Source organism: Scomber scombrus, chromosome 5 (assembly GCF_963691925.1).
Source record: "Scomber scombrus chromosome 5, fScoSco1.1, whole genome shotgun sequence".
Lineage (NCBI taxonomy): Eukaryota > Metazoa > Chordata > Actinopteri > Scombriformes > Scombridae > Scomber > Scomber scombrus.
Genome location: NC_084974.1, coordinates 7,351,588 through 7,473,483, shown reverse-complemented (window position 1 = coordinate 7,473,483; position 121,896 = coordinate 7,351,588). Strand labels below are relative to the sequence as shown.

Genomic DNA, 121,896 nt, shown 5'->3' with positions numbered 1-121,896 from the left:
TCATAAAAGCAATCTGAGTGAAACGCCTGTTAAAGGATGAGTTGACCATTTTTTGAACAATAGCTTAATAGTATTGACATTCTCATATTGAAAAAGTTATAGGTCAGTGTAATATCTGCTGTCCATACTGATCACAAATTCATACCTTCTTAAAGCTATTACATTGTAAATTATAGGGAACTAAAACCACAGTTATTGCCCAATAAAAAGGTGGAGTGATTAGAGAGACAAAAACAACAACACTTCTCTCTCTGGTAAAAACCCTCAAGGGTTTTGCTTCTTGACGTCCCACCTCCTATTTCTTTAAATAGTCCCTCCTTACCTGCTCGGTCGTATTCTTGTTCTTTACTCCTGTCAGGTAGTGTTCTTGGTGGCTTGTCTGTTTGGAAACATCTAAGACCATTATCAGAAAACCAACTTAACTTTCAGGTAAAAGTCAATTTATTGTCTTTGGTTTTTCTGAATTGTTTGGATCTGATGAAAATCTGCAAACAGTGAAGAACTGCTGATTTTCCTTTTGCTCTGAGCCAGTTAAACTATAGATCAGCATTTTAATATTATATCTATATTGTCATATATGTGTACATTAATACTATTTTATGCTCTGTCAGTGCTCTCTCTATCCCTACAGGACAGCCTGATTGACACAACAGAACTTCATCTACATTTCATCCTCTTCATCCAGCCTTCAGAGCATCAATCCTTGTCACCATGCCCAACCAGCTCACCCAGTCCTCCCATGAAAAAGCCTATATCTCCCTGATGAGAGACTTGAAAGAGTTGGACTTTCGTGGTCCCTCTGTTCCCTGCAATCTTGTCCTGATTGGAGACCATGCCTTTCCTTTAGCGGTGAACAGACAAGGCCAGGTCCTGATGGCGGCCTCTGTGTACAGCCATGGAAGGATTGTGGTCTTGGGTCATGAGGGCTACCTGACCACCTTTCCTGCTCTGGTAGAGAACGCTCTTAACTGGCTGAGAGGAGATGCATCCGAAAACCTGTCTGTGGGAGTCCACAACAATGTAAAGGGAGTGGCTGATAATCTCAGCACATCCAGCTTCCAAGCCAGAGTTGTGGGGGCCTTTAGTGACAATCTGAAAGTTGGTGTGTATGTGACAGATGCCTACAGCGTGGGTGCAGATGCAAAGAACCTGGTGGCATTTCTGAAAGCCGGAGGAGGAGTGCTGATAGCTGGGCAGGCATGGCACTGGGCTACAGTGAACCCTAAGGAGAATACAGTCTCTCATTTTCCAGGAAATAAGGTGTCTGGGGTGGCAGGGATCTACTTTTCTAAGCACTATGTGAAGGCAGATATCCTGCCTGTCTACCCTCAGATCCCCTCATCCTGGATGACTTTAGCGTAAGTGTATACTTTTTCATTTCAAATATGTGACTTTTCTTTTAATCTGAGAACTTCTCCATGTGTAGTGCTGTTGCTGATCATAAAACTATCATTAATACCTACTACCTAATGTAATCAACATATGCTATATTGAAAATATTTGCTTAGCATTGTGGTAGGCATTATACATTTTTGTTGCGTAAAGTCAACCACATGTTAATTATATGTTGTTGCCTCGCATAGATTTTGTATGAGTAATTAATTAAAACAACAACACATTCAAATGTAATTGAATGTATTCAAGGATTCTGCAGAATTGTCCCTGATAGGTTTTGTCTCGGTTGTAATATGCAAATCCATGATCCACTGTACTGACATAATACAACACACTGTATTCACCATACACCTAACTTTATTAAGTAACCATGAACAATTTTAAAGATTTTCTTTAAAAAGGTCTGCTTGCAATCAAAGAAACTGCAAACAAATCTGAATTATGTCACCCTGAGGGGTTCTCTCTTTCTCTTCCCTCAATTTACCCTTTGCTAATACAGTATTGGTAAGGACTTTGAATATGACTTGGAGTCCTTACTCAAGGATGTTTCCGAGTTTGATCTCCCGGAAGCATTATATGCGTCTGAGGTTCTGGTCCATGGCACACTAGCCTTCCCCATTGGTACCACCAAGGATAGACGGGTGTTCCTGGCAGGAGCCCACTATGGGCAGGGACGAGTCATTGTGGTAACACATGAAAGTCTTCTGTCAAATGAGGTGAAGTCTGACTTAATCAATGGTCTTATAACTAATTTAAATGAACAGGTTTTGATTTTCATATAATGATGAACATTTTCTCATGTAGTTTGTGTAGCATCTACATGATATTTCATGTCATCGATAAGATGAGCCTCATGTAATGTAAATATGATTATTAGTTTAAGGCCACCAGCAATTGGTTTGCATCTGCAGTTTGCTAAATAATGTTACATACAGTTGATTTGCCAATTATCTTTATTTGATTAATAACTATCTCTTTGGGAATGACCCCTTTCTTTATAGACACTGACTTCATTTTGGGACAATGCCATTAACTGGTTGGACCAAGGCCGGAACGGGGTTGTTGGTGTCGTGCCCAACCTAAGCCTTTACAGCAAGCACAAGTCAGAGAAGACAAACTTCAGGACAGACCTGAGTGTATTTGTATGTACAGCATACAGTGACCAACATGTAGATGAAATCCATGACTTTGTGGCAGAGGGGGGAGGCCTACTAATTGGTGGGCATGCTTGGCACTGGGCCCAGTCACACAGTGGACAAAACCCAATGACAGATTTCTCAGGTATGATAATGCGCCACAAGATTTTGATTCTGTTGTGACGTTTTACTGAGCTTGGATACATAACAGACAGTGCTACATGAGTAACAGATTTACAGTCTCAAAGTACAAGAAGAACAGAGGCCTTAATGAAGGTGAATGCAAAGGCAGGAGGTAGCAGCAGAGACAAAATTGCTATTGCCATATCAACAGCTGATGGTGAGTAAGTCAGTCATAGAGGGAGAGCGCTGAGGACACCTTGAGGATAAATTGGGAATGACGGAAAAACAGGGAAACACCCACAACCTCACATGTAAGAGAAAGAGAAAAAGATAAATGTTACAGCACAGTTGATGAAGTCAGATTTGTCTATCTGTGTTTCAGGAAACAAGATCCTGAATAAAATGGGCTTGAGCCTGTTAGAGACAATAGTTCGAGGAGGTTTGTACAAGGCCCCCGTGCCTAGCCAGGCCATGAAAGACAACTACCACTTTCGTCATCTTCTACGTAGCTTCGCTGGACATGTCATCCAGGGTCAAGAACTCATCATGCATGGAGAAGATCACCTTACAAAACTGGGCAGGGAGTGTGTCCGCTTCTTGAACATGGAAGCTCATGACAGCTACTCCTATACACAGGTGCTGTCCATCCTCACTGACGTGTTGAAGGCAGGCATGCCACAGGTGGGCAGTGAATGACTTATTTTTTCTATTATTGTTATTAGTATTCATATGAAGAAGACCTCTCTATTTGTTTACTTACCAAGTTATAGTATCAGCTATAGTTTCAGGGATTTAGTTATTTGTAAGTAAATCTGCTAATGACACTTTTATGGCCTTTAGGCTCACAGAATATGTATTGTGCAGTGTCTGTTTGTCAGATGATGCTTTATCATCAAGCCCAATAGTAATGGTTGTGTTAATAACAACATCAAACAGATACAGTCTAAAGTCTTCTAAATTCTTTCCTCTCTTGTCACTTTCTTCAACAGCTATACACTATTTACCTGTGTTTTTTGGTGTTGAGCAGTTAGTGTTTGCATGGTCAATCACTGTGCTGCTATAAAATACCAATAGCAGGAATCAGCATGGCCCCCGAAGTGCCACCACACAAGTCATAATCACACCCAACTAACCTTTTTAGTGGCATGCTCACAAAGAGTTGCCCAGCAGCTGATATAAACAGTGACAACTGTGATGGCATCCACATTGCAATATTAGGAGAAATCGTGTTCCCAGATAATCAGAGAGGTTGTGTTGGAGAAGGTGTACACCAATGGACAGAAAATGTTGCTTAAAAACCAATGTGGAGTAGTGATAATGCAAACAGTTTTGGGGATTATGATGAATGATGGAGACCATAGACACATAACCGGCACTATGTTAATATATTGTGTGACTGGTCACCAAATGCAGGGATGAAGTCAAGTAAATTGACAGAAAATTTCATAAACCAACCAAAAAGGAGGCACAAGTGGGTGTGAATGACTGGAAAGGCCAGAGTCAGCTGTCCGGCCCACAACAGTCTTACAATTTTCAGCTTTCAGCTGTCACCCAAATGTTAAGTCCTGATATCAGACCTCATCCAATGTATCCAAACCCTGCATAGAGGTTATCCATCTCTTATCATTGACCCCACATAAGAATTCATGCTTCTCTTGACATTCTTTGGTTTCTTGCAATGGTCTGAACTCACAATCTTTACTTCCATCGACAATGCATCTCAGCATGTAATTTTATGGCATTACTGTACCATCTACACTTCTGACTCCTTGATTTTCATCCTCAAGTGAAGAAAGGTAGACAAGCTCAGCATCTTTCACACCTCTCACAGCATCTCTCACACCATTTCTCGTTGATCCTTTTGAACCAAAATTATCTTATATATTTAACAATATAACATCAGTGTATTAGTCACAGCTCAGACAACATGAACATAATGAGTGGACTTGACCGAGGAAGTCCCTCACAAACTCACATGGTAGAGAAGCGCTCAGCAGAAATGAAACCGTCAGGCTGCCATGCGCTTGTTCTTGTTGTCCTAAGTTTCCAAATGGCCTGTGTCAATATGACATTTTAGATACATACACTATCAATGGCTTAAATAGTTGTAATGCTAATTGCATCTCAAGATTAGTTTCTACAATTAAACAGGCCTTTCTACATTAATGTACAATAGATTTTTTTTGTGGCCAAGGTATGGTGGTGACATTACATTAAACATACAATACATATCACACTCAAATTAAAACTATTTAGGCATTTTTTATTGTGTACTACAAGTGTGTGAAAGAGATCTGTTTTATAATAATTCATATTCTCTTCCTTTCAAGGTGAGTGAGAACAACCCTGTAAAGAATCCCAAAGACCACCTTCTCCTCAGTGTGGGGACAGAGGTATATAAGGTTTGCCCAAATCCTGATGCCTTCCTGCCCTACCTCTTCAAGCACAGCCCCATCATGCCTTTTGTCTATAACCACAGAATCAAGATCAACGCTAAGACATCAGGTCAGTCCTAGTATAGACAAATTGTGATATAAATAATTGTGAGAGATTTTGCAGACCGGTAATTTGTATGTTTAATATGTTGCAGTATTGTGTGGTATTCATTTGCATTAATGGGTCAGATGAAATCTTTCGGTGCCTGTTTTACATGCATCTGTATAACATTTGCTGCATTTTGTGTGTGTAAGGAGGGGAGGAGTGGCTTAGTACAGGTCTGTACCTCTTTCCTGGTATGAGGACTGACATGATCATTCCACCAAAGATACTCAACGAGGGATGGATGGTACAGTACACAAAATCAAACAATTATCAATTGAACTGTGTTTCTTTCAACTTTCTGTCAATTCAAAGTGCCAGAATCACAAATATGTCTCAAAAGACTTTATACACACCCTCCATGTTTTATTGCACATATAACTTTAATGACAGTCAATTGCATTTGACTTTAATTTGATTATTTAATGTGCAATTTTGCAAACATGTATTAATGATACATACCTAGTAGATCACACATGCCATTAAATGAAAATATGTATTTATTAGTATTGTGATCAATCCTGTCACATTGCACAAAGTCATTTGATTTATTGTTTAAATATAACATTTCTGAACACAGGTTATAAGATCTTATGCAGCCTTAATAGAGAGTCAATGTAATGGCATCACATCACATCACATGCTTTTAGTGCAATCTCTCATTAAGCATTTCTTTCTGAAAAGCTCATTCTTGGGTTTACTTATATTGTAGAAAGAAATGGGGTAATTCTTTAGATTACGCCCCACAATCTGGGAATGTACAAAGAATTAATATGTAAGTATTAATTAGGTATTGAAAACCACAACTATCTATCTATCTTGAATTAATTGTTGATTTAGGTATTTGCTGGGGGATATGAATATATTATATAATAATATATACTTTTATAATCTTCTCATCATATTTTAATTTATTCCATTATTCCATTCATCAAAGCAGCAACACATACTCCATCTCTTCCTCAGGTTCAGATAGGTTGTCAAACAGACAACCTGAAGGCTGAAGAATTAAAGCGAGCGCCACGTGTTCATGAGCGATTTCCTGTTACCACAGAGAAGATGCAGGTGTACAACCTGTGGGGGGGACTCATCTACCTGGTGGCTCCACCCAACACAAAGGTGGAAGGGGTAGAGGTAATAGTGCAGATAGCTGTACCTGCTCCTTATTACAAGTCTGGTGAGTGAGTGTGGTACTCTCCTTATCTTTCTGTATTTAAATTTGTTTTTGATTAGTTCATATTTTGATTAAGACTTTATTGAAAATGTGAACCATGCAACCACAAAGTCATTAAACTAATATCATTATTTGAATATGCACACTTTCAATAGACATACATATTTCAAAGCTCTGTTTCGGTTTCAATGCAATGCTCACCTCTTTGTCCTCTTCAGGTGTAACAACAGCAGCTGATTGGTCCTTGCTGCGCAAATCTCAATCCCCTTGGGCGGAGTTGGAGTTTGACAACATTGTCCTCACTGTACCATCACATGTTATTCGGGATCTGGATCGCCCTGATGAGGTGGCAGGACTCTGGAACGGCATCATGAAGGGCGTTGCTGAACTGGCTGTCATACCTCACAAATTTGCCCGCAAAGAACGCATTGTAGCAGATGTGCAGATTTCCCATGGTAAGTGTGTTTTGCGGCCACATTCTCACACATTCAGGTGTTTTTTTTCTGCTGCTGTGTTATAAAGCTCAGTACAGTGACTGAGCTCACAAATGGCATCTCTTCTCTACAATACTGTCTGTATCACTGCAGAGACCATATCTGGGAAGTTTATCTTCAAGCAGATTTCCATAGAAGATACATCTCTTCGAAACCATTTGTTCTACTCATTTCTCTCCACCCAGGTTGGATGCATGCAGGCTATCCTATCATGATGCATTCATCTATAGCAGCTGAGCTGGTTAGACCAGATGATGCCAGGACAAAAGGCCTGTGGGGAGAAATCCACGAACTGGGACACAACCAACAGAGAAGCTGCTCGGAGTTCCGACCAAATACCACAGAGGCCACGTGTAACCTGTGGTCAGTGTATGTGCATGAAGAGGTGCTGGGGCTCAACAGGGCAAAGGTAGTGTGAATTCAATTTATTCTAATTAGAATGTGTAATTATGCATCACAACCCATCTTCATATCAATAAGCAATCAATAGTATTTACCTTTTACCTTTACCTTTTTTTATTTCCGCTTGCTTAACATGGTACCATGATGAGTGTAATGTCTTTATTGCAGGCTCATCCATCCATGACCTTAACAAGTCGGAGGAGTGGTGTAGAGGAGTATGTTAAAGGAGGCAAGAAACTCAGTGACTGGAAAGTGTGGGTAGCCCTGGAGACATATCTGCAGGTAAAGACAACAACTCTATATAACAGTATGTAAAGAAAATATGCTTGGGTCATACCAGTGTAAGTGCTCTTTAAAGCAACCTATCTTTATTATTCCAAAAGACAGAAATCAAATGATGTTCAGTATCATGTGCTGTGATTGGCTTCTCATGTTTTCTGCTAACCAATAAGATGCCATCACCATAGAGGGATATTTAGTGCTGTATAAACTATGGGTGTAGTGTGGCTTCTTGGTTGTTTTGAGTTGCTGTGTTTTTCAGCAGAGTATGCATGAATGAATCAAAACTACACTCATTTCCAATGATAATGGTAATGGACAACTAGAGAGAACAAGAGGGTTGCTTAAAAGTTCTGACTGTTCTGTGCTGCACCAAGCAGCATTTCAGTTCAGAGGCTTCCTGGAGTCTGCATTGGTCTGTGCCATACTGGGGCATCCCATAGTTCTGTTGGATCTCATGTGTGACATAAACGTGGAAATATTTCCCGTCTCAGCCGTCCAGTATGACATGAACATGGCATGACTCATTGGTTGCTGATGTCTTATGTATTCGAAAAGTAAAACATACTACTTTCTCAATATAGTTGTGCTAGTTGAAAATGTATAAACTTTATAAAAGGCATTATGATACATCCTCTGGGGACCATGAATATATATATATATATATTTTTTTTTTACAAAACATACTTACAATCCATCAAATTGTTAAGATATTTACTCTTGACCAACATGATGTCGTACTAACCAACATAATAATATACAGCCCTGTTGTGGCATGGCTGAAATTGCTTCTCAAGACTAGTTATTGCAGTTAATTTGTTATCTTTCTCATTAACTTTCCACCCTCCATTGACACACCACATTTTCTGTGTGTTCACAACCTCCTTTATCTCTGTCTGTTTCCATGTAGCTGCAGGAAGAGTTTGGTTGGGATGCCTTTAAGAAGGTGTTTGCTGCCTACCACAAGATGAGCAACTTTCCGGAAGACAACAAAGGAAAGATTAACCTGTATGCTAAGACTTTCTCTAAGACTGTGGGGATGAACCTGTCTGGATTCTTTAAATCCTGGGGCTGGCCCATAGAAACAGCCACTGAGGAGAAACTCTCCAACCTGCCTGATTGGTTTAACCACCCCATGATCCAGTATGACTGAAGTGTAGACTGCTGCTGATTCGTGTGCAGGGAGATGGGTGTTGATAATTAGTTAATGTGTGTTTATAATGTGTTATGAACTATAAGCACATTTTTGTTATGTAGTAGTGATTTCAAATAATAAAGACATTTTGCTAATGTTAATGCTAATCAAGAAATGAATGGTGAGCTTGAGATTAAATAAGAAATGAAAGTTCTGTGCTGAGACAATCCTTTTTCTGCTGCAACTTATTTGTGCAAAATTCAACATACTGATCAGATGATTTCACCTCTTCAACTTCTTGATTTCTTTTATATTATTTGCATTAGTTTTTTTCACAGCACTAGCATAATATTCATGTAATTCAGTTGAAAAGTCAATCTAGGGTCTACTTTCAGGGTTATATTAACTAATCCTATTAAAGGTATGATATTTTACAGATCAGTAAGCTTTATTTTTCCCTGATAGATTGTATGCTCTCAAGCTACATGTTTGTTATCAGTTCATCAGTTTGGGCTGTGCTTATAAGTCTGAACATCATGAATGTTTTCCAGTTGTGTATGTTGGTATTTTCCTTTATTGTGAATGAAGAAAACATCAATAAAGAACCATTTATCCCTTTGGAACTTGTTTTATTCATCTTCTTGTGGTTGAGAGGAGTAATGGGATGTATTAGTCTCAAAGCTTTGAAAGGGAAATATGCACTATTTTGACAGTGTGAAACTATAGATGTTTTTTCCTTTTATCACACTTGAATCAATATTAAAAAGGCTTTTAGCATTCATACAAATCGTATGTAAAACTAAAGGGCAATGGCGCCTAAAATTGTACTTTCATCATCCCTCTGCTAATATTTTACACCCTGCAGTTGTTGTAAAACAGTTCCCCTACTGGTTGATCGGAGAACTGCTGCAGGAATTCTCCCAGTTCATCCAAAGTGAGCTTCTCCACCCAGTTGTCCTCTGTGTTTCTCGCTGTGGCAGCGCCACTCTGAATGGGTCTTTCATTGTTGTCCACACAGCAGTAGGCGTTCCACAGGTAGTCAGGGATGTTGACACGCTTGACATTGTTCTTGACAATCCAGTTGTCTGCAGAGGGGATAGCACCAACCAGAACATACGCCTTAGAGCACTTTGTATTGAAAAGGTCGGTTAGCTGGGTCTCGTGGATCCTCCAGGCATTCTGGTTCAGTTTGGGGTTCTGAGGAACCACATTGGTCAGAGTGAAAGTGGCATTGCGGCTAGGGACTGAAAAAGAAAGGAGTGGAGAGTTACAGATAATGAAGTCTCAGTGAATTAAGTAAGAAATAAAGTTATGTGGTGTGAAGGTTGCAGGTGGCTTGTTTAGATGCACATCATATGTGACGGAACAGCTGCTTCCAGTTCAAAATGATCTGTTATAGTTCAGTGATTAGCTGCAGACACAACTACCCAATAAGATAGAAATCCAAGCACCAGCCACTTGATTTAAGAATAAGACACTATCCACACTATAAACTAATTAACATGTGCAAGGATTTAAAGGTGGAAACTGAAAGGCTACGACGACACACTAGCAGTGAAAAAATAATTTCGTTAACTGAAATAAAAATAAAAATGAGAGTTTAAAAAAAAAAAAAAAAAACTCAAACTAAATAAAAACTACAATGAATAATGCAAAACTAACTAAAACTAAACTTAATTGCAGATAAAATCAGCTTGGATTTAGTTTTCTTCTCGTTTGCTCCGTTTTCTCCATTTTTACTGTAGGCTATTCTGTTCAGTTTGACTTCTTGAGATAACGGGCTAGTACCACTAGGTGGCAACATAGCGGCTGCTGCAAAACGCAGAAGAAGAAGATGCTTTACGTGCAATTTATGATTTTCTAGAAAGAAGAAGAATAAGTTTCGGGCAAAAAACGTCACAGCCCAGTATGGGAATATTTTGACTAGAACCTGTAGCCTAGTAGATAAAAGGGTTGTGATAAAGAGTGATGGGAACATTTGTGGGATAAAAAGGGAAAAATCCAATGTAAAAGTCCACCTTCAATGTTCTCACAGAGAAGCAGGAGACCACAAACAAAGCAAACCTTGCTTCAGTGTCAGGCATTATTTCATCCGTTACAGCTTCTACTAATCAGGGCTTTCCTCCTAATACAGTACCTGAAAAACTAAAACTAAGACCAATACTAAATAAAAACTAAACTAAAACTAATTTCTCAAAATAAAAACTAAATTAAAAGTACTTAATCACTTGTTAAACTAACTTAAAACTAAACTGAAATAAAAAAGCAAACTGAAATAAAAATAAAAACTAATGAAAATTTAAAAACTATAATAACTCTGCTACAGACAACCAGCTGATCCTCTGCAGACCCCCCCCCCCCCCACCACCACCACCACCACCACCATTTTTGACAGAATTAACTCTTAAACCAGAAACTTCTTCTGTGCTTCTGTGTAATTAGATGATGCAAAGTTTTCCTGTGAAGATCAAGTTTAAACAAAATGGGCTCTTTAACTTTTGATTCATTCTACTGTTTTCACATCACCTTAAATACAGATAAAAGCAAATCTCTGAAATCTTGAAAGAATATTATTAAGTGTGCCTGTCCCACAATATCAAGTAACTGAACTTCTACAGAGAGGGGTATCAGTTGCAGTTGAGCCACGATATCATTAGACAAATCACACATACACACACACACACACACACACACACACACACACACACACACACACACACACACACACACACACACACACACACACACACACACACACTCACACACACAAACCTATAAACTGGACTGGAGTCTATCATTGGTTGGATTTGTTTTGTGGTTATCCTTTGTTTTCTGATATCAGTAAACTTCAAAGTGTGTCAACAGAGGAGAATCCCTCACTGCATTATAAATTGCAAGCACATTAATGTAAAGCAATACTGAAACACTTGTACTGAATATCACTATAGCTCACCTCAGCTGACATTTTAGGCTGCTTACTACTGCCACCTGCTGTCCCCTACCCAAAACCCCCCCACCAATGTTTAATTAACCTCCACTACCTGCATGGTGTCCGTTGGGGTTGAGGTGACCACGGTCAAAGCCAGAGTATTTGTAGTCGTCATTCAGAGCCTGTCTCTCTCCTTGGTAGACCTCAGGGTAGTCCTTATCCAGCCAGTAGCCATCCTTCATTTCAGATTGCCAGGACTCGTTTACAAGCTATAAGACACATAAAAACACTCACATGTAATGCAGATGGTGTCACTGACTCTTTAAAGCCCAGCATCTATTAAAAGAACAGAAACAGCACACTATATGATTCAGGGGTCTCCACATACTGTGCACATTTATATGCGTGAATGTACATATGACATACTGATGTATACATTACCTACCTGAGGCTCTACAAACCATCTTTTCTCCCTGCCGCCTCCATTGCTGGGCTGGAATTGATAAGAGGCATAGACAGCAATACGGTAGTTTGTGTCATACAGCGTGGCAAAGTGGTACCTGTTGGTGCAAGGATGAATTACTGGTTAGATGATTCATATGATTGATTACAGCTTAGGTTAATGAAGCAGATACATTAAGGAACCAATCAACATCTAACTATGTACATAAAGTTCACTGTATAGTGCTTTACATTAGCTGAAGTATAGAGGTCTAAGTTCCACTTTGTGCCCTGTCACTACCTGTTGACGAAGCGCTGGCAGATACGGGCAGTACCAGGTGTAGAAGCCCCCCAGTCTGGCACCTTCTCTTTATAGAAATACTTCATACATTCTGGCACATCCTGGGGCAAAAAAAACAAACAAAGTAACATAGGCTTCAAAGTGACCTATTTGTGCAATATACACAGATTTAATGTTTCTTTAAAGTTTTTAAAGAGACTGAAGGACACAAACCTCAAATCGTTCCACAACATCTGCATGAACAGAAAAGAGGAGCGAGAGAAGAGCACACACATTTACCAGGGTTTGCATTCTGGCAAAAACTGGCATCAGAGGTTCTTGACTACCCTATAAAGTACAACAGAATAAAAAAGGACATATGTTTCATTTAATTCTATCCAATAAGACATTGCACAGTAGGAATATAACCAAATTAAGTTGGTGCTGTGACAGCTCACGCTTGCAAACAGTGGAAAATCATTTTTGTTTATACCTGTGTGTGTGTGTGTCTCTGTGTGTGTGTGTTTTGTGTATTTCCACTCACCGGCTGCTGCACTTCTCTGTAGTCACCGCCTGCCCTGAGCAGAATCGGACTTTTATAGATGACATTTCCCCCCCTTTCACCTCATTTGTCCTCCACTTATCACTGTTCACACATGATATGTGTGTGGAAACAACCCAAATTTGACTTCAACATAAGGTGTAGATGCCCAAGAGCTGTAAACTAAAAATGGAACAATAACACAAAATGACATATGACATGGAATAATAAAATGACATATGAGTTTTATTTGGTCTAATTTGTAAAGGATATGAGACACCGTGCTATATATGAAGATGACACTGTTGTGTGTTACCACAACAACCGTATTTCATGTCATCCATGTGTTTGAAAGCCTGTTATTTAATTCATTTCTTGCCTAATACAATATGAATTTCCAATACAAAACTCTATTTTTAGCTGCTGATGGAAAGTAGTTAATTTTCCAGTTACTGTTCATCATTCAGGGAGTTATCCTTCTGTGATGATGCTGAGCTGAGACATTACACTGGTCGCTGCACTGACTCTATTAGAGAGAGATCAAGTACAACAAAAATAACCTGCTGTTTATTCCTGTAATCTGATATTAAGATGACCTCCTGGAATATTTACTACATGTTGACATTTACCTACAATCTCCCTCAGCAAGCTCTTGGTTAGGTAACCCTGAGATATCTCTGTTCATGTGTTATTTTTCCCACGAATGTAGCAAAGGTTGTGTATAAGCCTCACACATGGACTCCTCCCAGGTTTCTAACTCACTCTCTCTTACCACATAACTAAAATGTGAATACTCATGAAAGTCAAGAATTTCTCTGTATATTTAGCTCCACGTGTCCATGACAGGATAATACAATGTTTAATTAAATGAGTCACCCTTGCTATATCTTGTTATTACACCATATACGTACTTTTATGTTCTGTTATTTTATGTTTGAGTTCTCTTGATGTTTTCCCTATATATTCTTTATTCCATGGACATGTTTACAGGTTTAAAAAAAATTTCTCTCACTTATTTTACTTGACTGTAGATGGCTGAACCTATTGTTATCTGGAATTGAGGTAATTACTATGAAGATTTTTGTAATATTCAGAGTGAACCAATGTTTCCTTTACGTTATGATCTGTTTTGGACATTGATCTTTTCTCATTCATTCTGTAAAATGTGCCAATAATTTGAAGAATGATTTCAATCTCTCTTTGTGTAGAGACAAGTCAGATGTTGACTTCCACATTGACCCTACAGTTCAGACAACATCTACTTACGACGCTACCTTGTCTCACAAATATCACTAACATCACCAATATCAGAAATGATTACTGCTTTTGCCATGCACCAATTTAAAATCCTTTGATCTGTGGTACCTTACTGCCCTTTAGAGCTAGTTAATGGATATTGTGTTGTGGCTAAGTAGTCAGAGTAAAAGTTTAACGTCATTTATAAAGTTATTGCTAGTCAATCCTAAAAATCCTTTCAGGTAAAAGTGCCCACTAAGGACCAAATAATATTGGATTTAAATTAAGCTAATGAGGCCTGTGGATGCCAGAGAAAACACACAGAGAACACTAGGGATGAGATAAGGAGAGTGAGGCTTTATTTAATCAGCCTTGTATTTTCCCATTACTTTGTTCTGCATTCATTTTTCACATTAACCACTTATTGTAAATCGGACTGCAAGACCGTAAGCAACAGTACACGATGTTGTAACTGTGTTTGCTCAGTGTAATTGTTTTATTATGATGGGGAAGGAATTAATGCAGTAATTACATTAATGATGCATACTATTGGGCTTTCTATCTAATTTCAGAAGTAAACAGTGTAAACATCCAGAGAGGGGAGAAAAGGCAGTCAAAAATACTCAAAGCACTCAGATAATGATGAATAAAATGGGACCCAAAACATTTTGACTGATAAACTCCCATTAGCTGTCGCTGAGAGTGTGAAAATTCAAAAAAAGGAGAGATGATGGGTTTTTTTTTTTTTTTTTTGTGTTGTTTTTAAATGTATTTTTAACCTAATCCTGCAGTCCCAATATAAATGCATGCATTGTCATTTGATAATTATTTTCTGGTCATTTAGATGAATTAGCGAATTTGTCATCTTTCTGCATGTGTATATGGTGATATTTGTGCTGGAGGAAAAGACAGATGTTATTACTAAAGTCTGCCTCTAGGTTGCAGTGTTGAATTGTGATTTCAAGTTTTGCTTTTAGGTTCATTCTCCTTTTGAACACTATTGCGTTGCAGATTATTCCGGCGTTCATTCACCTGGAAAACACTCATTCTGCAAATTCACTATCCAATCACAGATAAGCTGTGTTATGAACACACTTAAAAACAAGTAAATTACTGTTCTGTCTCATTAGATGGCTCCAAAGCCATTAAAACACCTTCAAAGTCCAAATCGTGGCAGATAATCATTAAAGGTGACATTCTGAATGACAAGAAAACATATTGAACCGCAGCTATGATGGGTTTTTAGTAACTTCTTTCATGTTTTTGATTTGGTCCAGAAGTTAATTTGAGTGGACTGCATCTTTAATTCACTTGAATAGCGTTTTGTCGCTTGAAAAGATCACAGGGAGTTTAGTTCCCCAGACACAGATTTAGCCTAATCCTTGACTCAAAAGCATCCTCAGTGGCTGTCTGTCAATGAGCGGAAGCTCAGTGCACTTCAACAGGAAACTGTGCAAGAGATTATAGACAAAGAAACAAAAGTCACTCTGTAGATTATATGTCCAGGAAACTAGCTACTTTGATTTACATTGATCCTGGCCAGGACTGTCTAGTTATATAGATCCATTGTGGATCATTTAAATTATTGTCAGCATTTTAATATGTCAGTGGACATGGAGAAAAACATTTAGAACAAAATTCTTTATTTGTTTACATTAACCTTCATCTTCTGATTTGAAGCCCTTGTTAACAGCTCAAAAACATACTTAATGTTTTTATCAGCTTAATACTTGATGACTGTTCCTAATTTTATGAGAATTGCTTCTAAACATGATCTTGTAGTGACTTCTGTTTTTGGTCTCAGAGAGTTTGTCCATCTCCATTGCTTCCCGGTGTGACCAAAAATACACTGTAAGAAGCATCTTTGTGTAGGATAACAAACTTTATATTTCTTCTTGAATGACCTTTTGGCAAAGGAATATATATATGTTCATGTGAGGTCTGTTAACACTTAAAATATTTCTTTATTTTGTTTTTTGTTATTTTTTTATAAGCTTCTGTATTTGGTCTTGATCAAATTTGCAACCCCAGTTTGTTCAATACCTTTCTAATCAGGTCAGAAAAAAATAAATATATATATTTAAAGGAAATAATTAATTATAAAATCATAATATTATTAATATTCAAATATAATAATGCTAATATTATCATTTTATAACACATTTTATGTTATTATTATTATTATTATTATTATTATTATTATTATTATTAGTTTACTTTAATATAAAGCAAATGTCAAAACAACACATGGGTTAATAATAAACCAGTCAATAAATATAAACATAATAATGAATATAAGTAAATATAAAGTAAATCAACATTCCTGCAGTTAGATTTATCACTCATAATTTACACACAGCAAAATGTATCCAGTGGCATTTGGCAAATAATGCACAGTTTTAGGGATCTATATGACTTACTGGAGTGCGTCATCTTGGCCTTAATAATACAGAGTTTCAGTTGGAGCTGATTGTCGTGTCAGGGGAGAAACACTGAAGTAGTTCTCGTACAATCTGACTGCAGCGCTGCTGAGGAGGCAAAAAGGTGAGACTGCATCTTTCCACACACTTACCTCTCTGTGTACTCCAAGGACAGATGGCCAGACACACATCTCAGCCCAGACAGAAGAAGGAAAGAGAGGAATTCAATCACACACACCACAGAGCCCCCCTTCACCTCCCCCCATCCCATTTCCCAATATCTTCTCCCCGTCACCCCTCCCCTGCTCCCCCTTTATCATTTTCCCTCATTCTTTTTTCATCCCTTTAAGTCGCTTCATTTCAGATGCATTCATACATTTCCAATATCTTTATGTATGAGTCTGTCTTCCTCCCTCCTCCCCTTTCCTCCTCACCTCCCCTTGTTCCTCTTTCTTTCTCTTCCTCTCTCTTTCCTTCTCTTCCTCCCATCCTTACCTCTTCCTATACGTCCCTCCCTTTTTCTTCCTTCCTCCTTCCCTATCTCCCTCCCTCCCTCCCTCCCTCTTTCCCTCCATCCCTCTCTCCCTCCATCCCATTACAGTAATCCATCACTCTTCCATCAGCCACCATGCAAACAGGCCTCCTGGTAACCATAGCAACCACCTCCGGCCCGGCAGTGCGCAGCCCCTCTCTGATTGGCTGGCAGGGTCTAGGCAGTCTCAGTCTGTCTGGGAGATGTGGTAATTGGCTGGGAAGTCATACAACACACACACACATACACACACACACACACACACACACACACACACACACACACACACACACACACACACACACACATAGTACAGTATTTACACACTGACATACAGTACAAACACCCTTACACATGCACACGAATACACACACACACACACAAACGCACACAGAGTACAGTATTTACACATCGACATACCGTACACACACCCTTGCACATACACACACACACACACACACGTGCTTACTCTGGGCCTAAATAAATATACATACACATATTCTATTGGGTATTGAGTGAAACACACACAGACACACACATACACACACACAAACACACACATGCACATACTGCATAAACATCCTCTGAGATATGAAAGGGAGACTAGGGTCAGAGTAATGAAGCTCATGAAAAGATGGGGGCTCTAGGCTGTGTGTGTGTGTGTGTGTGTGTGTGTGTGTGTGTGTGTGTGTGTGTGTGTGTGTGTGTGTGTGTGTGTGTGTGTGTGTGTGTGGCACACAAGCGTTTGTGTGTGGGTCTTTCTATGCACAGGATGGTGGGGGTTGAGGGGGGAGGGGGTTTGGGGTGGGTGGCTGGCTGGCTGGCTGTGCAGGATTTTGGATAAGGTTGGAGTTCTGCCAAAGGATGGATGGAGGAATTGGTTTTTTCGGAGCATACTGTAAAAATACCTATATTCCCCCAAGGAAGCAAGTGTGCACTAGGTTTCGGTTTCTGGTGTCTGGAAAGAGGCAGGGAAGGAAAAAATGGAAATGTTGATCAGCTTCACTTCACCCCGCTGCTGTTGCTCAGCCAGGTCTGGCCAACACAGCAGCTATGATGAATGTCTCATCTCCAGGAATACATCACAAATAGCAAAACTGTACCTGCCCTGAATAGTAAAGTATATTCTCTTCTGCAGTGTTGTTCGAAAACAATTGTGGACAATGAGGCTCTTTTGTCCGCCATTCCCTTTTTTTCAGGCCAGCTTCAGAAGCAAAACAATACTGTCCCTTAATCTTTTGTCAATTCATAGCCAATTTGTTCTTTTTTCAAACACATGAAAAGGTTAGAATATTTTTGGAGAGCTCTGCAAAAAAGAAGAAAGAAGGGTTCTACCAAATGTGTTTTAGCCAGAAAGTGTATTTAAATTGGAAATGATAATTAGTTAGTATTCAAGGTTTGAAAGATGACTTTGAACACACTGCTTTGATAGATTGTTATCTGCACAGCGAAAAGATGGAAAATGGTTGGAGTTAGCCTCAGCTCCCAGCACAGAAATCTTACTGCATGTGAAGGAAGAAATGTGTAGGCTAGAAAGTCGGCCTCACCTGAAAAAAATCCTCCTAGTTGGCAACAATACAGAAAGACCAGAAAAGCAGGCTGACAGACTTTCCAAAAAAACACACAAATATTTTTGTGATTTATGCCGCAGGAACTAGAGCAAATAAATGCGCGCGCACACACACACACACACACACAACCACGCAAAATGATAACACAAAAGTAGAGGTCATTTTTCAATCTCATCTTTTTAATGGAAAAAAATGAGTCGAGGGAAGGGAGAAAAAACTGGGTAAATTGAGAAAGCCGGATGAATTCACAGAGAATGACTGACAGCAGTGATGACAGCAATGCGGTCACAGTCCACATTTCAAAGCATTCCCAGGTACCAGACAGAGATCAAGGGAGAGAGGGGGGGGGGGGGGGGGGGGGGGGGGGGGGGGGAGGGGAGGGGGGGTTAAAAAATGTCCAGGAAGATTTTATCTTCCTCTCAAGGTAAAAAATACAAATTAAAAACTCATCTTTATCCAGTGTTGTTTACAACAGACAATCACATTGAAAAAAATTTAAAGATAAAAATAAAAAGTGCACTCGCACTCACACACATACATACTTACAATTAGTTTCTTATTTTTGGGAAATTTAAAAAAAAAAAAAAAAAGTGCAAGCAAGATCACAGAACGACAATTTACAAGAGAGGCCTAGAGTGGCCCAAAAGTCTCAACCCTCTGACCGAGCCGCGCCAACAGCCTGTAAATGGGAGGGAGATGGGGACAATGGCGTCAACTGGAGGCCTGGAGGTTCCTGGTGCGGCTTTGTTTGACCCCACACTCCAAACCCCGCCATCATCACCACCACCTCTGTTTGTTCATTTGTACAAAGAGGAGGATCAAGTTTCATTGAACAATCCCACTGATATCCACCCTTCCAAGACCCCAACATAGCTTCCCCACCCGCCCCACATAGTACAATCAGAGTTGGTTTGACCCCACCATGCTTCTCCTATTAAGTGCCACGAAAGCTTCCAATTTAAAGGCTTTTCAGTCATCGTCGACATCATTATCATCATCCATTCAGAATACAAACATCTCTGTTACTCTGTTATTCTTCAATCTAACAATCATCATCAACATCCATATCATCATCATCATCAAACTATTTCCACTCAAACACACGTCTACAAATCTAGATATTACTTCTTATCGATTAATGGAAATAATACATTTTTGATTGGACACTAATGGTTTTGTTGTCAAATAAAACACTGATTTAAAACATTGTAAAATGAAACAGCATACTTCTTTATCCAAGTGCTCAAGTACACTTATTGTTGTAATCTGTATTCAACTTTACAATCCTCTAGCAGTGCTGTGCCATGCAAGTGTTTCCACTGAGAAAAAAAAAAGTCTGCAGAATAATAATAACAATAACAATTTTGGTTCATTTTGCCTTTCTCTGACCTTCCTGTAATCATAAGTGATTAAAACACGCACATACAGACGCACACCCACACAGGCACAACACACCCAAAGAGCAAATGCAGCCACGCTGTGCAAAATGTGAAAAAACACAGACTACAAAACCGAACAAGGAAACAAACAGGAAATGAACAGAAGTTATCTCTTGTCGTTATTTAAAAAAAAAAAAAAAAGCAATACAGACAATATCAAAATATGAAATCGGAAACATTTCAGGTGTCATTCATGCATCAGTGGATTTGCACTGAATCGGGGGAGGGGGGGCACAGTATTTGCACCTCATGTCTTTCTCTATCAGATGGCAAACACAATTACAGCTCAGGTACATTCTCACAAGCCATCTGATGTTACGAGTTCCTTTTAGAGACATGATGCAGCATTATAATGAGACGGTCATTCAAAGCAACATCAACTAATCATACTTTCATATGTGCCCATGACAACTGGTATGAAAAGGCAATTTGTTGCCCTTCAATTACCTATTTACAGCTATTGTCTCCAAACTTAAAGCTCACAGATCATTGCATGGATGCCTTCTCTGTAAACAAACTATTGAAAAATCATCCTCCGAAATCAGCACCTGCACTGCAGCTTTTTAGTAATGTGCCTATTAGAGTCGCCTTGACTCGTCGAGTTCAACTGGTTGAGGATAACTTAGTGGGCCTTTGGATTAAAAGAATCTTTTTTTGTTCAGTGCAAGCTCACAAAAATACATGCTGGCTGGCTGGATTCATCTCTTATGAACCACTTGTTCATACAATTTCAGCTTGGTCTTCAAGTGCTTATTCATTATACTGGCTTCTAGCATGCAGAGCAGACTGGCAGGTAGCAGAATTTTAACAGCATTTTCTCTTACCAATGTTTCACTTTCACAAAACAGATGGCCTCATATTTTGCACGGCACAAAGGTGATAAGAACAGCTTGTTTAACTCTGAGAGAAACAAACAGGCTTAGAGATGTGGACTTGGATTAGAACACATGAATCTGATGACTTTGGACACGACAAAATCTAATTTAACTTGCCGCTGACATCAGCGACTTGTGACCTCACTTGAACTTTTGACACCAAGCCTCAAGAAACATGTTAATAAAGCTAAAGCCTCTGTATGTGGCTCGAGTGTCAAACAGCAGCATCCATATTTTGGTGAAACTACAGCTGCAACTGTTTACATCAGACTGAGCACACATACAGAAGATGAAGAAGTGGATAAAATTACAGGAGTGGTTTAGTGTCTTTTAAACGCCACTTTTCAAGACTAAAGGTGTTGAGTATCTGATCATAAGGACATATTTTAGGTGCAGTATCGCTTCAAGCTACAGTAACAAGAAGCTTAGCATCTCTGCTAACATAAAATCAATGACCCTCAACACAGTCAGTGTGCTATGATGGTATTTATCAAAGATTTGGTGTCCTGAATGTTATGTAGTAAAATGAAAGACTTGAAGAAGAAAGGGACAAAAAACAGAGTGTGCTTACATAATAAGTATACTTATTATGTTGACTAGTTGACTAGTTGGTTGAAGTCCTGTTATTATGGATCTTTACAGTGCTGTTAAATATTTTAATTGGCATTAAATTTGGTGAAAAGGTCACAATGACATTTTAGGACTCCAAACTTAGTACAACAGAATTTTGTTGTGATTTAGGACTTTAGTAACACGACTTGAGTCTTACTTGTGACTTGCAAAACAATGACTTTGTCCCAACCTCATCACTGTCAGACAAAATGCCTGAACAGGAAAATGCTGACTTTACTTACATTCACGTTACCTTCCTGCTACTCAGCTCCTCTCACAGATTCCACCTAGCTGGCTACAATTACTGTAGTGCACACACGCACACACACGCACGCACACACACGCACGCACGCACCCACGCACACACACACACACACACACACACACACACACACACACACACACACACACAAACAGAGCCACGGGCACACACAGAGTTTAAAACACACCCAGTTTGGCCAAAACAGTTCATATCACAAACACATTATTGCGAATTAAGTGTGCTTTTTTTTCCACTTCAATTAAAAGTCTTTTAAAAATAATTGGAATAATGACATGCAAATGAAAAAACAATTTAAAAAGGGAATCATAAAAAAAGAAGTTTTTAGGCCTTGGCATTGGCCAGACAAACATCTGCATTGTCCACACATCAATCCTACATTCTTATCACACAGATTATACACACCAAGCACCAGGAGTGTTTCAGTCTCACATTGGCTTCACAGTCAGTTTCATAGAGGGGAAGGGTGGATAAAGGTCAGGTAAGGGATTTGTGAGAGAGATGCTAAGCCTAAATTGTCATTTTTAAATACATTGTTTGATCAGAGATAGCTGATTAGAGAAAATCCACCTCTCCTTTCATCGGAGGATGACATCCGAACACTAAAACCTTCAGTGTCAATCCCAAACTGTCACTGATTTGTGGAAACCCCATGCAAGGAGAGAGGACAGGGTGAGGTCGAAGATGGTTTGGGTTCCTGACCAGATGCTCATTGTTTTCAAGAGTGTGTAGATAGAGAATCAGTCTGAATTCTGTACAATTCATTCCCCTTTGAAACTGCAGCGAGCAGCAAGCTCCTGCAGACAAATAAAGAGGCAGAGTTCAACGTCTCAGTTCAACGTCTCAGCTCCACCACAAACAGTAAAGGACAGAAGAAGTGTATATTTCACAGTTGGCTAACACTGAGGCATACTGCTTCATGGTTATCCAGGGTCTTCCTAGCCCTGTCCTCCACCTAACACCTATCCATCTTATTAATTCTCACTCACTACTTGACTGAGTTGCAGCTGAAGATCATTAGGGCTCTTCTGAGGGCCCTTAAGAGGGTTCTTGTGGAGTAGTATGCCTCTGAAGTGCCCTTGGCAGGCTGGAGTGTGTGCCGTGCTAGCAAACTTATTGCCAGCTGATGAATTCCTCTGTTGAGACAGACGTGGATGGGGAGTGGAAGGAGGGGGGGGGGGTTCAGGTCAAGCACAGCAGGGACATGTGAGTGACACAAAAGGACGAAAGGTTGTCTCGCAGCTGAAGAGACGTTCAAGAATGGGTGCGGAGTTGTGGGTGCTGTGTGCTCAGTCGTGTCAAAGTTCACGGGGACGGTTTGTAGAAGAAGTGGCAGCGGGTAGACCAGAGGAGGTGGGAGGGGGACGGGGGGGACGGGGGGGGGGGACGACGGGTTTGGCAGCAGAGGCACAAAGAGGGGTGGACGAAGAGGTGGTTTGGGAGAGGATGAAGGGCCGAGAGGATGAGGCGCAGCTACGCAGATTAAGTGAGGGTGATGTAGGCTGAGGCCTTCTCTTTCAGTTGTCTCAGACACAGATGACAGCTCCAGCTCCCTGGAACACAAACACACACACACACGCACACCCTGAGCACATCACAGATCGGAAGTTCAATCACTGCTATTGTAAAGCCCTGTGGATTAATCCCTCATTTCAGACAGAGTGTTAAGTAACACTGTAAATTAAAGCTCCATGTTAAAACACCACATGCTGTGGCAGTGGTTTGCAGATGGAGGGGATTTGATGACTAGTTTGGTTTAGATTTGGGCATGGGATTTGTAACATTAATTAAACATCAGATGTTAAAAATACAAGTCTCAGCCTTAAGTATATATAGATCCTACTGTATTGTGCCTAAAGGTGTTGTGTAAGCATTTGAGCACAGTGCAGTAAATATAATAAATATATAATTTTACAGCTCACAGGAGTGTTCTTGAATGTAAACCTAAAATAACCAGCTTGTGCTGAATTAAAAAATATATATTTCTTGTAAATCATAAGCATTGCATGTGTGGGTAGAGCCTGACACTGTTAGTGAGTGTTGAACACAAGTGTCACTGCTACGGTATGTTCAGCCAAGTGACACTTTTGCCATGGAAACAAATTATTTTTCACAACTCGTTTCCATGACAACGTCATCAAACATCCTAAGGCAGCCATCTTATGTATAGTAGGCAAATTATTTGATTTAAACAGCTGTAGCTGTTCAATTTCTGTGATGAGGGCAGCAGTTTCCCTCCAGCCCCGTGTGTTCAGATTAAGATGAAATAAATCTGCTCTCACAAAAATGCAGAAGTATAAGTAGTCCTGAGGGCCCCGGTACAATAAAATGTCCAACTTTTATTAATCGTTCACTGTTTTGACCACACTCTGCGCTCACTAAAACTGTCTCCCCAGCTGCAGTGCAGACAGTTACATAATTCTGCACTAACAAAAATGTTCTCAGATGAGTTTCCTTGGACTTTGCCATCTGACCAAATGAACGCCTGTGAAGTCAGAAGTCCTTGACATGAACATGATTGAGAGGTACGCAGTGTGTTTTATCAAGGAACCATTGTGCTTGTATTGGACTTATTTCTTGCTAGCGCTGTTGTGTTACATACCCTCTGGTGGTTCAGACATGGGAGGGCTCAGACAGTACATGTGGTAGCCTCTGTCACAATCATCGCAGAACAACAGCTGGTCCTGGAACAAAAGGAGAATACACAGATCAACAGATGTTATTATAAGGGGCCAGATTTTGACACAACAGCAGGTGTTTGAACAGTGGGTATGATTCTTGAAGATATGAATGTATAGAAATTTAAATGAAGAGTTTGTGCTGCAATATATATATACTGTATGCCTTTCTTGTTTTTAAATTGTGAATCCATTATCTATGTGTAAACCATGTGGTGATTGTAAATAGTTAAGGAATAAAAAAAAACAGCATTTATTTCAGGTTGACATCTATGTATCTTTGAAATATTTGAGTTTTAAATATGTTTCATGGGTCCAAGTTAAACTGATTGGTCAACAGTATCAGTATCTAAAAACAACACATTCCAGCAATAAGTTATAAGATGTTCTAATATGTTTGTACTACAGTATATGCAGGAGTGTATGTTTGTGTGTGTATATAGAATTGACAGTCTTACGTCATTCTCAGAGGTGCCACACAGGCTGCAGGACTTGCACTCGATGCACTGCCAGCGATAAGTCCTCACCGCAGCCGTCATGTTCACTGTGAACTGCAGACAGGACGGGTGGCCTGGGTGTACGCACACACACACACACACACACATACACACACACACACACACACATACACGCCCACACAACGATTTTCACCATCGCTTCCTGTATTTTGAGGACAGCCATCCATCATCCACCTATTCTACAATATCTATCCATCAATTTGATTTCTTTTCATGAAGGATGATGTATTTATATTTGAAGGGGAACTCAACAGTGGTGTTTTGCAGATGCGAACATTGTATTTCTCGAGATAGCTGAAATCATTTTTTAAACAGCATTTTTTTTTTTTTTTTGGGTGAATTTTGGCAAGATCATACATACTATTCAACAAAGGAACTGTATTATACGCTTGAAACATCTCAGGAAGTATTACCAAAGAAGTGCTTTTGATTTGATCTTGATAACTGCACAGTACTTAAATTTGAATAAATGTGGTAAGACATTCCAAAACATTACCACATATCAGGTAAATCATTTGTTTTCCAATGTAGTCCACTTTTCTGCCTTTTAAAGCATATTTTATCCCTCTTCACCCTATTTTAGTTATATAGTTTTTTCCGATAATTTCCTCAGGTACTATTACAAGATCACAACACAGAAATTGTTACGCCATCCTCATTTCCTGACCTTTATTTGTCTTGTTTTTGAGTGGTTATAAAGAAAAGGACCATACCAGTGTTTTGCATGCTTTAGCCCATACACTACAAATCACATACATCTTTTTGGTTCTCTTTTTTTATTTTTTAGATAGAAAGAAACATGTGGGATGACAATATATACAATACATACAATCAAATGATAAATACACAAATTCTGCACCATATGCAATCTCTGCATGTATACATACATCCAGAATGTACAAACACAGGTAAATACCATTCCCATCCTGACACCCAACCTAACAAAAAAATCAACCTATAATATAGAATTGAAGGTATTTGAAATCAGAAAAAAATGATACAACTAGATTAAAAGAAAACATCATTCACAAATAAAATGTATTTCCAGCCATTCACAACCAAAATGCATAGTGAGGGGAAACCATTCTCTCACAAATGTATCTTAGGTTCCTTTTATCACAAAATAATAAAAAAAAAAAATACACAATGGAAAGGCATGCAGCATACAACATGATTCTAAACAATTTTGTGTTTTTTCCAGATGAGAAGGTCACACCAAGAATACATTTTATTAAATCCATTCATATTTTATTGCCAAGACCAGAACATTGTGATCAGTGGACATGGCCCCATAAAATAAGTGCCAGATTGTTATGCTTTAACTCTGGCACACTGTAAAGCATTTACTATATAATCATATTGAATTGTGTAGCTATACTGTGAGTTACATGCAATTTGTTTGTTATCTTATATTGTATTTCATGTGATTTGTCTGATAGATTGATATTCTTGGCATCATACAAAACTTTGCCCCAAGCCTGATCATCCAGAAATCCCAAACTACATTAACTGTTCATTATAGTTTTGTGGTTCATGAGCAATTTACTGCGTGCCGATGCTTTAAAACTAAAGTTTGAATGTGAGTTTAAAGCAAATAGCAATAGAAGTTTGTGAGATTTCAGCACATATTACATTACAGCCACTGTTTTCCAAAGCACACATCACTGAGAATTGTTAAGTTTTCTACCTTCCAGTCCAGTGGTTTCTATTCCTTCCTGCTGCCAGCAGAAAAGAATACTTGTAAACACTTGAAATTTAAGATTATATTTTAAGTATTGCACTGAATATCAAGTATGTTTCTATTTTTCTAAGTTGCCTTTGAATGGTAGTACTGTGTACATTTTTTCAAATCAATCTTCAAACTTCTACAAAAGTTATATGAATGTCATTTCTAAGTGCTTTGGCCCTTCAGAACAAAAACTCACTAAAGAAATACCCCTGAACAATTCAAAAAACCTAGGGCGGCATTTCTGGATGAAGAGAAAATCTCCATTAAAGTTTATGCTTTCACTGTACACGTTTTGTCCTTCAGGGCCACAATAGTTAAAGAATTGGCAATCTTATGCAAATTTTAAATTATTTTCATACTGCAGTGAAAAAGGAAACCAATGGCTGACTGGAAGGTGAGAAAACACTTCAAAAACCTGAAACATTACAGCAAATGGCTATCAATAATGTTAGGCATACTGTACATGATTTGTAGAAGATGGGCTAAAACAAGAAACATTGGTATGGTCCATCCATTTTGAGTGTTACAGGAATCGACACTTGCATTCATTTATTTTGCAAATTTGAAAACTACACTCAAAGGAGACATTTCAAAACTGTGCATCAACAGAGGACTGCCTTTCTCCTGCCAAACATCCCCTTCAGCTTTGCCCTACCTGAGCGTCCACAGTCCGCACAGGAGATAAGGTCTTCAGGACAGCCGGTCTTCTTTGAGCCTCCGAGGCAGAAGTCGCAGTAGCCGTTGGCGATCACTGAGCCATCCGGTGCTTTCTTGGCTGTGTGGGGGAAAAAAACAAACAAAAGAGAAGCAGGTAAGGAAAGTTAGGAATTCATGTTGTTGCCACCTGTGCTCATGGAGGAGGGGGGAAGAAGAGCAGAGTGTAAAGTCATAAGTCAGTGTTATAAAATGTTGCCCTGGAGTGATGGAGCTCTATCAATCTCTAGACAGCAAGACAGATTAGGGAAGGAAAGACGATGACAGATCAACAGAGAGGCCAAGAGAGAGAAAACATCGACAGAAAGGACACAGGAGTTGTAGTGTGGTGACAGAGAGTGATTAGAGGTGAAACGTAAAATACTGAAGATGTAAAACAAGGAAGACGAAAGGAGATATGCGTCTACAGTGAGTCCCTGTTGCCAGACTGTGCACCATCCCAGCTGGGACCAACGCTCCGTCTAACGCTCTCTTTTTCCATCTGTTTGCTTTGGTAAAAACAAGCACCGGTGACGGCCGGTGCCGGAGCCTGGGACTCAGCAAACCCCAAGCACTCCCAGGAAGTGGCATACAGGCAGGCACGAATCAGGGATGTCCGATGGGAGCCCCTGGGGTATGGTAAATATTGTCAGGAGTAGAGGAGGAGGAGCAGGATGGGGAGGAGGAATAGGATGAAGAGGTGGAATTGAAGAAAGAAGGGAGAAGTGTGTGTGTTGGGAGGCTGTTGGGACAGACCTGCTGTCATGCTGTGCGCTGGGAAGCAAGTGCTCCACATGAAGCCGTTTCATAATAATTATTAACAAGAGAGAAACTCCCCCTGCCTGTGTGTGTGTGTGTGTGTGTGTGTGTGTGTGTGTGTGTGTGTGTGTGTGTGTGTGTGTGTGTGTGTGTGTGTGTGTGTGTGTGTGTGTGTGTGTGTGTGTGTGTGTGTGTGTGTGTCTGTCTGTCTGTCTGTCTGTCTGTCTACTAGTCCGCCTGTCTTAGTGCTGTTGATTGCATAATCATTTTAATGGAAGCAATCACATAACCACTGCAGACTATTTTGTATGTGTGGTTTCTTTTCTAAGATGTAATGCACTGGACAGACCCTTCACAGTGACTCACCAGGCAGGACAGAGCAACAGTGAATAGAATAGAGTGGATTACACAGGTGCACACACACACACACACACACACACACACACACACACACACACACACACACACACACACACACACACACACACACACACACACACACACCTATAGGCACGCATATAATAGGCCTGTTGCAACGAAATGCAATAAACTATATTGTCGTTATTTTCAGACCATTTTGCGCCACTGATATAAAAATAATTTAATAGCATAATAATGCAAATACACACCTTTGAGGAGCAATTAACTTTTAAATCTTAAGAATATTCAGACATTGGATTTGTAATGTAATATCCTAAACAAATAAAACATAAAGCACACACCCAAAACTATGAATAAAAGGGAGTCTCAGGCTCTGTTAACAAAAATTGCACTTGAACATGTTATTAAACCTGTAGAACAGGGGTATAGGAAGTCATTCATTCCTGAACAGGCAATATACTGCCAATACCATTTCTCAGTGGTTAGGACCTTTGTTAACAAAAAGCACAAATTAATAATTTATTAGCTATACGATAGTTATAAATAACATCAACTTGTAAAACAAAGTGACGTGTTTGACATAACAAAGTTAGTTTAGGACTCCTCTGTTAAGAGTTTATGGACATAACAAAAAGGCACAGATGCGTCGACAAATCTGTATTTAAACTGTTAGCAAGATACTGAGCAACATGTTTATCTTGTGGGGTGTAAGGAAACAATGTTGCCAGCTTGGCTACTAAAGAAAATCTTTCATTATTATCACGCCACCACATCAAGGGATCAGCTGATGCATCAAGTGCTTCCTCCTGGGTGAACTGGAGGTCAAAATGTACAGTAAGTAGCATTGTCTGTAGTTCTACAGCTATTTTGCACTCATCCAATACCCAAGTTGCTAAAGCAGACTATGTCATTGGTACTGTATGGTGCTGGGGTATGTATGTGGTTTCTAAACACTTTGACTGCAGAGTCCAGTCAGCTGTTATGTATGTCTTGTATGGATGGGGTCATATTTGGGTTTGACAACACGTTTTTCATTTAGTGATCAAGGCTAGAAGACCAGCACGTTCACATCGAAGGGCTCTTCTGTCTCATTCAGTTTAAACCCAAAATGTTCCTACATCAGAGGTGTGCAACGCAGCTTGGAAACCAAGTCCATTTAGACTTATTCTTGCATACTTTCCGGCTGGAATTATGCAGTTGTTCGGAAAAAAAACCTATTAGCCTGATACCACAACCTGTGTTTATTGACTGCACCTACAATAACACAATAACATGTTTGAGGCTTCACATTATTATAATTCACTTGAAAATAATAAGGAGGCTTCACATTACATGACTAAAATGACAATAATAATAAACACAAAGTGAGGTAGGCTAACCATCAAGCAAAGAAAAATAAAAAAGCAAATGATTTATCAAAATGTTGAAACCTTCTAGAAACAACATGCTGAAACAGGTAGACAGATTATTTGCCTAAAATAGACAGAGCACACACAATAAGTTGCTGTTTTTCATGTTGCCTAAAAAGTTGGTGACATTCTCATGTAAACAAACACATATGTAAACGCAATGGGCAATATCGAGGCCAGCAAAAATGATCGAGGTCATGTCCATATATCATAAGATAAGCCGACAACGTAATTATCATGACAGGCCAACACACATAGAAAGCCATTCATCCTGCAGAAAAACAAAAGATAAGAACACGCAGGCACACAGACTGACAGATATGTAGGTGATACTGTGTGTTAGTATGTGTGCTCACATGAGAGACAGAGAGGTCATTAATCCACCCAGTCCAGGGTGGAGTTTTGTTTGGCCGGAAGGGGGAGGGTGGGTGAGGAGTGGGTGAATTTGATGGAAAAGAGGGTGAGAAAGAAAGGAGGAGTGAGAGAGTGAGAGAGCGATTGGGTTTCTACTCCACAGGGTCTGGCTTTAATCCTCTGGGAAATAAAATAATAAAAAATACTCTCTGATCAGGATGAGAGACAGACAGACAGAGAACAGAGGAAGGGAGGGAAATAATAAGCTGTACCTGCTACTGCAGAATTCAACAGGGTTACTACACGCCGAGCAAAAAACCAAAAGCAAGATGCAGTGATGTATACTGTGAGAAATGAAACTGGCCTTCAGACTCAAACAATGGTGCAATCACGAGTAACAAGGATGGTAAACTACTGTTGATCGACTGCCAATAGAAAATAATAAAATGTACTTAAAATATACTTCTCACCAGGATGGACACTAAGTATTTTCAGTTCTGATTCACAGCCTATGTGAGATTAAAACAACTACTGAGCTGCGTGGGTTGTCCCGACCATGGCTACAAACAATCACTTTCTCCACATTACCTGAAAGTCACAATTTAGTATTTTAAGACAGACTGCTTTATCCCCATAATTCTCAATAATCTCTTTTACCAGAGATAATATTATGAAATCTTGATGGTGTCAGCTTTTTCACTATAGAAAATATCTTTAGCTGCAGATAGTCAGACATCAGACAGTATCTTCCCTACTAAAGGAAGGATTCTCTGCCTGTACTGTATGTATGTATGTATGTCCATCACTTCAACCGTTCATTCAACAGATTCCACACTTGGAACTTTGCACTGAAAATGAATATGTCCATCAAGCTAGTGGCTGAGCTCCATTACCAAAATACAAAATGCATAGAATACTGTATATAAATCTAATTCCAACACATCCCAAAATATAGTCCGTATCATTTCAGCTAACAGTTCATACAGCCATGCTAGCAACTCTGTGAAGTTGTAGCTTTAGTACAGTGGCACTTAAAGCTTATTTGCTACTGTCAGCATGCTAACATGTTCACAATGACAAGCTAACATACTGATGTATATCAGGTATATTGTTTATGTTCCCCATCGTCATTTAGCGTGTTAGCATACTAACATTTGCGTATTAGCACTAACTACAACTAAGACAGGAAATACTGTTAGTTTTGTTGTTATTTGGTCATGAATAAAAGTATCAGTATGAAAATATAAAGCATAAGATTTTATATAAATATAATGTTTGACCTGAGGAGAAAATTAAATTCACCTCTTGAGGCAAATACAAGATTATGGACAATATAAATAAAACTGACTAGATCCTCAAATATGTTACTATTTATCATGAATTCCAAGACATGAATTTAATTTCATTATAAATTGGCAATCTTTCCACTATCCACGGCCAAAAAAACAAAGACCTCACAGTTAACATGGCTAAAAGAGGCTTTGAAACCCGTGTTCAAAACTGTGTGCAGAGTTCCTGCTCTGAATGGTAAACAGAATAACATAAGAACAGAGCGATACAGGATGAGCATACAGTATATAAGTGTATTTACTTTTTAAGAAACCAACATAGCTAGATGTTTACTGAGTTGAGCAGAAGGATGTTTAAAGCTGTAGAGACATATGTGGTGTGCAGGCCTGGAGCCAACACAAACACGTTTTTGTCTTCTTGTTCTGGTCAAATAAATTGCTTTTATCTTCTCTGCTTTTATTTGGGCTCGCTGCTACTGATTGGGCCCCACAATCCCTGGTGGGATAAACTAGACAGGCACACATGTGGATACAGCCACACACACACACACACACACACACATGAAACACATTCAAGCTACGTTTTATCTGTGTCTGTGTACTACGGTAATGTGTGTACATCTCTGATGCACGCCTTTGTATTTGTGCATGTGCGAGTACATGTTGTGTGTGTGTGTGTGTGTGTGCGTGCGTGCGTGCGTGCTCGGAGGCCCCAGAGAGTGAATCAGCAGGTCCTGACGCATGTGAGTGAGACGGGGCTGCCCACTGGCCTGCCTGTGTGGAGGAAAAAAACTCCATCAATGATTAAACGCCTGTGGCCATGTTTCAAAACCCGCCTGCAACCATAGACACGCCATCACCGACCACGGAGGGAGGGAGGGGAGGATGAGGAGGGTGATGGAGATGAAGAGAGTTGGAGAATAAAAGGAGTTAGCTAATGAGCAAACTAAAAAGGATAAGCCAGGTTGAAAAATGAGACTCAAGAAAGAAAGATGGCACAAGTCTTTTTTTCTTTCTCTTCCTCCTAACCCCCTCATTACCCTCACCTCTCCTCCTGTCCCTCCTTTTTCCTCTTTCACTTCAAAATCTTTACCTGCTCTCTTTCGCTTTTTTTTTTTTTTTTTAAATTTCGTACGTCCGTATCTCCCCTCCTCTACCTGATCCTCCTCTCCTCTCCCTCCCCGCCTCTCCTCTTCCAATTACCAGGAGGAGTATGAGCAGAACCGCACACTTCACAGCTTTCAAGTGTTGGAGAGAGATCCTCCTGGGAATTATCCAGCAAGAGATGAATCCTCAAATGCTCCTCACCCCCTACAGTCCCCCCCCCCCAACCTCTCCCTCAACACCTACCCTTCCCCATTCTTCCTCCCTCTCTGTTTATCATTTCAATCCCTCCACCCAAACCCCCCTGTCTCATTCTCTCCTTTCCTCCTCCGTGTAGCCACCTTGTGTTGTTATTTCGCTTTCTTTCCTCTCCTCACTTTTAGCAAAAATAATTGTATATATTCCTACATTTCTTATTTCATGTACATATGAATATTACAAATAACATTCAGGGATTTGATAATGGTAGTTCTTACAAAAAATAGCACATAAATGCTGTTAAAAACCATGTGTGTCAGTTTATTTAGGTGAAGAAGTAGGAGAATGATCTCAACCCATAAAGGGACATTTGATTCTTGGGTTTTGATGGAATAATTAAAGGATACACTACACGGTTTTTCCAAGACGAGCTTCACTGGACAGCAACAGTCACTCTCTATTTGCACTGTTAAAACATATCTATTTAAAAAAGACTTTTAATACTGACACCGAAGTTCACATTGTGGTTTGAGATACAAATCTTTATTCTCAAAGACCATTCACAAGTCAATTAAGATATTGAAAATGCTTTCACCTCTAAAACAACTGACATTATCTCAACCTTTTGACAGAATAATTTATTTGAGGAAGATATTGTGATTATGAGACTAAAAGCAAGTGTGGTTTTTTAGTAGCAAGACAATAGGAGCTACGGTATGAGAAGAAAAAAAATCATTGATTCTTTTTACCTCTGGCAAAATTGAACAATTGCCAGCATTCTCCCTCACTTTCTTCCTCCAGAATTTTTCTCATTTTACGAGCTCCCAATCTCTCTTCTTCTTCCCCCTTTTCCTCTCTCTCTTCCATCTCCCTCCCAGACTCTGGGCTGGAACCAATACCACCAGCCTGACTCTAGCTGGTCGATAATCTCATCCTCTGGCCGGCCGCAGTGGAAGCCTCATCAACTTAGCGCTTCCATCCGAGTGTATTACCCCTGCCTCCACACACACACACACACGCACACACACAAAATAGGCCTACCTGTTGAAATTCTTGACTTTGTATTTCACCTTACATTTCTATGTTTTCTCATATTTTTCTCCTCTCTTTAGCCCTCTTTCTTTCTACATTTGTTTTAATTTGACAACAGATAAAACACATTTAACCAAAAATTAGCTCTAACTGATTTAATATGCTTCTATGGGCTTCTATTGTATCCTATTCTGCTCTTTTCTGTCAAGTGAATACAGTACAGGAAGACTCAGCCATTAACAAAGAGACACAAGTTGCCGTGGTTACCAACATCACAAAAATATAAACTTGGTTAATCAAGACTTAGGTTTAGATGGGAATTTACAGTTCATGGTTGAGTGTGTATGTTTCCACTTTCAGAGTGTATCTATTCTTTGCAATTAAAGAAGGCAACAAACACTCCAGCACTGGGGGAAAACAGTGAGGATGAGGAGGAAGAAGAGAATAAGGAGGAAGCAGGAAAGGATTTCAATATGAGATGAACCAAAGGGGGAAACTAAAATGGAGAGAAAGAGAGAGAAGAAGAGGAGGAAAATGAGGAAACACAAAGGAGTGAGAAGGAAAGTAGGCAAAAAAAAAGAGAAGTGGCTCCCGTTGTATCGGAGCAGCGGTGTGTGAAAACACACACTCTGCACTCCTGTCGCCTCGCTGCTTAATGAGGAGAGCCTCTCAGGAGTAGTGCGCACACACACGCGCACACACACACGATTTACAACCAAGCCTTTGCATAATAACTTTTGCTGTCCAGTTTCAGTCCCATCCCCCACTTGCTCTCCTTAATGTGATGAATGAGAGTCCTTGTGCCCCTCGTCCAGCCACACACACACACACACACACACACACACACACACACACACACACACACACACACACACACACATATATCACATACACACCACATAATTACATTTAATGACAATTAAGATATTGTATATATGTTATCAAGATAGACGATGATAAACAATAATACATATAAAACACAAATCAAACGCACATTCATGTACATTCAGACACAAAAGCCGAAATGCTCAAGGAGACATCTTCAGGTTTTCTATGCAGACAAGGAGGCAGAGATGCAGTCAGATGGAAACCGTCAGTCACAGATGAAAAGTCACTGCCTTCCTTTCTCTCTCCATCTTCCTCCCCTCTCTCTCTCTTTCTCTGTTTCTCCCATCCTCTTCCTCTCTCTTCCTTCTTTGCACTTTCATGCGTTCTCATTATTGCCACTGCTCTTTCTCCCTCTGATTCGATCGCTTCTCTGCGCTTCATTGTGCTTCATTTTTTTCCCGCTTCACTTTTCCTTATTTGGTCTCTCTATCTCTTTTTCCCCCCTCTGCTTTACTCTCAAAGAGGAAATTGGAATTCTTTCCTGCAATCCATCTGTTGTCACACTAATGCCTGCACCAGTGCCATTCTTCCTCTTCTTGCTTTTCCCAATTTTTTTCTCCTTTTCCTCCCTGCAACCACCAAACCTACCCCACCCCTCACCCTGATACACACACACACACACACACACACACACACACACACACACACACACAGACACACACACAGACGTACTACTTTCACTCATGTCCAGTCAGCAGGTTGCGTAACTCCCAGTGCATTGTGGGTCTGGATGCATGCATTTGTGTGTGTGCGTGTGTGTATGTGTGCGCGTGCGTGCATGTGTGTGTAATGTGAGCTTGTGTGCAGAGATGACATTGCAAAGTAAAGAGGACAGAGGCAGTTTTGGTGCATAATAAAACTTGATCTATGGCTGCTTTGTAATCACACTGACCCGCAGAAACAGACACACACACACACACACACACACACACACACACACACACACACACGCACGCACGCACACACACACACACACACACACACACACACACACACAATCCTTCAGGCTCTGCAGTCTGCAGATACGTGCACATACAATGAATAGACACCCATACAAATAAATCTCACGTGCGCACACAGACACACTAACTCCTCCATAAATCATGTATGTAAAGGAATCACACACAGACACAAATACACACATCTTACTGTCTGTGCGTATGCTTTGCACACGTGTACTCACATTTGCAGACACTTAAAAAGAACAACTTAGCCAGCACGGGCTTGTGTCCCTATTGATGAAGAGTTAAAATGCAAATTATTAATCCTATTTTGTTCCAGAGAGAGCTGGCTGAGAATGTGACTGTGAAATCCTGTTTGAATCGTGCCCAACCTCACATGGTCCACTATACCGTGTGTCAGCCCTGACTGTCAAGTGTTCAAGTCAAAATGAACTAACTGGGATGATACAAAACATAAGTATATAAAGGAAAGTTTTATTTATTTATTTATTTATTTTAAAAAGGCATTTTTTTCAGTGAAGATTTGAGTTGGATTTGTCCCCATCTTTGGTGCTATGTGTGCTCTTTGCTGTGGTTTCTTGTACTGTAGGTGGTGCCCTTTTCTTTGTGTGTTGTTGGCTATCGCTGCTCATGCTAACCACATGTCCAACCACTGTCTCCATGGCAATAACACTACTGTATAATATATGAGTGTTAAGATTAAAACCTGCTCAAGATTTATTACTTCGGTGGGTTAAATCACCATTGCATTATATCAGTTATTATATATTATTTTTAATGTTCATTGATATTACAGCAGAAATAATTAATGAGCTCTACATGAATGAACATGTTGACTTGAGTTGAGACATAATGAGTTCCTCCTCTCCTCACTGTTTTTTACAGTTACAGTTACATTCAGTCAGAGACAGACAAACAGAAAACAAGCAGACAGGTTGAGATGGATGGTGGGTGGAGGGTGGATTTTGGGTGGTGGTGGTGGTTTTGTGGGGAGGGGTGTTAGACCATGGTGGTGTGGGGGCTTATCCAAACACGGCCAAGAAAACTGAGGAACCACAAAACAACCAGCCAGCAAGCCACAGCACCACATCTTAAGACAGAATACCAAATGAAGCAGACTCCAGTATTACCCTGCCTTCACCACTCCAACTGTCTGGGGGAATCTATATGATGAATCATGAAGAGATTTTTTTTCTTCTTTTTTTTCTTCCCTCAGTCTATATAACTCTCTGCTTCTCGCTCTGCTTGTCTCTTTGTCTGTTTTCTCTCTCTCTTTCTCTCACTTCCCATTCTTTATGTTATTTTTAATGAACTCCTCTGTGCCCCCTCCGCTCCTCTCTCCACTCCTACAGTATACTTCAACTTCTCTCATTCTTCTTCTTTCTTTCTATCTGTTCTCTTCCCTCCCTTTTTCTATTTTCTTCATCTACACCTCTTCTCCATCCTTCCTTATCCTCCCTCCCTCCCTAACCGTCTCTCTCTTTTCAATGTACATAACAGTGTACTCTTTAGGAGGGAGCCCTGGCGGTATCTATGGCAACCAGATTGCTAGGCAACAGCCGTTTCCCTTCCTTTCCTGTGCCGTGCAGCAGCGGCAACAATCAACCAATCCAAAGCTGAGGAAGAATGCCGGTGTACGTGAAAAGTTCAGAACACATTCAGAAGGCACTTCATGCTGCCTATTTACACATGTAGTAACTTAACATGCAGAAATAATACATACATGTACATCACCTCTTGGCATCACAAAACAGGAAATTAAAACTGAACATATGTCCTAAGAGAGAAAAACTGTTTTTCTACATAATAAGCCTGAAAAATATTATTGTGACAGGAATGAACATCAGGAAGGTTTTTACTGTGAATATGAGACACACAGGCAGTTTTACAGCTGCTGATGTGCACAGGCACACATAGATGCAGGCACTAGGCACATGTGTTCATTAACATACAATTACACATCTGCACATGCTGCTGGAGCCAAATGGAGAGACTCATTAAATATAAGAGTTTTGGGCAATTTGACAAACTTTGCATCCTCCATTCTTAAAATCTGATCATTGATTATTACATTTTATAGCAAAAAACATCTCCAAATAATCATTTGGAGATGATATTTACAACAAAAAGTGACTTTAATTTAACAATTCACACCTACCAAATAACAACACATCACACATAAAGTCACAAGTCATCGCACCACTTTGTCCCCAGAAACCACTGTCACAATTCGGGGAAGTTTTGGTGGCAAACAGCATTAGATGCAGAGACTTAGCAGCTTAGGAGACTCAGCGAAGTGACAAAGACTCGAGTCCCAGCAGAGAAACACATCTGTATCTGCCCGGTGACACTGCTATAAATGGCAATGTAATAGCTCGAGCGATGAACACAACAGCACCTTTTGCTGTTGTTCAGAGGAGAAAGACTGTTAGATGTAGAAGGAAAAAAACAAGCAGCGTTGCACATATGGAGCGACAACAGACACAGACTGGAGAGTGGCCATTTTAGGTATGCAGCGTTGTTTTATATTGATGTTGGTTGATCAAAATTCGTCCTTCACTCCTCTGTCTGCAGACAGCGGGAGGAGGCCATTTTGAGACAAAAGGCAAAAAATAAATAAAAAAAACCTGGAGGGGGAAAAACACAACAACCAACAATGGTGAGTAGGAACAGAGGGACGCTGACCTTCAAAGGGCTCAATTACATGTCACACACACACACACGCACACACACACACACACACACACATACACACTCAAAGTTGGGCATGATTGCCCATACAGCACATTCACACGACTCAGTGACACACAGAGGCACAGACACACCGACAGAAGCATGTGTGCGCACATGTGTGTGTGTGTGTGTGTGTTGTGTGCATTTTCAAACACACACACACACACACACACACACACACACACACACACACACACACAGAGTGAGCGTCCCTGCTGCTCCACACCGTAGGACCGTCTGTCCGTCCAGATAAAGTGGCCTCTGAATCTCAGTTCTGATTTGAGAGGGGGGATTTAATGACAACTATCCTCCCTCCTTCCCCCTCTCTGCATCTCTATTTCTCTCTCTCTGCTTCTCTCTCTCTCTCTCTCTTTCTCTCATTAATTCACAGTTGCTGTTTCTCAGTCTGTGTTCATCCTGCAATCTATTGATCTTATTCCTGCTATTTCACTATTTAACTCTACTTTCCCTCTTTCACTCCTTCCATCTATTTCTCTCTCTGTTTGTTTCTCTCACTCTCTCTCTCTCTTCCTCTTTTTCCCCATACCAACAAAACCAATTTTCAGGTGGACACTGCAGGGCCGACCTCTAAAGTAAACATCCCCCTTATTCATTCACTTCTCCTCAGCCTCCTCCTCTCCGTCTTCTACCCCCACCCCTCCCACCATCACATCAATGCCAACAGACACCCCCTCTCACACCCCACAAACTACTCTCCCTCCTTCCCTCCCTACACCTTCAGCCTCCTTTACTCCTATTTGAAGGAAAAGAAGTAGAAGAAGAGTAAAAATATATATATGGTATGTGGTGCAGTCATGAATTTTAATGGCACTGCTCATTTTGAGTAAACAGTTTATCAGCTGGGGTCTAGATATACAGAGGGAGGTTTAGTGGTGGTGGTTGATTTTGGTGGCGGTGGTGATCCGGGGGAGTGAAGACACCGAACAAAGAAATAAATGAAAAGAAAATGTAGAGCTGGATGATAGATGAAGCAAAATAAGGAGAGAATGGAAAGCGGGGAAGCATAGAGGGAAAGGAGAGGAGGAGGTTTAGTGAGAATGAAGAAGAGGAGCGGAGAGGAAAACAGTGAAAGATGGACGAAGAGAAAGACAGGGAAGGAAAATGTCATCTCCTTCTTGAATAATCTCTCATTTATCATAACAGAGAGAGAGAGAGTGGAGGTTCAGAAAAGACAGACTTCTAGTGTTACTGATTAGTTTGTGTGTTTTGTTTGTGGATGCTGCATCATACATACATACATACATACTATGGCGTCTAGACAGCTTTTGGAGCCTGAATATAGCATGAATTATGCATGCAGGGCTGCTCTCATTTGGGGGAGCCATATTAATATTATTACATATGTGGCAATATACCGAAGGGTGGTGGAGTCTCCTCCATGACACCCAGCAGATTGGGAAAGCTATAATGGCGCATACACACACACACACTCACATGTATGTACACACTCAATTGCATGTGCACTTGCGCGCGCACGCACACACACACACACACACACACACACACACACACACACACACACGCTGCAACCAAAAAGGCTAAGCTTCCTTTTTCATTTCAGCAGAGAAGATTGCATTTTCTGAGTCTCTGTGTGTGTGTGTGTGTGTGTGTGTGTGTGTGTGTGTGTGTGTGTGTGTGTGTGTGTGTGTGTGTGTGTGTGTGTGTGTGTGTGTGTCTCTGTGTCTGTGTGTGTGTGTGTGTGTGTGTGTGTGTCTCTGTGTGTGTGTGTGTGTGTGTGTGTGTGTGTGTGTGTGTGTGTGTGTGTGTGTGTGTGTGTGTGTGTGTGTGTGTGTGTGTGTGTGTGTGTGTGTGTGTGTGCACCGTTTGTGATTACTGACTGTTTGGGAGGGAGTGATGGGGGATATTAAACGATTCAAATGCTGTCTCTCTTGCTCTCCTCCACTGGAGAGACCGAAGACTGCAGCATGGCCACACACACACACACACACACACACAGACACACACTCACATACATACTGGGCCAGTCTGTTCTGTCAGACAGGCCAATTTAAAATCCCACTCCCAATTAACTGAGAGGCAGCATAGTTTCAGTGCGGACATTGTTGCAGTACCGTGTACACGGATAATGTGGATATGTGTGTTTTTGTGTGTTTATCAGTGTTCTATTCTGAGAAAATTGCCTGTTTTAAGACTGGGAGGAACAAAAGACAAGGATGAATCGTCTACGCTCCCTTTTCAAATGTCCACAGCCATTTGTCTTGATGTTTTGAGTGTGAACAACTGTATCCATTTTACTGACGATTACTGTCCAAAACGCAATCTCCTGCAGGATAAATTCATTCTGTTGTCCTTAAAAGAAGTGTTCAAAAGCAAACAAAACACACAGACAGTAGAAGACAAACCAGAAGCACAAACCACATGCTGATAAAAAAAAAACTGGCCTTGAGGGTAAGAATAAATAGCCACAAAGAAACAAAGACAGTGAGCACTGTGGTTAGTGTGGATGCTGTAGCTGAGTTTGAGGTCTGATTCATGACATAATCATAGAAACTTAAATATTTGCTTTACCCATTGTTGGCATTTATTGCTCTCTTTCACCACCAGTGTTACTTTTAGCAGAACCTTTGTAGTCCTGCACTAACTGCAGTCTCGGGTTTTCCTACAATCCATAGTGGTGCCACGCATATGCTACCATTTAATGCTTTTTACTGCACTGGTGATCTTTGGACAATCTTGCGCTACTGTTTAATTGCCTGTACAAATCTAAGTCCCCCTAGGTTTTCCAACAGGCCCCTTTACAGCCTCAGGAAGTCTGCCAATACTCAATGACTCTCAAACTTACTTCCAGTAGTTCATCTTATTGAATAGAGGCCAAAATTCCAACAGGTAAAGTGGCAGGAGAAAATATTCAATATGAGTAAATGGACACGAGCCAGATGTGCAAGAGACAATTTTCATGAAGGGCATCATGACTTGTCAAACACAGGTGTAAGTAGTTACCAATATAATGAACACATTCCATTAAATTGCTCCATTCGGTGCCACAACCTGGTTTGTACATGCTGTTTTGTTTCATTCATCAGCTGAAAAGTGTGAGGTTTTTCTTCACTGACCTTAAATCTGAGTCTAACGGGTGGGCCTATGACCCAGATTTGTGACATCACAACTAATTTGGAGCCAATCGTGGTCCAATAAATAACTTATACAAGTGTGATGTGTAAACTTGAAGCCTCAGAGCACAGTCACTAGGAAGGTTTTTTTGGTGAAGGAGGTGTATTGTGTCCAGCAGTTAAACTTTTGAAAAGAAAAATAAATGTCATTTTAAGGACTTGAATGAGGTAGCTGAACCTTCTTTGTGGAAAAACTATATTACACACAAATTATTATTCAAAGCAGAGTATTTTTATATATCTTAAAACATCTGGATGGGATCTATAAAGTCTATAAAATATACTATTCCTTCACAGGGCGATGACACTCTTATGCACCATGTGGGCCTTCAAACCTGAAAAACCTTACATTAACCAGCATTCCATCTCTCTAGTTCACAATGCACTACACTTGACATAAAATCATGAGGTACAGAATCAGATATGGACATAATTCATTGGATACTGGCTTGCTGCCTTCATGCAAATACTATACTGAATGGTATATTCTCTATTGTTGTGACATAAAGCATCCATCCAAATCTTGAGTGAGTTAGTGGAAATACTTGCCATTTGACTGTCTACAATATGTCATTTCATGACAGAAACATCTGGCTCCCTGCTGTTCTGGATCTACATACATGTCTACACGGTCTGGAAAGACGTGCTGGAAGCATTAGACAGTGATGCCGTGTGCCTTTATTATAACTACCTCATTGTATTTTGAACCAGCACATTAATGGATACTCATTAAAGCCATTAACAGCTGCAGCCATACTGTGTGCTGTCATTTAAAATGTACATACAGAAGAAGCTAAAATATGAGTACAAAATGTGTTGAAGTGTGTATGACTGGTGTTGCTGAGTTTTGATTGAAGAGGTGTTTGTCCTCTCTATGAGCTGTGGTGTTTTTACAGCAGCTGTTGACAGTATGTGGAGTGTTACATCAACTCTGATAGGTGCTGACTAACTGAGTTTACCTTTGCACTCTCAAAATAAGATCAACGCTGAATATTTAACTGAAATGTGACTCGCCACTTATGTAAATAGTTACGTCAATCCCTTTTTGTACACTATTATCACAATTCATCACCTGGGGGCAGCGGATTCTGTGTTCAAACTCACTGTCTGACCTTTAACACAAGAGGTGACTACAGTGAAACATTAAATGCTACAAAAAAAACAAGGTAGGATTACCTGCGAACCAAATTAGCCTTGGAACAACCATGCAAATGTTGCCATATACAACCATCAAGAGAATCAGAGTCATATATTCTGGCTACGGACACATCAAACAACAAGAGGGAGTGTGAAAATGCAGCATTACATCAGATCAAAAACTGACTAACCTTTATTTGTCCCCATTCATACGAGAGTGCTTACACAGATTAATCTCTAGTAGCTTCAAACAATAGAAGTACACTTGTGTCAATAACTAATTGAGCTTCCATTTTCTGGCTCTACAGAAAATGTAGAGCCAGAGGTAGATTGTTGATTATTATTGTTAATTATTGTTTTAAATGTTACTTAGACATCAATTGCATCAAGTCAAATTCCCATTCATAACTGCAGCGTCAGTTCACCAAAGCCAGTGTGCCCAGTTCAGGAGTTGGGAGAGGCCAGGTCGGATGACTATGGATTGATTGATTGGATTGATTATGGATGATTGGATGACTGACCTATTTTGATCAGCTGCAACCCTAGTTTTAACCTGCATCACTGCATCACTCTGAAAAGGTACTCAGAGAGAGCTGAAGAAATCAGCTAAACCCAGAGCACCGCTGGGAGAAATCTTATCCTTCATCCACACAAGTGCACACTTTGGATTTGGCTCGGTCAGCAGTCGACACTGTAGCTATCTATAATGCTGCAAGAGAAAAACTCCAGGACGATCAATAGTACTTGATAATATTCTGATTATTAAGGATTGTTGGCATGGCTATGAAACTGCTTAACCTAAACCATATGTCAGTCCTGTAACTGTGAAACACTCCACGTGGAAGATGATGATGATGATGATGGACAAAAAAGTAAGAAAGTGTGAATCAGTTTAATAGTCAGGCAGCAGACTCACGCTTGTGGTTGTTCTTGCGCTGGAAGGGTAGCGTGTGTCGCTCTGAGTCTTCTTCACCCTCTTCATCTGCCAGGTGTGTGTGAGTGTAATGGTAACTCAGCCCTGGGCGGTTCTTATAGCGCTTTCCACAGACTGGAACACACACACACACACACACACACACACACACACACACACACACACACACACACACACACACACACACACACACACACATAAACAGGGAGAGTATAAGAGTATAATAAAAGTGTAATGGAGGAACAGGAATTAAGAAACAATGTGTCGACGCTCACTGTCACAGACGTAAGGCTTGTCTCTGTCTTCGATGGCGGATGGCTCTTGTCGCTTCCTCATGCCTCCGACACCGTAGGCCTGTGGAACACACACACACACGCGCACACACATCGACAAATACTTTTGAGAACTCAGACTGCAGCACGCCAGCCACATGCAAAATCACACATGTAAGATACACAGGAAAAGTTTGATCTCCCACTCTTGTCAGATAAGTCTTTGCAAGTCTGTGCACGTGCATACACAATAAAAAGAGTGTAACAACACACTCCTCGCCTCAAGCGTCTACACACACACACGTTTGCATTCTAATCATCTGTTCTCAGTGTAAAAGCTTCACTTCCAGCAGGAGGGGGCTGATGACACCTAGCAGGGGAGCAACAGCTCCAATTAGCAACCCTGGTGTTGCCGTGCGAGTGTGTCAGCACGTGTGTGTGCGTGTGTGCCTGTGTGCTTGTGTGTGTTGATTTTTAAAATATATTGTTAACACTTGATTATCTTCCCATAGGATGCCCCCAAAAAAGAGGAAAAAACATCTGATCTAATCAAGGCTGTAAAAAAAAAAAATAAAGGTCGTCCCAGCTTGATTTCAACTCTGGATCTGTTTGCATTTTTTCCATGTTAACTGTTTGTCTGTCAGATGATATTTCATTAGAGTCTGGAGCACAGACAAACCACAAAATGATTCCACACTAAGTCAGTCATACTATATGAAATACAATAACTCATATCTATAGTAACCTCAGACCTGATTTCTGTAGATGATAAGGAGATTTTTCAATTATTAAGTGTAGACTTTCAAGTAATAACTCTTTAGCAGATGACTCCCTTTAAATCTTTGAGATGAGAATATTTTATGGGCTGAAATGATAACTGTTTGTGTTCTGTGTCTGATGGGTAGGATCCTGAACTTTCACATCTGCTTCATCTGTATCATTTTTTTCAGCTTCCCCAGCTTCACTTTTCTACACTGACATCTGAACAATATGTTTCCTGGCTTGTTAGTTCAGTATAAAATTACCAGGGAAAAGAAATGAAAGAGGAAATGGATGATGAAATATCATCCTTGTCTTACCCGTGCTTTGGTACGGTTCTTGCGCTTCGGGACATCTTCCTCCATCTCGTCCACATCCAACTCATGAGGGAAATCCCCCACCAGCAACTTCTAAGGGGGAGGTATAGAGTGAGAGACAAATGGACTGTCAGACAGGTTGGTTTCCTTTCTTTCAATTATCTCAGCCTCTGTCTGCTTTAGACCTGCATGGACCCATAGGGGGTCATGAAATTGTACTTCTTCCTGCTGCTTTTGTAGGTGTCTGTGTACTCCATTAGCACAAATTATAGCCAAACATGTCATCATGTTATTAAAATAAAGAAATTGATTTATAGGAAATCCTTCATCAGTGAACTTCAGCAAAGGAAACCTTTAGCATATGTTTGCTCTTAGTGTAGGAAATGCTAGCTTTGTTTAAAAAAAACATAAATCTGATTGCAGTTAATGCCAAAAGTAGATACTTACATCTATAATAAAAATATAGCAGTAAGGGAAGAGTGGCACAATGACACAAAAGAGTGAGAATCTATGCCCGCCTGGGTGAGCTTCAAGCTGGGCTTGAGTCAGAGGAAGCCCTGGATTAGAGGCCCTGAACACTTTTAAACTCTTAAAGGGCCTGTCTGAGGCCATTCACTAAACTGCTGATTGATTAGCTGTCCATCTCTGACAGCAACAGCCTCTAATTGGTGAAATATTCAACTGTATGGGCATTAAGAGTTGGCTCAGAAGTTACTGAGTGTAACACACTGTATGAAGGATGACAAAGAACAAAGAGGTGCAGTAGATAGACCTTCCTCTAATTTTAACATGCCTAATGTTGGTCCAAAAACACTGGCTGCACTGCACTCACACACACAATCTCCAGCACATACACACACACACACACACACACACACAAACACACACACGATGTGCCAGGAGGGAGTTGTCAAAGCGACGGGACCCTGCATCACCGCCAAAACACACACTCCAAGAAAGACAAAGGCAGACAAAGAAACACAAACACATAGATAAAAAAGAGCCTGACATAAAAAGAAAACAAAAACAAGACATACAGAAAAACAAAGAACTGAGGAAAAGACACAAAGAGAGAGTAAATGAGAGATGGAAGAAAGAGACGAGAGTCTCACCTGACACTCGCTCATTGGCTCTTCTTCCTTGGTTTCTACCTTCTTGTCCAGGGTTTCCCCGGCAAGCAGCGATTCCAACACAGGACCGTCTGGGATACCCCCTTCCTTCTTTAGAGAGGCCTCGTAGTCTGGAGAACGAGAGAATCGCAATCAGAAAACAGCAGAGATCTCACATTCATGCTGACATGCACAGCGGAGCTGACAGCACCCTGAGCAAAGCAAAATGTGGCTGGTTCATTGAGGCAAAACAGGACGTCAGCCTCTGCAGAGTACGAGGACGAAGAAATCATCTGCAATTGAGTGTGCTGCTTGTGGACAAATATTTTCTTTCAGTTGTCTGAATGAATGTCATTAAATGAGATAAGTATGTAGTGCACATATAGTGAGTTTTACCATTTGTGATTATGATACAAATACAAGACAGTATTTTCTGAGCTCTAGACTGCAGAAGGACAGTTAAAAAGTTAAGTTTTGTAGATGTTGCGACCATCTCATTTTCTCCTCCTCCTCCTTACCGATCTTAAACTCAATCGGTACAAGCCGCGGGTCCTCCAGGATGTTTAGCCGTCTCTTCTTGCGCCAGCAGCGAGCGGGATATGTGTACAACTGACCTGGAGCATGACCTGAAACACAGAGGGAAACACAGCTCAGTTGTAGGACACATTACCATGATTTATTTATTAATGAGTAAAAAAATCTATGATTAGACAAATAAATAGATGAAGTTTGATGTGCTAGAAGATTTGAAAGTATGCCTACTGTCTTTTTTTTTACATTTTAAAAGACAGAAATGACTGGATGCTATTGTGTTACTGAACATGTTTCCAAAGCAAGTAATTTATCATTATTAATGGGATTTTTGTTGGTTTTGGAATAATGTATAATGATGTTGTTCCTGATTAACAGTTAACCATTAAAAATAACTGAAATTAATTAATAAAAAAGAAAAAAAACTGAATAGAAATTCATCTCAAATCTTTAAAAAACACACAAATCATTTAAATGTTCACTTCATATCAGTTCTGTTCTACTCAAATCCAACTAAAAGTGACAAACAAACAAAAATATTATACTGGCAGAACCCAGACACATCCTACAAACTCAGATCATTAACACAGTCATGCACACACATACACATACACACATACACACGCACAAACACACATAAGTGCAGTCTCTGCGGAATAGTTGGTGCCAGCGGCGTATCACTGCCTACAGGGGTGTCTGATTCACTGCCAAAACACACTGATGTTACAGAGAAAGAGAAAGCGATGAGGAAACACCCTTTGGGGAAAGTTTTTTTTTAAAGTTGAGAAAGATAGGAGGAGGTCTGGAGAAGAGAATGAGGAAATGAAGAAGAGGAGAGAGGAAGGAAAGGGAGACAGAGCCATGCAGTGCAGAGGAAGGAAGGAAGCCGCGGGACAAAGTGACTGGAGAGAATCATTTGTGTGGCACAACAGCTGGCAAAAACCACACACACCAACGAGGAGGAGCGCTCCTTGAGCTTTAGCCAGCAAACCCACCACTTTATCATGCCCAGGTATCAAACACACACCTTACACACAGACACACACACCTGGCCCACGGTGGTTCTTCTCCATCCAGATGTAACAGTTGCTCTGAGCCACACCGGTCTGGGAGTCCAGGAAGGGGAGACGCATGGAGCGCTCGGCACACAGACGGGCATTGTAGCTGCGACAGTGTTCAATGGCCTCCTTGTAGAATTCCTCACCAAGACTAAGAGATAAAAGGGAGGAGGGAAGAAGTGTGTGTGTGAGTCACAGGTGAGGGACAAGGAGGGAATACAGAAAGTCAACCATCAGCAGCAAAAAAGGAGGGAAAATATGTGTGTGTGTATGTGTGTGTGTGTGTGTGTGTGTGTGTGTGTGTGTGTGTGTGTGTGTGTGTGTGTGTGTGTGTTAGTAGAAAGAGGAAGGGCTTCAAATGGATTTTCATGGACAGGTGTAGGGCAGGTTTTTGTATGTGTGTGTGCGTGTGTGCGTGCGTGTGTGCACTCAAGCTTCAAACTGTGCACACTTCCGAGTGTAAGTGCATGTGTGTAAGTCAAAAGGGGCAGTGAGCGTACAGTCATGGTATGCGTGTGTGTGTGTGTGTGTGTGTGTGTGCGCGCGTGCGTGTGTGTGTGTGTGTGCGCGCGCGTGCGTGTGTGTGTGTGTGTAGATGATGCACAGTCCCATTAACCTGGGTCACAGCAGATGAGCTGGCAACTACACACACACACACACACACACACATGCACGCAGCACAGTGAAAGAGTCTGTAACACATTTTTCACCGTGAGGACAATGTATGCACTGTATTTTCTCACCTGTACAAGTGTGAGTTTAATTAACATTCAGTGTAATATTCTTCTCTTTGTTCCTCCCACCCTCCCTCGTCTCCCCTCAATCTCTCATACTCGCTCTTACCTGTTCTTGATGACTGCGCCTCCAGATTGCCTGTAGGTAGAAGAAGAAAAGAAGTAGAAGGAGAAAAAAAAACACCAATGGATGTGTGGTGAGTCACTCCTCCACCCCACCCTACTTCCTCTCTCCGCTCAACCATTCCCTTGGCTTTCCTTCACTCCTCACTCACTTTCACTTCTTTCCTACCTTGTTGTTGGGTGTGTTTTTTTTTACTTTTACACTCTATCCATTTCTTCGCGCATTTCTTTTTTTTCATGTTCATCTTTCATTGCAATCCTCTCTCTTCTCTTTGTGTCTCTCCTGTTAATCACTCCTCTCTTGTGTCTTCCTGCTGAGTGCAGACATCAAGGTCACTCTGCTCTATAGACAGTAGATACAGTACACACAAAACTAGAGCTACACACACACACACGCACACACACATAAAACAGTGCAGTGCAGGTGCTGGTAGATTTGTTAGAATTGGTCGATGCAGCCTTTTGCAGCAACACCCAGAGACGATGCTGTGGTTCTGTCATCAAAATTTGATTGCAACTGCACAAAGAGGCAGCACAAGAACTCGTGGGTCTAACCACAAACTACATTTTTTATGCTGGAACTGCGTGCACAATTCCCCAAACTACACACACATTTCACAAAATTACATATTCTCTGTCACGATTCCTGTGTTTCACTACCTGTTGCCACTTTCCCAGTGGTTGTCTCCCTGTGTGTGAGATTGTGTGAGTGGAGTCAGAGCAGAGCCCCACCAGCTGCAACCCCCAACATAATCAGGACCTCTACTTATACTCAGCCCTGCCAGATTCGCACTGCCAGATCATAGCCTCTGCTCAGTCAGTCTATGCTTCAAGCCATTTCTTCTGCATTTATCCCATTATCTTGTTGTTGCCTGTTTTCCTAGTCTAACCCTGTCTTCTATTCCCTGCAGTCCTGTCTGCTCTGACTCCCTTCTCTGTCTCTTTTTCCCCATAGTCCAATCTCCTGTTCCCATCCCTGTCTCTGGTCTCCGTCTCCTGTCCTTTGTCTCATCAGCCCTGCCTCCCTTCCCTGCCCTGGACGCCCACTCGACACATCTTCCATGGATTCTACTCCAGACCTGCTCCCTTTGCCCTAGTCTGCCTCCACTCCTGGTTCCCAGCTACCAGACCAAGCCTGAGCCCCAGGCTTCCAGCTTCCAGTCCAAGTCTCAGTTCCAGGTTCCCAGCTTTCAGCCCACGCCTGAGCCCCACATTCCCAGCTACCATCCTGAGCCCCAGGTTCCCAGCTACCTGCCCAAATTTCCCGGGGCCAGCTTCCCATTTCCTCCATCCTTATAATGAAATCTGTTTCCAACCGTGTCCTAGTCTCCTCGCCTCTGAATGTCAGCACTTGGTTTCACCTGCTCCACCCCTATGTAACACTGGCCTTTCAAAACAGTAAACACCCATTCTGAAATGTTTAGGCACTCTTATAACAATCAATTATTACTACAGTAACCATAATGGCCTGCAGCCATCAAACCACACACACTCACCTTCTGTTTGAAACATATCTAGCACCACATGTTCTGAACACAGCTGTCAAAATTTGTATGTAGAGGCAATTTGGTTGATATAGAGAACATTGAACAGTTTTAGGTGTGTCACATTTTACTTGCTGCAGGCCTATGTCTGCAGCCCGTGTTACTGTATCTAGTAAAGACAATATCAGACTCTTCTTCTGAGATAATCACAGAGACAGAAATAAAAAAAGGTGGAAAGGCTACAGTAAATCCAACAGAGAGATGCTGGAATGAGTTCAAGTTCAGGCAGCTACAAACCAAAGTTGGTGCAGACGAAGGCAAACTCCCACTAACATCCATGATCAGCAATCTAGTTGTTGTTGGTGTAATATATTACATATATGTTACAATATAACTTGGAGGTGATATCATTACATATTTGTGGTATTTCACACATTGCGAATGTAGCAATTCTACTGCTTTCTGAAGAGAAGATATATAATGTATTACAGAACAGCTGACAGACACACAAAGACTACACACCAACACAATTTATAAGAAAGTACGATTTTAGACATTACAAACTAAAAGAAAGACCTGTGCTAAAAATGCTTCTTTTTGAATAATTCATTGTAGGATCACTTTGGTGGTTGTGTGCGGCAAGTGTAACCCCACTTGTGTTATTGATTTTTCATTAAACGAATACACGTGAATAAATCATGACAGCCGTGCTAAGAAATAGGACGCATTGTGTTTAACGTTTTTGTGAGAGTACAATTGATGAAATATGTTTAGTGTTGCACAGAACTGGTTTAGACCAGTAGGGTCTGTAGGGTCTGTAGAACCTGATAATGTAATAATTCCCGATAATGTAATAACTCCCAATAATGTAATAATGCATGGCATATCAAAAAACACATTTTAAAACTTTTTTTTTAATCCATTACACACCAAGTTTAGTAGAGGACGGATTACATTTGTTTTTTAAAAAGAAAGTTTGGCAAAAAATTCTAAATGGCAAACTAATTCTTAAAGCATTGCATGTACTGAACGATTCATCTCGATCCAAAGAATCCAAAAAAAAGGAACGTTTCAGGGTTGTAAGCAAAAATGTAAATGCTTTATTTACTTCTCAGCCTACAGCCAACATTTTGCTGAAATGTGTTAAATAGTTTTTGAGACATGTGCTAATTAGATTAATTAAACCAAAGCACACTATAAAAGAAAGAAAAAAATAGCTCATATTAATCTTTGATGGGAATAAAAATGAAATTAGGTTTGAACAGATTTGAATTTTTACTAGACACTCAAACAAAAAGAAAAGTATTTTCATGTCTTTAAAAACTGGATTGAAACAGGGTTTTTTTCCCCCACGTGAACGAAGATGATGAGAAAAAAGGCACTATTATGCAAACATCAAGTATGTGTCCTGGTTGGAAACGAGTACAAATTCAAATCCAACATCAGACGCAGGAGATACTGGGGAGGTCTGACAGCTTGTGTCTGGCATCTTCAAAACCTCCTAAACCAGTTCTGCAACCTTGCGGGCCATCGCTGGACGTGTGACATTTAAAGGATGTGATGGTGGCAACAATATGTGGGGCATGCTGCACCCATGTCCATTAATGTGATGTTGAGACTGAGCTGCTCGTTTCACCGTTGAAGAGAATATTGTATGCTCCTTCACAGCTCAGCACCTGCAATTGGCTGTTAGAGTATTTTATGGTTGCATTGAAGGTGCGTCAGCGTAACTTTTCCTCACCTTGTTTCACTTCATTTTAGTGCTGTGTGTGACGAATGCAGTGGGATAGAGGCTTGTCCAAAAAATAGCAGGTTAGAACCACTGTGCCAGTCAGACACTGAACCCCTAACCTGCTAACTAATCATAAGGTGCTATAAAAAATATAAAAACAACACCTAAATGCCTGAGTTTGTACCACCAGAAGGCTAGTTGTCTGAGAGGCAGCCATTAAAATCATCACAAATATCTACTCTTTGCATATAAAATAGTCATGAGGAGGGAGAATAAACACATACACACACTGAGAGGTGCTGAAACACCCACATGCGTTGAAAAAAGCAGAAGTCCAGAAACTCTTACATGCTGCTTTTTTAAAATATTAAGTGGAACCAATGTGAATAAAAGACTTGGACTTCAAGGCTACACCAGTGACCAACCCGAAAAACCAGACAGAGAGAGAGAGAGATTGAGTGGAAAAAAAAGAAAACATTCAAAATGTAAAACAGCTCACCACTGAGCTCCCCATCCACCTCCTCCCTCACCACCCTCTCACTTCAATTCCACTCTTCTCCATCCCTCCATCACCTCCATCCCTCTCTCCACCGCTGCCTTTAGAGGTATTGGAATAAGTTGGTCCCCACGCGATAATAAGTTGACAGCTGTAGAAAATGGCTTCTTTCAATTTGGGTGCTCCCAATCTCATATTGTGGTAGGGCAGCTGCATGACTGTTTGCATGTTTGGAGGCTTGTACAAGAGAGGAGCTGAAGGACTAGAAGTGGAGGCTGAGAGGGAGATACTCAGAGGGGAAGACGCCTGAATAAATAAAGAAGGAAAGAGGGAATGAGATAGGCAGCAGCGGTACAGAGGGAGAGATACAGACAGTGAGAAGGAGGAGGCGACAGAAGTAGAGGCAGAAATACAAATAGACAAAGAGGGAAGGGATGGACAAAAAGTCAGACAGATGATGGACAAAGAGTGAAGAAGGTAGAGTGTGTGACAGAGCAGGGTGACCTGTGAAAAGCTCATTCCTCTACGATGTGGCTCACAAATAACTCATCTCTGAGCTCTCCGTCTTTTAAGAGAGGGATGCAGGCACATTTTTCTGTGCTATGAAACCTCTAAATGAGCTGCAAATAACCGTTAGAGAAAAAGCAAACAACATTGATTTGAAAATGAATAATCTTTTTCCATCAGATTTGATTCAATTTAACATTGTATTGACAAAGAACGTGATCAGCAAACATTCCCTCAAACGCTATCTAATCAGCTATTCATTTTGCATTTTGCAAGTAAAATAGTGGAGGGCTGAAGGTTTCATGGGGACCGTTGCAACACAGACATTTTGTCTTACTACACGAAAATCAGAAACACGAAGGTCCACATGAGCCTGCAGCCAAACATCAGCCCAATCTGATTAGTTTTGCCAGAGTTCCAGTAAAAAAACTGATTTTTTATTTGGTAAGTGAAACTGGAGGAAAGTGTTTCTGGTTTCATGGTAATATTTATTTGTTGAAGATTGCATATCATCTGTTAGACCTATCCGTAGGGTAAGTATCAGTGAAGGTTTAATTTATCACGCTAGCCTATCTTTAGTGCCAGCCAGGATAACGTTGACGGGGACAGGGAAGGACGAATGTACAGTAACATGCTTTTGTCACACTATTACTGTATTCAAGATGTATTTCTTTACTCCTTATGTTTATGCATGAAATCCCCAGGAGTAGGGTGAAGAAGACTAACAAAGGTTCAGCCAGTCCAGATATGTATGCTGGAGCATGTCAGACTGTTTTATCTGACAGTCTGTAAGAGGTGCTGCTAAGGCTCATGAAGTATGCACCACCACCGTATACAGATATGTAAAGAGGAAAAATGAGGACAGTGCTGCATGTGCTCCGGGTTACGGGGCTCACAATAGGCCGTTCTCTGAGGATCAAGAGAGTGGGCTTAGAGATTATCTGCTAAAGGCTGAAGGTATTTACTATGGGCTGAGTCCTTATGAGGTAAGCTTAGATAATTGTGACAGTTAATGTTAGAGCATGTCAGGCTTTATTGAGGCTCGTGGTATGTGAGGAACTGCATGTGCACCAGGTTACAGGGCTAACTAACAATATCAAATATACAATCAATTACATGTCTTAATTCAATGACAAGGGTAGTGGGGAGGTGTTGCCCTCAAGCAGAACCAGAGAGGGCACTAGGTGTTCTCGTCCAAACCATTGCCAGATCTGTGCGACTATGTGTTTGGCTAATGTCTAAAGCAACCTGTGTGTCAGAGTGTGTAGTGCAAGGGTTCTTTAGAGCCATGGAATGAGTGGGTCAAGTTTATGATGGGGAGGCAATAATGGCTGGGCAGGCCTGGGGTAGCTCGTGCTGGCAGTGGACTTGTCGCTGGACCTCGCCCCTGCTGGTCAGTCATAGTCGGGATGAGCAATTCAGTGGAAAGCGAAGCTTTCATCAGCAGGCACTGTTGACGTTTCTTGATGGAGGACAGGCCCAACCAGAGGTGCCAGTGACCCACTTGAGCGTCTGCCCCTCAGTTATCTCTGGTGCAGTCAGCTCAGTCTTCTGGTGTGTGAGGTGGTCCAGAGGTCCCGCCAGGTCTACCTGAGCGGCACCAGTATAACAGCAGTTGAGGAAGCTGGCCATTACTCTGTCCCTCTCAGACAGGAGCAATGGCCGACCACCTGGCCTGAGGGAGGGAGATCCTCAATAAGACGCACTCCCCTATCCCACTCCCAGCCCTCAACAGTGCAGCACAACCCAAAAGCCACTGCACACCCACTCACGCTGTGTATAGCCAAAGATGGGCACCATCTTGGGAAATACACAAGGGCAAGGTCTACCACACATCTGAGTGATGGTAGGATGGTAGGAGCTTTGGAGGATGGTCATATTCATCACATAGTTTGGACCAAGTAATTGTGCACTGTGTGTCTGCTGGTCTGACTTGGATTGAGCAGATGGACTCGATGAATTTGCATCAATGCTCAAGTTCCTCCCAGGAGAGCACAAGGTAGGCGCAGAAAGAGTCAGCCTCAGCCTAGTGTGCCCAACCAGGACCTTTGCTAAAAGACACAACCTATCTCAGGTGAAGTTGTTGGTCGGTTTGTTTCAACTGTCCTTGCTATTATTGACAAAAAGGAAAAAGAATGACCATGCATGATTTGGAGATGGAGTACACATGAGGGGTAAGGACTTCTGATGGTTTAAACATCTTAAATTCCAACCCAAAGTTACTCATAAGAGAAAATGGTGATTATTTGCTGAGGACCAATTTCATAGTATTGTGACATTTAACATGACAAATTGATTTGAGTGTAGCATGGTTATATGTTTGGAGGACTAACTGAAGCATCAATGAGTATTATATGCAAGAAATATTAAATACTTGTTTTGTGTCGATTTATCTGTTACTTTAGTCCCAAACCAGTATTTCACCTCTTATAGTTGTTTACTAAATGTATTCCTTTTTTTGTCTTAACGTATAATCTATAATCTCTTTCTATGTTTTACTTTACATTTTATGGAAAGCACTTTATAACGTTGTTTTAAAAAGTTATTATCATTATAATTATTTCATTCGGCCCCACAGAGAGGGGCAAAAGCAGTAATGCGCCATGTGAATTTCAGGTTATTAGGTCATCGGAGGACATGTGTATGTTGTTCACAATAAAGCTATGGTTCTAAATAATTGCATATCAATCCAAAGAAGGTAATACAAGGGTAAATCTAAAATGCAGGGACATAAAATAAACCTATTCTTAATTCAACAAGGGAGACCCTGATACTGCAGTAGCCTGTTAAAATGTAAATAGAAAGCTTCAAAGCATCAGCTGGTCAATGTGGGAGCATAGCAGAGACTTACAGGAATAGTTTGACATGTAGCTGTAAATACACTTGCACACATTTGCTTTCTTGCCAAGAGTTAGATAAGAAGATTGACAACACTCCCGCTCTGTGAAAAGGTAACAAATTGCGCCTGCCAGAACCTCTGAAGCTCACTAATTAACATGTTATATCATGTTCGTTTAAGTACGTTTTTTGTACAGAGCCAGGCTAGCTGTTTCCCCATTTCAAGTCTTTTTTAATCTAATTCCCTGCATGAAAGCAAATAACTATATTCCTCAAAATGTCACACTGTTCCTTTAACACTCGGCTGTATAGATGTCAGCACAGAGGATTTTTTTTCTATGTAGAGGGAGAAACTATCCCAGCTGCATCGCTTTGGCCTGTGGCCGAGCAGGTTGCTGAAAACACAGACCACAGAGAGAGGCATCAAGAAACCAAACTGCCCATCATCAAACCACACATCCGATGAATGAAAGCCGAATCCTAATTCTACACACACACACACACACACATAAACAGTAGGCAAACCAATCATTCAGAATGAAATCTTACACTTTTTGTCATTTCCATTTTTGTCATATTTTCAACATTTATTGCTATTTGTGGTTTAGTTTTTTACAAAGACTCACAAGCATGAGGAGAGAAACGTCATGGCTAATCGAGGTAGGGAGAGTACATGCCCCACCAGATTTTTGATATATGTATTTTTTATATTTGTATTGTAGTTTATGTTATCACTATTTCTGATAATATGTAGTTATGATCATTTTATATTATGAGTAAAATGTTTTCTTCAAATTATGTTATAGATTATACCTTAAAAAGTCACACATCCCCTTTCCATATGGTATTGGTTTCTTCTAAAAGTTGCAGGATGAAATCGGTTTGCAACAGCAGGTATGTATATACACAGCATCAATGTCGGAGGAGATGTAGCTCAGCAAACATTATTTGGATGGTGACATTGTGTCTCCAGCCAAAAATGTTTGTTTCTTTGCCCGCTCACTGTTGCCCACTCAAAGATAGATGATTCGGTCTTACCAAAGACTGGCCATGCGAGACTAACAATGTTAGAGCTTCATGAATCCAAAAAGGTATATATTAATGATTCAAATGTCCTATCATATTATTAGAGAAAGTTCCTTGTTTTCGCCACTGCATGCTATGCAATACAAAACTACAAGTAGCTGCAGTTTTGTGTTTTCGTCTTTTTCCCCGAGTCTCAAAGCTGTGACATCACAATGTGATTGGTCGGTTGCAATGATGGTCCTGGAATAACATGAATTATGATTTCATAGGTACAACACCGACACAAAGCAATATCAGATTGTGTATTGACTGTGTTTCTGTACAAATGATGATATATATGTCTTGTATTAACTAAGTTACTTTATGTGTTTGATTATATATAATTTAATATCAGAATCATCTTGAAAGTGACACTTTGTTAAGATATAACAGACGTCCAGGTCAGACAGGATGTTGGTTGGATCATTTCAGAACGTGTAGCATCTGAAATTGTTAATCTGGACATACAGGATGTATAAAGCTGCAGACTGCACACTGTGTTAATAAACTTTACACCCATTTGTGGTAAAGACATATTTCTAGCTAGCTGACGGCCAGGTAAAACTCCCACTTTGAAACCATAACAGGACGTCTTGATTGGAAGTTCAAAGAACAATCATTGAATGTCTCCTTGTTTGCTGGGAGGCTGCAGCTTATTGGTATTATGCTGTTGTTAGTAGGGCATCAATCCCTTTTTCCAAACATGTGAAAATGAAATGCAGTTAGTTATACACAATTGCATTTGCAAGATTGTTAGTACAAATCCCTCAATCTGGTTGTTTGAACCTCTGGCTCGCTAGCTAGTCATGACTTGTGATAGAACAGACTGCAGACCCCCCCCCCCCCCCCCCCATCAGTGTGTGTAGGTTTGGTTACAGGTTATATATAATTAGGCTATTGGTGCTGATAGCTCCTCCAAAGAGGCCGAGCAGTTTGGAAAATAGATTACTACTGCTCAGTCTGAGCTTTTATTGGCAATGTAGCAGACACTGCTATGTGATGTCAGCACAGTCCCATCTGTACTCATGCTGCTTCCTATGCATTGTGTTATAAAATACAGCTGTTACCACATTGGCATGTCCAACCACCCCCCACCCCACTCCCCCCAAAGTCTTTGACATGTCAAATAGCACAAAACTGCATTATTTTCTTTTTTTCTGGGGAAGGACCCCCATGCCCCCCCGCTCTAATTTTGACCCCCAGAATCTTGGCTTGCATGACACCCCCGGAGAGAAATACTAGCAGCTTTAGTAATTAACTGGCATGGTGCCAACTCTCCAACAAACTGGAGCTGACTACAAAAAAAGTCCAGGCAGACATGACGGAAATGACAATCACACAGGCTCGCGCTGTGCAAGGGCACAAAAACAACACAAAGGACACCTCTGCACATGCATGCTGCATACATGTGCGCACACACAGGCACACCAGTGTATGCCACCAAATACATGCCTGTACAAACAGTGTTTAGTCACATCAAAGAGGACATACACTAATATGCATGAAGCAATATAACAAAGAATTACATGTTTGCACACACAGTAAAGACAATAACATAAACCTCCCGTCACAGACACACACACACACCAAATCAAGATTAGATGAAGAAAGGGAATGAGAATGCCTGGAGCCTGTGAGTGTGTGTGTGTGTGTGTGTGTGTGTGTGTGTGTGTGTGTGTGTGTGTGTGTGTGTGTGTGTGTGTGTGTGTGTGTGTGTGTGTGTGTGTGTGTGTGTGTGTGTGTGTGTGTGTTTGTGTGTGTATGAATCCTGAAGCCCTCACTGAGCAGTCTCCCTCAGACTGCACTAAGCAAACAGCAGGGAGGGACAGGCCTCGGTAAAAACACCGTAAAAACTGGTATCACTGGGAACACACACATACACACATACACACAAGCGCTGCTGACAGGCAGTAGACATACAGTCTTCCTAAAAAGCACAGCCACCCCACCAGGCCCACCTAGGGTAAGCTATTGTCTGAATCTCTGGGTGATCCCTCAAGTCCTATCCAGCAGAAGCAGTCCACTTCAGCACATACTGAGTCTCAGCCCCAGTGTTGCATCCACACTAAAACTAAAACACACACACACTCACTGCCGGCAGCAGTTTCTGGTTACGATGCAATTAACCACACCAATTAGCTTGTTCTCTGACCAATAGGGAAACAAAGGGCTCCCCCTAGAGGTGAAATCACACCATTGGAAAATCTGATGAGAAATATATGAGAGAATCATAAAAATGAGTCCACAATTACAAAAAAACGTTGACGTTAACAAAGGATTTCATTTCAATGGTGGTTTCCAACAGGGTGAAATGGGGTAATTAAACTGAGGAAATGAAGTAGTCTGCATGTAAATTACTTTATGAGAGCTGAGGGCAGATTGTATGGGAGTGTTTCGCACTTTAGATTTGTTAGCAAATGCTGCTGAGACTATGGCTGTTAGCGCTATATGTGTGTGTGTGTGTGTGTGTGTGTGTGTGTGTGTGTGTGTGTGTGTGTGTGTGTGTGTGTGTGTGTGTGTGTGTGTGTGTGTGTGTGTGTGTGTGTGTGTATGGGTTTGTTTTTAGCCTGAAAAAACACTTGTGCCTAGTCTGTACACCTGGTCCAGACACCTGTCTCATCTACCATTGTCCATCTGTGTGGTTACTTACACAGACACACACAAAATATATAGAAACACATGCTGGTGTTTTCTGGTCGAAGGAGCTTTGTGTGCATGTGTGTGTGCACACACAGTGAGGAACTAATATCAGGCGGCCTACTGTACTGTTTCTCCCCTCCCCCCAACCCAGCCCGTCCATGGCTGAACTCAACAGATTAAACTATGCAATATCACCCTTACCAATTCACCCCGCCTCCTCCTCCTCACCCTCCACCTCCCCCCATCCACGCCACCCTCAATTCAATTTCTTCTCCACTCTCCTCCTCTCTCGTTGCTCTCTCTCTCTCTCATTCTCAGTGAAATGATTTGTCTTTTTTTTTCTCTTCCCCCAATCTCTCTGTGTGTGTGTGTGTGTGTGTGTGTGTGTGTGTGTGTGTGTGTGTGTGTGTGTGTGTGTGTGTGCGTCTGCAAACACATTTTCCTATTCTTCTGAAGATTGCTAGGCTGCAGTTGCAGGGATATATATATATATATATATATATATATATATATATATATATATATATATATATATGTACATACATATATATAGTATGTATTTCTACAGTATAAAGAGGAAAACACCCACATTCACATACATTGGAGTAAAAGCAGTCCAACTCCTACAGTATGAGTGAGTTAAGGAAAAACAGGTACACACACCTATGTGTTTTTGTGTCTGTGTGTGTGTATGTGTGTGTAGTGACTGAGTGCTTGCGGTCAGAAACACAAAGAGGCCACACACTCAGTTTGACAATGACAGACAGACAGGAGTGTGTGTGTGTGTGTGTGTGTGTGTGTGTGTGTGTGTGTGTGTGTGTGTGTGTGTGTGTGTGTGTGTGTGTGTGTGTGTGTGTGTGTGTGTGTGTGTGTGTGTTTGTGTGTGTGTGTGTGTGTGTGTGTGTGTGTGTGTGTGTGTGGCAGTGTCTGTGCAAGAGCGGACGTCTGCCAAACTAACAGCTGGAAAACGTCAGTTTTGCTGAAATCGCTGTCACAGCACTGCGTCTGCGCATGTTTGTGTATATGCGTATGTGTATCTGCGACTGACTGTTTGCATATTTGAACATGACGAGAGATGTGACAGACAAGAAAAAGAAGCGTGAGGAACGTAGACAGAGGCAGAGCCGTGCAATAGATTGTGTCATTCATGTCAGGGCTTTGTGTTACCTGCTTTTTGGGGTTTTAATTAAGTGCTGTTTGTGTGAGCATGTTCATCATTTCCTGTGTGTGTATCTCGCGTTGTCCACTGGGTCTGGTAGTCCAGGAGTCACAATAAAACTATGAATCATGGGCCTTCCCCTGTATGTATGTATGAACATCTCCTGTTTGTGGGTTAACGTCTTGTTTGTGTCTACATATGACACATGAACGTATTATGAACCTATTATACATGCTGAGTGTTTGTGTTTGTATTTGTGTGTGTGCATGCCTATCTGGTCTATGTGTGGGTGTATATAGCCCATAGCTAGCTGCAGTGTGTATTGAGGGCAGTACATCAGGGTAAGGCAATCTGCCTCTGAACAGCTCCTTCAGGTGAGATTTATCACCACTGCACTTGGCCTCTTATTATGGCGATGGATTCCCTACCTCTGTATCTGGATGTGCACGTGTGAGTGCATGTGTGTTTTTTTAGCCCCCCCACCCCACAAGTCTGCATCCTTATTAAAGTGCTGCAGAGGAAAGCAGCCATTGGTTTTTGTTAACTCCACCCTCGACAACTCCTGATAAGGATCCACTGGACACGCACAGACACCGGGAATAATATAAATGGGGAATGACATGAGAGAAGAAATAATGCTGAGGAGGAGAAGAGAGGAGAGGAGAGATACAGTACTGGTTCATTCTCTTGCTTCTCTCACCACACCTTTTCTCTTCCTCTGCACTACAAGTTAGATCCCGCGCAGAACTACAAATTCCAAATTTCCTGGATGGAAATCACGCAAGGTCCCAAAGCAGTGGAGCTGACTGACAGTCAGTTAGGTAGCACTAAAGAAATAGGTCATTGAGCTAAAAATACTTATCTATGTCTCTCTCTTTCTCTTTCTCTCTCTCTCTATCTCAGTCTTTCTCTATACTGTCTTCTTAAAAAAAAAAAAAAGTAAAACAGATAGAAAGTCTAAATGAGAGGATGATGAAAGGAATAACTCCAAAAAAGAAATACCCTTAAAAACATCAGACCTCAGGCTTACTACCATACGAATGAAGAAAAAAAATTAAGGGCAAGTAAGGAAATGAGAGAGTGAGTGCAACTGTGTGCATTTCCCGGTGTCTGTGTGTGTGTGTATGTTAGTGTATTTGTCTGTCCCCATCCACACGGGTGATACGGCACAAATGAGCGAGTGAGGGAATGAAAGGGAGAGATTGAAAGGGAGAGGAAGATCTAGAAATGGATGCTCAGGCTGTGGTTCAGCCATCACACGGGGCTGTTTGCACACAGAGACGGTTATTACATGGAACTCATTTAGCTCGGCTCAGTCAGGCAGGGCAGAAATAATATTGTATAGGCCCTGCCACTACTGCTGCCAATACCACAGCACACTATTATCTACATCTCCCCCCTCCAACCAGCACAAAGAAGTAATATCACTGGAATATATGCCACATCAACTACCATTTTGAGGAATTCTGCCACCTGTGCCATAAAATGATCGCTGGCGAGTCAAATTCCCACTAAATAAAGGAATATAATTGAATTTACTGAATATCTGCAGTCATTTTCTTCTGAAATATTTTCATTTTTAAGGTTTTTATCATCTTTGTATCTTTGTTATGAGCAGGAAACACTCAGAATATATGCAACCATGTGGAAAAAGAAGCTTCATATCTTCTTTACAAAAAATATTCCAATGGTATGATGCACAAATGGAAAGATTGTATAATTTAGTATGAAAAGTAGACTATAAATGCTTTCTGTGGTCCAAATCCCTCTAAAGGAACTCTTAGAGATGAGCTATCCAACTAGATTTAAAGGGATCTAAGAAAAATGCGTAGATAATTTCCTTCAGTACCTTTTGCTGAATATTTAAGTAGTGACATGCCATGGTTCACAATGTAAAGAAGAGTGGAGGGTGGGGGTGGGGGGGCATTGGGGGTTGAGGGTAAGCTACTTGGAGGGCTCAGATGGTTTGAGGCCGAAAAGGAAGGAAAATGGAAAGAGAGAGAGCGAGACGGAGAGGAAATGGCTGAACAAAAGGGAGATGGCAAAAGAGTGATGTATGGAGAAAGTGATGAAGGAGGGAGGGCACGTGGAAGAGGAGTAGCAGGGGTGATCGGAGGACAGGGAGGAAATGAGAGAGAGAGAGAGAGAGAGAGAGAGAGAGAGAGAGAGAGAGGGGAGAGAGAGAGAGAGAGAGAGAGAGAGAGAGAGAGAGAGAGAGCGAGAGAGAGTGAGTGAGAGAGAGAGAGAGAGAGAGAGAGAGAGAGAGAGAGAGAGAGAGAGAGAGAGATGGACAGGGAAGCAGAGAAAGAGAGATTAAACAAGTCTCTAATTCCAAAAGAGATAGACAGAGAGAGGGCTGGTAGGGAAGTGCCCAGAAGATTGGAGCTAGCTGCTCTCCTCCACTGATTTGTCTCCACACACACAAATGAAACCTCCACTGTACTTGCACTGCACACACACACACACACACACACACACACACACACACACACACACTTCAACTGGCTATCACACTGCAATGTACGCTGCAAGTCCCACTCACACTTGGCTGGGCAACGGGCAGCAATTGTAAAAGGCTTCCACAGAATTTACATCCACTGACTTAATTATAATTTATTGCTGAGATTCAACAAGGTTTAAGGACATTTGGGGATACACCAGGCATTGTCTCCGGCGCACAGCCAGCTACCCTATTAGGACAGACACTGAACCAAATTCTGCTAGTTGTTTGGCCCATTTTACTGGATAGGCCTCTAATTTGTACGCTTCTAATAGCAAGTTTGTTTGTAGACATGCTAATTACCGGGGCTTGTTTAAATGCCGATCGCAGTGTGGTAACTGGAACGTAGTTAAACCCATACTGCGTAACGATGGCATTTATACAGTTGGTAAGATATTAAAGGCAGTGTGATTGCAGTGGCCTTGCACAGTAAATACATTCAGCTACATTTCAGTGCATAGAGTCAGATGCTTTAGTGAAGCACTGTGCCAGAATCCATGCAGGATTGAATGTGGCTGACAACTTCGCTGCTTCATTATATTTCTTCTTTTTTTCTCACTTTCAAAGCAAAAAAACAAAACAAAAAAAAAAATCTAGAATTTCTACTCCAGTTTTTCAGTTACTTGCCACAAGCCTCTTTCTAACCATTGACTTCATACCCTTCTTTTCCTCTCCCACTATCTTCACAACCTCTGCTCTCTCTGGCCTGCTACCACATTGGTATATTCCATGCAAATCAGTCAGTTTAATCCCCTTGACGTGTGTCACTAAGGGCCTCTGGGAGCAATCTGTCCACACTTTGGCTTCGCTTGGATGAACATCCCAAAGACGAAAGGAGGAAGATGAGAAGTGAGGAAAAGGAGAAGAACTCAAAGGTCCAGCATTGCAGCTTCCATCCAGCCCACCTGTCCAATTCCCCCCCTCAGGAATCAATAAAGTATTTCTCTGATTTGGATTCTGAATATCACTTTATTTTGGTTTATTTGAGCATATCTCAATCTTAGAATTATTAACTTCACACTTTATTAGAGGAATACTGGTGTATGCACTGTATGTAGTAGCAAAATATATCTGGGCAAAACACAAAATGCCATCACATTCAATCAGGCTGCACACATTTGCAGTTGCAATTCCTCTTTCCTGTGAAGTGCTCCTCTATGCAAGCACGTACAGGGCAGTTGTTCATGGAATTGCACGAAATGTCGCCTGTGTCTGCATCTCAGAGAGGCTGACAGACAGACAGACACACACACAGAGAGAGAGAGAGAGATAGACAGACAGACAGACAGAGAGAGAGAGAGAGAGAGAGAGAGAGAGAGAGAGAGAGAGAGAGAGAGAGAGAGAGAGAGAGAGAGAGAGAGAGAGAGAGAGAGAGAGAGAGAGAGGCAGCATAGCTATATCCCATATCCCTGCTCAGGTAGAACCTGTGCAGCATCCGATGTGCGCCCCAGCCGTGCACACAGGTCTATGACTTTTCTTTGTTTCAAACTGCCTAAGCTGCATCTTTTGTGTGCTCAAACACTCCTCGGTTGTATGTTTATATTGGAGCTATTGTGCTTTCCCCCCGACTAGATCTCTGTAAGTACCCGCTGACAGACGCACATCAGCCACCTTTTTGGCCGGGAGCCCAGGCGGGCAGCAGGCGTCTGCATTCCGCTGAAACCAGTCTCAGAAAAACAAAACAAAAAAAAGACCCCCCCAAAAAAAAAACCTGCACAAAGGGAGAAACTTCACGGCAAATCCACCGCTTTAAAGACCCCTTGGTGTAAATCCTATCCGATAAGATACAGGTTTAAGGCAAAACCGGATAGCAATTTAGATTTTATTATAGGCTTTATTATAGGCGCGGAAGATGAAAGCAAGCCTCGGAGTTGAAGCCGTGGGCTACACCAGCGTATTTACCTCAGCTTATGTATTTCCGAGAGGTCCGACAGTAAAGGTAACGATGCAGCCTAAAACCAGAGCAGTGAGCTTTATTCTGCCTACCTGTTTTCCCTCTCTCTCTCTCTTTCTCTCTCCAAAAAATGTGCGAACAGATAGGCTACTGTAAAACCATCTATGCTCCTGCCCCTGCCTCCCGGGCCAGCCTGCCACTCCATCCTGGCTTTGACCGTGATCTTGGCTGGCTACTCTGGCAAGGGACATACCGGGTCACCCAAATCTACCTCCAGCATTCCTCCATATCCATGCACACACGCTGCTGTTGGCTCAGGGAAATGATTATATGAATTGCGTCGGAGCGCACAATAACCCCCTCGTGCCAAAAAAGAAAAAAAGAGAAACCCCCCGTCAGCTTTAAATATAACTTTTCTTAGGGCTGATTCGCATCCCGTGACATTATTTCTATCTCTGTGTAATGCATTGCATGCATAGATGTGTTGGTAATCATGCTGAGAATTATCTGGGAATTTAAAGGTCTTAAATTGTACTGACAGCATGCACAAACAGAAAAAGCGCAATCGCTCGGAAACGTGTTGTACTTACGATTTGAGGGGGTTCTGTACCGCTGTGGCCATTTTGATATAGTATGATAGAATGCAACACTGCAGAGCCCGGTATTGTACATGTAATGTAGCAGCTATTTCAATTTCATTCATTCTCTGGGGCTGCGGCTGGAGCGACCAGCCAATGGGAGGCGGGAGCGCTCTGTGACAGCTTTGGGGAAGTGTAGTTTTTTACGCATGTCAACATGAAACATGCCGAGGAGCAGCGCACTACAAGTACCAGCGGGGATAGCGGTTTAAGTGTACAACAGCCCCGCCTCGGACCTGTAAAGGCAAAGCCAGCCCCCCAGAACCGAATTTATATATATATTAAAGAGAAAAAAAACACGTCTACAGTTATGTCAAGGTTGGGTTGCAGGACTGTCTGTCAATGTGGATGCCAGTTTCTTTCATGCATTGTTGTCTTGTCTGGCTGATGATGGGCGAGGTTTGCTTCCACACTGGCCTGCCCCAAAATCACTTTTAAAAAAAAGAAAAAAAGAAAACATTGGACACTGAAAACTGATGATTAATTAATTTTGAAGTGAAAATAATATTTGTGTGCTAATTATATGGAATAATAATTAGGCAATATTGTCATACAGTCAACATATAAAGGTGGTCAATTCTGTTCCACTATAGAAAAGTTGAATAAACTATAGCTTATTAGATAGATAGATAGATAGATAGATAGATAGATAGATAGATAGATAGATAGATAGATAGATAGATAGATAGATAGATAGATAGATAGATAGTTAGATAGATAGATAGATAGATAGATAGATAGATAGATAGATAGATAGATAGATAGATAGATAGATAGATAGATAGATAGATAGATAGATAGATAGATAGATAGATAGATAGATACTTTAATTTCTAAGGGAAATTAAAATGTTGAGGTTAAAAAAGGTAAAAGAAGCAAATGTAATAAAAGGTTAAACTATTGCTAAATAAACTAACTCAGCAAAAGAATAATAGAACGGAAATAGTACGATGATCAGGTGGATTTTGCTATGGTTATTATATTAAATTATAGACTGTTACCCTTTAGTAACAAGTTTATGCTGTCTATTTAAAGTCAAATTAAGAGACATTGTGTCTACATGACCTTGCATTAGTGGTGGCATGTTGATAGACCCATGGTTAATCTTATATTATCTGTGCTAGGTAGCCCTGCACTGAGAAGCTTTAATTATTCATTAATCAGGGGCGATGGGTTGGGAGTAGGCCTATAATTGATTCTTTCAGACATTTGTCTCTCATGGTTGAGCCCAGAGAAAGGCCGGGACCCTCTCCAAAACCCTCACTCCTCCATCCTTTACTCCATCCCTCCTTTCTTGCTTCCTTTCTATCAGTTTTTTCTTCCTAAATCCCCACTGAAACATGCTATACCTTAGTTGGCAGCCTATTATTTTCTGCACAGGCGAATGTATTATGCTTGAGTTGTTTTACATATTTGTATTTCTAGAAACTCTTCCCAAGACACCTACATGTTAATTTTCAATCAGTGGGAAGGAAGGAAGGAAGGAAGGAAGGAAGGAAGGAAGGAGGGAAGGAGGGAAGGAAGGTCGGGTAGATCTGAGCCCAGGCAGTAGAGCTGAAATGCTGGAATTTCTCTCTCTCCATGTCATGTTAGCAGCAGTGGCGCCGCTCTGAAGCCATTCAGTGACATGTGATATTTATAGATCTGTGCTAACAAATATTTAATGAACATTAGCAAGCAGCTCTTACATGGCAGCACTGCTCCAATAAAACACTCTCTCCCAGTTAAATGAAAACTTTGATTCCGGCTGTACTGCTGTGATTATGAAGTAGATGCTATTTTAAAATATGGATAATTTTACCCTGAGGGATAAACTTTTTGTTTAGTTTGTATTATACTAATTAATCTAAATCTGGTACTTCTGCTACAGAATACACACAGAATATCTGTGAGGTCATAACTCTAATTTTATGCTTTCTTTATTCCCATGTTTCAAGTTTTCTGAATGCTGAATAGCAGCTTCTAATGCTATGCTGCCTCTTTGACCACATGGGGGCGCTGATGTACCACAGCCAATCAAACGTACACATCATACGTACTTACGTCACTCCTCCGTCAGCGTCAGCAGTACACGCGCTGTTGTTGTGATTGACAGACAGGCAGGAGTCATGTCCAACTTTCGTTTTGCCCTCCGTCACCACAAACACATGCTTTAACTCTAAACCACCATGTCAGAGATCCTAATGAAGGAAATGGAGAATATACTGATCAGTCCAATGAAGCCAGAGGCGCGTGCGGGCGGTGTGCAGAGCTTCCTGCTGGTTGACGAACAAGAAAACCTGCAGGTAAAGTTAGCCGACGTCAACTGAGCTAACGGAGGCTAATAATTAGCTGCTAGGCTAAGAAGAGGAAAACGAAACAATTTCTTATGATTACTATAAATGAACCCTCTGCCACTAATTCCAACAGCTATACATAGATAATAATAGAAACACCGAGCTAAGTCAAAGTCACGGAGATATTTTTACCCAACAAAGTGAGCCCGTGTCAGCTGCCTCATATCTCTTTGCTAATTTAACGTTATCTAATAGCTTCACTTGTGTTGTCCATCGTGTCACAACACTGTTTTCGCTAACTAGGCTCGGTATAATGTTAAATAAATGAAATGCAGGAATCGCAGCTCCTATTGTGTTTCTCATTCGGAAAGTCCCTGATGAGTCATACTGCACAGCTGACTCTCTCGTAGTGTTATTGTCACAACAATACAAAATGCAGTAATGATTGTTTTCAGACTTTTCCAACTAGTCTAGATTATATGCACACCAATCTTAGTGGTTGCTTAATGGAAATAGTCTTAAATATAATAGAACATAGATGTGTCTGGAAATAAGTAACCTAGGGCTTCATTTTCTCATTTGTTATGGCTCCCCATGTTGTTCAAATTCAATAAGCATTTCCCTTGATTCAGTGAAGCCAGCAGGGCAGCCACCAATGTCATGTTGAGACAGCTCTACAATCCATCCTCTGTTCATAAATGGCCCTCTGTTCGGTGTCCCCTCTTTTCTCCCCCCCCCCCAGGTCCGCAATGAGTCTCAGTTTCTGGACAGGCTCTGCTGTGGGGACGTGGCAGGCGTCAAAGTCCTCTCCATCTTTGGGAACACAGGTGACGGCAAGTCACACACCCTCAATCACATCCTGTTTGGTGGCGAGACAGTGTTTTATACCTCCAAGTCCCCCAGTTCCTGCACAGTGGGTGTGTGGGCCGCCTATGACCCCAACCTCAGCCTTCTCGCCCTGGATACCGAGGGCCTGCTGGGGGCCGCGGCCAATCAGAACCAGAGAATGCGGCTGCTGCTGAAGGTGATTTGAAGTTTTCGCTGGTTGGTTTTGTTTGCATGAACTAACAGCTGGAAATGTTTACACAAAAAAAACTGTTTATCTCACAGTGTAAGTTCACTGCACTTCAGTTCAGTTGTCTGGCTTGTAATTAGGGCGATGACTAGCACACTGATATATTTTTGCTGTGTCTAATGGGAGTCATATGAGACAGTTGGGAAGCTAGTAATTATTTACACTCATTAAAGTTCTTTATATATCTTTAGAAGAAGTACATCATTATTGATCCCCGTTGGGAAACTGTGGGCAGCTACAGTGCAGCGCCTGTTCCAATTCATTTGCCAGTAGCAATGACAGGAGTATAAAGCCCAATATGAAACAAGCAAACTCCTCACAGTAAGGACCTTGGACAGCCGGATTTGAACCCAGGACCTTCTTGCTGTTAGGCAACAGTGCTACTGTAAGCACTGAGCCACCGTGCTGCCAGATTTCATTTTAAATTGCACTTTAATGTTATTCAGTGCAACTTAAATTGCACTACACACCTAATTGCACCCTACATACCTGTATGAGGAGCATACAGGTGTGAAAGGTTTTCACACTTTCAGGGTTACTGGTTTTAACCACAGGTGTACACTGGACATATAGCAACTATGTCCTTGTAAATTGAATGTATTGTTTAAAATATTGAAAGTATGTGGTGAATGATAGTAGTTTTCAGCCATTGTTTGCTTAAGAAAGTATTTTAATGCACTCCAAGTCACACATAGTATTGTGTGTTTAAGATGTAGCACGCTGTCTTCCTTCTGTGCTTACACTGTCATATATCAGCAAACCTTGGAACATTTTCATCTTTGTTCTTTTTCTTTGTAAGTCAAAAGCCATAAATGCTACCTCCGTCTTATATTTCCCGTCTCCCCTCTCCTCCAGGTGTTGGCAGTGTCTGATATTGTAGTCTATCGTACACGAGCTGAGCGCCTCCACAATGATATGTTCCAGTTCCTGAGCAGTGCCTCAGGGGCCTACCTGAAGCACTTCACTCCTGAGCTGAGGGCCCTGTCCACCCGCTGCGGTCTGGACGTGCCCCTGTCATGTCTTGGGCCTGCCGTCATTGTCTTTCAGGAGACAACGCACACCCAGTTGCTGGGTCATGGTAGGGGAAGGAACTAACTCACTTACTAATTATATATTTTCTGTCTTGTAAGTTTTAATTTCTTACTGTCCCCTGTTTCCATTCCCTGCTGACTCTGTTTTGTGACTGTCCCATCTGTTGTAGACTCTAAGGCAGCCGGCCACGCTGACACGCAGCTCCAGAAACGTTTTCACGACCTGGGTTTGGGGACCGAGGCCTTCAGCTCAATGCAGTATGTAGGCACTCAGACCATCACACCTCCCACCGACTACAACTGTCTGCTGGAGGCTGTCAAGCAGCAAGTAAAGAACACTCACACACGCTCCCCCCGCCAGCCTGGGATAGTGTTTCATGCGCTGGAAGTAAGTGGTGGACTGTTACCTTCGGTGTTATATGGACATCGAGCACAAGTTGTATTCACTGTGACAGAGAGTTAAAGTATGCTGCTCTTTGTTTGAGCTAGCCTTGTTGGTAGCGTCTCCTCTATTTTCTCTCTACTCACATCTTGTTTGTGTCCACTTTTCCTCTTGACCATCCATCCTTTTCCTTCCTTTTTACGTTACCTAAGGCCCTAAGTGAGCGTTTCTGTGGGGAACTGTCAGATGACAAGATGACTCTGTACTCCTTCTTCCCCGATGAGTACTTTACCTGCTCCGCTGTTTGCCTCAGCTGCAAGTAAGTCATACAAACATCCTTTTCAACTGAAATTTGTCTTTTAAAAATCACATGACAAAATTGACATTAATGTAGATGTGGTACAATAGTTTAGGGAGTAAGCAGTTTCATACCACCGAACACAATTTTATACAAATCTATGTTTTCCAACAATGCTTTATGAGAAGTCGCTCATTGCTCTACTTGCCACCTCGCCCCAGGTTACTGTCCATCACTCAGTTTCTCAGAGAATGTAAGTGCTCATTCAGCCCTTAGGCATGTAGAGACAATCCAGGCAGTCTTGATTTTTGGCCTAAAAGCATTTTCCACTCTGGCCTTCATCACGTCTAAACTCCCCCAGCTTTTATGCTTCTCATGGTCAAACTACAGTAGGTTCAGGAATCTGTGTATTGATTTTTCACTCATTGATTTTTCAGCAGATTTCAAATTCAGTTTTCATTATTTAACAGCATTTTTTTCAATATTTAGAATTTTACTACGTGTAAGTATTTGTATTCAGCTCTGTTTTCCACTCTGTAGACTAGCAGATCTTTTTAAAACGTTACAAGGTGTACATATGTTTACCCTCCTTTTCTATTTGAAGGCTTTTATTGCCAGATGGAAAGATAAACAGACACAAACAAAAAAATCATCTAGTCATCACAAAATCGGAATTTTCAACCATTTGAAACACAAATCGTGTTGTTGTTCTGGATGTTAACTGTCTGCCCAGTGGGACACATAAAACCTAATGTCTTTCCCATGTTTTTGGAAGGAGAAATGGCATTCCCCTGATCCTTGAATTTGTTCTTTATGGAAAGCTGAGAGGAAACTGAGCGTGAGAAATCCTAACAGTCCTGGACCAGTTGTCTGTATGCATGGTTCAGAGACTTTCACAAAAACCTGCCTGCTTCACTGACCCTGGAGTCTGTCATGTTGGTTTTCTGTTTGTCTTTTAGCATTCGCTGTAAAAATGGAATGAACCATCTGAAAGACCGGGTCCCCCACATGGCAGATGGTCTGTGCCAGTATGCACACCAGTTCAACAACAAGGTGCTCATCTGTAAGGTAAGAGTGGCTCTTGACACCATTATCATCATCCAAACTCATTGTCACAGGTTGTGTATTGGTCTGTTTACACTCTGTGTTCTTTTCTGTGTGTTGTGACTTCAGAGGTGCTATGAAGGAGGCAGAGAGATGATTGTTGTGCCCAAGACTTCAGCTTCCTCTGACAACCCGTGGTTTGGACTGGCCAAATATGCCTGGTCAGGGTAGGTATATACACACACACACACATACCTTTTTTTTCGTTCCCATTCATCCGATCATTTGATGTTGACTGTTTGCCGCCCTGTGCCCCTCTCCTCTCTCTCTCTCAGTTATGTGTTGGAGTGTTCCAGCTGTGGTGTAATCTACCGCAGCAGACAGTACTGGATGGGAAACCAGGACCCAGAGAGTGGCGTTGTGCGATCTGAGGTCAAGCATGTCTGGGAGGGGGTGGGTACTAAGCTTTCGTCTGTTGCTCCACTTGTTTCTAACATTCTCTTTAAATCCATACATCTCCCATTAGTCTTTAAACATGGACATACAGTCAAGATTTGATTAGATTTTTTATTTTATTTTACTTTATCTTAATGGTCTTGCATTCTATTTTTTATTCACTACTGTGCTCCCTTTTTTAAAAACAAATATAAGCAAACATGTCACAGCCCAAACACATCTGTAGGTGTTAGATACCGTCAGGCTTTCCAACAAAAATACTCAATACTGAAATAATTGTTAAGGCATCAGTTGGTTTATATAATGAGGAAATAACTTGGATGACTATTATTTTTCACCTCTCTCTCTTTTCTTTCAGTCGGACACCTTCCTGACCAACCACCAAAACGCCGCCCAGAGGGTCCTGGATGGGATGAACTGCGTGATCCAGTCAGTGTCGGAGTACAGCACCGGCCCCACCAAAGCGGTCACTGCCTGGCTCACTGACCAGGTGGCGCCGCCATACTGGAGACCCAACACAGACATCACTGTGAGTGTGAAGAACTGAATCAGAATTTAATTGTTCATTCAGTGTTATATGTCTGTCCTGCCATCATTGCATCCTCCTCGTCCTCCTCCTCCCCCTCCCCTGTGCTCCTCAGGCCTGTCATGGCTGTCAGAAGGTGTTCGAGGAGGCAGAGAGGAAGCACCACTGCCGTTCATGCGGTGAAGGTTTCTGCCATCCCTGCTCCAGCCACAGGATGCCAGTGCCAGAGAGGGGCTGGGGCAGCAGTCCTGTCAGGGTGTGTAAGGCCTGCTACCGCCAGGGAGGGCCAACCGATACCAACAGCCAGGGTGAGACATGTACACGCTGTTAGTGAAGCTTGAACTCTCAATTTGACGTTTTTTCTCTCACACATATACACACCTTTGTTTTGTTTTTTAGTGTGTAAGGTGGAGCCTCGTGGTCTAATAGCTCGCAGGGTGACGGAGGTGGCTCAGTCTACGCTGGACATGGTCACCACAGCTGTGGACTACCCTATCTGTGAGTACAGCTTTAATACACAAGCAGCAGATGGTTGCTCAAGTAGCATTTGAACTATCAGACGTTTTTTGAGGATAAGTCTAATTGAATTGGACAGAACTGCAATTCAAACGCAATTACAGGTGGAAAAAGTGTTAAACAAAATTCAAATGTTTTGTCTTTTAAACGAACTGGATTAGAAGTGAATTTATGCAGATGTGGCAGGTTGTTTGTTTGTTAAGGGGAGGAAACAGCCAAACACACAACAGCCAGGCTTTAACACGACGGCCGTGCTTCCTCTCACGTAGGATTCAACATGCCATGACAGTCACGTTGCAACTCGCCCACAATTTGTGCTGATAAAAATAAACAGTTGCCTCTCAATTCTGGCAAATGAGGTTGACACACTGAGCCGTGGGTCCACTTTGAATTGATGGCTCACCTGCCAGGAATAAATAGGCATAAATAAACATCTAATGGCTCAGATGCTATCTATCCATCTGAGATATTTAATGGATGTATTGAGATTCACTCCATAAACATTAATGAAGCTCGTGAGCCTGTAAAGTGAGTCACACCAGCTCATCTGTATATAATATTATGGAGTCTCACAGCATGTGCAGTTTAGGATATAGATATTAATCTTCTAATAAAAAACGTCTCAGATTAAATATTGACAGCTGCGTCCTCTCCCTTCAGGTTTTGTGAAGGATGTGGCTCGACCAGACTACTGGGTGCCAGATCAGGATATCACCCAGTGCTACCAGTGCTCCAAAACCTTCACCCCAATAATGTCCAAGCACCACTGCAGGGCCTGCGGACAGGGTGTGTGCGGTCCCTGTTCTACACACCTCAAGCCAGTACCCTCCCGAGGCTGGGATCACCCGGTCAGAGTGTGCGACAGCTGCCACGCCCGCACGGATAGCCTGTAACCTTTCCTCCCAGGAGAACTACTCCAAAGTGCACTCAGTCTTCCTCAGATGATCCACAGAAACACTGTGAATCCTGGCAGCCTGCAGTGGCTGTAAAGCCCTAAATGGCTTAACTGGAATCAGCCTTTATGAAAGACAGTCTACTCAGATGCTTAAAATGGTCACGGTCTGGTTTCCTAAACTTGTTTTTATCAGTGCTTAACTAGGATCTTTCGTTTTATCTGACTTTCTTGACCGACCAATTCTGCATCTGTTATGAGGCAAAATTCCCAGATCAGTGATCACCTTCACTACAGCCCTGCTCCATCTGTCAAACTTGCACCAATGGAAAGCTAGACACATTTTTAACTGTCAGGAAAAACGAATATGCTGCCCTCTGCTGTCATGACAACAGGAGTTTGAACTCTTCTGCATTAAAGTGTCTACATCCCTGCACTAAACTGATATTTGGGGCCGAAATGACAGACGAGCCAGGAAACGGATGCTTGGAGAATAGTTTGAGATTTTAAACTATTTAGAGTATCAATTTCAAACCTCCTCTCAAAGTGTATCGAGACATTTGATCCACCTGCATTAATTCTTTCAGAAGTGTATAGGTCGTGCAAGGTGTTTTCTTTTTAATCCTCCTCAGTCACGATCTTTCTTTTAAGCATCTCTGACCTGCAGATCCTGGAAAGAAGGAGTATGAAAATTGTGGGGGGAACTTTGGGAGCAAAACATAAAGCATTTCAGACTTTTTATGGGAAAATGTAAGTAAGAAAGTGTGCTCCCTGAGTTCTGGAGCACCTAAAGTGTGTTTCGGGGATATCCCCCACATGTGCAATGAAGAAATGAGATTATTTGTGCCTAATATTCGAGAAATGTGATTTACGGCCTCGCTTTTATTACACTTACAGTTGTATTGTGAAGTGGTATAGGAAAATAAAATCTGTAGCATAACACATAGACATTCCAGTGTATGAAAAAATACCTGTGGACTGATTTAGATGTCTGAGGTTATAACTGTATAACAAGTGGCTGCTGTCTTTAGCCACTGATGCTTAACATGATGAATACTTGCACTAGACTGGACAACTGGTTTATTTTGACATTTGAAAGATACTCCTGTTAAATCACTAGCTAATCGGATACACATTGATGAGATATTCCCCCTTCTGTCGTAGGAAGTCTCTTTACATAACATACTGGACACATTAATGCAGGTTTGCTTTCCGCCTAGTAATACCTAGTTTACCTGTGAAATCTAGCAACTGACAATCTTGATTTCTTTTCTTTTTCTTAAATCAGGCTGGTCCAAATAAAGATAATTTTGTGTCACACACTGCCTTCCTCTCTCTCCCTCTCCCTCTTTCTCTATTTCTTCTCTCTTTATTCTGCCTTATTTGTTCTGGTATTGAACGTTACTGCAAAACACAAAAACAGGAGTGAAAGGGAAAAACAAAATCCAAAACAGGTGGTACTGGGTGAGCATGTAATCCATAAATATGTTGGGTTTTTTTTTTACCTATCAGGGCATATAAATGCTTTTCTAATTTAATCAACACAATGTTTTAATATTACTTAACTTCTGTGATCTTTTGTGAGCAGAATAGTGCAAATGCCTCCTACTGTATACAGCATTTAGAATATTATCTTTTTATTAAACTCATTGATGACATCAGAGTCTCTATATTCATAATTTGGTTATGCTGTAACAAGTGTTTTAATCCTGTTTTGCCAGTACTCATAAAACTGACCATTTCTTGTGAGCCAGCTATTGTTGGAGCAGGTCTCTTGTTTCTGTTTAAAGGTTTCATATCGGTAATGAGCCTTTGTTAACAGTTGCAGTCTCAGTAAATAAATTCCTTTCGCTGTCATATAATCAGATAGATTGAATTACAGAATCCAGATGTTATATCTGAATTGAATTTTGTCCGCAAGTTGGAATAGATTTAGATTTTTTTTTACAGCATGTTCCCTTCCTGTCAAGCACTGCTGGACAGACTCCTTAAATCAAACTGCCCAGATGGGCTTCTAGTCAAGCTTAGGTAGCCGTCACTGGTGGTGTTGGCTTTTTTTCCATCAACAATCTTTTCTCTTTGCAGCCAAGGGGTATAGGGTTTAGGGGCAGGAGGGTACAGGGTGCTTTTGTTCGAATTGTTGTGGTAATGTAAAGATCTCGGACAGAGATGCTGATTCAGTGGAGTGTATATTCTTTGCATGACAATTCCTTTTGTGTTACATGCTCTATATCTTTACCAAACTAATGGTGAGGGGAGCTTTAAAAAGTCAAAAAAAAAAACCTCTGTCATGTCTGCATTCACTGATAAAGACATATGAGATAGACCTCCAGCTGACCTAACCATAGGATCACAGATAAAGCTGCTATTTACTACATACAGCAGCATCATGGACTTTGACACAGTCTGGTTTGTGTTGGTTTGGTGACCGGTGTGCAATGATGTGTTTCCAGATCATTTTCCCCTCTGTTGTCACCGTCCAGTTTAAGGTTATCTGAAGTTCACGGTCCCTCATGTCCAGTGTACTAATGGATCGTTGTCTAATATCCATGAAGCAGAGCTCATTTCCTTCATAAACCAATTATGCATGCTCAAATTGATTTAAACTTTTACGGATATGTGTTACGTAATTCACAGATAGGTTATACATTAGTAGATAGGCAACAGGAGGGACTCTATTTAAATGATATAAACCCTTATGATACAGCATTCATCACTCTATATAATGTAAGATAAAGAGCATAAGATCACAGCAAATGGTTAGGAGTAGAGAGATGATGAAAGCCATTTGTTTCCAGATACAGGTGCAGCAGCATCATGGCTGCAGAGTGAGATGATATAAATAATAGTCACAGGTGTTCTTCAATAGGATATTACAATATGTTAATAATATTTTATGAGATTACATTCTATTGCTGCTGCATGATTTATATTTCATTGCAACAGGCATTATAGAAGCAGGCGCTTTACCCCCAAAAAAACCTTAAAGGCTTTCATAATCATATTTACATTACATTGTTATGCTGCATCAAGCCATTTCTCTTCATGCTATCTGGAAGATTGATAATAGTCCAATTTGTCAGCCCCGGAGCAGCAATTTATTTTCTTTTACAACATTGCATCTGATTGACAGGCAAGACTGTAGAGGGTATTAATATAAATATTGTCAGATTGTTCTATATGCAAATCTATCAGTGGTTTATATATACATCTGAAGGGATTCGCCAACTTAATTTCATTGTTATGCTGTCCACAGTAGCACAATGACAATAAAACTTCTGAAGTTCATTAGTATAAATACTGAAGAGTCATCTTGATGTTAACCAGCTTAAAGAATAGTATTGATTATGAGATGCAGTTTAGATATGGCAATCATCATTTTTTAACATTGTTTTATAGTCTAATGTAGTCAACATCAGTGTCCATCATTATTTTACAGTGTTTGTCATTTAATGTTATACCTCAAGTCATACTCTGAGGAACCGGTACTACCACAAGACTTCAGACATGCGCACCCCACAGTATTTACTTGAGCAGATACAACAGGATCTATGGTCTTTGTCGTAGTAGCATTAAATTGGTTGCTGGGTCATTGTGGTGATGTCTAGTATCTACACAAGGGGGCGCTAGATGAACAGAAATACTGTAATCTGCATCAGAGTAAATTTTATATGAGACCACCGACTGTTAAGTGTCCTGGGTGAGTCTCTGCGGGGGTTTTACTGTGAAGCTGTCCTATTTGCAAATGAGAAATTTGCATCTTTTCTGACATTGAGTCATTCATATTTAAAAGAAGGTAAAAACCCATTTTCAGAGTATAGGGTGCAGATGAATGTATTCCTGCTATCATGCAACAAGCTCTGTTTGTAATGCACAACAGTTAAGAGCATGAATCACATGTGAAACCAGGAGAGATGATTGTGCCTCTGTCATACATACATGCATGTGTGTATGATTATCCTATATGAGTATGTACATGTGACAGTGATGATGCAATAATCATAATGCATTATCACAAACACAGAGGAGGTTTACATGATTACATAAGTTTTGAGCAGTAGTAGTATTACAGTGCAATCAGACTCATGCTGTTTGATAGAAATGTCATTTAAATGAAAGACATAAATATTTGAGGATTTACTCATATTATTAACAATCTGTCATTCACGTAATGCCTAACAGTAAACAAACAAGTGATTAAGCTTGTGACTAAGAGCTTGAATGATTTCTTTTTCAAGACCTGTCATCGCCGACTCCTTACGGCTCGTTAGATATAACACAGTGTTCAGGAAAGCCAACTCATACTAAATAGACGATTTACATCACCGCTTGGATGATTTGAGGAAAGGAAACAATGGGTGAGTGAGAGCAGACTGGCTCTGGTTCTCTCTGACACCAAGCGCTGATGAGTGACAGCTGCTGGCAGGAGAGTGGTAGTAGCTGACACTGTGCATGTGTGTGTGTGTGTGTGTGTGTGTGTGTGTGTGTGTGTGTGTGTGTGTGTGTGTGTGTGTGTGTGTGTGTGTGTGTGTGTGTGTGTGTGTGTGTGTGTGTGTGTGTGTGTGATTGCAGAGAGGCTGCAGTTTCATGGATCCAACGTAAATTCTGATTATAGATGGATATTCTGCCCCAGATCTTTACCGAACATAATGTTGAAACCCAAACGATGTGTCATCTAAATCTAAATATAACCATTTTCTTTTTACAGCTGAACTTGAAACTTGAACGAGACACTTTAATCTCTGACTAAACCCAACCTTCATCTTTTTTAACAGCTTTACAATGCAACAAAGGCCACTAAATAGCCAGAAACAGGCACAGTTATTAGGATTCTGTGGTTGTATGTGTGCGCGTGCATCTGTGTGTGGTCCAGGTATTCCTCATGTTGTGAAATCTGTTTACACGGTCATGTTTTGGTACTCCCCTCCCTTATGGGGACATAAAGAAACCCTACTTAACATAAATAATGAATTTTAAGGTGAAGACTTGGTTTAAAATTAAGGTAAATTGAGGGTTTTATTAAGGTTGGAGTTAGGCATGTGGTTGTTATGGTTAGGGTAAATCTCCAGGAAATTGATGTAAATCAATGTAATGTCCTCTGAAGAGATGGAAACATGACTGTGTGTGTGTGTGTGTGTGTGTGTGTGTGTGTGTGTGTGTGTGTGTGTGTGTGTGTGTGTGTGTGTGTGTGTGTGTGTGTGTGTGTGTGTGTGTGTGTGTGTGTGTGTGTGTGTGTGTGTGTGTGTGTGTGTGTCTTGCTTTGGCATTTGAGGTTGCCTCAAACCCTGAGGGCCAAAGTCAGTATTTCTTGACGTGTGCATATTTCTACACACACACACACACACACACGCACACACGGCACATGCAAACCCCGCGTGGCATCTTGTCATGGCCTGTTTGCTCAGTACACAAGCATTAATATGGATCACTGCATCACTTCTTTCAAGCGTTATCCTGAACATTTACATTGCAGCCTGTGTCATGCTGTTTGCACCAGCTGTGCACTAAACAATAAACAAGCTGCTGCACTAATCAATAGCAAACACATGCAATTAATCAATGTAATTACTTCCTCCTATAGCTTTAAGGACTGCAAGGTCACTTTGCCAACACTATATCCATTGCAATTAACAGCATTAGGCCGGTGTGTGATAAGGGACAAGTCTTGAAAGGATTTCTGACGAGCTACCTAACAGAGAAATATAAGGGAACTCAGCCTAAAAGCTTATATAATATACAATGCAGTGTGTGTGTGTGTGTGTGTGTGTGTGTGTGTGTGTGTGTGTGTGTGTGTGTGTGTGTGTGTGTGTGTGTGTGTGTGTGTGTCAGTGTGTGTGTCAGTGTGTGTGCTTGTACCTTTGTGTGATGAGGTACTGATAAGAAGGATGAATGACTGTGAGTGTGTGTAGCATGGATGCATTATCCAGTGCTGATCTGACAATCTAGGCATGGCCCATTAGGAAAACACCATTACTGCGTCTAGGCTTCTATTGCTATCAGATGTTGCCATCACACATGCAGACACATACACACACTCTCAACATCTATCCTTTCTATCTCTATGTAATTACATATACATATACCGTATATACATCGTGATGCCAGGAAATGAAAGCATTTTGCAGACAACCATTAAAACCAGTAAATAAAGAGAGAGAGAGAGAGCTTTATAATTGGAAGTGAAGCCATATGGCCCACAGTAATGTTTCCATCCACACACAAGAGGTCTGCCTATCCACTAGTATTAGTTGTAATGAGAATTAGGGGCAGCTAGTATTAGTTTCAACAAAAATCACACACACCTTCCTGCATGTTTAGCTTAATCTGTTCTGAATGATCAGAACACATCAAATTTAATGTCAATGTGGCTGCTATGATGTACGAAGACAAACAAAGATCAGTGGATACACACACGTTTATCCAACCTACCTTGAGAATCCATTAGGACGATATTGTATTTTCAGCTACTGTCATTTCTTCTGGGACTGTAATTCATATGTATAGGAGGCAGTTTTGCCAACCCTGGCACTTTTCAGATGTTGTAAATTAGTCTTTTAATCTGTAGCCATGGCAACCAAGTATCCCCATCTCCTATGTAGGCTGTTGTGACCAACTTTACTGCAGTGTAATGCACAGTGCACAGGTAGGTGGAAGCAATGTGGTTGAATTTAACGGCAAAATGTTTCATTTGATACTTGAATAAAATAGTTTATTATTTTATGTATATTGTATATATATATTATATAATTGTCTCACATTTATTAGTTATATTTAAATGATGTATTTTTACAAACACAACAGTTACAAAGTCCTTATTGACTTTTTATCAACTTTGATAAGAAAAAGTCATAATAACATAATGCACCATGAGATTTATCACAGGTAATGTTGCTTCACGCATCACTAGAAAGCAACTATGTGTCCACTGGAGTTTTACAGCACTTAAAGAACTCTTCTGATATTCCGTCTTTGACTCCTCGGCAACACACACTCACTGACTCTGTCCTCAGATCAGAGGACAATGGCCGGGTGAGAGTTACTGCTACCACAGCTCAAGAGCTCAGTATGTGTGTGTGTGCATTCGCTCCGTTTCTCACGGCCCTCAAGAAGAAAAGAGGCCTTGTCTCGTTCCATTAGTGACCTGAGCTGCAGCAGCAGCACTGCTCAGGCCGGCTGACTGGAGGACAGCGCTGGTTAGACAGCAGTTACATCCAGGAGCAGGGGGAAGGAGGTGGAGGAGATTAGTCCGAAAGGAAGGAGAGAAAGTAGAGACAAAAGGGAGAAGAAAAAAGGTGGCATCCAAGTCAGTAAGGTTCTGAGGTATCAACTGTTTCATTCTTTCTTCACAGCCATCTCTGTGTTTCTGTTTCAGATGTAAGTATGGTACACGGCCATGATGTAGCAGACACTTAAGAGCAATAATGACTTGAATGGTTCAGAATTGTCTTTCTTTTCTTGCTAAGAGGAGAAGAAACTGATATCAATCTTTTCATCTAACTCTTGGCAAGAAAGGAAGTGAATATCCTGAACTTTTCCATTAACTGATCTGTTTTTAATGCCTTCCACTGAGGATTAAAGAAGCTCAGGAAGCTTCTGGTTACTTAAGTACAGTTACATTGTCCAGCTTCTGCAATGTTTTATACGTTCGCCCAAGAATAGAACAAAGATGGAAAGTAAAGAGAGTGAGATCGATAAGGAGAGATAGAAGTCGGGATGCTTGGGACCGAAATAAAAAACGAACATGAAGGTAAGAGAAAAACTGAAATAATGAAATCTCATGAGTGGAATATGGATAAAAAGAGGAGGACAGAAAAGGATGAAAGAGAAAGAAAAAGGCAAGAAGCCACCAACACAAAGACATGAGGAGGTGTAATATTATATTACTTTATTTATCTTTTGTACAATGTAATTACAATACAAATATGTAGGTTTAAATACAAAAATTCTGTAAATAAAGATTAAAAATAAACTCCACTGGTTTGCTTTGTTACCATCACTAAACTATGGTTTTACAATCAAGTTTATGAGGTCATTTAGTTTGCTTTAACGCAGAACACAATTAACCTACATTTATAATTTGGAGGGCGTGCAAACAAGAGTCGAGGGCTAAAATAGATTTTCAATGAATATAAAATCAAAGCATCGATTTCGTGAGTCTTGTCTTTTAATGAGAGGCGGGTAGCGAGAGCAGTTGGAGTTTGTTTGGTGTGGAAGAAATATTGATTTGTCAGAGAACAAAGATGGACACAAACCCTGGGAGGGACCCTGGAAGCCGGCGGTACATAAATTGAAGTTCTCTGAGAAGGATCGCTGCCACAGGAAGAGATCCAGTAAGCTAATAGAACTGTAGGAAGTTAATGAGCAGTGAACCTAATCAGTGGCACCCCGTATCCATACAATTGAATTCCCAAAGGAACATAACGTTCCCGGTGGGCAGGAGCATCTCTGGTCCGCTTTATATAACATACAGCACCTGTTTGTTACAGCTCAAATGGAAAAGCTCTTCCATAATAGACCCAAAACTGCAAGTCAAAATACAGACCACTTTCATGACACTGTTTGAGTTTCACAGACTTATATAAGGAGTTGCACGTACTTATAAAATCTTGTTTATGAGACTGCAATCATGTAGTAAGCCACATTTTTTAAGAAAATATAATCAAAAGCATTGTTTGCGATGCAGGTTTGAGGAGTTGAGGAACATGACGCTGTAATGCAAGTGGCTCGGCCTTGACTCTTGGGTAGGCATAAAAAAAAAAAAAAAAAAAAAGGCGGATGAATGTGTCTTTGTTCTCAATGTTTTTCACACACTCTGTCTCTCTCACTCTCTTTTTCATCTTATCTCAATTTCCTGTCTTCAGACTTCCTCCCTCTCGTTCTTTAAAAAGGTGTAGCTCCATTCTCTCCTTCAGTCGTCCACATACAGCTTATCCATCCTCTCTCATTCCTTGCTAGCTATCTCTTCTTCCGTCACGTTTCCTCTATGATAATCTCCTGATCCGATCTTAGTCACTCGCTATTGTAGTTCTGCATCAGAGAGCCTTCATTTCTTTCATTTGCCGCCCTTCTGCTCATGTTCCTCTTCTCTTTTCACCTCTCATCATCAATCCCATAATCTGTTATGAATGCAAAACCACTGAACACACAATCGTACTGTATATGATGAGGCTATACCGTATATTTGAACACATTAAAAAAGATTCATGAATGTTTGAATATGGTGCATCGTTTTTGTTTGTTTTTTGTCCAACCAGTTGCACAGTGTTGTAGTGTTTTTATATTTCCACTGAGTTGTTCGAGTTCTGTGGGGGTTTTTCCTGGAGAAGACGAGGGTCCAAAGGACTGCTGTGCTGTGCTGTATTGTCCAGAGTGTCTATGTGCTGGATATCCTGAAGTGATTTCTCATGTCGCAGTGCCCTTGAAGGTAGGCTTTAGCAACAGAAAAGGGCTACAGAGCCAAAGTGAAGCTATATTGTCTGGTCTGGGATAAGCAGCAGTGAAGCGTATATACGTGAGGGCCGACGGGTTGAAGAAACATGCCGCTATATACACTTACTCTCTGGTTCGTGTCGGGCTAACACACTGCTGTGCTGTCAGCCCTGGCTATTTGGTTCCTCTTACATGACTCAGTTTCCCACAAGGCTTTCTCCCTCTGCTGCTCCCATTTACCTGTTACTGTTGTTTCCCTCCTCATAATGGATCGACACAAATAAATACAGGGGATAAAAAAGTATATATAACTTGTTAAGAATAAAAAATAAAGTACAATAAATAAAATAATTTTGGCCATAAATCTCTACTATTGGTCAGTGAGTCCTTTTGGGGTTGGTAGGGTCGGGTCTCACGTGATTGGCTAGTCCTTTCAGGTATTCAAACGTCAGCTGTGCTTGGCTAAGATCAGCATCAATCTGTTCATCGGTCAACTAATCGCTTCTCTGCTTCTCTGCGCGTCTTGTGATGTAGCAAGACTATCCGCTAAGTTCTCCACCTAAAATCTCCACCAGAAACAAAACTGTCCAAAAACATCTCATGGGATCGGAATGCGTCTGAGTGGAGTCTGCTTTTAAAGAAAGAAACCACTGAACTGTGTCCCCCAGTAAAGTCCTCAGGCTGGCACATTCAGTTCATCCAGGGACTTGCAGCAAGTAAAGTAAAGCCAGAGTGGAGAAGTGAAAGCAGAGGAGAAAAGGTGGAAAGAAGTTGAAGTAGCAGGATTCAGTTCATCAAGTCTAGTGAGCTGGAGACCTGATCCTCCAATGGCAGCCCAGCAATCTGCCAACTTCCTCCCCAGCTCTCAAGGGAGTGTCAAGAAAGCAATTAAGATCATTAGAGTATTGACTCCTAAGAGAGCTTTAGCAGGTTGCTAGGCTGCCACAGAGTGGATGCTAGGCTAACTTTCAGGACCTGCATCCCATTCTAAGCACAGATGCTGGAATCAGCGCCCGGCTCTCTCAGGCTTTAACTCCAGGGCTAGCGCTACAGCTTTAAACCGACTCTGGCTTAGAGCTCAATCTCAAAAGTCTTTTGCAGATTGTTGGAAAATGGGTTGGCTGCTGCAGCTGGCGCCTTATTCCCTGGCTGCTGAGACGCTGGTTTGGACTCCAGTGCGGCCCACTTGGCCTCAAAACGATCGTCGTCGTGGGAATCTTTGGCCATCGGAGCTGTTAGCTGGCTGCCCTCTGGTGGCCAGCTGCTGCTACTGCTGCCTCCATTCCCCCCACTGCTGGAGGTCCCGTTCTGAAGGGCCATCGTGGCGCTGCCGAGTGGTGGGAGGCCATTAAGGGCTGTTGATAGTGGTGGAGTAGAAGAGAATGGCGGTGTGGAAAACCCTCCAATGTGCCCAACTGTACCAGCTGCTGCTGGGTAGGAATGGTGCTGGACAGCTGTTCCAAGTGGCCCCACCTTGGGTCCTCCTACGGCAGAGCCAATGGCACCTCCAGCACCAGATGAGCCAGTGGCAGTGCAGAAAACATTGGCCACCATTTGTGATGGCGTGATTCCTACCACAGGCACACTGGCGTTGGGGTAGGTCATACTGCTAGCCAGGCCTGGCATGTAGGTCTGCATGGGCACGAAAGCAGGTTGGACAGGCGGGCTGCCAAACATCCCCACAGGGGCCGGAGTAGAATCGAAGGCCAGGGGGAAGGGTTGCATGGTGCTTGGGAGGGAGCCTGGGAGCCCGGGGAGGGAGGGCTGGATCATGGATGCCCCTGTCATGCTTGGACCTGACATGGTGGGGATGGACATAGAAGGTAGAGACATCGGGGGGCCTGACACTGGAGGGCCTGGTATTAGAGGAACTGATGATATCGACATGGGTGGGAGGGGCATTGGGGCCTGACCTGAGAGAGCACAGGGGCCTGTGATGAGGGGTTTGGGCATGGTGCAAAGCGGCATGGAGATGGTAGAAATTGGGGCAGCTGATGCCTGACTGGACACCTGGTGACTCAACACAGATGGCGGTCCAGGGATGGTGGGGATGGTGGGGCCTGGAGGAGGGGATTGTTGAGCCTTGACAGCCTTGGAGACCTCCTCCAGCCATCTCTCTGCCTCGGAGGGTGTGCGTCTGTGTCCGCTCTGCATGTGCATCTGCATCTGGATCTGCATCGCCACTGAGACCGGAGGAGGAGAGTGGAGCTGGGGCTCCGGCTGCACCCAGGAAGACGTGGCTAGAGGGATGAAGTGAAAGATCAGGAACAAGTTTGCGCTACTGAATAAAATGCACTATTGTTTTTGGTCGGATGCATTTTTCCTTACCTTGCATTGGTGCAGGTGGTGGAGGCAGGACAGGGGGCACAGTGCAGGTCTGCGGGCCGTTTGCAGACGAAGAGGGGTTGGAGAAGAGCTCCTCTGACGGATTGGTGAAAGAGGCGTTGATCTGGCTACACAGGGCATTAATACTACTGTCTCCTTCGCCCGGCATCCCCATATCCATCTCTAGTACTAGCAAGAAAGGGACACATGAAGGGAGGCAAGGAGGAAAAAGGAGCAGGTCGTGGGGGAAATCATGGAGGAGGAAAGGAGGAGAAGTGGAATGGAAGATGGGGAGGATGAAGCAGAGGGACAAACAAACAGAAAATAGAGGGAAAATAAGTAAAGTGAAGTGTGCAAAACATTTGAAGGAGAGCCACACAAATAGTATTTAAGTGAGGTTACTAAATATTTTTTTTTAGCACAGATGGCTGCAATGTAGGTCTCTGCCCTCTCTTATCTTTATGCACTCTATAGGTACAGGTCTTGAATTGTATTGGAGGGTGCAGAGGGCACTGGAGGCATGTGTAAGGTGTAAGGTCCCCCATTAAAGATTTCTCGCTGCTGTGTTTGGCAACAACTGGCAACCCCGTGATCTGTCTCTTTCCCTATTTTCCTTGTCAATGTCCCACAGAGTTAAGATACACTCAAAGCACTTCATATGTGTTTCTGTGTGTGTGTGTGTGTGTGTGTGTGTGTGTGTGTGTGTGTGTGTGTGTGTGTGTGTGTGTGTGTGTGTGTTCTGTCAATGCAGGGGCAGGTTTAAGGGCTGGTAGAAGTCTTGCTGAAGGCTAACCAGGATAGCTAATTGACCGCTCAAATCAATACACACATTGTTCGGAGAGTCACAAGGGAGCAGAGAGGCAGTGGAATTGGTTGCTGCCGCTTAGTGCTTGCATCTGTGTGCATGTGTGTGTGTGTTTGTGTGTGTGTGTGTAAGAGAGAGAGAAAAGTGTAAGAGAGTGAGAAAGGAAGAAAGGCAGAGCACTGTGTATGGAGGATTCAAAATGCATCAAATCCACCACCACTGGATATATGGAGACTACCCATCATGGGAGTAGGAGATACGGATGTGGAGTGAGAGTGGGAGTTGAATGTTGTGGTTTAGTATTCCAGTCAGAGGACTCCCCCAGTCAACTCTCTCATCTTTCCTAATGACTATAATCAGCCTTGCTACTACGCGCTCTGATCCTGTGGCACCACACAGAGCGGATGTGTATATGTGTGTGTGTTTGTATGTGTGTGTGTGTGTGTGTGTGTTCCTGTGTGTGTGTGTGTGTGTGTGTGTACATGAACCTGTAGTAAGGCGAAGTCAGTTATTATTAATTGTCTTTAGTCAAAAGCCCTCAAAGTGGCACGCACCCAGCCATCAGCCCTGTTTCTAATAGCAATAATAACAGCAATTTATATAACTGCTTTTTATCTTGGGCCTCGTTCATTGGAAGGCGAGCGTCAGGATTAAAGAGGGGAATTACACCTTGTCTAGTTTTAAAAAAAGAAAAGAAAACAGGAATACAAATGCATGTGACATGTGCTGAAGGTTTATTCTGTAATATGATTGCTCAGACCCTTTCAGACGAGGGTCAGTGGTGTCACACCGGAGCCAAATGAAAAATGCAATTATGCTCCAATTTGCAACAGCAGTGACCCAAGTGGATCGCATAGTCCCCATGTCTAGTTTCTGTCTGAGTGAACAAGCAGTATCAACGCTGCTTGACCTCTTTAAAAAAACAATTTGGGGATTTAAGTCTGTGAAATCCTTCTAAACAATCTTTTGTTTGCAAGGCAAAGGTCTGATCTGATTTTACCGTAGGTACTGAAGAGGGATGTTGATATCAGGAGTAAATGAAATGACAAAACCTCATAGATACAAAATCTATGAGGTTTGTTGATGTTTCGACACTGTATTAGCCTTTTGCATTCATTGTACACTCATCTGCCACCAGAGGTGGTGAGATAGGCTCCCCTCTAACAACACAGAGCAAACATGCTTTTATATGTTTTTTTCTGACTCGAGACATAATTGCAGTGTGATATGAGAGAATTCTCAACAGCTTGAATGGTGTCAATCTATACACCGACTTCAAACCCAGCAGTATTCTAATTGTGTTTGTTCCATTGACTTGTGGGCTAAATGCTGTTACATTAGCTTTTCATCCTGAAATAAATGTAAACAAATGATGACCATTCCCTCTAAGGAACTGTACAAAAATGATTGGGATGACGGCTGAATCAAATTTTTCACTTTAAAAGAAGCAAAGCCCTCCCAAGCAAATTTAAAAGAAATAGAAATGGAAAAAAGCTACTCAAGTATCTCAACTAAACCCGGCACTGAGGGATTTTTTTTTTTTAATATCACAAATAAAGGCTGAAATAAAATGTAAACCCAAATTGAGAAAAACATTAAACGTTAACCTCCCATGCTTTCTCAAAAAAAAAAAAAAAAAAAAATATATATATATATATATATGTATATAGCTCTTGTAATTTTAATCCTAATTGACAAATGCATGTTGTCACAGCAGCAGAAGGTTGGGATTATCTGACCCTAATAAACAGAAGCAGGTCCCTTGTGGAACACCTGTGACTATAAACTTAAAGCACTCCTCAACTCACCAGGGTTCTTGGCCTGGAAGTCAGTCTTGCGTTGCAGCGTGGATGGCAGGTCATTGAGGCGGAGCGACAGCTGCCTTTTGAAGGGAGAGTTTTTCTGGCTGAGGGCAGGGAATCCCCGGAACGAGCCTTGACGCACCAGCTGCTCGATGGGCGCGTGGCGGCGAGGGATGGCGTGAGGCCCGCCAGGTTCTGGGCGCTCCATGGGGGACGCCGCACCCTCGGGTGGGGAGGCAGTGCCAGGTGGCAGGGCAGGGATAGCAGAAGGTTGGTCTGGAGGAGGAAGAGAGGAAAATGCATAATCTATAAATATGATATATTATCAGTGTTTTCTTTGAACTTTTTTAGGATCAAGTTCAACTTTTTGACTGATGTACACACACTTTGAAATGTCATCCTACCTTTCTTCTTCTCCTGCAGTTTGTCATCTCGCTCGCTGCTGCTGCAGGCAGCGTTGGCTCGGAAGGAGCCCTCTCGTACAAATGAAGTGCGAGTGGCATCAAAGGAGGCCGTCACGCCGCACTCCTTCTCCCTGCGCTGCTTCCTCTCCAGACAGGCAGCAAAGGCACAGCCAACTGCATGGCTCAGTCTCTCTCCCTGGAGGAGCAAACAAAAAACTGTGATTAAAATAATGATTGATTAATAAGCTATACATCCACAACATTATAATTAATCAGAATTTTGAGAGTATTTTGAGATGCATTAAGAATTTTGCAGACAGAAAAGAGAATGAGCATCTGAAAGCATAATTAGGGCTTGCACGCTTCTACAGTCTTCAGTGTCTTTTTGTCTACAGTGGGTTTTAAATATTCATATGCAACAAGCGTGATGTTGTTGAGGTCAACCTTCTAATCAAGTTCTAACATCCAAACACAATACAGCTGTCACAATACAGCTGTCACAGTGAGGATCGGATTAAGGTGCAATTATCAACCTCAAATCTCTCCTGTTGTCAAATGCCAAGATGAGTTCATGCACTGAATGCAGATAATTGCACGCTGCTTTCTGCAATAAATGAATACTTTCCCACCACCATCTTCACTCCTTCTCCATTTTTACACTCTCTGTGCAGCCATGACAGCTTTAATAGACAGACAGTTCAATTTAGGATGAGCAAACAGAGATGCGGAGAGCGTGGAGTGGAAATAGAGACGGACAGAGACAGAGATGGATAGATAACTCCGTGGGCTTCTGTCTAATCCCCTCTCCTAATCCCGCAGGTCTGTGCTGTGCTCTCCTCCGTCCACATTAATAATCCAACTCACGGTCTAAGCTGATGAAACCACCGCAGGTTTGAAACCACATTGGGCCATGACGGCACGGGGCTCAGATTCTGTTACAGCCGCCCTTGTATTTCAATCTTCCTCATCTTCGAGGTCAGTGAAACCGAGACAGCGGAGGTTAGAGATCAAATAAATATGAAAATCAAAATCGGTGAATCTCTGCAGAATGGGTTGATGTTAATAATAAATGCACGACACACTGTATAATATTGTAGTATGAGTTCAACAATTGAAAAAGGGCTGCAGCTGATCATAATTTTGATTGATTAATCCATTGATCAATTTATTGTTTGGAATATAAAATGTTAGAGGCACTTAAGTAAAGTTTAAGATTTATACTTTTAGTATATTTCAGTTTTATGCTTCTTTACATTTCTATTCCACTACATGTTGCAGTTTTTACTCCACTACATTTATCTGACAGCTGTAGCTACGGGTTACTTTTCAGATTAAGATTTTACCCTATAGCAACATATGATAAGCTTATATAATACAATGCAGTGTCCAGTTGGGGCTTTTTTTTATACTTTAAGTACACTGTGCTGATAATGTGTCTTTACTGATTTACTATGTATCACTTTATGTTACTTTATTTACTTTTGTACTGAAGTAAAGGATCTGAGTACTTCTTCTACAGCTGTTCCATTCACATCAGAATAAAACTGAGGAAATCAGCAAATCTTCACGTTTGCTTGTTAAATGACAAACAGAATTGTTGTTGATTACGTGTTTGTTCACTGGCTTATTGATTAATAGACTAATTGTTGCAGGACCTTCCATCGACAACCTTGACAAATGGCCGACCTATGAGACTGAAACTCCCACTTGGTTTCTACACTTTGAAAAGTCAATAACAAAGTGTGGAAAGCCTCAGGAGGAGAGATATGGAAGGTTAACTGTCTCCTCACCGAGTCCTTGAGAGCCATAAAGCAGTGGCACATCCACCGTCTGGTGGTCCCGTCTCGGCAGATGTAGGAGAAGGCCTTGTCATAGTTTCGATCAGGAGCGCAGAATGAAACCTTCTCTATGGTCTGGTCCACAATGAGGTCCTGAAAGAGACACAAAGGAAAAGAGACAGAGAGGTCAAAGAGAATCCGATTTGACAGCCGAGTACATTGAGTTGCTCCAGCAGGTAGATTGAATCAAATCACATCTGACATGGTTTTGTCTCTCTAACTGCAGCTTAACCGATGACAGACAGGAGATATAACTGCAATACTCAGCTCACCAGCTCATAGACTGATCCAATACTTGACACAGTGCTTTCAACCTTGTCACTCCAACCTATTTACACATCTCCCAATGACAGAAAAGAGAGTGACTACAGCCTAATGACACTGAACCCTCTTTTAATCTCTGGGATGGTTCCACCACTTGCCCTTCCTTCTACAAAAGGGTTATTCAGCCTGTCTCAGTGTCTATAGTGACTATAAAGGAAGCTAAGAGGGGCCCTACTCTTTCTCCGTGTACATTAAGGGGGCCCCGAGCTCACCTCTTAGACTCTAAGAAAGAAAGAAAAACAGAAAGAGAAGGAAAACAAGAGCCGAGTGGGGAGCAGAAAGGAACGAAAGAGACAGAGGGCTCACACACTCATCCACACACGTCCTTCCTCTCCTCCAGCGCCGCCAAAAACAAAGAGAGGGGAGGATGAGGAGAGAGGAAGAGGGCGGACGAGGACGGGAAAGGAGAAGAAAAGAAGGAGGGATGCAGGGATAAAGAGGTGGAAGAATAACAGTCCATTCATTGTGAGCCAATTAGGGAATGAAGGGGGATGCTGGTACCGAGGTGAAAGGCTGAGCAGTGAGCAATGTGTGTGCCTATGTGTGTGTGTGTGTGTGTGTGTGTGTATGTGTTTCAGAGGTTCATGAGTCTACACTCATGTGAGGTGTGCTTTTGAAAGTGTGTTGTGTTTGTGTGTGTGTGTATGTGGGTAAAGGTGACTCAGATCGTGTCACTGCATCATTGAAAGGAAGAATAAAACACAGCAACATGTGACTCAGGAAGTCTCTGTGCCTCAGGCAAAAAAAAAAAAAAAGCTGCTGAACAGAGAAATAATTTAGTTTTTATTTCTAGTGATTCATTATGAAGGTCATGCGGAGCCCACATACACTGAATAATGGTTGTGTGGGTGTTATTAAGGGCGGGCATGCTGATTCAGAGATGGAGTGATGGTGATGAGGAGGCACTGAAAGAAAGAAAGGAGGCAGGAGGAGACTTTATGGGTTGAAATTGATGGGCTTCTAATCAAATTTGAATAGGTTGACCATAATGTGCTTCATTAGAAATGCTAATGAGATCGTAAAGAGTCAAGGTCTACTGTCTACATACAATGACTTAATTGTAGAGCTGCAACTATTTGTCATTTGATTGGTTGGTCGATCAACAGAAAGATAAAACAGCAACGCATTTAATGAGTAATTTTAGAGCAAAAATGCAGCTGTTCAATTAGAGATGATTTGCTGTTTTTAAAAAATCTGAAATACTAATTTGAATATCTTTGAATTATGGATTGTTTGTTTAATAAAACTGAGAAAAATGTGAAGACGTCAATCAAGAAAAGTTGCATTTACAGAGGCAGCTGGGCTGGAGAGGAAAACGGAAATGTGATACGTAAACACATTTAACTCATTTTTTATTCCTGTCTTTGACTGATGTTCTGATGGTAAGCCTGCCATTATTATGTAGTATATCTAATTCTTACTGTCAACAAAATCCAAGGAAAAGACCAAAAACATCAATGCATTAGCCCATCTCTCAATGCAAAACCGTTCTGGGCACATTTGTTCCTCTTGAAGACATAAATCAGGTTAAAAATGGGTTAAAAAGATGCAGCTTAATTTAAAAAGAAATGGACAAAAAAGTGCATTTCTGTGGGACTATTTCCAACAGTGGTTTAATACACATTAGGTGAGTATTAACTGAAGCAGGACAGCGTGAGATTGACTCAAAATAAACATTCATTGTAACGACTGTCTCAACAGTGTGACTCACTCGTGTTTTATTAGCTGAATCAATTCCTTGTTGGTTTTAGTCTTTTTAATGAAAATAAGACCAATATAAAATATTGCTAGCCATATCCTTCAAAATGTTTAGATTAGATACATCACTGAGGGGGGGGAGGACTGAGGGCCTAGAAGAGGTATGAGGTCATGTGAGTGGCCCCTGAACAAAAAGAAAAGGAAAGAGAGAGAGAGAGAGAGAGAGAGAGAGAGAGAGAGAGAGAGAGAGAGAGAGAGAGAGAGAGAGAGAGAGAGAGAGAGAGAGAGAGAGAGAGAGAGAGCTTGTCCATTGGGCTCGCTCTCTCCTCTATTCTCTGCTGCTCTTTATTCTGCTTTGCTTTCAATAGAGCCACAGCTAGCTGCACTCACTGTAGGAGGCCTCCCTAGCCGCCAGACACTCCTCAAGTGCATATGTGTGTCTGTGTTTACTTGATCTTCCCTCCCCCACTAAGCACCTTCAGCAAGCAAACCGTGAGTCACATATGTCAGCTTTGAAACTACACACACACACAAACACAGGCCCAAACTAGCCTGGGAGCATCAAGACAGTGAATGTACGGTAGGTCCTTCTGCTGTCAGCCTGGACATCATCAAACTGGGGCAGACAGAGAATTAGTTGCTGATCTTAGGAGGGAAAATGTCCAAGTGTCTTACTGGAATATGCATGTAGGAGAAAAGTTCGATTTGTTTTGCAATCACTCTATTTCTGTTTTTTATTGATCCATCTCTCTGTCTATCTTTTACTTTCCCTTTGTTGTAAAAGGATGGGTCTGGAGACAGAGATAAATAACCTGAGTGCTGTATACTGTATATGACTGGAGGACACATACTTCTTTGTCCTTGTTGCCAGAAGTGAGTGATGAGGTAGGTAGAAAGGAAAGAGACAGGAAAGACAGAAAGGAGGACAAAAAAGGAGATAGAGGCCACACACACACACACACACACAAAGAAAAAAGTTTGCTTACCTTAGTTTTATCATCCACCACCCTTAGTCCATCAGCTGAAACCCACAACACTGCCTTCACTGTCTTTTTCCCACTCTGGACGGACAGAAAACAGTAGAGAGTGAATTATTTATATGGTAACAGGAGACTGACCAAGTAACTAAGCAAACTGTTCTTGTACAGGTGGGATCAACAAGCTATTAGCATATAGAGGCATTTGTCGTCCTGGTCACGGTTGTGTTCAGTGTTTCATTGCATCTTTAGACCAGATGAGGTAGTGGTGGGTTAAGAGTGGAGAGGCGGGCTGAGGTGAAAACTGTGCCAGCTGGCACTAACAGTCATTTCTCCAGAGGAGGGCACCAGGCAAAGTTAATAACACACTCAGCATGGGCTGGGCTAAAAATACACAGGCTAAAAAAGCAGTGACTCCATGTGAGTGTGGAAGTGTGTGAAAGTGTGGATATGAGTCGGCATATGCATGTGTGAGTAAGGGAAAAAGAAAGCCGGCGCGCCACAGAAAATGGCTTTGGCTGTGAACCGATAAGGAGCCTCAATTTCTGCGTAATCCCATTGAGAGGAAGAGAGAGGGAGTGAGAGGGGAGGTGAAGAAACTGAGGATAATGGAAGGATAAGAGGGAAAAGGGGACACTAAATGAGGAAATGGAGCAGGGAATTCTAGAAAAAAGACTACTGTGGAAGAAAGTTTGCTGATAGGATGCTGATAAAGATGGAAGATGGAAATAGAGTCGATCCAGCGAAGAGCACCGAAAGAGAGAAACAAATGGAAGGAAATTGGTGCGAGAGGAGACAGAGACAAGAGAAAGAGAGAATGCATTAAACTGTATCTCCTGTATACATTAAACTGGCTGTGGTTCATTTAGTTTTAACAGCCTCTCTCTCTCAGATCTTCTGAAAGCCTAAAGTTAGTGTAGTGTGAGTGTACATTTTTCTTCACTGAATAGAGTAAAATGTTGTCTAGCTTAATCCCCATGACAAAAAAAAAGAGCAGAAGAAAGTGGCATAGACTGCTGTTTTCTACACCGCAGCGTGTGTGTGTGTGTCTGCGTGTGTGTGTGTCTCTCTGACACTAGCCAGTCTGTGTCACTCTGTTCACACGCTCCTTGTCCGAATCCAGCTTCCCAAGGGGGGCAAAATGTGTATGTGTGTGTGTATGTGTGTGTGTGTGTATCAGTGTGTGTAAGTGTGTTTGGCAGCCCTGATCTCATTTTCTGTTCTCTTGGGTGAACAAGGATCAGTCAGATAGAAAGACTGACGAGCAGACAGGAATACAGTCCACCACCAGGGAGCACGATGTGAGAGATGGAAGAGGTAAAGAGAAAATAACAAGAAGGGAGAGGTGTGTGTGTGTGTGTGTGTGTGTGTAGGATACTCACAACTTTTAGCTTTTTCACCGCCTCCTCACATACATGCATCCCTCTCGACTCTTCCACCTCCACCAAACCCAGGTACTGCAGAGTAGGAAAGGCAGACATCTTATTAGCCAGAACAAAACAGATGTTTGTCATGTAGTTATTTTCAGAAATGCATTTCATTATATTTTTATGTTTTAGCATTACTGCTCATCTAACCTTCTTACCCATATAGAGAGAGGGTCAAAACAAAAGACAGAGACAGAGAAGTGACATAAAAGCAACCAAAGCCTCATTAGTCCTCATCAGTATTTCTCTAAGTGCTATGAAATTGACATGTAAGTAGCTAATAAGCACCCATACTGGATTTAAAGCTGCATGCTGCTGCTGATAATGAGGACAGGAGAGAAAGCAGGATTGGAGGAATTTATAGCCTCACATCCTCTACTGTTGTCTCTCCGGTGTTCTGCTCTGTGGTGTACGGAGAGCCCACAGGGACACAATTAAAACTCCACAGTTCTGTTCGAGTCAAGAGCCAAGTGACGAGGAATAGAGGGAGAAAAGTTTTCAGAGTTTTAAGGAGTGCTCTGAGTTTAGGTTAGACTGGTCCCTGAATTGAAATACCCACTGTAAACAAACTGTGGCAAAGTGTTACAGTTTTATAATGAGATTTTAACATTTTGAGCTAGCGGGTGAAAAATACAACTTTTGTTGCCAGAAGAAGTGGAGGTGATGGGCAGTGTTGGGAAAGTTACTTGAAAATGTAATAAATTATTCATTACTAATTGAAAAATGTCATGACTACTAATTACTGAACACCAAAAGTAATAAACAGTATTCACGTTGCTTGTTTAATTACTTTTGTTAGTCTTTAAACAACTCCAAGTCCTCCACACCCTCACGTAATCAGAGTTTAATACGTGTGGAAATGCAGAAATTGAGACATTATGGTTTCATAAGCCTTAGCCTACATTTAGTTTGAAGTTAGCAACAGTGAGGGCACAGAGGAGTCCAGAGGTAAAGTAAGCTAGTCACTAACGTTAGCAAAAAGCACTCCTCTCCTTTTAGCTTGTTTGAACCTCAAAGCCTACTTTTGATAATGTTAGCAAGCCAGCTATAGACACCTGTATGACAACTTTAGAGTTACTGGGAGTCACATTTCTGAGGACAGGGGACAGGTTTTTTTTTTTCTCTTGGAAAACTTTTCCACTTCCCCCCAAAGTTGCTGCTATTCAGAGACTCAACTTTTGTCTCAGTTTTAAGTTTAAGCACTTTTTTTGGGTTGTTGCTCCAGTTCAGCAGCTCTTGAAGAAGTGTTAATAATAGTACTTATGAATATATTTGGAATACAAGACAGAGAACTGAGAAAGAAAAGATGAACAAGGGAACAGGAAAGAAAGAATAGCAATAATAAAGAGGCTGAGAAGTTTTATGCTAGCATCTCTCACTATAGAGCTCACAACTCCTCTTCACTACCCATCTCATTGCTAAGTCTGTGGAGCATAACCATCAGGAGCATTTTCCATTAGCCTGCCTCATGCTGTCTCCCTTAGTTCTCTGTCTCTTTCAGCCTTGTATTTGTCTTTTTCATCTGTTTTCTCCATTCAATCCGAAGGCTTTTTTTGTTTTTCACCTCTCTTATCCAATTCTCCAGTATGTCTCTCACACACACACTCATTTAATATCTCCCAGCGTCTCTCAGTCCCCTCTGTGTGCCCTCATCCCTCACCCTGTCATTTCCTCTCCTTTCCTTAATCTATAACTCCACCTTGTTGTCATTCCCCCCATCTTTGCCCTCCATCTTTACCGTCATTGCCTCTCCAGTTCTTCAACAAATCACTTCGGCTCTCAGCGATAGACATATTTGTACACCCTCACACTGGAGCCGGTTTTCAGTATATGGGGCCATTAATAATTCTTTTGCGTTTAATGCATGTGAGAATAAATCTGCCTTTTGTTCCAAAGTCCAAGAACAACATGGTTCCTGTGAGAATAAAATGCAGTCCCTGTCCCAATTCTTTTTCAAAAAATGTTTAGAATGTAACATCATATGTAAATGACAACAGTGTGGTGCTACATTGCTGTTACATAACAGACCTACATGTATTAGGTATAAATAGAGCATCTTACATGGCCTTGCCCACAAGTAGCTTCTGGCTGTAGCCTTCTTCTGTGATGTTCAAGGATAAAGTGCTGAATAAATGAGGATCCAGTGCACCTGTTATTGTAGAGTGTCCTCTCACAGCCCTGACATGAGTTATAGTTTGAGTGTACTCAACCCAGAAAACCTTCATTTACCCTTTCATCTGGCCCTCTGATTTACTGAGTTGGGGTTCATGTTACTATATACACACGGTAAAGTCAATTCCTCACTCAGAGTGGGAGGATTACTTTTGTCAACATACTATACATTAATAACTGTCAGACATGATTGACTCTTATCTGTTTTTTATACTGATGAATAATGATCCTGATGGTAATATTAACCTTTTGTGTTTAAATTAAAATACAGGGCGTCTGGGGTAGAAATTAAATAAAATATTCTTTTTGATTGTACTAGTTGCTACATTTGGGCCTTTGGGTACATGATGACCTGCTGTGGATAACGTACCCGCACAGCAAAGTTACATTTGCCCTTGCGTACAGCCTCCTCGTCAGCCTGCCACTGATGCGGTCTGCTGGCCTCTGGCACATAGGTGGGCTTCTTCCTCCTCAGGCTCTGACGAAGCTTGTTCATCTCCGGGGTCACGTGCTCCCTGGTACTGTGGGCACAGAGAGGGATTCTGGTTTAGTCCTCTAAAACGCAGCGGGTCAAAGGTAGCTGTGCAATTTGTTGAAGAGATTAAAAAAACAAAACAATGACATGATGGCATCATCATAAAAAACAGACTCCCTAACACAGACAAAACAATGAAAACAGCTTTGATTTATTCTCAGTTTAGCAGACTCAGTTTAAGGCTCATGTCACAGTGCAAAAACTACCATTTTAAAAAAAAAGAAAATGCCACTTTATAGCTATGCACAGACACTGCAGTGTGTTTCGTACAGGATTATGAGTGAAGTGGGATGGATTTCATTGATTAGTTCAAGCTTGTTATGTAGTAATCATGCCTAACAAGGCAGTCACTATATTAGTGTCATAAACACTTTCCGCCATGATGCCCCATTGATTTTCATTCAGAGGCAAGCTGTACAAATCAAACAGGTAGAATGTAACGCTAATGCACACAAAGCACGGGGCATGCTTTCATCTCTCAAGAAACATCAAGAAAACTGAGCAAGTGCTGATCAGCGCACACACACACTCCAATCCTCCGAATACACACAAACCTCTATCCGCTGCTTAATTAGATCATTCAGCCCGCTGGCCTGCTTAGCGATGCTAATTTTTCAGCATAATGAGACATGACGCCATCAAAACATGACCTGCTTAAAAATGATAATTACTGTTTTCATTCCCCCACAGTCACATCCTCTCTCAACAGAAGATCTGGAGTACAAAAAAAACATCTCTCCCCCTGTATGCATCCTTTTCCTTTATCAAGACTCCACATCACCAGCCTCTCTGTTGCCTATGTCAAAATTCCTAGATCATTAGATCCAACTAGTAAGCCCACCAAGAACCTCGGAACTTTTGTAAAGTGAATAAAGTGCAATCAAAAGCAAACTTATGGTATTTTCTTACCGTCTGGTTGGCCCATAAATAGGCTTCCCGGCTATAACAGGGTGTGAAATTGCACAAATCTTCCATTGAAGATGTGCAACGTCCATATGTAAAGTAGTCATCTTCATACTGAAGGAAAGGAAACTCTCCTGCTCTATCACACAGGTCAGAGTGTTCATACAAATATATATATACACACACACCGAAAGATCACTTCTCATAATCATAACGACATTACTGGTAATGGGATCCAAAGGCTTGTGTACTGGAAGCGTGTGTAATCAGATGTTCTTGCTCGCCTCACAAACGCACACTGAGACGTGTGTGTAATGCGGAGTATTCAAATGCAACTGCTGCAGAACAGCTCGAGTGGCTTTACTCATTCCTGGCATGTGAGGCATTCGTCCTCTGCCAAGTGCAGACACACACACACAAGCACAAAAACACACACAAGCCCCTCTGCAGCTCGATGCACACACATGTCAAAGCTTGTGCAGTCATTTCTGGGCAAAGCGCCAGCAGACTGGCACCTGGCTGGCACCATAACTGCTGCAGCAGGTGTGAACGCGTTTGCGTGAGTGCATGAAAGCTAGCTGGTGTGTAATTCCCCACAAGAGACGTAGAAAGGGGGAATTATGGAGGCTGAGTGGGGGAAATGAGGTGCTAGTTAGGAAATGCCCTATTACTGCCCTCATATGGTTTGGGACAGCAGGAGAGGAGGAGGAGTAGTGAGCGAATACGACTGGCATCTAATGCCAATTCACAGGGGAAATGAAACGATGTGAACCCAGAGTACTGTTACAAGTGAAAAATGACTGGACTGGATGAGATGGGATGGAAATGAAAGAAGAGGAGTAATGAAGAAATGAGGTAAGACAATTAGTAATGATCCTGTTCATCATCCATCAGTCATCTTGTCCTAATAAATAGGAATGTGAGGAGGTTGAGTGTTTGAAAACAATACATGCCGAACTACAGCACTGAGGATAAAAAATACAACTCAGACTGGCAAACCAGCAAAATACAGACTTAAAACCACAGAAATCCATTCCATGCTGACAGCATGCTGCAGCAGCATTTCTTTAAACTCAGATGAATCATTTACATCCGTATTTAATGAATGAAGGATTGCATTTATCCATTTAGACCAAAGACTTATTTTCACAAGAGAAATACCTTCTGTTGACACTGAGATTAACATTCAGTTTAAAAAATCCCCTCCTACACATTCTTACATTGTACCAATTGTATTCACACTTGTAAAGACAACAAAGGATTCATAATTTAATGATTCAGATTAAATATACACCATACTGTAATTACAAATGTGTTGGCTGTTGAAGAAATGTCAAAACATATAAATTACATTCTTCAAGATGCTTCGCAGCTGCCGACTAACCCGTAAAGAGTGAGCTTAATTCACCATCAACACCAACCAGTTCAGCACCACAGCACACACACACACACTCAAATCAATATTTTACCCAGTGCAAGCATTTTATATTGTAGCTTCAATGAAGTGGACAAGTGAATACAAAAGGTGTAGAAGTGGAGGTATAGTCAATGAGGTGAGAAAATGTTGTAACACGCCCAATATCCTGCTCATCACTCAATCATCCACTTCTAATAAAAAGGTGGTTGAGTGGTTTGATGCCAGAGGGCCACCCAGCTAGAAGGATGAAAACAGGATGAGGATAGAAAAAAGCAGATAAATCAACAAACACAAAAGCAACAACACTTTTAACAGTACTGCACCGATTGGGCATTTAACTACTACAACACTGTCGGACCTGCGATGGAAAAAATGATTCAGCAGAAAAAGAAAGTGTTTTTTTCTCCCACATATTCGTCTTTCTAGTGAAAACTTGGCACTTACATTACCCATAATGCAACATGACTTCTGACAGTTCAGATGGAAACTGAAGTGACAACACTCACGCAATTTATCAGACTTTGCTCAGCTCCTTCTGGACATGCTTTCATGTGTAAAATCTGTGAAGTTCCTTGATATAAACTCTTCTATCTTCTGTACGGTAAAGTTAAAGCGGTAAAAAGCGGTTTGATATGGAGGATATCTGTGGAATTATATTGCTCGCAAAACACACAAACACAAACCCTTGATATCATTTCAAATATGAGCTAAGCCAGACTGCAGTGGACACACAGAAGTGAAACAAGATAATAGTCCTCCTCTTGCTGAGCGCCACAGTTTGAAATGAGTAGAAATCTGGTAGTAAAATGCTCTTTGATGCAGTCAGACACATTAGGGTGGAGGCATTTCCCAGCATGCAACATGCAAAGGCCTCGCATAGCAGTGACCTCACCCTGCACAACAAGAACCATCTGCACGAGGAAAACAAGACAGAAGAGAGGCAGACGAAGGGCGGCGATCTGGCAGGCAAGGATGCAAAACATAAAAATAAATCTATAAATCAACGGCGTGAATGAATTCCTACTCTCGTCACGCAACCCACGCAAAAATCACGAGCACTTCAGTGTAGACTATACAAACATGAGGCCTGGTGCCAAAAAACATAGTTGTTCCCCATCCAGTGTTTGAGTTAGCAGCCATCTGGAATGTATTGTTACAGAGGACATGGCAACAGGGACGACTTATGATCAGACTTTCAAGTCTGTTCGACCAAGCTGACCTCTCTTCATTACTGCTTCCTTCCCTGGTCCTCCCAATTCTTCTTCCCTGGTGTTTATACTCCACATGTTCTCTTTGTTCTGCTCATGTCCAGAAGATGTGATGGTGGATGCAAAACAAAAAGGCTTGAAGCAGAGAGTCTCCAGCTCTTGAGATGTGAATGTGAGGAAATGGGTTTCACAGTTTTGAATTCAGCATAAAAAAATTGCCTACGCGGACAGACTAATAAAATGCTCCAGCTTGTTAAATTAGTGTACGTAAGTTAACTGTATGTATGTGCGTGTTTAATTTTACTAAACTACTTAATAATGCACTTTAGCTTGATAAATGCACACTCTGTTTGTATTTCACAGACACAATTTAATATCATTGTGTATTTGTACGTGTTGGTGTGTGTGTGTGTCACCTCTGTCTTCCCTCCATATAATCTGTGTTAAGACTACATGAACTCATGAGTGTCCAGCTGTGTTTTGTGGTCGCCAGATGTGAGTTTGATTGATATCTTTGGCTCTTTCTCTCTCTTTCTCTCTCTCACACACACACACACACACACACACAATGTTCCTCCTGATCCAGATGTTCTGTTTCGAATGGATCAGAGATTTTGGCAAAACAGGACACACTCCTCCCTCACACTTCGTCTCAACCAGATGCTCACTAATCACACCTCATACAAGGAAGGAGACTGAGATATTGCCCCACACACGCGCGCACGCACACACACACGCACACACCCCATGAGTCACTGCCACCTTGCATTACGGTAAGCTAGCCATATGTGTGAAGCTCCCAAGAGACGACACACGCAGAGGGGACAGCGAGAGGTGGAGGAAGTGTACATGAGTGTTTGTGTGTGTGTGTGTGTGTGCGGGTTGCAGCAGCAGGGGATTGTCTTGGCTTAGTCATCACTGAGCTGACCACTTTATATGGACACAATGTACGTCTCCCTCTCTCTTCAGCTGAATCCAAGTTGTGTCTTGCTGGCTAAACAACTGAGAAGCTGATGTGTTTTGCCAAAACCTTCGGTGTGACTCAGAGCGAATCTAAAGGTCAAAAAATACAAGAGCTACATACAGTGCAAAGCAAATCTCGAAATGTTTCAGAGGACATGAATTCCACATAAATAAGTCATATACTTTACATTTCATCAAACCATAGTGTAGCTCAATACCAAGCATAGTTATTTAAAACAAGGGTTAACAGTTTCACACCATCTGAAAAGCATAAACACATTGAGTAGCAAATCCAGTTTACTTATTATGTACAAATTAGTTTTCCCAAAGTTTTTATATTAAACCCACAATAACTGATTTTTGGCCGCTTTGAGGCAGAAAAACAAGCTATAAACACAACACTTCACACACATAATTCATTGCTTTTTAAGTTTATATGCTGAACTTAGCAAAAGTTGCTTATTTACGCATCAAGCAGTTACGGAGCAACATTATCATTCATTTGGAGCTGTGTTTCTGTCTACCTGATGAATTTAAGTTCAATATAATATTGATAACATCTTCCTCCTGTGACGAAAAATGCTAAATCTAAGACACTAATTGGGGATAATTCTCTGCAGGTTCACCATTACAAGTAATGCCTCTAACATTTCAGTCGTTTTATACATTGTTATTATGGAAGTAATGGTTTGTTGTTATAGAAAATTGATTATAGCCGTCTTTTTCTGTCATCGTTAACTCATGATGTCACTCACACTGTGGCTGTGCTTGCACATCCCATGAGTACTACTTTCTAATATGGCACAGTTTATAAGTTGAAATTAAAAGCTTGACTAATCATTTAGCCTTTCTGTTTTAAAGGAAGTTTCTTCATAATCAATTTCAATAGTAAGTCATCTCTGGGCTGAAAGACAACATATTAACAATACATCGGGCCTTAGAATTCAATCAAAAACACATTATACACATACTCATTATGCTGACACACAGAATCTCTCTCTCACACACACACACAGAAAACTGACCCAGTTTCTGGGCCCTGCAGACTTTAACTGACACTGAGTAACCCGGATAAGGACTTTGACTCTTACTATCATCCAAAACTCTCTGTCTCACACAGACACAGAAAGGGACAGGTGGTCTGTGATTGTGATTAAAAAATAAGAATTGTGACGTAGCAGAGATAAACCAGGGCACTTGTGTTTACACTGAAGCCTGACCCAGGACAGGATGGACTTATTCATTGCAGTGGTTTATGAGGCTGTATGGCAGTTTGCCTGTGCATGTGTCTAACAGAGACAGGCAGAGTTCAGGCTACGCCATGCTCCTGTAAGCTCAGTGTTTCTTCCTGGTTTTGTACTGGACAGATAGAGTGAAGCAGAGTACTCGAAGACACACGTGTTTACCGTGTTGCTGGTAACATGAGCAGATCGGTATCAGTTTGACCTCTGGGCTTTTAGCAGAGCTGTAGACTTGAGACTTGAGCCTTAAGTCTCAAAAAGAAGGACATAAGACGTGACTTGGACTTCACTGCTGTGAGACTTGACTCCATAAAGACTTGATTTGAAGGCAAAAACATTTGCACGTCTCAAGTGCTGAAGCACTACAATCCCAGAACACTACAAGCATAAATAAAACAGAGTCAGACACGCCTCGTAGTGCTGAATATTCACTTATCAGCTAAATTATTACGTTACATTTATGAAACCTTTTTGTCATTTTAATGGAAAGCATTAATGTGAAAGACCTTTATATGACTTGCTATTTGCCTTAATGTCTAAAATGACTTGAGGATTGATTTGAATGTGCCCCAAAAGACTTAAAGACAGCAGTACAATGCTGTTTTTAGCCTAGCATAGCACAGTAACTGAAAAGAGATTGTAAATAAGCATAGTCCCTGTAATGTCAGTGTATTGGTTCATATTAGGTCAAAATGATAAAATATCCGTCCAGATGTGCCCTCAAAAAGAAAAGAAAAAACACCTGAATAAATGGGATCTCTAATTCTGCGATTAAGTCGGAAGAGGTTACAGAACAGATTGGTGGTGAGCTGAAATGTTCCAGGTCAACACAATACCACAAATCACTCAATTATAGTATCAGTAAGTCACTTCCACAGAAACAGTGGAAAGAAGACTGCTGAAATAAAGACATAAAAAGCCATGTATAGACTGTACTCATGCTGCTTCTTCTGTACCCAAATGAAACATAAACACCCTTAGGTGCAGCAGTTACAGTGGGCAAATATAAAGAGGCAGAACATCTCATAACAGAACATACAGATCAGTGCTGTATACAGTACAGTGTGTGGGTGGCTTATGTAGCAGACTTTACTGTAAGTGAGGAGGCAAAAATGTACTGCATCAGTAATGGCCCTGTAGGTGTGTGTGTGTGTATATGTGTGTAAGTGTGTCTAAAGAGTGATGTACAGTGACAGCTGAAACAGAGACATGCGCTTTACCATCAGCCTGGCACCCACTGTGACTATTGTCTCTGTCATTCTCTCTCTCCTTTGAACATTCTCACTGACACACACAGACACACAGACACACTCACACAGACACACACACACACACACATATATGTATATGCACAACCTTCAGTTTGCTCCATAAACTAGGCCCACCACTCTATAAAAAGGGGTCAGTGGGTTCATACATCTCTCTTTCATTGAAATTCAGGACTGCGCCACAATCCATAGTAGTTTCTATGCAGTGCTCCTCATTGGTCAATACTGTTCATTACAGCATTAACTGTAGAACAGTGGTACCTTTCTGAATGATTTTCCACACTGTGAAATGCAGGATTTATGAAGTCAGTTCTATTTGTTTGATATTAGATTTCCCAATATTTCCTGTGCTTTGTGTAGGGTTCATATTTTCATATTTAAGGATGACTAAAACAGAGGAGACACACTTACTGTCTGACTTAACGGTCAGCAAATAACTCAATACCCAGCAGCACACCAGTACATAAAAATCTTGATTTATTTTGATTTTTATGCGAGGAAATGGCTATCTAAAGTCATTTCTTGGTACATTTGCTCTAGCGAGAAGGTGCAAACACGACAGAAATTGCCCAAAACTGAGTCAAAGATGCTAATAACCTGAAAAAATGCATTACAAATTCAAGCAACCCCTAATAAAAATGTTTTATTGACAGTGTAGCTGTAATGTTAACAAAAAAGGAGCTGTTGACATTTTTACTTTGTGAATTCAGTTCCAAATGAACTGAGCCAATGAGTTAAAGACAGATTATTTGTTCAGGTTGAAACTAACACTCATGAGTAATATTTTCTTTTACTGCTATTTGCTTTGTCCTGCTGCTGGTTGTATTGATTATGTTGTATTTGTCACTGCAGTCTATGAGATATGGCATCTCATAAGAGAGAATAAGTGAAATGAATTAGACGAAAGAAGACAATGTGTGTGTGTGTGTGTGTGTGTGTGTGTGTGTGTGTGTGTGTGTGTGTGTGTGTGTGTGTGTGTGTGTGTGTGTGTGTCACGACGTCAACATGGTTACTAATTAGCTTGACATTGACTCGTAGACGTGCACACAAACATCTCCTGTCTTGTCCTTCTTCTGAGCCTCTAATGCATTATGATGTTTCAGAGGGGGTTCTGAGTAGGATGAAGCATTTACAGAGAGCTGTGTTAAGTATATTAGCTGGTGGTCATCTTGCATAATGAGGTTGAGTTGCCCTCTGTGACGCAGGTCTCAGTGCAGTGCGGGCATTCGGTGCATTTTAACAGTAACAGGTGAATGAGAAAGATGTTGCAACCATGACGATGAACAGAGAGACCGGGTGAGGAGGTGACTCAATCTGTTGATCCAGGATCAGGTCTGTGATTATTAGGGCGTCATTCTTAAATCAAAACATGTGTGCAAGCAATCAAGACACTCCTGGTCACAGATGGAGGAGGGAGGATTTTAAGCTGAGTGTGCATGACACAGAAAAGATACAGAATCTCATTTTTAAAATGCATTTCAGTGTTTGTAGCCAGAAGGTTGCAACATTTGGTTTGCTGTAAGTGTTAAAGTCTCTGTGGAAAAAAGCTGGGCCACAAAAGAGCCAGAAAGCATGGTGTGTTGAAGCATTTTTGAACACATCCAGACTCTGTATCTTTTTTACTTGACATTAGTTTTAACACGTAACATAAATTGCAATTTCATCCAACTTTCATTTAGTCGTTTATAAAAGGTTGCTGAAATCTGGGAACATGGTGAGTTTAACACAAACAATCAGACAGGGTCAAGCCAACAGTTAAGTCAGAGAATATCTAAACAACTTTACATGGAGGTCAAATGAAAGTGAGTGCACCCAAAATGCCATTAACCATCATATCATGTCAAAGCTGAGCCAGGACGTCAGCTTGTAATCTGTGATGGATAGTTTAAATTGCCAGATATATTTTACCCTTCTCCTTCTTTTTCTCTATCAAACAAGTCTGATTAACCTTTAAAACCTGTCTAATCATCTAAATGCTTGTATTTCTCATCGTGTCTTATTTCTTTTTTAGCAAAGACACTCCATTCCCTCAGATAAATGAGCTTGTCTAGTGAACTACACTCTCAGCAATTAACTTGACAAATACAATTTTATTACTGAAACGTATGATGGCCAAAATGAAAAGAAAATGAAATGATATTTTAAGTTCATTCCTCATCGAGTTATGAATTCAACATTTACAATTTAAATGTGAAGCAAACCGAGAGAGAAAGGGAGAGAGACATCGAAGTTAATCTTGACATCTCAGTGCCCGACATCGAGACACGATAACTTTTAGACAAGGTGGGTAAACTCTGGGGAAGGTGCTTGGAATGAAATTACCTGTCAGCACAATGAAGATGGATGAATCCAGGAAGCAGCACAGGTGTCCAGAGTCGTCTCTGTCGTGGTTTGACTACAGCTAAATGAGATTTACTGGCATTCAGGCTTAAACAGAACAACATAAAATCATGCTCAAACACACTGGCACACACTGTGAAGTCTGTGCACTTGGCATGCACACAGTTTATTCAGTACCTTCAGATCAGCTAAATTCAATAAAAAAACTTAATCTTCTCTTAAAAGAAAAACAACCAAATTCAAATCAAAAATGATAAAGCACCAGGAGAAGTAGAGTAAAAAAATACAGAGGAATAATCAATGCAGTGGGTGCAGCGGCTGCATAAGGAGGTCAGTCCACAGTGCTTGTGGTTTGGGAAAACATCCTGCAATTAAGATTATTCCCTCCCCAGTCTTTTCTGCAGATAGGATTTAGCTGGGAAACTTCAAATTAATGCTTTTTTTATCCAAAGTGAGAGAGAGCGAGTGTGTGATGCCTAGGAGACACACACACACACACATTCACACATGTAGATACACATGCTCTGTCACCTCAGCACCCACCGGGAGACGCACACCCTCACACGCACACCTATTATCCTCTTCTTCCACAGCTTATCACAGTGCTGTTTCACAGCCCCCTCCTGCTACTGCTTAAATACCCACCCACCCAAGTTAAGCCGACAGAAGATTGTTTGCGTGTGTATGTGAGTGTTCTGCAAGAAAAAGTGTTTGTGTGTCCTTAAGTGCATACATCAAAATACATGCATGCATTTGTGCTGTACTTGCTTGCATGTGTCCATACCTGTGTGCACATGCTTAGTTTAAAAGAGAGGCAGATTAACATAACAATATCCAAATCCTTCTTTGCCCTTGAAACAGCAGGCCAAGAGGGTACGGACCATGCTAGCTTGGATGTGTGATTGTAACTGTGTGTGTGTGTGTGTGTGTGTGTATCTCTACCTCTGTATGCATTCATGTGTGTGTGGCATGTGCCTGCATATGTGTCAAAGTCTGAGTGCATTCCTGTATGCCAGGGCGAGTCTGTAACTGTGACGGGAAAAGTGCGCGTGTACTTGTGTGTGTGTGTGTATGGGTGTGTGTGGTGGCAACTAATCTAAACACAGTGCAGCCAGGCGAGAAGTGGAGCAGTCTGGTCGATATGCTCTGGTATCATATTGTGGTGCTGTGTTCCCACTTTGTATTCTCTCCTATCAGTCTGGACCATTGCTATAGGCCAGCTTATCATCAGCACTAAGTCTCTGATATTACATTAAAGTGTGTGGTACAATTTCATCTCAGGGGTATTTCAAACTCACAAAACGGAAATTATTGAATAACCTGAGAGACACTCACACCTATGTGTGAACCTCATACTTAACACCAATAGTCACAGTCACAACTACAGGGTGCTACACAGATGCTGAAAAAGCTTATTTCACTGAACACAAACATTTCACAACTTTAAACAATGAACTCAAAAATGTTCCAAAACTGAAGAGTCTATTGTTGCCATGGCAATATCTCAATGTCTTGTCAACCCCACCTTGAATTGTGCAGATTGTACGTCAGACTTTTGTGTCAGCGAAGAATGCCAAGTGACCCCAGTGTGCTTATGCAGCTTGCATTCACACAAACATAACTCTCTGTCAAAAAGAAGTTGAATTTAACCTTGATCTCTTGGTTTTTTTAAGAAATTCAGCGTCTATTGGAAACTGATGCTTTCATACAAACATTCACATTTTTCAGATTGAATCTATTCTATTCATCATCTTTCTACATCTTTTTCTGTTTTCTCTTTATCCTATCTGTCTCCAATGTGTGTGAAAAGGCTTCTCCTCCCATTTTGAGAGTGTTTAAATAATTCTCTCTTATGTTAACATACATCTGTGGTGTATTTTTGCTATTTCTACAAGCTATATGATGACAGAGAAACCAAGTAACACGTTCTTGAGTCCGTTTCTATCTCGTGCTTCCTCTGCTGAAATATAAGGTAGGGAATTCATATTTTCTCCATTAGAGATCAACCATACCATGACCTCTTCCTCTAATACGCTCTCCTCCCTCTTAATTTTCACCCTGCGCTTTTCAAACTCAACTTTCACACCCCTCCTCTCATCCTTCCTCCTGTTGACTCTCCCTGTCTTGCAATTCTTCACTTGTCCTCGTTTCACTCGTTACATAGGTCTCTGTGGCCCACTGTACTCTCACTCTTCTCTTCGCCTCGTTCTTTTTCTGTTTTCCAAAACACATGAGAGCTGTCCTTTCTCGATTGTCTCATCATGAGGGAGGCATGAGAGAAAGAGAGAGAGAGAAAGAGAGGAAGTGTTGTATTCAGGAGGAAATTTAAACAAACCGGTCCCTCCCTTCAGCCTGACATGACTTGGAAAGATACATCTTGTGCTCACACACACACACACACACACACACACACACACACACACACACACACACACACACACACACACACACACACACACACACACACACAAAAACACACATACACACACACACACATATATATATGAACAGACTCAGATCTCTACATGCACACAAAAACACATGAATGCACAAACACTGCAAAAAAAAAAAAACAGAAAGATGTTGGGTGTTTGTATCAATTTAGCAGGTTTAATCCCTTCCATATGGGCATGGGGGCTAATGCATCTGCTAAGGCTATTAGCCGCTATGAGCCCTGTGGATACAGGCTAGACTAGACCTATTACCAGTTTGGCAGTGCCTGAAAATATCACTGTAGCAAATAACTCAACAACAACAGCAACAACAACAAACCACGGCTACCATTGTCATGAACACCGCAGATCTCCTGTTGACCTCCATAGAGCTTGCATATTTCTGCCTTGTTGAAACAGGGTCAACTTGATGGACAGAAAAAGAGGTTAGGCTGGGAAAAATAGCCCACGGTGCTGATTGCTACAGTAACAGTCGACCCAGTTTAAAAACAAAATACACTCAAGTGCAAAATCAAACATACACACGTGCAGAAAAATATATAAATGTATGCATGGATACGTATAAAGTGAATACACATACATAAGCTGGAGGTCACCAGCCAGTTCCTGCACACACATACACACACAAACACAATGTTCACACCCCCTACTCTCTTTTTGACTCACCTGAGTTCAATGGCCTCTGCCATCTCGCCAGTAGAACTCATCTCACACAGAAAACAGCAGCAGATGAGAGGAGATGCAGAGATGACAAGCTGAGAGAAAGAACTCCCTCAGACTAGCGGCCACAACGATAACAACAGCACAAGAAAAAGATGAGAGGAGGAGAGGAGCGAGCGAGCGTGTGACGTGATTGCGCTCAGAGTGAGGGACAGGGAGGAGAGGGAGTGTAGAGAGAGAGAGAGAGAGAGAGAGAGAGAAAGAGAGAGAACCACACCTCTTCTTAAGGGATTAACTTGGAAAAAGGAGTCCTGATGCACTCGCAAGTACACAGTGCACGGGTGATGTAACCAAACACAATCAAAACTGCCCACCAACATACAGGATTGAGCGTCTGATAGACAGATACACACAAACAAATACCGTACAAGCACGAATGCTCACAGCTGCTCCAAAAATAAAGACAAATCAATGTTTGATGCTCCAAATCCTGGGAGTAAGGAAAGAAGGCAGTGGGAGGATAGAAAGAAAGAGAAAGAGAAAGGGGAGGGGTGATTAAGCGAGTCATGGCGGGAGGTGACACAGTTTTCTTTGCTCTCCATCTGCTATGGGCGCACTGGTCAAGAGTGCACTGGGGGAGAGGGCGAGAACTGGGGCTGAAGCCTGGGGAGAGCCACTGGAGCTGGAACTGGGGAATAGGGTCAGGGCTGGAAGATGTGTTTAACGTGAGGACTGGAACTATGCCGGGTAGTATGTTTCACCAGGGGCATTACTGGACTTGAGGAAGAGGGCTGCTCCCCAGTACTCAAAGGGCAGGGCACAAAAATACAGCCCAACAGATGATTAAGTAGTGCTTTACTTCCTTTTCAAACTTATGAAACCTAGAAACCACAGCTGCTCGATTACTTGGTAGTATGAGCTTTGCATGTTTTGGGTATTCATTGGTTTTTCTTGCACCACATTTTCAAGCTGGGAAAAAGATTCATTCTTTAGAACATTTCGGGGAAAACTGTCTCTGAAAAACATTTGTGCGCAGGTGCTGAGGTGTGGTAAATGTGGTGAGAGCTGGCCTCTCACTTGCTACAGTTACAGTAAATCTAGTTTACGAGTTTGTTTGCAGGGATCGGGAAGAGGTTTGTGGGTCACGTTGCAAAGACCTGATTTACATACTGTTTAGTTCAATTCTTCTATTGTATATCAAATGTGGAGCAGTCAATGTATCAGACTGCCTTTACATTACACCACCATTTACAAATTATGTAAAGAAGAAAAATGGAAATCTTGCTCCAAATATAAAAAAAACTACCCAATTTAATAGTGGAGTAAGAGCAGCAAAGTAGCTAATACTCACTTACTACAAAAGCTTAAGCGGGAGATATGTACAATGTTGTGAGCAGGGGCAGGGATTGAAGGTCGAGGGCTGGTGCAGGGATAGAGACAAAGATCAATTGAGGATTAAAGCTAGAACTAGAATAAAGACTGTGATTATGTTGAAACAGACAAAAGCCCTGTGTGAAAAAACTCAGCCCCCAGATTCAGTTGAATGGGACCGCTGCATACATGCTGAGAGGGTGCCCATGTCAGGTAGTCCAACAAAAGAGATGAAGCCGGTACAAGTGTTGGCGCAAGGTGGTTATCTTTATGGAATCACATTACTTGGTTAAGGTTAGGGAAAGATTATGGCATTGTGGTGATGTGAAGCACAGACTGATTAACTGACACTATTATCTTTCTTTTACTTAAACTACCGTGCCTTTGTTTTCCGAACCCGACCACACACATTAGAAAAAAACGTCTTTGGCAACACAAATTAGTAGTATACAAATATAATTTTGTAGGAAACAAGGTTGGTAGTAGTATTTTGTTGACTGATAAGTCTTCACAATCATGGATTGACAACTCACACTGGACTTGCTAGATCATATTTCATCACATCTTACCTAACAATTTTTTAACACAGGGCTATTTTTGGTATGAGCTACTGGTGAGAGTGAAGAAGAGCGAGGGCTTGATGAGAGTTGGAACTGAAAGTAAAGTTAGGTTGAAGGCCAATTCCCTAGAGGGGTGATATTGGTGGTTTGAGCTTTGGGAAAGTTGATGGGTAACTGAACAGACAGTGCTGGAGCTGAGAGAAGAAGGGAAGTGGGTGGACATACAGAAGTACAGCAGTTGGAGGATTGCTAATTGAACTTGAACTGGAGAGCTAGAGGGCTGTTTCTCAAGGTGAGTAGTACAGGCACGATGGAGAAACTGAGAGTCAAGGGGGTTTGTACAAGGAGCTTGAAGAAAATAGCATTCGTTGACTTGAAGAGTTGGTTGAGGAAGGAAGTTAGATGGTTTGTTGGCATATGGGTGTTGGGATAGGTGGTGGTGTGGGTGGGGGTGGTGGTTTAGGGACAATTTTAGCACGCTAAAACCACACTTTGCAACTTGTTCACACCTTGCACTAAAATGCATCTTGGGGGATCTAATCACATAGGTACACAACTCAAATAAAGGTGTGAATGTACCAAAAATCGCAATGGGATCCAATTCAGGAAAGGTGGCTAGCTAACAGTGAGGGCACATTTGACCCTGACCACGTTGAAGTCTTGGGCAGTCACATTTAAATTGCCTCCTCAGAACTACTCAGGCAAGCTTTTGAAGTTTGTGCCAGACAACAATCATTCTCAATTCTCCATTTTAGCATAACCGCACCTCACCATGTATTATTTCTGTTTAGTGGCAGTTTAGATCCACACTGGGTAAGCAGAGTCTGGTCACAAGTAGTCACTCTGGATCCATTGGAAACACCTTGTAATTTAGTCGTATTTGAATGTAATTTCTAGACAGAGGTTGCCGGTTGCTGGTCTGTAGACACTGTAACTCAGTAGTATTCTGTCTGTTAATGTTATCACTCTCTTCTCACACATATCTATCCTTCCATGATGCCAGTTCATCCCCTAAGCTGTTTACCCTCCAACACCCAGAGCCAGAGATCAACAATGGATGAGAGACTGAGAGGAATCCAAATGCCCTGGTAGTGCGCTGACTTCATTCACATGTCACAAACAGCTTTCTGAGTATTTGTGGCTAACTGCCTCCATTTAACACCATGTCTCTTTATGCATGTTGCCAATCTGTTGACAGCAGTGTGACGAAAAGCTGACAGGCTGAATATCTTACTGATTGTGATGTAACCCAATGTCCGTGCTGGGAAACTTGTCCTAGACTTCATCTGTAGAACTGCCCTGATTGCAAAAAGACGTGAATAAACATGCAACACAAACACATGAGTGCATAACCTGAACAAGTCACGTACACATCTGCACAACACAGTATTCACTTTTTGAAATGTAATCATCTAAAACACGTGTATGTTCACAGATGGCATTGAAGACATATTTCACAACACCTGCTGTCAACATGTTACTGTGTGGTGTTAAGAAACATGACGTGCTAACAAAAGCTACTTTGATAAATGTCTGGGAAACATAAACTCATATCTTTTCCTGGTTAGTCACGGCCATGATCACTGAAATCCACTTGTCATAACAGACTAACTTTTGGCTAACAAAAGATGGGCGCCTATTATAATAATGGCATGCACTTAACATTATTTTCAGATGGTTAGGTTATTTCTATTGTGGATGGGAACACAGCATCTGTGCAAAAATCAAACTGTCAACTTTTAATAATTACTTTAACCACATCTGTTCTACAATATGTTATTTGTTTCAGAGAAATAAGTAATAACTGACAAAGTGGAGGTGATATTTACTACCATAAGCAGGTGAGAAAAAATATATTTCTTAAAAAGGTAAGGACATTTGCTCTGTGGACTATAGACATTTTATCTTGATCATTATTAACTTGTCCTCCTCCTTTCTCTTACACTTCTCAAGAAGTGAGATGCAGACAGAGAGAGGAGGTGGGTGAGAAAGACGGGATCTAAAAATAAGTGGAGAGGGGAAGACAAAGCCACAGAAGAAGACAAAAGGGAGAGTTTTAAACGAATCAGAGGAAGGTACAGCAGATATTAACTCTACAGTTTTGTACCTACTGTAGAGTAGCTGTGTGAATGTAACTGTGTGTTTGCCCGTACAGGCATCTGCTTGTGCATGCATATTCATCTGTGTGAGTGTGTATATCTGTCTACCGGGCAGACGCTAACATAAGCCTATTATGACTGCTGTGTAGTTATGAAACATGATGATCTCACCGGCCAGGTGGTAGCAGACACACTTCCAGCTCGCAATAAATAAGCCCTCTGGCACGTGTTGCAAGTGAGTCTTTCCACTAGTTAGAGCAGAAACAGAGAAATACAATCATGCTTTGTGTGTGTGTGTGTTTGTTTGTGTGTGTGTGTGTGTGTGCGTCTGCTAACATGTTAAATCGGAGACTCTGTGGTTTTACAACCGCTATGCCTCAACAACTCCATAACACCCTGTTATTTTAACCAACACTGTCTGAATGAAAATTAGGCTCCTTCCAACACACACATACACACATACAGGAACACACAAGAAACACACACATACACACACAACCACAATTAATTATCTGTGGGGTTACAAATACTCAATAATCTAACTCAGTGTGTAAATAAGCAATCCTCCAATGCATCAGTGGCCAGCATGCAGGGACTCAAGCACAGACTTTCATACAGTAACAAGCAATAACCTACTTATTGTATCCTCACTGGAAGCTGTAATCACACTCATTTAAAAAATGAAGTGCAACAATTAATTACTGTCTTTTTTTTTAGGAAGTTTATTAGAATTGCTGTTTTTCTTATGCCAATATATTAATCAAGCGATTCAAGCTTTAGTTTAGCCCAATTTCAACTTACAACGTCAGGAGAAAACAATGTGAATTTTTAAAAAAATCAATTTTGAGTGATTTGGGTTTTTTTTAATTTTACCTCATTATTTTTGACTACTCTACCAGACATGACAAGCTTTGTTACTGCTTTTCAAATTGGCAAGGAAGTTTGGAGTTCTGTGGACAAACTGTTTGCAGGACAGCTGTAAGAAGGCTGTTCTCAGCAAAACTGAAAGATGCTGTGTGTAACAACACAGACTAAATACTTGCAACATTTACATAAACAAGTTAGCATTTTTCCAAACAGGATTATGTTTGTATAAGGCTCCATTACAAGCTGTTTTTCTTACATTATATAAGTATTGTATAACTAAAAAAAAACAATATGGAAATGAAATGTCAGAACAGAATCATGTTCAAACGATCCACAAAGAGCGTTGCTTTTTTTGGACATTATTTCCTTTAACATACCATATGCTTCAGGCATGTACCCAAAACCTCATTGGCAAATATGTCTCCACAAAACATGTAATGACTGGTCGATTATTCAGCAGTATCAAACAGTTACATTAAAGAATGGAGGAAATGTAAAAAAAAACACATTTTGAACAAAAATGTAACATACGATTTGTGCAGAGGAGAACAAACACTGCTAAAAACCTGCATTCATTCATTTTTATAAGTGATTTCAGGGCAGTGCAACATGCTATAAATATACACACTGACATATTGTCACCTCATAAAGCTATTATGCTGAATGTGTGAGCAAAAATATGCAATACTTACACATCTAGCAGACACAGAGCAACATTAGCATTCATTTGGATCATGTTTCTGCCGCCCTGATGATACTCTCTGTTTAGTGCTTGTTTGGTGTCCAACAACTCTTGAGGGAAATATCTTAGTTGCTAAATGCTCCATTATGTTCACCTAACTTTGCCTGCTGCCATTTTAGGTTGGGCAGATAGCCTATATTAACAATGTCATCACTGAAAACAGCTTCCTGTTCCAGCTGGAAATGAAGTTGATGAGAAGGGTGGAGCAGAGTAAAACAAAAATATTAAAACATGCTTCTAAAATAGCTCCACAGAGCTGAGAGCAACTGTAGGTTTGTCATTTCAAGCAACCCCTTTCACACCACAGGTAATCCAATGTAAAAATATAGATAACTGAGGTTTTAATGTAAGATAAAGAGTAAATTAGAGGCCACTGATATTCTGCACAAACACAGGTGAGTGCTCTTTAAGTGGGTTTACTCTTCATGCTTGGTTACTCTGCACTTAAGGAGATTTGAGCAGCTCCGGCACATCATCAGTGTTATCTCGCCGCCCCAGTAACTTCTGCTAAACCAAGCACAGGCCATCCAATCAAGCGCTGATAAGAAAGTCTGATACATTTCGATCATCGGCTCCGTCCTGCCAAAGAATACGCCAACCGCCTCCTCTCTCATCCTGTCACAATCTGCAAAACTGCATCCAGATGGACGAGCAGCCCAATAGCAAGGCATGACAGCCAAATCCACTGCCTTATACTGACAGGCTGCGCATCGATTTCTGCCTCTGGTCAATACCACTCTCTTTTTCTTCTCTCTCTCTCTCTCTTTCGCCCATTGTCGTCATACAGTACGTCTCCATTATTGCAGACGTATCTTTTTCTACAGACCAACACAAAGCCTGTAATTGGTGATAGAAAAAGCCTGACCAACTATAAAGTGATGATGGAGGAGTGTGTGAGTGTATCTTCAAGTGGCTTATGGACAAACACACACAAACAGGCTGTGTTTCAACTGATCAAGCTTGTCACTAGATTACATGATCAATAGCTTTCTCTCCTCTAGAGTGTGTGTGTATATGTATGTGGGTCAGGTGTTTGGGACCAACTATGTAGCTGCAGCTAGTTTTTAAAACCTCTCCACCTCCTTCCCAATCAACATGGCATCCGTCACGCTACGACACACACAGACACACGCGAGGACCATGTGAAAAACTTGCTGCTGCTTGGCAACCGGATCCCATGGCAACCAGTGGTATGGGTTTTTTTTTTTTGTGAGTGTGTGTGTGTGGACTTGGAGAGGGAGAGAGAGGGGAGTGAGAGTGAAAGACAAGGGGAAACGGAAGGAGGTGGTCGAGGGCGGGGGGGGGGGTGGGGGGGGCCGGTTTGACAGATATTTGGGAGAAAAACGGCAACTCTGGAAAAGAACAAAAATAGAAAAGAGAGGAAGGCAGAGGAAGTTGCGGAGCAGCATGAATACACAAACACACACGCACACACTCACACATTTCTTTCACTGTGCTGAGATCAGATGAGCGCGAGGGGAGAGAGACAGACAGTGACAACATTGTGGGTGAAAGGAGACCTCCCTCTGCGTTGATCACAACGACATCTTCCTGGTGAGGAGCACAGAGGAAGAGAAAGAAACAAGGAGTCTTCCTCACAGTCATTCACATGTACAAAGGAAGAACGGCAGACTTTTCTAGCACACGCAGTGATGTACAACTATTTGTGCTGATGGAGAGATTTGTCTGAACGGTACGGAGAAAGGAAAGGAGGAAAGAAAAGCAGAGAGGGGACAATCTGTTGCCTGTGTAACAGCGCCCCTGCTGGACAGAAATGTTAAAGCACACTGTCATAGTAACAGGCCAGCTGCTCATCTTCATGTTGTGTATTAGTGTGTGTGTGTGTGTGTGTGTGTGTGTGTGTGTGTGTGTGTGTGTGTGTGTGTGTGTGTGTGTCTGTGTGTGTGTGTGTGTGTGCGTGTCTGTGTGTATGTGTCATTTTCCAGGTCACGTTCTCTGACCTCTCACCTCTGACCTCGTGTCAGATCTGTCCAGACAGGAAGAGCCTATGCTCACACACACACACACACACACACGGAAGATGTGTGCTGAATGCAAAACGCATGCTGTCTCAATGTGAGCAGCGTGTAAAAGTCCCTTTTCTTCAAATTTCAAGTGCTGACTGTCGACACAATGCACTCATGCATAATGCATGTTTATGCATGTAAAAGCAACTAGATACAACGTCCGAAATCTAAAATCAATAAGGCTTTTAAAGCATTTAACATCACTCACTGATGTCTGAAGGGAATATGTCTGTCTTTGCATTCCTAAACAGAAAACATCCAAAAGTTAGATGTTACTATACTATATTACCATGTTACGATACTATAGCTTCAAAATTAAATGATATATGTTGCCCCTACATTTTTATTATCATGTGTCATATTGTCATATTATTTTGCTTTTTTTATCTTGAGCTTGTCCACCTTTAGACATTGCAGACAAAAGCTTGCTCTCTGTATAAACTGTACGTATATATTATCCATTTGTCTGTTTATCCATCTGTCTGTCAATCTATGTATTTACCCGTGTGTGACATCAACCATCTGTCTGCTTGCCCTCAAATCTGTCCTCAGAGAGTGAATCTTGCAGCGTTTTCTGGGCCCTTGTCTGTTTGCCGACATCACATCAAACCTTACAGCAACATCTGGTGACACAGAAACTTACTACACAGAAAGAAAAAAAAGGGGGAAATATGTCTGAGGCTGAATATTTATATAGAGAAAGAAACACGATAAGAAATTACAGTCAGTGAACAGTTTACGGCGGTTTTGGAGTTTTGGTTGTTATGGAGAGGTGAGGCTGGATGACCTTCACAGGGTGGTCGTGTCTTATCGACCGACACTAAAAGCAAAAGCTCACACAGAAACACAGGCAGGGGAAATGCATTTAGAAATTCAGGCACTGTGGTGGTGCTGCATCACACAGATTATATGGGCTTCTGAAGGCCAAAACATACATTGATACCACATCATTTGAAATGGCATGCAATAGTAAACATTGCATAGCCTAGTAAAAGTCTTAAATGTGAAAGGCATGTATGATGTGTCTATTCCTTCACATATTTTGAGGAAAATTATAATAATTGTTAAAACTACAATAGTTAAAATACTGGATCAGCTGTGCTTTTCCTTTTTTTCTATCTGAGATTCACATCATTATTTAAGAAAAATCTAAAAGTAAGATGGCTGCTATCTTCATGAAAGGACATGTCCTGCCTTTTGGGATTTGCCAAATATATCTCCTTTATTAATGTGTGAGAGGAAGCAGAAAAGACAGAATGAGGAGGATTCCTTCTAAGAGGAAAGAAATGAGGGGACAGTGAGTAGGCAATGAAAGGAGGGAATGACAGGAGGATTGAAAGATGGATGGAGAAATTGAAGGAATTAATGAGAGGGGAATTAAAGAAAAGAACAGTCAATTAGGAAGTTATGACAGAATGAATAAACACAGGAATTAAGATAGAAGAAAAGGGAAGGAACAAATAAAGGAAAAGGGGGAAGAAGGAAACAAGTTGGGACAGTTGTCTCACACTTCAGAACAGTGAAAACATCCTGTACCGACTTCCAGAAACTCGCCCATGTTTGAGCCTCCAGTCCTGAGAACGTCAGTGTGCCCCCAGAAAAAATGCAGGGAAGTGGTGGGATATTGTGAAGAAGCAAAGTAAACACTGCTGAGGTGAAGACCTTTAAGCAAAGCAGGTCATCCAAGGCCACAGAGAAAAAACGGAGAAGAAAGAAAAGCGCATTAGTGTTTAGGCCTGTTGCTAGAAAACAGTGGGACAGCGCTCAACAATAGTCACTTTGACATATCAGAGGAGGAAAAGAAAGGAAAAGGATACTTGTGGTCACTTTCTACCCAGAGAAAGTAGGTTCACTCCTCTCTTTTTTTTCTCCACACCCCACTTAAGAGCAAAACAAAACCCCATCAAAAGCAAAGGGAAGCCACCTCAATTGGCGTCATGCCCTTCGAAAAGCGTGGCGAGACAAAAGAGAGGGATTCTTTTCGAAACGGAGAAGTGTGTGTGTGTGTGTTTGTGCAGTCCCCCCCACCACCCCAGTCACTACAGATTACAGACACGCACCACAGATGGCCAGCGCGTCTCGTCTTTTCACCGCCACCACCGCCGAGAATAATGGCCAGCGGTGGCCCCTCCTCCTCCTCCTCTGCTCCCCTTTCTCTTTTGTCAGCACGTGTGTCCGTCAAATGGGAGCGTGTGTCTGGGACAATGGCAGCCAGACAAAGAGCCCGCCTACCCCCCACCAGGATGTTGAATAGGGGGGCACGTGGGCCTTGTCATCGAGGGAACAATAGCACCGGGGAGAGAGGGAGAGAGAGGGTGTGGCACCCCAGCACCCACTGCGACTGAGGACGGTGAGGTGCAGCCTGGGTGGCCCCTCGAGTTTAGATTTGAACTTGCGGTGTTTAGTTTTTAATCAACGGAAGGCAAATATCAAGCAAAATAGACAGACATTGTTCACATCACAGGAACATCCATCAGTTCTGCTTCTGAGCTGTGTGCAGTTAGTGATAATTTATTTATTTATGTTAATTCAGCAGAAAATCAGCAAATTATATGTTTTCAGTCGTCAGTCATTCCTTTACTTTGTCCGGTCTCAAAGATAATAACAGTGGTTTTGCATGTTTCAGGCCATTAACTACAGATTACGTATCATGTTACATGACTGGCGACTGTTTATCAAAGCATGCTTTCAGACAGCCTTCCTACCTTACAGGCAGACACTGGATTCTTTTTATTCCAGAGAAGTGTGATAATTGACTTGCAGAGACATTCAATCTGCTTTAGATAAGTCACAAATCAAAATGTAGCTATTCTATAGTTTTTTGTTGTTACATGTAGAGTCTGACCAATATATATCTACTCGGATATTCAGGATATGAGACTCAGGGTTAGTTGTGATCAGCAAATGTTTTATCCATGCTAGCAGCACTGCAATGTCATTTGGTCTGAGCTAAAATATCAATAGATTAATTGAATGTTAAAAACTGATGAAACTAACAGCTGTAGTTTAGTGTTTAGTGCTAGTTATCAAATGTTAGCACGTAGACTCGCTTAACTTAGATGGTTACCATGGTAAGCATACTTGCTAAACATGCTAACATTACCATTTAGCTCAAAGCACTAGCACTATTGGTGCATTCCAGTTGAACACTCAACGCACGGTGCATTAACATTGGGAAAGTTGTATTAATATCCTGTTTATTAGCAGTTTTGCCTTATTTGTGTCTCATAGAATCAGTCATATACACAGCACTGTCCAACTTCTATCTGTGGATATGTTGCTACGCTGTTTGTATCAGCAAAATACAGCAAAATGTGTTTTTATCAATTGGTATTGCTATCAGTGGCTAACCTGGCTAGAACTGGTTTTCTGACTTCCAAACTAGAACTACAAAAACTTGAGTGTGACATCATTCCCAGTTCCAACTTCCAACTTCAGACATTAACACATATTGATACTGTGTGTGTATACTTCCAGGTGTTTGCTTGCTCTCCTTTTCTCTTGGATGTAACGTAGCCTGAGAATTTCTTGTACCGTAAGCCCACATGCATGGACACTTTGATGTATGACACTTGAATAAAAGTATTCATTACGTACCACTGCTATTTTTCATCATCCAACATCCAAATATCAGATATCATCAACAAATTGTTTTCTGGTCCCTGATGTCAAGACAATGATGATGTGTAAATGGGGAATTGTTTCCTGAGAGAAATTACCTGTCTCAAGCATGTTTCAAGTCTTGGCAAGTTGATTTATACAACGTAGCAGGATAATATGAAACTAATGGCTTCCAGGAAAATGGCCAGCAGTGACGTTAAGTATTCGCAATTTGTAGTTAATAAGCACAAAATGCACAACGCAATCACTATGACTTCTTAAAAGGTATTTGATGTCAAATGCAGAG

General features: G+C 41.4%; 5 protein-coding genes across 6 annotated transcripts; 2 read left to right on the top strand and 3 right to left on the bottom strand.

The window, feature by feature from the left end:
• The first annotated feature begins 711 nt into the window (after window positions 1-711).
• On the top strand, window positions 712-8,694 carry zgc:162193 (TRPM8 channel-associated factor homolog). The gene is made up of 11 exons (XM_062419394.1): window positions 712-1,358; window positions 1,895-2,111; window positions 2,397-2,676; window positions 3,037-3,335; window positions 4,985-5,159; window positions 5,345-5,439; window positions 6,159-6,369; window positions 6,585-6,821; window positions 7,046-7,269; window positions 7,431-7,544; window positions 8,452-8,694. The coding sequence occupies exons 1-11, from the start codon at window positions 712-714 to the stop codon at window positions 8,692-8,694; spliced, it is 2,742 nt and encodes a 913-aa protein (XP_062275378.1).
• An 834-nt stretch (window positions 8,695-9,528) lies between these two features.
• On the bottom strand, window positions 9,529-16,536 carry si:dkey-243k1.3 (endonuclease domain-containing 1 protein-like). The gene is made up of 6 exons (XM_062419293.1): window positions 16,524-16,536; window positions 12,561-12,580; window positions 12,348-12,448; window positions 12,051-12,165; window positions 11,718-11,874; window positions 9,529-9,920 (listed from the first exon to the last, which is right to left on the bottom strand). Exons 1-6 carry the CDS (start codon window positions 16,534-16,536, stop codon window positions 9,529-9,531), a joined length of 798 nt encoding a protein of 265 aa, XP_062275277.1.
• Window positions 16,537-19,178: 2,642 nt separating this feature from the next.
• dpf1 (double PHD fingers 1) lies at window positions 19,179-68,613 on the bottom strand. 2 transcript variants are annotated; one of them, XM_062419778.1, is made up of 14 exons: window positions 68,107-68,613; window positions 67,682-67,818; window positions 65,591-66,069; window positions 48,672-48,701; window positions 47,819-47,979; window positions 46,758-46,865; window positions 46,243-46,370; window positions 45,134-45,223; window positions 44,058-44,136; window positions 43,765-43,896; window positions 27,413-27,532; window positions 24,969-25,081; window positions 24,435-24,516; window positions 19,179-23,385 (listed from the first exon to the last, which is right to left on the bottom strand). In XM_062419778.1, exons 3-14 carry the CDS (start codon window positions 65,701-65,703, stop codon window positions 23,315-23,317), a joined length of 1,227 nt encoding a protein of 408 aa, XP_062275762.1. In that variant the 5' UTR covers window positions 65,704-66,069; window positions 67,682-67,818; window positions 68,107-68,613; the 3' UTR covers window positions 19,179-23,314. The 2 variants fall into 2 exon arrangements, with proteins under 2 accessions (XP_062275762.1, XP_062275763.1); XM_062419779.1 differs by having other exon boundaries at window positions 45,134-45,220.
• Window positions 67,221-75,789, top strand: si:ch211-11n16.2 (zinc finger FYVE domain-containing protein 1). Its single transcript, XM_062419777.1, has 12 exons — window positions 67,221-67,923; window positions 68,657-68,938; window positions 69,845-70,067; window positions 70,191-70,408; window positions 70,615-70,721; window positions 71,660-71,768; window positions 71,874-71,971; window positions 72,080-72,197; window positions 72,559-72,729; window positions 72,842-73,034; window positions 73,126-73,224; window positions 73,903-75,789. The coding sequence occupies exons 1-12, from the start codon at window positions 67,807-67,809 to the stop codon at window positions 74,133-74,135; spliced, it is 1,968 nt and encodes a 655-aa protein (XP_062275761.1). The 5' UTR covers window positions 67,221-67,806; the 3' UTR covers window positions 74,136-75,789.
• Window positions 75,790-84,634: 8,845 nt separating this feature from the next.
• Window positions 84,635-110,423, bottom strand: numbl (NUMB like endocytic adaptor protein). The gene is made up of 9 exons (XM_062419776.1): window positions 110,330-110,423; window positions 97,706-97,856; window positions 95,119-95,193; window positions 93,746-93,820; window positions 90,690-90,830; window positions 88,900-89,095; window positions 88,502-88,771; window positions 85,892-86,071; window positions 84,635-85,803 (listed from the first exon to the last, which is right to left on the bottom strand). The coding sequence occupies exons 1-9, from the start codon at window positions 110,368-110,370 to the stop codon at window positions 84,635-84,637; spliced, it is 2,298 nt and encodes a 765-aa protein (XP_062275760.1). The 5' UTR covers window positions 110,371-110,423.
• Between the last annotated feature and the right edge of the window lie 11,473 nt (window positions 110,424-121,896).

What these genes read in the sequence shown, in the direction of transcription:
- zgc:162193 (XM_062419394.1), top strand. Translation starts at nt 712, where the DNA reads ATGCCCAACCAGCTCACCCAGTCCTCCCATGAAAAAGCCTATATCTCC. An exon ending in TGCTCCTTATTACAAGTCTG is followed by an intron (nt 6,370 to 6,584) that starts GTGAGTGAGTGT and finishes TGTCCTCTTCAG; the next exon opens with GTGTAACAACAGCAGCTGAT. An exon ending in TGGGGCTCAACAGGGCAAAG is followed by an intron (nt 7,270 to 7,430) that starts GTAGTGTGAATT and finishes TCTTTATTGCAG; the next exon opens with GCTCATCCATCCATGACCTT.
- si:dkey-243k1.3 (XM_062419293.1), bottom strand. An exon ending in GATGGTTTGTAGAGCCTCAG is followed by an intron (nt 11,875 to 12,050) that starts GTAGGTAATGTA and finishes TGTGTCTTATAG; the next exon opens with CTTGTAAACGAGTCCTGGCA. An exon ending in CCCCAACGGACACCATGCAG is followed by an intron (nt 9,921 to 11,717) that starts GTAGTGGAGGTT and finishes TTTCTTTTTCAG; the next exon opens with TCCCTAGCCGCAATGCCACT.
- dpf1 (XM_062419778.1), bottom strand. Translation starts at nt 65,703, where the DNA reads ATGAATGAAATTGAAATAGCTGCTACATTACATGTACAATACCGGGCT. An exon ending in ACCGATTGAGTTTAAGATCG is followed by an intron (nt 46,371 to 46,757) that starts GTAAGGAGGAGG and finishes CTCGTTCTCCAG; the next exon opens with ACTACGAGGCCTCTCTAAAG. An exon ending in GCGCAAGAACAACCACAAGC is followed by an intron (nt 27,533 to 43,764) that starts GTGAGTCTGCTG and finishes TCCCCCACACAG; the next exon opens with CCAAGAAAGCACCGGATGGC.
- si:ch211-11n16.2 (XM_062419777.1), top strand. Translation starts at nt 67,807, where the DNA reads ATGTCAGAGATCCTAATGAAGGAAATGGAGAATATACTGATCAGTCCA. An exon ending in ACGAACAAGAAAACCTGCAG is followed by an intron (nt 67,924 to 68,656) that starts GTAAAGTTAGCC and finishes CCCCCCCCCCAG; the next exon opens with GTCCGCAATGAGTCTCAGTT. An exon ending in GACCCAACACAGACATCACT is followed by an intron (nt 72,730 to 72,841) that starts GTGAGTGTGAAG and finishes TGTGCTCCTCAG; the next exon opens with GCCTGTCATGGCTGTCAGAA.
- numbl (XM_062419776.1), bottom strand. Translation starts at nt 110,370, where the DNA reads ATGAGTTCTACTGGCGAGATGGCAGAGGCCATTGAACTCAG. An exon ending in GCAGAGGCCATTGAACTCAG is followed by an intron (nt 97,857 to 110,329) that starts GTGAGTCAAAAA and finishes CTGTGCCCACAG; the next exon opens with TACCAGGGAGCACGTGACCC. An exon ending in CGGTGAAAAAGCTAAAAGTT is followed by an intron (nt 93,821 to 95,118) that starts GTGAGTATCCTA and finishes CTGTCCGTCCAG; the next exon opens with AGTGGGAAAAAGACAGTGAA.